Source organism: Macrosteles quadrilineatus, unplaced genomic scaffold (assembly GCF_028750875.1).
Source record: "Macrosteles quadrilineatus isolate MER2022 unplaced genomic scaffold, UCM_ALF_1.0 Scaffold_1__1_contigs__length_201487025, whole genome shotgun sequence".
Taxonomy (NCBI): Eukaryota; Metazoa; Arthropoda; class Insecta; order Hemiptera; family Cicadellidae; genus Macrosteles; species Macrosteles quadrilineatus.
The window spans coordinates 60,391,100-60,520,457 of NW_026542594.1; the positions used below are offsets into that span (position 1 = coordinate 60,391,100).

At 35.8% G+C, this 129,358-nt stretch overlaps 1 protein-coding gene across 2 annotated transcripts; it reads left to right on the top strand.

Annotated features, from left to right (window-relative positions):
* The first annotated feature begins 868 nt into the window (after positions 1-868).
* Positions 869-100,103, top strand: LOC128983244 (aldehyde dehydrogenase, mitochondrial). Of its 2 annotated transcripts, XM_054402478.1 has the most exons (10): positions 870-1,185; positions 14,127-14,231; positions 20,705-20,845; positions 21,214-21,460; positions 24,895-25,079; positions 61,676-61,825; positions 79,073-79,210; positions 79,642-79,806; positions 85,822-85,979; positions 99,418-100,103. In XM_054402478.1, the coding sequence occupies exons 1-10, from the start codon at positions 1,087-1,089 to the stop codon at positions 99,563-99,565; spliced, it is 1,536 nt and encodes a 511-aa protein (XP_054258453.1). In that variant the 5' UTR covers positions 870-1,086; the 3' UTR covers positions 99,566-100,103. The 2 variants fall into 2 exon arrangements, with proteins under 2 accessions (XP_054258454.1, XP_054258453.1); XM_054402479.1 differs by lacking the exon at positions 20,705-20,845 and having other exon boundaries at positions 869-1,185.
* The last annotated feature ends 29,255 nt before the right edge of the window (positions 100,104-129,358 follow it).

Below are 129,358 nucleotides of genomic sequence, written 5' to 3' on the forward strand. Positions count from 1 at the left end.
GTTGTTGTAAACTACTTGAACTATAGGGTTGAACGAATTTTCATCATAATAAAGCGTAGCCTATTTTAATTCTCATATAAATATTGTTATGATAGGGGACCCGTGTGGCTGAGCCTGTCACACTATCGCGGGCCCGTGTGCCGGTAAAATTTACCGAAAATCCCGGTCAAGGCTCACGGGCCACCGCGGGCCCACTATCGCCGCCACTGGGATATCTTTGTGTGCAACCTGTTCCCAAACAGCTATAACAGTTACTAGATTAGGAACGTAATGTGACGTCATTTGGAGCAGACGTGCGAATAGCCTCTGCCTTGTTTGTATATTACCATTAGAAGAATAGCTCAAAGTTAAAGCTTGTGTTGGTTAGTCTATGGTTAAAGTGATGGGCTTAAGCCGGGTTTTCCTAGGCGCGGAGTCGGCTGGCGGAGAGAGGAACGCGGAGAGCGGACTCCACTTGTCTTAGGCAATTTAATGTTACTGTTTTCCTAGAAGCGGAGCGGAATGCCATGTTAATTTCAATTCCACTCTCCGCGTTCCTCTCTCCGCTCGCCGACTACGCGCCTAGGAAATCCCGGCTTTAGGAAAAAGATAAGCACTTTTCTATGTTAGGAGTTTTAATGGATCGTGATTTGTTAAGTCATAGCTACGTATAATGTACAATACGGCTTCAAATATGTCTATTAAAATATGTGAACTAATTAGTTTTAACGTGTATACACGTTTTATTAAGGTATAATTTACATTATATAAATGTAAAAACATCATTTCGCACCGTATTGTCATTGAATTGCGTTTTCGACATCCCTGCAAAACACGTTTGTGGCGTCCGCAGGCGTACCACAACACCCTAACCACATCTATTACAATATTATCATCCGATTTACGTTACGTAACGTTTGTTTTGAATAGTATCTACCTCTCATAACTTAAATAATAGCAATATCAAAACCATAATTAATAATTTTCTTTCTGTAATTTTAAGTTCGTTGTTCGTTCGTAGTTGTTAAAAGGTTAAATAACCTACTTTTGAAGAAAGATAAGTAGGCCTAACTTACGCTAACTTAATATTTCTTGATTCGATTCGAAATGTCGAAATATTTATTGTCTCACAAGTGCCAGAGTTTTATTAGAAGATTCTCGTCCTTGCCGGCACCAAACACGTCCCCTAAAGTTAACTCCACTGGGGTAAGTAAACTTTTTAGACATTAAGTCCTTGAAGCAAAATAAAAACGTGAGCTTTAAATCCTGCATTCTGTGTGAAGATGTGTCAAATCAAAGTATCAGTATGCTACTTAACTTAAGCTAGGCCGGAAATTATTGCGATGAGGGTGACCAAGAGCTCTATAGTAATTTATATATAATTAGAAACTAGATTATTACCTGAAAATAATGGTGCAAAAATTGTTCTGCTGCCACAAAAACTGAATTTACTACGACTTTTTGATGTTTATTACTGTAGCCTAATGCCTCTTGTTGGCTGGTCTCTGTCGCCATTACTGTGAATTGACTGACGGCTGCACTGTTTTTAAGGTCCTACACTCATTCGAATGAAAATATTGAACGATATACTGTATCGATTAATCGATTGTTTTCATTCGATATATCGTTTGGATAGTTAGGTAAGGTTAACCTAACCTAACTAACCAAACAATATATCGAATGAAACAATCGAACAATCGATATTTTCAATCGAATGAGTGTAGGACCTAAAGGGTCATTCCATTGTAACGGGTGTTACACTTCGGACAATTTTATTGTAAATTGCTTGGAAAAAGAAAAACTGACCTATAAACATTGATGTTATTTAAAAAGTGTTCTTTATTCTTCATCAGTTTATTTGGTAAAAAATGTTTTTTCCTTTCCAGTTTTGAAATTCTAAAGGAAATAGAGGTGTAACGGGTGTTACTGAAAATGGACCTGTCATTGAACCCTTTTGTAAATTATCTTACAACTCTGTGAATTTAGAAAGAATAAAATTATTTAAAAAATAGGAGTTACTCCCAAATAAATGCATAATGAAACTGTTATTTATACAGTTATTGGCATTAAATGTTCTTATATACTAAATAAAATCATAAGTAACGGGTGTTACATGGAAATGTAACGGGTGTTACGTAGTTGCTAAAAGTAAGACTTTTAACTTAAATTAATCAGTAATAAGGTATAAAAAATACAATAATTAAAAAGGATAATTTTTTAATCACACCAAAACAAAAAATTATATTTATTAATAAAAAATGGCACTAAAATACAATAAGTTGAGGCATATTCGCTCACAATAAGAAGGCGGACCGATATAAAAAATATAAGTTATGCATAATAAATGATAGAATAAAGTAAAATATATTATTGTTTAAAATGCCATAAAGTAGGTAAGCCATACTTAAAATTATAGACCTAAGTTATAAGAGCAAAAGTGCAAGATTCCCAGTAAAGTTCAGATGTTCTTTTCATGTAAGGTTACAGGCCCCGGAAACTGGTAGTATAGTCGGTTGCCTTGTGGTTCCAGCTCTGGTTCAGGTAGTTTACATATAGTTTGACTGAACTTAATGAATGATACAGCTTCATCACTTGGTCTAAATGTTGTATTGTCTTTAGACATGGATCTAAAGAATAAGACTTTCACCTCATCTTCTTCATCCACTTCACTTTTCATGCGCTCCTTTGCTGGAGCCATGATCTAAAAAAAAATAAAAAAAAAAATAAATTAAAATTAGAATTTGGAATAAAACTGTAATTATCAATCAATGTAGGCTACAATATACAGTCTTGAAAAATAGCCTAAAAAGGCTGTAGGCTATTAGTTTTGACATATGCGCTTTACAGACGATGTTTAAACAAACATTATGAAATAGATTGCAATGAATTCATGATTCACATCTCATTGAAAACTGTAGGCCTAGCTTACTGTAGGCCTAAAATTAAACAGGCAGGCTAAATATATTCAAGCCTACTGGTACTTCTAAGATAACCTCAAAGTTTTTTTTTTTATTTTTTCAAAGTCGTATTCTAGCCTTTCCCTTTGTAGTCACCAAATGCATTAAAAAAATTTAAATATTTCTTTTTATTGAAAATTTAGGCACTCTTGGAAACTAAGATGTAATGTGCACATGGTGTATTTTAAATAGAAAGAAGGAATGGTTACTTAGGACTGAAAGTTAACACTGTAACACCCGTTGCGTATGATGCTGTGACGGGTGTTACAAAACCTGTTACGATAAAAACACACATAAAATATGGATTAAAAAATAAAATGAGTAAACCATCCTTCAAAACTGTAATGTAACCTCACTTTCCCAGAAGGATTTATTTCAATTAAAATCTGAGTACTTGTCCCATAAACTTTCTAATTTTTTTTTTGTAACGGGTGTTACAATGTTGCGACCCCCATTTAAATAATTAATTAAATATAATAGGAATCGAACTTACCTCAAGAATAGTATATGTTCTTGTAGCAAAAGCTTCCTTCTATTTCCCTCCAAAATGCATTGAAGTGTCAGATGAAGAGCAAACAATGAAACAGGCTGCCAATAAACACCAAAATCCCAACATTTCCCTTTGGGCAAACATCAGCTACAAAATAGTCCAGTAAATAAAAATTGACCATAACAAATTTTTTTAATATCCCACAAGAAACTTTAACATTTTTTATAACAAATTCGCCAAAAACAATAATTAAAAAAAAAATATTTTTTCCCCTGTCAGGCTCAGTTGGTATGGGATGACCCTAAAGTAAAGTGCAGCCGTTAACAAGAAGAACAGAAAGGAATATTTATTTTTTGCAATATTATGAATTTCAGATTTACAATGATCAGCTGTAGTTTTTAATATTAAATGTGAAGGCTAAGTTTATAGTAGGAAAAATTATCTAAAAGAACTGAAGATACTCCCGGCCTTGAAGTGTCCTCACTTCAACAGTTAGTTTAGAATAAAACACATTAACACAGTTTGTCGTAGGCTGGCTATAGCAGCTGGTTGCTTTTTTCTACTTCTGCTTTTCAACTTAAGCCATCTTTGCTGGGGATACAACTTAAATACGTTTGCTGGAGACCGCTGAAGTCCTAATACGTTGAAATTATGATCATCAGAGTTTTGAAGACCCTTTGGAGTTTCATTATGAGACTGAAGAATATAAGTTAACAACAAGTCTTTAGAGTTCATAACACATTTCTTCAATTCAAAGAATTCTTGTTTTAATAATTCAACGAGTTGTGATTGGAAGGTGAGCACTTTTTCTGTAGTTTGGGATGAAGAGTAGCCATTGGGCAGAGCTTCATCGAAAGATGCAACCACTTGACTGGATTGCTTGACTGTCTTTACTGTAGTGGTTTCACTCTCGGTTGTGTTAGTGGCGGCACTGTCTGTTGGTTTAACAGCAACAAGATCGGTAGAATGGGTGGTATCATTATCGGTAGGATGGATAATAGTACTGTCTCTTGGGATGACAGCAATGTTGGTAGGTTGGATGGCAGCACTATCACTTGTCAAGGTAGTTGAGCTCACTGTTGTATCTGTATTCGTTGGTTGATCAATACTGTCACTTGTCAAGGTAGTTGAGCTCACTGATGTAGGCTATCTGTATTCGTTGGTTGAGGTTTTGTCACTGTCTTTGTGGTATTTATAATCATCGTGTTTGAGAACTTAGGTATTGTGATTGTCACTGGCCTCTTTATTGCGATGAGTTTTGTTCCAGGTTGTATAATGTCGTTGCCTTTGATTTGAAACTGACTTGATGAGTTCGATTTGATTATATGCACTGCAGTATTTCTATGAGGTTGAGCTGAACTGCAATTAACCTTGGCCAAATAAGGGTTAGAACCAATTTTTGAAAGCAGCACTTTAATGTAGCTGGTGATGTGGATGAATAGTTCACTGATTTGGTCTTCATCTTCAGCTAAAGTTTCAATGTTCAAATCATCTTCACTTGAAGTACTTACAATTCGATAAAAATAAGAATCAAAGTCTTCTTTCTTATTCTGGGTTTCTTGCATTGAGAGTCTTTAAGGCTTCCTGTTGCACAACTGTTAATGACTCTTGTTGTTCAACAAGTTGATGTACGATGTTTCTTATTTTGTTGAGACGAGTTTTAATAAAAGATGTGAGTCGTGTATAAGTTTCAATTTTAAAACCACTATTTGGAGATGCCATTGTACAAAGATGAGATAAATGTAAAAAAATCACTAAGTGTAAATGAGTGTGTTAAGAGTTCCAATGTGGAAATAAGAGTTCAAATGGGTAAGAGTTCAGAGGCACAGAAAAAAATAGGTAAAATGAGGAAATATTAATATAATACCCCCGCCGCAGCAAACCTGCAGACTTAGCGAATTTCCATCTGCCAGATTAGATTTAAACTAAATTGTCTCCTTAAAAATATCACATTTATTCCCTATTTAAACAGAATTAGTTTAATGAGTACTTAGGTTTGCTGCAACAGGGAGGGTAAAAAAGTTTTTTTTAATGTAAAATATTAAAAGGTACTATGGTTTGGTAAGAAATTAATGTATTTTCCAAATTTGATCAAAATATGTTCATAAACAAGCAAACTACAACAGTTGACTTATTCTCCATAAGAATAACATGGAAATTTTAAAATTACAATTTTTTTAAATTTTCTCCGTAACAATTAGGCGCATAATAACGCTTCAATATACTAAATTATTTGTTTTTTTAAGCTCTACAAAATGGTTTAAAAAGAAATTGTGAAATTTTGTGTTTTTAGGGTCAAAAATGGGAAAAACCTATTTTTACCCCATAAAACCCCCCATAAACCCCCGTTCCCATAGTCCGATCATGCTGGTTCGCGAACTCATTCAAGTTTATCCTGCCTTACACCTTCAAACCAAATTTTATTAAAATCGGACAAAAATTACTCAAGTTATCGTGCGGATGGACACATATATATATATATATATATATATATATATATATATATATATCTCTATATATAGATATATAAAAATTTGAACGAATGGTGTTTTTGGCCTCTGGGGACATCAAAATGAAAAAGTAAATCGGTCCCGGGCTTAGGTCTTACCATGAGACCTACGGTAATAGCTACTTCCCTATAGGGAAATTCGCTAAAAAGAGTTCTAGTTTGGTTGAGTGTAATTCCAAATCGCTTAACCCTCCGAGTGTCCATAGTTTAGGCCTTAATGTCCGCCTATTTTTGGCGCATTTGCAAGGTTTTATTAAAACGGATCTGAAAAGCTTAAAACAATGTTAATTGTACTGTTCTATATACCATTTTGTTTGGAAAATCATGGGCTTCAATATCATACATAAAACCTAAGGAATATTTGTTTAAAAAAAAAAATTTTTTTAGGTTAAAATAAAAATTATTTTGGAAAAATTGAAAAAAAAATAAGTTCGCGCTCAATGAAATTGTATAAATTATAGGCCTATAAATATTTGAAAATAGCCACTTTGTTCTAAATTTTATGAGGATTACAAATATATAATAATATCCTCTTTTATACTTATAGATAAGGAAGTAGATTTGCAAATAAATAAGTTATGGGCAAAAAACAGATTTCAGTACATAGCGTTTAGCTAAGAATGCATAGCCTAACCATAGCTAGGAATCTGGCTGATAATTTACATCAATATCACTAACTTCTTCTTCAGGATCATCAACCAGCCCTTCAAAATCACTTAAATCTTCTTATAATGCGCCACGTATATCACTACTTTTGATTTTTAACACTAAAACAATGATAAACATAATAAAACACATCAGTCATCGGTCCGAGGTTAACTAACCTGTTTACAAATACGCACGTCAGCTGTCTGCTACAATTACGATCGGCTCGGAGAACATAAAGCGCTTAGAGACAGACCTCTGGAGAAAGCTTAGAATATAATGAAAAGAACGATACCAAACTCAATCCAGTTCAATCCGATTTTGTCAGTCATAGAGCCTTCGCCGTAAACAGTGTTCGTGAGTCGCTGCAGCGACGCATGACACTCGGAGGGTTGAGTAATATCTTGGATCGAAGGACCATTAAATAATGTGGAGTGTAAACTAATGAAAAATTAAGAGAGAAAAAATAAAAGTCATGTTTACAAGAAGAGCAGAAAGGAATATTTATTTTTTACATTATTATGAATTTCAGATTTACAATGATCAGCTGTAGTTATTAATATTAAATGTGAAGGCTAGTAGGAAAAATTATCTAAAAGAACTGAACAAGACTAACACAAACATGAACGATTGAAATTAAAATGATTGCGTGTTAAATGTTATATTTGTGTATTTTGACGATGACATTATGTTCAAATAATTTTATGTTAAACAAGGCTTGAAAATGAAAGGTCAGTTTCGAAACTAGTCGCTTGAAAAGACTATCCTAGGATTGTCGACGTAAGGTACGTAGCCTATTTTGTATTGTGTTAAAAGGATTTGTCTAGGAAAGAAGAAGAAACCAAAGATGACAAAGAGTAAGTTTATACATCAAAGAGGTAAAAAGAGGCATTTGTAAATTCAAGTGAGCGTTAATTATGAACTACTTCAGTTCTTAAAAGACATGTGAGGTTGGTAGGTTGGGTGTTATGCGGACTCGTGACTGTAGGGATTAAGGTAAGCCTATTTACAATCCTATAATGCTAAGGGAAGGGAGGGAAACGGGTCCGTGACGTAAGATATGAAGTGTTTTGAAGTTAGGTTAGATTAGGAAGTTAAAGTTTAGGTTACAATGAATCGAGTAGTTGATTTATATTATCTCCAGACTGTTTCATTTTTGAAATTAACAAAACTTCCAAAATAGGTAGTGATGCGCGAAATCTTGCGAGATTGTATAAATATTTCGATTGTTCGAACCTATCGAGGTGTTTCGATTGTATTTGGCTTAAGATAGCGAGAGGTTCTTACTGAGAGGTTTTAACGATATGTTCGTGGCGATTAACTTATTTTGGTAAGCACATCATCAGCGTAGCATTTGTGTTGTATTTTCCATGGATGAGAACCGAGAGATTTTTAACTAGATGTTCATCATGGCAATTGTTTCACTTAACACAACAGTAACTTATTGAGAGGTTTTTAACGAAATGTTCGTCGATTAATTTATTTTAGCACCCACACCAGCTTAACATTTCTATTATATTTCTTCCAACCAGAATCTAGATGTTTTTACTGATATGTTCATCATAGCGATTGTTTCGCTCAGCACAACATTAGCAATTATCTAATTTCTATTGTAAGTTATGTTCCTCGATGAAAATAAGAATAAGAATAATCTATAATCTATGTAGAAATTATTTATAAAATAATATAATCTAAGAAAGTGAATGTTTACAACTTAAACCTACTCTGTTCAAACTGTTATTCTTGTCTAAGCCACTTATTAATATAGTATAGCCCCTATAGGCTAGTAATTTCAAATTTGAAATCTGAATCATGCTTGAACAAGAGAAGTTTTATTACACACACTGGAGAAATTTTAATGATAAATTTATTTACCTTATAGCCTATAACATGCACGTGGTAAAATTTTATGACCCAGACCCCTGCTTAAAAACACTTCCTGAAGTGTGAAATTGTGTAAAAAGTGTAAAAAAAATAAGTTTTGGAGGATCATAATTGGGAGAAAAGCAATTGCAGTCCCAAGTAATGACTGGAATTTAATAAAACCGACCTTAACCACAGTTCCTCCAAAACCTCAATATACACCAATTTTACACAATTCCACACTTCAATGTTGAATTCACTAAATCGATGTAAAAAATTTACATGGAATATGCACTTGACTTATAATTTACTGCTGTCTCACTCAAAGATAACCAAAACCGGCACGCACGGAGAGCACCATGTCTTTGGTTTGCCGATAGCAAACCAGCAACTAGCCTCTTCGTCCAACGATTACATGAAATTGATTCCCACATATTTCACCAGGAATCACCCCGTTTCCTACATAATGTCCGAACGTGACTTTCCGACAAATTAGTATGAAAATTAATCACAAATTTGAGCTACGTCCGTCTTTGTCACTACTTCACTTTGAACTAACAACATGGAGTCATTGATACAGTTCTAAACAAACAACTAACAAAGAAACCACCAGCCAATCAGATTACTGCACGAAAGAAACCATCAGCCAATCAGAAATCTGCACAATTACATCATATGTTGATCTGTTTCACCACAAACCACAAATAATAGCAATGCAGTTTCAGTGTCAGGTCACTGTACCACAATTATCGCTAGAATTCTCTCAATTTAACCTGAATTCCCTCTGTATTTCCCGTAAAACCCCGGTTTCAATAGCAAAGTACTGCAGTTAAGATTTCAACATAAATCTTATAAACACTCACTTGTTGAGGAAAAAATAATTGTTGATTATGAAATTAAACTGTTCTAAACTAACCAAACCAACCAAACTTGCTGTTCGACTTCATAAATCGGTTTTATAAAAGAACTCAGATGTAGGCTACAACCAAACAGTAAAGTACAAACCATGAAACTAAATAGGCCTAACCCTAAAAATAAGATTTTGTAGACACCAGGGCACTCAGTGTGAACACATGAACTACTGTAAACACCATAAACGAGTATGAACTTGTGTTGGTTGATTCCATATATTAATTAATTTATTAATTCCATACTCCTTGAGGAGTTTGTTTTATCCATGTTAATTCGTAACATACAGTAGAACCTCTTTAATCCGAACCCCCGTAATCCGAACGTCCACTAATCCGAACCCCTCATTGCTATACTCTATACACAGTACAGCAGTTCTTTATTGTACTGTATTTAATTTACAGTACTGTTTATTCACCATGTTTACTACTGTATTAAATAAACACTGTATTTTAATTTATAAAACATTTTTTTCACTTTTCCCAAAATAATTTAGATCAATTTTAGCCATGTTTTAGCTATTGTTATTTAAAAAAACAATATGTTCTGTAATCCGAACTATTCACTAGTCCGAACTACCCCTGGTCCCAATTAGTTCGGATTAAAGAGGTTCTACTGTATCAATATGTCCGCAGATATATTATCGTATTAAATATCGATATTGTTTTGGTTCGATATATCGTTTCTAAATATTTTTATTTCCAATGTAAACAAACATGGAATTAGGTTATGATCCGTTTATTTATTTTATTAATGTTTTGAATGTCAAAATAGAATTGAGTTAAGATTGGTGTACGTTTTTAATGAACTTGAATAAATAAAACTATCAATATTCAACTAAAAGAAGACTGAAAACATAACTTTTCGTACTTTGAAGGTTTTTAAAAACAATTTTTCTTATATCTCCAGTTCTTATCAACGCTTGCAGTTCAGTCTAGCCTTTAAATATTCTGTGATGTAAGCCCTTTCATTTGACCTATTGATCATTCAAATAGAACGATTTAGCGATGAGCTACAATCCCCAAAACTATATTAAATTTAACTTTTTAGAAATCTTTTTTTAAAATTTATATCTCGAGTTGTTAATACGTCACCAAGCTCTTTCTGATTTTGAATTAGGCCTACTTAGTAAATGTTTGGCTGTAATCTTATTAATCACTATATAGAATCTGACTTATCTAAAGGGAGTCGTGGACCTTCATTTAACATTAAATTATTTTTATTTTATACCCAATTATAAATAACAATCAATAAGTAATCTTTAGCTAAAATAAAAGCCAATACTTTGACAAATTATTTAAGACCATAAAGAGTTTTTGGAGTTATTTTTAATTGGGGATATAAGTATTCAACTAAAGATAAATAAAAAAAAAAAATATTTTAAATGAAGGCACTCTGCTTATTTTAAATTTGTCAGATTTTATTAAATGAGTAGTAAAATTAAAGCGAAACAATAAATGAGTAAATTAAGACCACAAAGAACTTGGTGACGTATTATTAACAATGCGAGATATACAACTTTAAATTAAAAAGATTTAAAAAAAAGTTAAATTTAATATTGTTTTGGGGATTGTAGCTCGTCACTAACTCGTTCGATTTGAATGATCAATAGGAGCTCAAATGAAAGCGCTTACATCACAGAATATTTAAAGGCTAGACTGAACTGCAAGCGTTGATAAGATGAGATATAAGAAAAATGGTTTTTTAAAAACCTTCTAAGTACGAAATGTCCATAAGAAATGTATGGGGGAGAGTTTTCGTTTAAATATATCTTTAAAACGTAAACAGATATTAAAAAACGGATTTTGGCAATGAAATCAGCGTGAAAATCTAGTTCATAATGATGTGTCACAACGTTATCATTACATTTAATTTTTTTTTATATATAGGCCTATCCAATATGGCGGATCCAAGATGGCGGCCAAAAATGAGTTCCCTATCGAAATGAAGTACTGCCATAGATAAAACATACTCCCTTAGTAGATTTCTCATCCTTATGGAACAGCTGAAGACAATTTTTTTGTTAGTTCTGTACGGTTTATGTAGAGGTCGTGTTTTGTTTACAATTTGTTTCCCGTTATTACAGCCATTTAAAACCTCGTTTAACCAAATAATACGATCTAATCATAAACAATAACTTGTCCCCTAGTTATATAACCAACAAACAGTAAAGCACAAATCAAGAAATTAACCCTAAAATAATAGAAACAAAGTTTCGTCGACACTAGCGCCTATGTGTCACGTACATGAACTAGACACGAAAAACGTGCTTAAAAATTTACAATGGGATGAGAAGTCTACTTGTGTTGGTTAGTCTATGGTACTACCCACCCAATAAACATCGGTGGTCGCCCCAAGTCAATATCTCAAAAAAATTTGAATAAAATATGCATGTGGTATATCTTTTTCAAATCTGTCCAATGTTGGAAAAAACTGCAATTTTTAATAGAGATTTTAGGAGGTTTCCTGCGGACTGATTTTTGGCAACTTTTAGTATGTCACTCTGCAGACCCAACACTAAAAATCATAAAACCATAAAACGTGTTCTTGAATTTTTTTAACTCTCCCTGTGTCAGTTTTTCTTTTGTTTGCTTGGACTAATAGAGATTTAACAAAATAACAAAAAAATTGATGTTTTATTGTAAAAAAAATGAAATATTTTCCTATTGATAACTCTTAGTACCAAATTGTTATACTTATATTATAGGAAATTTAATTGTCCTAAGGGAATAAATTGACTTTACATACCGTATCTTTCGCTAAAACGCACCAAAATGGAGATATAGGCGAAAATCTCTAGAAAGTACCGATTTTTTCTATTTTTCCATATGGCGGCGGGCGCGGAGGGGGGAGAATTGTGCATTTTTCGTTTTAAACACCTACTTACCGTCCTATACAACATATAAAAAATTTAGACTTACCAGACCGTTTGTAAGTTAACATACCTCTATTCACTGGACTACCTTGTGAGTTGGGATTATTGTTTATATATTTAATCTATACAAATATATAAAAATGAGATGGTGTCTGTTTGTGTGTCTGTCTGTTACTCAATAACGCAAGAACCTCTGTACTGATTGAAATAAAATTTTGTATGAAGGTAGTTTGAAACATACCTGATTAACATAGGCCTATTCCTGTTATCATATTTCCCTTGGGCTACGTCCCATGGGCTTCAAAAGTTTCAATGTTTACATTTTGAAAGAGTGTAAATAGTCAAAAATATTAATTGAAGCCAGCTGTTAATACTTTGACAGTTGAAACAGCAGAGGTTAAGAGGTACAGGTTCTGCTCCCAAGATTCTCAAGTTTTATGATTATAATAATAGTTTAGTTATGATTTTTAAGAAACATTATTTTCATGGAAACAGAAGGATCATTACAATGTATTCTTTAAATGTTTTTGAATAATTTTGATATGGTAGCTTTTTGTTTACAAATTTGAACTGATCAACAAATGTTTGGATTAGGATTTTAATAGGTTTTAAAAACTTACAGAAATATGTAGGGAATTAACAATTTTACTGACTCAATGTTTACACTTTTATTTGAGTTTTAATTTAACTTACAAACTAAATTTCAATTATACCTACTTTTATTCTGTCCAGAGGTACTGCTTTATATGAAGAACTTTATATGTCTCCCATTCAGTACCTCGATCGATAAACCATTAAGAAAAACATTTGACAAGTCAAAATTCAAAATTAGTTATAGAACAAGAAATAACTCCTTCAGATTAATACAACAAATGTCCAACAATAATCGGCTACCAATGAATAAATATGAAAAACCAGGAATATACCAAATCAATTGCAAAGATTGTTCTAAATTTCATATCGGACAAACAGGGCGATCAATTTCTTGCCGATTCAAAGAACACATTCAATCAGTAAAATCCAACAACATGACAACTCAAAAATCAATGTACCCGGAACACATTTTATCACATAACCATAGTTATGGAAAAATTTAAGATAGTGTCAAAATTTTAGAACATGAACAAAAAGGAGAAAGGATGAATGTAAAAGAAGAATTACATATATATCTAGCAACAAGAAAAAATGAAAGCAACATCCTTAACATAATGCAAACACAAAATTTAAACCCAATTTATGATAAGATCCAAGAATTAAGACAAAATTTATAAGTAAAACCATTGGTATAACGATATTCTTAATTATATAATTTTCCAACTCAAGATAGATTTAGTTAAAATTTAAACATGTGATTGTACTTATTTTCTTTGTTTACATATTAGATTTAATAACATTGTGAAAGACTGTCACCATGACCTTAGTGTTGAAATGCATCAGTCATTAAAAATAATTAAAAAAAGGGTACTATGGTGTATTATTTATTAATATTTACAGTAGCCCTACACGTGAACAGTATCAAATATAATATAAATATATATATATTATAGTTTTTTTTACAGTGGTAGAGGTTATTCCTTTTTATTGTTTTGATTGCGTAAAAATTTGACAACAATTAATTTATAACCATTTAGGCATAGGCCTAAGTGGCGGGGTAAAATTCCACGAGATGTAAAACGGGTCGTCTGCCAAAAACACAACACGATAATAATGCAAAAGGAAATCATAACGCGCTTGATTTAATTGTAAGTTTAAACCAATATATTATTAGTGCCTATATAATATTGTTTTTCAGTGGTAGGCTATGTTTGTTTTGTTTAATATAATACATTTCTGGACAATTGAATCAGCTGACTAAATCATCAAAAGATTTAACATATACATCATCATTCTTGATTTCAGATATTCATTAACAACGAGTGGTTGAAATCTAGTTCTGGTAAAACTTTTGAAACCATTGATCCAGCTTCTGGTAAAGTGATTGCGGAAGTTCAACGATCGGATAAGGTATGTTGGCTTGCTGTAAATGAAGCACAATATACCGTACATATTATTGTGAGTCATGGTGGCTTATAACAAGATGTCCATCGTGCTGTATAAGTTTTAGATACAGTAAACTGTAAACCTCTAGATTGAATACTTTTTCCTATCAAAATTGTTAGTTTACATAATATAGGTGGGCCTACTTGAACTTAGGCCTAATATTTTTTCATTATTTGACTATTATTTTTTTTTAATGGCAGCCAACTACAGAGATTTAATGTACACCTAAATTATTAAAGGTTTACTTTGTGTTTTGTACAACAGTTTTATTTAATTTAATTTATCCCTTAACTTAGCTGCTACAATTATTACTGCTTACTATTATAGCTATTTCTAATTATTATAGCTGCTACTACAGGGTGCGGCGTGGGAACTTACTCTTTTAAAATAATCACAAAGTAAAAAGTATTAAAGATAGCGTTTTAATTATTTCTTTTTTACAAAGAGCTACATTTAAAGTTTCGTCGGGTTTACTTACAAGTTTAATTCTTGAATATTACATCATGTAGGTGACCTCCATGCTGTTCAATACATTTTGTCAGACGAGATCGGAAGTTTCGCTCCACCTTCTCAAGCATGTCTGGACCAATGTCAGCAATAGCAACGCGAATGTTGTCCTTCAGTTCAGCTAGGGTCCTCAGACGATTGGTGTACACCAAGGATTTCAAGTATCCCCACAAAAAAAAAATCGCAGGGGGCTAAGTCCGGCGAGCGTGCTGGCCACTGGAGATCGCCCCTTAAGGAGATCAGGCGTTGTGGAAAGTGTTCGCGCAAGAGAGCCATTGAAGCGCGTGCTGTGTGAGCCGTGGCCCCATCTTGTTGAAACCACACATTTCTTACACCAAGTTCATCAAGTTTTGGAAGGAAAAACTCTTGAATCATCTGAATTACCGTTCAGAAGTGACTGTAACTGCCCTATTGTTCTCTTCAAAAAACTATGGGCCTATGATGCCAGTCCTGGATAAGGCACACCAAACAGTCACTCGTTCTGCATGAAGGGGCTTCTCATGAAGTTCTCGGGGGTTCACACCACTCCAATATCGCATGTTTTGCTTATTCACACACCCTGACAGATGAAAATGTGCTCTATCACTAAAAAACACAAAATGCGTTGTTAGGCAAGTTTTCAACGATGGCTTCACATGCCCTTTGTTGTGAAACAAAATCACGTGGATTTAGTTTTTGCACCACTGCCTGTTTGTAAGGGTGGAATTTTAAGTCTTGGTGCAGAATTCGCCTAACTGTGCGATCTGAAATTCTAAGCGCAGATGCATGTTTTCGTGCGGATCGCTTAGTTGATTGCAAAACCGCCTGCCTTACTCTCTCGACATTTTCTGGCGTTCTAGTGGTTTTGGAAGGACCTGGTTTTTGTTTCCACACACTGCCTGTATTCATAAAAGTATTCACCCACTGAACGATTGATGTTCGACCAGGAACACGACCAGTGGGCTGCCTCCTAAACGCACGCTGGGTTGCAACGATAGACCGGCCACTAGAAAAGTACACAGAGACTGCGAACGCGCGCTCCTCTCTCGACCACTGCATGGTTGCATTTGAACTGAGTGGACGAAAAACTTCATAGCCCACCCACCAGATTGCGCATGGCCCGCCCACTAGATTGCGCATGGCCCCGCCTTCCTAGGACTAATGGCCGCCACACGGCGCGTAATTCAAATAAGTAAGTTCCCGCGCCGCACCCTGTATTATAAAAGATTCATATCTTTATTGATTAAAACTATTGGACATTAGAAAAAAAGCATAACAGGCTTTACAACTTTTCTAGAACCATAAGTGTAAAAAGACTAAAGTCTGAACGTGACAGTTGTGAATAGCTACCAACCAATACATTAAAACAATCGGAACCATTCTAAAGGTTTTGACTATGATGGTGGTCACGTGTGAAATGTAGGCTACTACTTAACGAATTCAAATTCATTGCAGACTGCAACAGCACAATCTCGTAGACCCTACTCTCGCAATATTTCTAAAAATTGTATTTAGCACAGTGTTCTTCTTTTCAATTTGTATGTACTTATTTCAAAATAATCTATTTGTTTACATAATTTGCTTTTGTATTGGAAAAGAATACTAAGTGACCTCAACACAGGCAGCCGAGGCTGTTAATTTTTAAAGCCTAACTATACTTATTAGTAACTACCCTGCAACTCTTATCTATACCTATCAAGCTATTAAGGATCACAAACTGAGAAAATCCCAAGCAGCACACCGATCAAGATTTTGATGTGAAACCCCCTTAAATATCATTTAGGTGTTTACATTACAATAAAGGTAAATATAGTTTTGATTTTAATGCAAATACACTAGAGTTTCATTTAAATAAGCAACAAGTACAATCATAGACGAACACTTTATCTATAGTACAATCAAGATTTTCCTGTATCATTTGCTAAGTGTGATTAATTGTTTTTTACAGTAGATTTAGAGACCCACATTAATCTCCTATAAGTATTCTTGCTCTGTTGCGAAGCACAGAACAACTAGTTGATATTAAAAATATGATAAGGAATAATGAAACCATTTGATTAATACACTGAATTTCAAAATACTAACAAAAAGTACTTTACATTACCCTAAACGTATATCGAAGCTTCTTCGAATATATGCAGCCGTTCAAACATTAACCAGGGGGGAGTATTATGAGACACTCGGTATAACAATGCTTCAACACAATTGTTTGTTTTATAAGCTCTACATATTGGTTCTAATGAACTTTGGGCAGTTATATGTTTAAAGGGCAAAAACGTGAAAAGTCTAATTTTTAAACATTTAAAAACCCCATAAAATTCTCTTTCCATGACTGATCTTGCTAGTTCACAAACTGAATGAAGTTTATCCAGCTCTAGCTCTACACATTTATGCCAAATTTCATCAAAATCAGATGAAAATTACTCGAGATTTTCAAAGTCTGAGATTTTATATGTACAGTATTATAAAATATAGGTCTATATATTCATAATTGTAAACTTGTTCACTTATGAGGGATACTAAGTAATTAATAACTATAACATGAGTACACTTTTTTTTTTAGAAAAAAGGGTTTTAATGTTATTTCTTACAGGGTGGCTGGTCATCAGTGTTAGAAAATTTTTATGGTGTAAGTACAAAGTAAATGGAGTGTGATGATGCATATAAGGGGTTCCAAGTGTAAAAATTGGCTTCCCAAAGAATTATTTTATTTTTTTCCAAAATAACCATGTTAAATAAACACAATACCCTACAGCAATTCCTCAATTACCTGTAAATAGATTTGAGTAGATGATGTCATTTTCATGTTCTACGTTAAATTTTGAATATGAATCATTGAAAATGTTAGAGCATCAGTAATAAAAACTCCATTGTAAATCCTTCCTTTAAATTTAAGACCTTTGATAAAAATTTAAAAAAATCATTGGTCTATTGCCTTTTTCTACACCCTGTATACGTAGCAAAAAAAGTTGAAAACTGTGCCATTTATTAAGCTTTCCAACTACATGCTACACTACTGAAGTTTAGATCCGCTTATGTTCGCTATATCGGTTTGAAGACTCCAAAACAAAGGGTTTTTAAAATTTCAAACATACTAGGCATGCATTCAGCATAGTCCAGTCATTTTAGGTAAAAATACCCTTCTACCTGGAAACAATTCCCTGAGTCATGAAACTTTGCACATGTGTAGGACTAGTATTCAGTAACAACATATCAAAAATCAACATTCCGTGCATACTGTGCTACAGCTGCCATCTTAGAAATTGGCTGCCAATTTTAATATTTTTGTGGCCACATTTTTCTAACAATTGGAAATGCAGAGATCTTGTTCGAACAAAAGTCGATGAACACACAAAAATGCTTCTATTAGGCCTTACCATAATTGAACTATCTCTAACGGTTATTGAGGAAATTTTAAATTTATATTTAAAAACCATCAATTTTGTTTGATTTCTGTCATTTTAATTTTTTTTTTTCAAACAAATATTACATTTTAGTGGCCCTGCTACGGAAAAACATCCCTTAACAGCAAGGTTTAGATATGAAATGTATACAGTAAATTTAAAATATACATAGGCCTAGCTATTGTAAAATACCTCGCCGCAGCAAACCTGCAGCCTAAGCAAATTCCCATTTGCCTGATTTGATTTTCACTTAAATATATTATTTAAATAGAATTTGGTTTAATGAGTACCTTTAATGAGGACCAGCAAAACTTTTTTGTTCAGTTTGAACAGTATAAACGTAAAAAAAACAGTAAAAAAATCCTTGTGTTTTCTAGTATTCAATCTACTAAAACAAACAAATCTAAATCTCAATAGTGTAGAATGGTTGGAAAGCTTATAAAATGGCACAGTTTTCAAAATATTTTGCTACTCTCTTGTATACAGGGTGAAGAAAAATGCAATAAACCAATGATTTTTAATTTTTATCAAGGACCTTAATTTTAATCTTTGGAACGATTTACAATGGAGTTTTTATCATTGATCCTCTAACATTTTCAATGATTCATATTCAAAATTTAATATAGAACATGAAAATGACATCATCTACTCAAATCTATTTACAGGTAATTGAGAAATTGATGTATTGTGGTGTTTAAAAACATGGTTATTAAAAAAAAATCTTTAGGAAGCCAATTTTTACACTTGGACCCCTTATACACAAAAACATGTTTGTAACACTGATGGCCAGCCACCCTGTATATTAGTTATTAATATATTTATATATAAAAATTCGAACCAACGGTGTTTAGGCCTCTGGGAACATCAAAATGAAAGCAGGCTAAATCGGTTCTGGGTCTAAGGCTGGGGCTCCACTTGCCGTAAATCGTCGCGCTGCAAATTGTAGCGCGCTACACGCGACAGTTGGTGGCTCCACTAGCAGCAGAGTACGAACTACAATCTGCAGCGTCCTCACATGCACCGTGGCTCCACTAGCAGTTTAGTGTAGCGCGGAGGTAAATTTGACCCTGGATCATGCCGCAAATTAACATTCGTAGTCTTGTTGTTATCAGTGTACTTTTATCAAGACGACGCCGATCACAGCATCCGAAAATGTTGGATCCATCCAATTTTAAGCAATAGAAAGTCCGAAGGGATGTTCTACACATTGCATACTAAACTACAAAAGTATTCAGACAGTATCAACACGTTTGAAGAAGAAGAATACCAAACTAAGAGAAGCAATTGGAGTAGGGGAACGGCTTTCAGTGACATTAATGCAATTTTAGTGTACTGAATTTTAACTAATTAATTTTATACAGTGAACCCTCGCTTCATCAATCCTGGGTGTGTCGAATTACCTACTCTTACTGTAATGGTCATTTTATCTCTATTTCTATTCTATTTCCATTTTTTATTTTTTATTGCACTCATTTACCCTCAGAAGTAATATGTCTAACCAAAGTAGGCCTACGCTGAATATCAATGAGTTTCTTGAGTTTTTGTTGTACATATTAATAATAATCTAAAACAACCATTAGGAACTTTTCATTATAGGGCTAATCATAACAATTTGACGACTGCTGCATTTAAAAACAAATTGAATGTGTTTACGTATTTGCTTCTCCAATCACTACTGTATTAATTTATAATATGTATAAAGTAGAAACCCCCTACACAACCTCTATAAAACAAGATCCCCACACTCCCGATATAATAAGTTATAAATTTATAATATAATAATTTCACAGTCTATAGTTCAGGCTCCATTGATTACAAATCAATCCACAAAAATCAAAAACTAAGGACACTAAAAAGTCGATACTGATTGTAGCGTGTGTCTCGTGCCTGTATGCTGGTCGGTTGTACGTACACTTTGACGCGGCACTACAATCTACAGCTAGTGAAGCCACCTGTTCGCTGCAAAATGTAGCGTGAAAATGGTCCGAGTTCCATTCCCGCGCGACGCTACATTCTACGGCGCGCCGTAAAATGTAGCGCGCTGCAGACTGTCGCTAGTGGAGCCACCTTCGTTTGATCGCTGCCTTCCCATTTCTTCAACTGACCAGCTACAATTTGCAGCGCTGCAATCTACGGCAAGTGGAGCCGCGGCCTAAGTCTTTCTGTGCCACCTACAATAATAGCTTCTTCCCTTTGTGGAAATTGTCTTAAATCTCAGATCTGGACAAAACAGTCAAATCCTGCCCACAAATCTTGTTAACCGTGGAAGGATGTTTGACACAACTAAAAGAAACATTATTGTATCCTGTCTAATATGAGTGCACCTGAATTACTAAAGTGTTTGAAATAAAAGCTCTTAATAAAAAATGAAATTAGTTGGCCTTATTGAGAGAAGATTTTTTCCCCAAAATTATACAATGCCTTAAAAAGAAAGGGAGAAATGTAAAAATCCTCATCATATCTCAAGTTTATTTTTATTAAATGAGAATTCCATTGTACAGCTTTAAAGTTAAAAGCCACCTAAAATCTTGAATTAAATGATTTCAGACTGATGTGGACATAGCAGTAGAAGCAGCAAACAAAGCATTTTCTCTAAATTCCCCTTGGAGAAAGCTGAATGCCTCTCAACGAGGACTTCTACTCAACCGACTTGCTGATCTAATAGAACGGGACGCTCAGTATCTTGCAGTAAGAACTAATAGTCTAATTGTAAATTATAGTATCTAGTTAAACCTGTTTTCAATAACGTTTCAATTTCAATAAGTTAAAAAAATGAAACCCCCCAAAAAAGGGAACAAGACAAGTAAAGTAAGCCTAGCTTTTTCAAAATGTGGTTATATGATGATCGTTCACCTTTGATCATTTCAATCCTACAATATTTCAATGAAATGTTAAAGAATTTGTCAATTGATTCCAGTAAAATATTTTGTAAAATGTTTGTTAGTTAATAATTTTTATTTTAGTATACAAATTTAAAAATATATAAACACGATTTTAAATTATTTATATGTTAACCTTAACAAGTACTGTAGTAATACTTTACTTTCTTATTCTAGAGCTTGGAAACACTAGACAATGGCAAACCATATGCTATGTCATACGGAGTAGATGTTCCTTTGAGTATAAAGTGCCTGCGCTACTATGCTGGCTATGCAGACAAGAACCATGGCAAGACTGTGCCATTGGATGGAGACTTCTTTGCCTACACCCGCCATGAGCCCGTAGGTGTCTGTGCTCAAATCATACCTTGGAATTTTCCACTACTGATGGCTGCTTGGAAAATCGGCCCAGCTATTGCCACTGGTAAATTTAACTGTGGACTACCACAAACTGATTCTGTTTTTACAAGACATCTAGTAGGCCAGTAAAATCGTACATAAAAAGAGGCTAAAATCGGAAAGCCTGATGTATTTCTGTATTTTTACTTTCTCCCTATACCATGGAGAAAGTATTGTTTTCGTCAAAATTTTCGAGTTTGAGTTTTGAGTGGATATATTCGTTTTGGGTCCCCCTGGACCCAAAAAAAGTGGTTTTCGAAGTGATGTCTGTGTGTGTGTGTGTCTGTGTGTCTGGATGTGTACAGAGCTAGAGACTACACCTGTGGTCCGATTTCGATGAAATTTGGTATGTAGGTTCTAATCCATGGTATCTCCAGGTGTTTTTTCATTTTTTTGAAATTTTTATTTTTAATGGGGATTTTTCCATAAAAACCCATAAAAAACCGGAAAATCGGATTTTCTCAAAAATGGCCCGAACGATTTTGATAAAAATGTAGTATGTTGTAGCCCTTTAAATTCTGAATAAAATGGTACAAATCCCATTTCTGTAAAAATTACGGTTCAAAAGTTATGGTCAAATATGTTATTTTCCCTTAAAAACCCCATAAAATAACAAAAAATAGGATTTTAGAAAAAAATCCGGTTTTGATAAAAAACATAGTATGTTATGGTCCTTACAATTTTGAAAGTTTTTTTAATTTTTTAGAAATTTTTATTTTTAATGGGGATTTTTCCATATAAAACCCCATAAAATAACGGAAAAATAGGATTTTCCCAAAAATGGCCTGAACGATTTTGATAAAAATTTAGTATGATATAGTCCTTTATATTCTGAACAAAATGGTACACATCCCATTTCTGTAAAAATTACGGTTCAAAAGTTATTGTAAATTATGTAATTTTCCCATAAAACCCCCATAAAATAACAGAAAAATCGGATTTTCCCAAAAATGGCCCGAACGATTTTGATAAAAATTTAGTATGATATAGTCCTTTATATTCTGAACAAAATGGTACACATCCCATTTCTGTAAAAATTACGGTTCAAAAGTTATTGTAAATTATGTCATTTTCCCATAAAACCCCCATAAAATAACAGAAAAATCGGATTTTCCCAAAAATGGCCCGAACGATTTTGATAAAAATTTAGTATCTTATAGTCCTTTAAATTCTGAACAAAATTGTACAAATCCCATTTCCGTATATTTACTCTCACCGCTTACACATGATAAAGGTTGTTGACAAACTTATGGGAGAAAGTATGTGTCAGAATGCTGATACCGTTTATTAATATGTTGGTGGGACCAGTTAGGGTAATTCAAAACCAAGCTTGCAGCTTCAAAAACCCTGTGCTCCCTGCGTAATAAGTTAAAAACAACAAAATGTATGTACTTTTTTTAGTTTTTGGCTTATAACTTATTACCAGTGTATTTTTCTTTCTACTACTCAAATGTATTAATTAAAGTAGGCTACGGTACATAAAAGTTCTAATATTTTTATTTAAGCATAGTTTCAAATTTGTGTATCAAATAGTTTTTGAACTATGATTTTTCAAATATTACAAATGATTTTAAGTTATTACCAAAATTTAAATTTTTTTGGGGTTCGGCCCTCAGAAATTGTGTAGTACCCATATTATGGCAGAATTCTTAAAAACTGCTTTCGTAGTAAATTTGTTTTGCTCTTGTTTAATCACAAAGCTAATTCCTCCAACACTTTTCTGGTAACTATGCAATAAATCATTTATGAATATCTAGATTTTTTTATTTAACGAGTTGAAATAATTTTCTCTTACAACATGCACATACAACATTTACAACATGTATTAAGGGAAAAATGGTACCCTCTATTTTCCATAGAATGACATTCATTGTGTATCACTAAGCAGTCGGACAAGGAGTTAGAAAAACACATCAAATTTGAATTGGCCCTTTACCCTATATCATTGTTTAATGAAGTAGGGATGAGTAAAGGGGCCAGTTCTTCATTATATGCCGCTTTTACCCTGTCTCCCACAAAACATCCCTGCATCCCTATTGATGACACTACATTTGTGGTAGTGTATGGCGGATATCTTCTTCATTAAGGTTATCTGGCATAGAAATGAGTCTATCCAGGAAAATCCTAGTGAAGTAGGAATCCTATATCACCTACTAGCTGTAACCCGCGGGCTTTGCCCCGTTTAACTTCTTAATTTTCAAGATTATCTCGTTCGCGTGGCTCAGTCACGTCCTGGTTGAAGTTTGTTCGCTATGCTCACTCACCTTTAGGTTGGAGCTCGTTCGCTGCGCTCACTTGCCTTCAGGTTAGCTCGTTCGCTACGCTAACTCGCCTCCAGGTTGAAGTTCGTTCGCTACGCTCACTCACCTTTTGGTTGCAAATTAGCTGTTGTCATAAATGTAAAAGAAATAATAGTGCTGCACCCTGTTGGTAATCCTTGTAACTTTAATGCTATTGAACATCATAGAACAGAACCAACTTTTAGTTGAAACAACTGTTAAGATTCAATAATTCCATTTCTCATAAGGATAACATGGGAAACTCCAGAGCCACTGGGGCGGAGCCCGAAAGGATTTTTGAAATAAGAATATGCCTATATGTTAATCGGGAATGTAAGCTATCATCATGCCAAATTTCAGCCCATACCGACCAGTATTTTTCGCGTTCACTTGTCACAAACATACATCCATACATCCATACATCCATCCATACATCCATACATCCAAACTTTCTCATTTATAATATTAGTAGGATGCAATCAACCATTTTGGGAGGAGCACGGCGGTAGTGTTTGATGGATACCCTTGAAGATGGGGACCTCAGGAATACCATAACAGCAGAACGAATGCGCCGCTATGGTACACTGTCCTGCAACAATGTTGTGTTTGACACTTCCACGGTCATCAAATTGCCTCAGGAGAAATTCTTAGCAAATGACTCCAAGAAACATTGTCTCATTGACCAACTGTACTTTGCTTTCAGAAACGAAGGTTTAGAAACAAAGATATCGCAAGAGGATGCAGACTGTTACATTATTAAAACAGCTTTTGAAAAAAGCCCATCCCACATAAATGGGTTCATAATTGTCATGAAACCATAAAATCATGAAATACCCTAACTAGTCCTAACAACATATTAAAAATACAGAAATACATCATGCTTTGCGATTTTAATGTTTTGACTTGCCTATGCAAAAAAATTACATTAAAAGAATAGGCTATGTAAAAAATTACATTAAAAGATACTTTATAATCAACAGTCAAAAGATTTTGTTTTGTGAAATGTTTGCTGTTAGCCTGCATGATTTCTTGCTCAAAAAGAAAAAACGTTAATTCTTTCTATTGATTTATGTAAATAATGTAAATGTCTATTGCTCAGCTGACCTGATCTTGGTCAGTCACTGTCACTCACCTTGCATTGCTGTCTTTAAGTGATGATAATGTGATGATGGTGTGACAGGTAATGTGATAGTCATGAAGCCAGCAGAGCAGACACCTCTCACAGCCCTCCACATAGCTCAACTGTCCAGAGAGGCAGGGTTCCCGTCTGGAGTCATCAACATGGTGCCTGGCTTTGGTGATGCTGGAGCAGCTCTCTCCCAACATCCTCATGTGGACAAAGTGGCATTTACTGGATCTACTGAGGCATGTCAAACTGTTTATTATATGCGAATTATTTGGAGTAAAATAAACTCTTCACATTACCTGTCATGTATGCCGAGCCCATCTATCGAGATCAGAAGGCATTTTAAAAGTAGCATCCTCATACTAGTAAAGCACACATAACAACATCTAACAATTCTAAACAAATCTAAATAAGCTAGGATTGCTTTCATAGCAGTGAAAGCCAGTCGAGTAAAGCAATGATGTTTAATGGTTTTTAATAAAGCAATAAAAAAATGTTTATAGATATAATACAAAATACAACTATTTCATCAACTTAACTTATCAGTTTTGCTCAGAACTATCAACATCTATAACAAGTTTTATAAGGAAATATGTAGATATTACATACATATCTTTTGTATCGGTATTTTTCCTGTGTTTGCTTGCTAATGACATCCGGTGAACCCACAGCCCTGGTTGAACCCGACCTTGAACCTAAGCCAATCGACATTTTCTCAATCTTGGCCAGATTTTGCAGTTAAGGCAGAAATAATGCTGCATGGATCCATATGATTAGCAGATGTAACTTTTTTAAAGACTTGCCTGCTTTGAGAGAATTGGACAAATAGTTGTCACCATACCTTCTGAGGTTTGTTTTCTTAAATTTTGTACATTTAACATAATTATGAACAGGGGCGGACTGGCATACCACCTGGGCCGATACGCCTTCTCAACATTCCAATATTTGCGCCCTCGTTGTAGGAAAAATCATTAAAATTCAAAAACAATGAGCCGAGACGTATTTCTAGAAAGCAAGAGGAAACTTAGAGTAAAAGTTTCAGCAGTGAATAGCAAAACATAAAGTCGGGTGTGAGACCTGAATAGACACTGTCAACAAGCGAGAGCAAAGCAGTTCTTCTCTCTCGTACGTGTAGGCCTACTCCGAGTGGATGGCACTTTACTCTTTGGTCTGAGCGACTTAAATCAGCTGTCCTCTTCCCGCGTCATTTTACGCCGAACCCAAAAAACTGCACTGCATCCGGCATCGGTCGGTGTCACGGTGTCGTCTGTGGTAAACAACTACAGTAGTGAAGAGTGTGGGCTGCCAATTAATGTGTCTCCCTTTAGTGTCTAATTTGTGCCTCTGTGTCGAAAGCTTCAATTTATTTTTATATTCATTACCTACACAGGATACACGAACGATAGTAGTATTGTAGAATCACTACCTTCACGAAATTTAAATTAGATTTAGTGACAGAGTATTTGTTAACTTAACCATTACACAGTGAAGGTTAAACAGTAAACAGTATTTTAATATGTGGCTACTGCCATAGACAAAAAGAGAGAAATAGAGACTGTCAGCTGTGCTTCGGTTAGCGTATATTCCGGCGCCGACCGCTACGGGTAATGTGTAGTTACGGCGCCCACCGCTGCAGCATCAAGCGCTAGCGACCGTTTCCATAACAACTTGGTAGTTGGGAGTAGTGTTGCCAACTTTGGAGGAATTCACCAGGATTGGAGTATTTAATATTTACTTACTTACTTACTTGGAAAAAGTACTTATTTAATATTTAGCAATAACTTAATTTAAATTCCATCATTTATTGTATTTTTTTAAACATATACTTGTTATACTTTTGTAGTTTCATTACAATGATTCAAAGTTTTTCTTTATCAATCCATAATATTAGGAACCGGAAGTGGTTTATTGGAAGGATTTGTTTTATATTTGCATGGTCAAAATCTAATTAACCAGGGTGTCTAGTAGTCGGGGAAAACGTGAAAGTCAGGTATTAGTTTTGAATTTCATAATGGTTCATAATGGTAATAAGTTGGGATTTAGTCTTTATTTTGACATCAAAGTCGGGAAATTTAATGATTTTACCGCGATCGTGCTAGATAACGATCGATCACGTTTCCGTGATGGCGCAAGACGATGATGATGTCTAAACGACCGTGGGAGATGTTCTTAAACCACGACCGTGCTAGACGACGTTTTTGTGACCGCGGTAAAAAATGATCACGTCTTTTCTACGATCGCGCAAGACGATAATGTCCACACGGCCGCTGAAGATGTTCTCAATTTTGCCGCAATCGTGGACGACGGTGACGTTTCGGGACCACGGCATTCAATGATGATGTATACGCAGCCGCGTAGGATGTTCATGATTTTGACACGATTGCAGAAGACGATACTAGCGATATAGTAAGCATTTCGTTTGCAAGAGTGGTAGTGCTGGTAACAGCTGGCAAGTAGTCGGTGATGAAACCGAATAGAATACCGATAACCGATATCGAACGGCGATAACGCTCTAGCGGCAGATCGCAAAACCTTTCTTTGACAGTCTATATTTACTCTATTGTCTATGCTACTGCCTATTAATTAATGATTTCAATATGCACTATGGCACTGATTTGGTCAACTTTCCTATTTTTACGTACATATAGCCAGCCCAAAATACCTTCGTAGTTCTCTCTAGGCTATAATTTCATATCGTTTGTAAAAATTGGTTAGGTAAGCCTACTTTATTTTTGTGTAGACTTTACCTGTAGGAGTTAAACAGTATTTTATTTGTGGCTAAGGCCTATTAATTAATGATTTAAATATAGGCTTTATATGAACTATTATATATTGGATCAAACTTGTTATATTTTGGTACACTTAGCCAGCCAAAAATATCTTCACAGTTCTATCTAGGCTATAGTTTCCTTTTCGTTTGTAGAAATTGGTTTTTTCTTTTTTTTGAAATTTTGATTTTTAATGGGGATATTCCCATTAGGGGTGTGCGAATAGTGATTTTTGGGTTCGAGTCGAATCGAATACTTCATAATATTTTGGAATATCGAATATTACCCAGCGAATATTTATGTTATTATGATAGACTCAAAAGAATTTTCCAATCACAGTTTTGGATCCCTACTAAGGTTAATAATTCTGATTTTAACCGATGTAACATTTTAAAATAATCGATTTTTGCCCTTACCTATTTTATTTTTTCTTGGTACAAAATGAGTACAGTACAGGGCTTCCAGTATTTTTCTCATTTTATTTAATTGATATTACTATAAAAATGAATAATTTCCTACATTTATGGTTTTCTAACAACAATTACAGTATCACACATTATTAACACATTTGGCTCCTAACATGATTATGTCAAGAAAAAACAGTTAAGATAAAGGCTTAACCTATTTTACAACTATGATAGGTCATAGCCATAATAAAGTAGTTAAAAATTAGGTAAAGCATTTTTAGGAGTAAAGATTTGGCAGCAACATTTTGACAAAATAATGTAACACAACTGGTTACTTTTTTCCAACCAACACAATAACGGGTTGTTTATTTTAAACTTTTGAAAACATATAAATGCATTTAGTTAGGGGTCTGCGGTGCACCGAGGTACTAGCCTAATTACATAGCGTATTCGGTTCCGGTACAGATTATAACAATTAATTACTTTCAATTCACTGCCGTTGGTTAGGAGCACATAAAAAGGTTTATCAGATGATTGTTTAGGATTTTAATAATTTATTACTAGAGTTGTGGGGCAATAAAAACCATTAGCAGTCCCAAAACCCAAAACCATTAATATTTTATGCCGACATTGTTGTAGGCAAGTCAAGTACTTCCAAGAACTTGTTGAGTCAGTAGTTTTGCTAAGTTAAAAAGTTTTATCACTTTTATTCCTTTACGACTTCCATGATTTATTTAATTTAATGTTTAAAGAAAAAGTCAGAATAGAAATACTAGGAAGTCAAAACAAACAATAGAAGGATGGGAGGGGTTGGACAATGACCTCGAAAGGAGTGGGCCACTGTGAATGGAGATGGCGAGGGGGGAGGGGAGGGTGCAACCTTAAAGCTATATTTAGACTTGGGTGGCTTGGCCTGGGATTCTAATAGCATGACAATGATACAGGCCGGACCATAGTTCTAGGTGTCTGGCTGACGCATGCGTAATAACGAATTTGCATTTAATCATATGTTAGCCCAAGTTTTGACAGATGGGGAATTAACACAGCAAATTAGTGCGCATGCTCCAGCGAGGCGCCACGCACCGTGACACTATCTGTACATAGTTGTATTTTCGGGAGTCCTTTGTCCAGTTTGACTTCAGATTCTCTTTTTCCGTGTAGAAACTTTGAATCTTCAAAAAAATAATTTGAATTAACTACAAATATTTTCAAATTAATGCCATGATTTGCATTTTTACATTAAAATACAACATTGCACAATCATGATATTTAGGTCATTGGCCTTTATTACGCATCTGGTTGTGTTGTTTCAGAAGAGAAGCAGAGACAAAATTGTGTAACAAAACAAGACAAAAAAGATATTTCTCTGTTCAAAAATGGGAAAAAAATGTTGCTGATTATTTTCATAGAAATTAATTCATGAGTTCGTGTCTTGTTAAGGAGTATGTTTAATCTATGCTAAAGACTGTGAAGTGTAGTTCTATCCTCATGGCTTACTAGTTGCTACTCAGACAACACTTTCAGACAACTTATTTCGTCATTCTACTGTACTTTAAGTTCACGTTACAAAAAGTAGATCCTAATATTAACTAAGCTAAAAGAATATATTTAAAATTTATACAAATAGATATCTGTCTGGTAAACTAATACAAACTTAAAGTCCGTGAGGCCAGCGAAGGACTCTAAGGGATTACAGTCCTCACACACACCTCTGTGTGTTTCTACACTATACACCAACACACACACACACACACACACATGGGTCACTCGCCGTGGGGTAGGTAGGGCCCTGCTAGTGAATGCGCGTGCGTTGGTGGAAGGGACGTTAATCCCTCAGAGTCCTTCGCCTACCTCACGGACTATAATTGCTGCTAAATATAGGCTATTGCTATTGTTAATTAATCAAATAAGAATGGTTGACAGTCTTGTGTTTCCATGCCAGTAGGTTGCAGTAAGCCTATCGTATTGGAGCATTGTAAGCTAGCCAGCTGAGCGGAGTGATTTGAACAATCACACAACAAAATTATCGTCCTTGAAAATGGTCGTGTTCGTGTGTAGAGTTAAGGAAGATGTCATAATATGCTGACGTTGCCGACGAAGCATGAAATGTTGGGATGAAATAAAACAACACAATACCATGAATTATTTTGTTGAAATTAGAGATTATTTCTAAGTTTGTTTACTATTCAAATGTTCGAATAATGAATATACTCATTCAGATCGAGTCGGGCTCGAATACTAAAGTATTCGTTCAACTATTCGAACTTTTGAATATTCGCACACCCCTAATTCCCATAAAACCCCATAAAATAATGGAAAAATCATATTTTGTCTAAAATGGCACGAACGACTTTCTTAAAAATCTAGTATGTTATAGTCCTTTAAAGTCTGAACAAAATGGTACAAATCCCATTTCCGTAAATATTACGATTCAAAAGTAATTGTAACTGATGTTATTTTCCCTTAAAAAAAACTATAAAATAACATAAAAATTGGATTGTTACTTAAAAAAAAAATAGTACAACACCCCATTGCTGTAACAATTATGGTTCAAAAGTTATTGCAACTTTTGTGATTTTTTACTATAAAATATCATATTTACCCTCACCGCTAACCCATGATAAAGGTTGTTGACAAGCTTATGAGAGAAAGTATGTGACAGAATGCTGATACCGTTTATTTTTATAGTGCGAGTGTTGGTTTTTCGCCGGAACTGATTCGGTTTGGGTCTGGCAGCAAACCTGCAGACCCGGGGTCAATGTCCGTTCTGAAACATGTGTTCGACAGAAGGCCCGAGATTGTCAATCGTTTCTGAATGCTGTCAAAACGTTCATGTTCATAAAACTGTTTCAATGTTAATCGTTTTATGTGTTCGTTCATCTTTTAATCTTTCTTGAACCATTTCTAGGCTTGGATTGTTCAGAGTTTTGTTGGGTTTTTGGCCAGCCTTTTGTGTTGTAAAACCATAAGTTTTTATGGTTAGTTTAGTAGTTTCTTTGTTGTCCAATTTTCAAAGTTTTCCCAGAGACTCTAGGCCAGATGTTATCCAAGAAAACTGCCTTTGAAACTCACTTGTGTGCGGGCTATGGTCTGTTTGTTATTGGCCCCTGTTAGCTTATAGCCTAATAGCCTAAGGCCTACCTAGATTTTGCTCAATTTTGTGTTGTTGTTGTGGCCTACAACTTTTGTAATGTAAATATTGTCCCTCTGTCCCCTGTAAAATTGTTTTTTTTTATTTGTGATGTAGGCCTTGTCAATCAGACTAATTCTTTTAGTGAGCGGAGCGAGCGAAGCTCTTATACGTCGACTCTTATGCATTTCGTAATACGCAAACTCCTCCTAGACGGCTGAATCAATCGTTTTCAAATTTTCCATGGTGATAAAGACCATATCGGTGACTGCCAACATCTATATGGGGTTAAAAAAGTCTCTCAGGAATCCGCCCCACTGGGTCTCAAAGTTTCAATGTAATCCTTATGGAAGCAGTATTTGACACATAAACAAAGACATATGATCAGCTGTTGACTGTTGAATGCAGTAGATAAAGAAATAGCTGATAGCATTATTCCACAGATATTAGAACAGAAACGGTATGGATCATAAATATAATCAAATGACGACACTAGCTTGAGGTCCGTGACGTAGGAAAAGGTGAAGGAAGTAGTTAAGACAATAATAGGTTTTTTACATACCTCAGTCAAATAGTCCAAAAATGATATTGCTCAACAGCTTACATGTTATGTAAGCAACATTTTACATGTCATGTAAAATGTTGTCTTCGCAACGAAAAACCTATTATTGTCTTAACAATATAGTCCAGGGGCCGAACACATGAATTTTGAAGTAGTTAAGGTGAGCAGTCTGGAGTGTGGAAACTGTTTATGACAATTAGATTAAATTATCTACAATCTTAAAATGCTATGGGAAGGGAGGAAAACAGGTCCGCGATGTAGGAAGGGGTGAAGAAAGTAGTCAAGGCGAGCTGTCCGGAGTGTGGGAACTGTTTATGACGATTAGATTAAGGTATCTGCAATCCTAAAATGCTATTGGAAGCGAAGGAAACAGGCCCGTGACGTAGGAAGTGGTGATGGAAATAGTAAAGGCGAGCTGTTCGGGGTATGGGATCTGTTTTTGATCAGAATTCATCGTCCTAAAATGCTATGGGAGAGAGGTAAACAGGCCCGCGACGTAGGAAGTGGTGAAGGAAGTAGTCAAGGCGAGCTGACCGGAGTGTGGAAACGGTTTATGACGATTAGATTAAGGTATTTATTTACAATCTTAACATGCTATGGGAAGGGAGGAAAACAGGTCCGCAATGTAGGAAGTGGTGAAGGAAGTAGTCAAGGCGTGCTGTCCGGAGTGTGGGAACTGTTTATGACGATTAGATTAAGGTATCTGCTATCCTAAAATGCTATGGAAAGGGAGGGAAACAGGTCTGTGACGTAGGAAGTGGTGAAGGAAGTAGTAAAGGCGAGTTTTTCGGAGTGTGGATCTGTTTATGACTAATATCTGTTTATGATCATAAATATAATCAAATGACGACACTAGCTTGAGGTCCGTGACGTAGGAAAAGGTGAAGGAAGTAGTTAAGGTGAGCAGTCTGGAGTGTGGAAACTGTTTATGACGATTAGATTTAGGTATCTGGATTCCTAAAATTCTATGGGAAGGGATGAAAACGGGTCTCTGACGTAGGAAGTGGTGAAGGAAATAGTAAAGGCGAGCTGTTCGGAGTATGGGATCTGTTTATGACCAGAATTCATCGTCCTAAAATGCTATGGGAGAGAGGTAAACAGGTCCGCGACGTAGGAAGTGGTGAAGGAAGTTGTCAAGGCGAGCTGCCTGGAGTGTGGAAACTGTTTATGACGATTAGATTAAGGTATCTACAATCTTTAAATGCTATGGGAAGGGAGGAAAACAGGTCTGCGATGTAGTAAGTGGTGAAGGAAGTAGTCAAGGCGTGCTGTCCGGAGTGTGGGAACTGTCTATGACGATTAGATTAAGGTATCTGCAATCCTAAAATGCTATTGGAAGCGAAGGAAACAGGCCCGTGACGTAGGAAGTGGTTGGGAAGTAGTCAAGGCGAGCTGTCCGGAGTGTGGAAACGGTTTATGACGATTAGATTAAGGTATCTGCAATCCTAAAATGCTATTGGAAGCGAAGGAAACAGGCCCGTGACGTAGGAAGTGGTGATGGAAATAGTAAAGGCGAGCTGTTCGGGGTATGGGATCTGTTTTTGATCAGAATTCATCGTCCTAAAATGCTATGGGAGAGAGGTAAACAGGCCCGCGACGTAGGAAGTGGTGAAGGAAGTAGTCAAGGCGAGCTGACCGGAGTGTGGAAACGGTTTATGACGATTAGATTAAGGTATTTATTTACAATCTTAACATGCTATGGGAAGGGAGGAAAACAGGTCCGCAATGTAGGAAGTGGTGAAGGAAGTAGTCAAGGCGTGCTGTCCGGAGTGTGGGAACTGTCTATGACGATTAGATTAAGGTATCTGCAATCCTAAAATGCTATTGGAAGCGAAGGAAACAGGCCCGTGACGTAGGAAGTGGTGAAGGAAGTAGTCAAGGCGTGCTGTCTGGAGTGTGGGAACTGTCTATGACGATTAGATTAAGGTATCTGCAATCCTAAAATGCTATTGGAAGCGAAGGAAACAGGCCCGTGACGTAGGAAGTGGTGAAGGAAGTAGTCAAGGCGAGCTGTCCGGAGTGTGGGAACTGTTTATGACGATTAGATTAAGGTATCTGCTATCCTAAAGTGCTATGGAAAGGGAGGGAAACAGGTCCGTGACGTAGGAAGTGGTGAAGGAAGTAGTAAAGGCGAGTTATTCGGAGTGTGGATCTGTTTATGACCAATAAATTAAGGTATTTTCAATCCTATGATGCTTTGGGAAGGGAGGGAAACAGGTCCGTGACGTAGGAAGTGGTGAAGGAAGTAGTAAAGACAAGCAGTCCGGACTGTGGGAACTGTTTGTGACGATTAGATTAAGGTATCTGCAATCCTAAAATGCTATGGGAAGGGAGGGAAACAGGTCGGAGACGTAGGAAGTGGTGATGGAAGTAGTCAAGGCGAGCTGTCCGTAGTGTGGAAATTGTTTATGACGATTGGATTAAGGTATCTACAATCTTAAAATTCTATGGGAAGAGAGGGAAACAGGTCCGCGACGTAAGAAGAGGTGAAGGAAGTATTATCTTTAGCATTGTGGAGTGTGGGAACTGGAAACCGTTTGTGGCAGTGTTTGAAAGACTAATTATTTATATGCTTTATAGTGACTGTAGGAAAAATATAATGTGTAACACGAGTGAAAAAGGCCTTTGCTGCACTCTAGATCATTCCTCTCGTGCTCTCGTGTGCAGCAAAGTGCCACTTTCACCACTAGTTACACAAATAACTATTTCCTACAGTCACTATAAAGCATATAAGTAATTAGTCTTTCAAACACTATACAACACGTTTATAGGTTCAGCTGGCAATACAAATAGGTGCCCTAGAGAAAGTAGTCCCCGGTCCGTATCACTCCGCTATTTTTGTCCTCGGCAAGCAATGTGCTCCGCGACTTGAGAAAATAGTTCCGTATATTTTTGTAATTTGTAGTGGTTTCCGTGCCTAAAAAATTCGTTTAAGGTTTTTTTGTTTATTAAGATCGTAGGAATGATTTAAAAACATTTAAAAGAAAAGTCCAGAACGTTCGGAAATACCGAAAAGAGAACATAAACTATATGAGAGGTTAAATCGTAGTTATAATAGTCAATCAACTGTTCATAGTATTATTATCGGGGCGATGTCTACTTGTACCGGCGTCTAGTTGTACCTGCTGCATTTTGGTGACAGGCGTCTAGTTGTACCCCGTCCAAAGCTGTAGAGACAACTTGACGATGGTGCGGACGTCTAGTTGTCTCTACGTCTAGTTGTCTCTACGTCTAGTTGTACCTCTTAAAAATCTACAGGTACAACTAGTCGGGAACGTCACCGTCTACTTGTACCTCATACGTCTGCGTCTACTTGTACCTACGACTACTTGTACCTACGACTACTTGTACCTACGACTACTTGTACCTACGACTACTTGTACCTACGACTACTTGTACCTACGACTACTTGTACCTACGACTAGTTGTACCTACGCCCACTTGTACCTACGTCTAGTTGTACCTGCGGCTAGTTGTATCTCCCCTTCAACTTGTCACCGGTTTAAGAGATTTATTTTATTTCTTTAAAAATCATACAATCTTACAACAATTTATTATAAACAACTTGCTACAAAAGCCAGGAAAATTTGGCTTGTCTGCAGCTCATTGAGAAACAGTTTGTTATTAGTCTTTCTTTGCTTTTGTTGACGTTATTTTTAATAAATAATTTATATTACTCCAGAGGTTTAACTCTACTACTAAAGGCAGCAAACATGTTTGTGAATAAATATTGGTTTACTAAGGTAGCTTTGGTCTTGTGTTTGATGATAATGATAATAAAAAGGCTTCCCTGATTGAAAGATTGGAAATCGTCTTCGTCAAAAATGAAAAGGCAAATAAAGGTGTGTTGAGATAAGCTTAGTTCTTGGTCAAAACCGCTAAATTAGCATCCCTACGAAGTTATTATTTCTACGTTTATGCTCCTTTTGGAAAGGTTTAACAAAATTAGTGTAAAGTAAAAGCATCCCATTGACCAAACGTATCGCTAGATTTGTTTCTGATCAACATAAAAACTACTATTAGCCTAGTGTAAGATTATGTGGTGGTATTCCTCCTAAAGGTGCGATTGATTTTAAATATTCTATCAAAAAGGGGTCTATTCAACGGCTGATTCCTAACTATTTTGCGACTGGTTAGGTTTCCATCGGCAGCTCCGCTCCGCTGCCCGAGCCGCCCGCAGTGGTTGCGTTCAAGGAAATGAAGGGTGAGAGTGGGCAAAAGCGCAACGCGGCGTATTGCTTCTGCATTGTCGCGGAATATGTTAAGCTGTTATATACCTAATAAACAGGCTTTAAGAGACTTATTTTTTCAAATCATTCATCTTGTTGACATGCTCAATCATAATCAATGTAATGAGTAAACATAACAGTACTACTAACAATTATTCTTAAGGATTTCTTCCGTAATTAACAAGATGATATTGTTTATCAACTAGATTCTGCTTGTTTAAATCTGTGTAAACATGGGCTGCAATCACTTATATAATTTTGTATGGTAGTAGAGTGAAATAAAAAAATTGAATACAAAACCAGTGTTTATTTAACATAACTGTCTTTATAACGATTACTAAACGCTCACACAGATCACATGTTACAAAACAAAATGGTCTTTGTCAATTTTTGCCTTTATCATAAGTTTGACTTTTTTGTTCTTTCCACCATTTCCCGTTTGCAAGGCGATCTTGAAAAAAAAAAATGTAGGCCTAATTACATACATACTTGTACCGTACACACATACCGACATACTTGTAGTTATTCCATATGCAACAATTAATTTGTTGTCTTCTTTTAGGAATATCAAATCAAATCAAATCTAATTATCCTTTATTCGTTTTACACATAAATACATGAATAGTGTCAATACAATAATAGTGACAAAACATATCTTAAAAATACTGTACAAGAGTCAGTGGAAAAAATAATTTACCTTAAAACAGCATTTATTGCAATAAAACGTAAATAACTGCTTTTTAAACGATTTAAGGGAAGCTGCAGATTTAATCGAATCAGCAGGTTATTATAAAACTTAACACCAGAATAGTGGGGAGAAGATTGATTCACAAACTTGAAGATTTGTGTTTAGGGTATAAAATGCAGCTTTTGTGTCGGGTATTATAATTATGAGTGTCCGAATTAACAGAAAATTTTGAAATATTTTGTTTCATAAATATTAACAAACTATAGATGTACAGACTGGGAAAGGTAAGAATATTGTTGCTTTTAGATGTATTTTCACAAGAACCCCTAGCTTTGATAGAGTAGGCCTAAATTGTTCTAATGATTCTTTTTTGCAATTTATTTTTTTTTCCTTTTGTCGGAATTCCCTCAAAATATTATTCAGTAATTAAGATAAGGATACACATATCCATAGTATACAATCATTAGAGTGGAAATATCAGCTGTTCTAGAATGAATGAGAGTTACACAATATGCTTTAATTAGCTTTTTGATGACGTCTTTTAAGTGAGTTTTCCAGGTTAATTTATGATCCACTGTTATTTTAAAAAAAATGGTGCAGTTAGCAAGGTTGCAGGATAGAGTAGTGTTTTTGTGCGAAGAATTTTTATTAACGTATTTTTTTAAGTTAATTAAAAGAGACTTGGATTGATTTAGTAAAAGTTATCTCTATTCGTTTGGCAGATGTGTAACAATAACATAAATAAATAAAAATTCATATGCTATAAGGGAAAATTTCCAAGTATTCAATTCCAAATTAATATTTAATACTTACTTGTAAAAAGAAATTTTGCAACCTCTACCCTATCTTTACGTTTAATTGTATGGAGCACAACTCTTAACCATTGTATTTTATTAACATTTTGAAACTTAAAAACAAACTAGGCACTAGTTATCACATGTATTTAAAAAACTTAAGTCTTTCTCGTAGCAGACGTCAATACAAACAGCCAGGGTGCCAAATCACACGATTCGCGCGTCTGACGATTATCACGTGGCATTAAAAGGCGGGGAATTAAAGGAGGATAATTAAGTAAACTTGTTGTTGTTGTTTTATTGCATTTCAATAAAAGTAATCATTTACAACAAAGGAAACTTAAAAACAATGTAATTACATTATGCATCATAATTATTAATCCAATCATATTAAAAAAACTGCCAGTGTTTGTATGTAGTCGCATGGTTGCCGCTCAGTTCTTGCCCACCCAGCACCTGCGCGTCTATGGATACTCTCCCGCAGCACACTCGTGTGTGCGACCGGATTTCAAACCACAGTGCTTATGGACAGCGCGCAATCCAGTAGTTATATATCGATGGGTTTCCATTACCCAGTTAAAAAACAATTAATTACTTTTCATCAGAATCTTCGACATGCATATTTTTGGTTGGTTTTAAGAAGCGGAAACTACCTCTAGGTTTTACTGTTATATATGGATGCTTCCTTTAAAACCGTACATGCTGGGCTATATTATTTGAACCTTTTTTGGAGTACCTGGTTAAAATCTCCTCTAAAAAATTATGTGTTTCCGCCCATTGGAACTTGTCATAGTACTTACTTGATGATTAATGAACAAATATATTGCCTGTCCTGAACGAACCTATTTCATCTTTATTCCCAGGTTGATTTCCAAGAGTGGCCGTTGAGGTTTATCCCTTTATACAATAATTGATTAAACACCACAATAAATTAATCTAAAATTAAAATTGGTAAAATAAAATATAAAAAAATTGAATAAATCTTGAACATATGTTTTGAAATTAAAACAAAGCAAAAGTTTTCCATTCAATCCTGAATCATTTATTTTTTAATTATAATTATCAATACATTTTCAAAGGAGAAACAAACGTCCGATTATTTCTAGGCAGCCACAACAGATGCCACAATCGTTCTACGATTTCCCAGTCTCTCACCACAATTTTGACGCAAAGAATCGGCTTACGTAATTAATATATAGATAGAATAGATAGAGTGTAGATGTAACAGTCGCTCATACACTACTAGACAAATTTTACTTAAGCCAAATTCAAGTCTGGAAATGTATGAAGCAGCCTTTTGGTCTTTTCAGTTGTATTCCTATATGCTGTTCTTACCATGTACATTCTTAGCGGCCACTATTTACATCAACGTTATTAGTAATGTACAATATTTACAGTTTCTTAATTACAATTAATTATTTGTCGCTCAGTTCTGTTAGGTTTGAAGGTTTAACTAACCTGTTTTGCATGGCTAAATGTAGTAACCATCCAACGCGGAATACAACGTCGCAATCCCTTGTTAAATATCTTTAACTGTAAAAGTTATAGTAACATATAAATACTATTTTTAACATACACAAATCTGGGTTTCAATCAATGTTGCTTCAGATAATAACGTTGAGCTACCATTAAACATTATTAGTTTTAGGAGACACTTTATTTTGGCTACGTTATGATTTCTGGTCGCTATCTTATGCTGGACCAAAGGATCGAAAGAATACGCAAACAATACCGGTATCATTACAATAGAGACATAGCTCCGTGTTTAAAGCGATATTATACCTCCACAAACTTGGGTAGTAACTATATTTAACTATATATAAGTTTGTTAAGACCAAAAGAACTGACTAATGTAAATAGTTTTAATTTAGAAACTGTACTATTGTAGATTACTAATAACGTTAATTGTAATAGTAGCCGCTAAGTATTTACATAATCAGAACTGTAAATATGAATAAAACCGTCAAGGCCGAAAGACCGCTTATACATTTCCATACGTGACAATTCTGTCTAGTGTATGAGCGGCTGTTACATCCAACAATCACATAAGACCAAGTTACATATTACTTACTTACTTACTGCAGTGGCCATAGGTACCCCAAGTGGTACTTGGCCTCGCCTACACATTGCCTCCAGCCTTCTCTGTCCTGCGCCTGGTCTTCACTTCTACCCAGCTTCCTCAAGTCCCGTCGCACCTGGTCCTTCCATCTCAGTTTAGGCCTGCCTGGTGGCCTTCTGCCTTCTGGGTCGTTCCTTAATACACTGCTTAAGGTTGTGCCATGTTCTCTTCTGAGGACATGACCCGCCCACCTAATGCGTCTGCTTTTTACCTCAGCTGTTATATCTGGGTCTTTATATAGCTCTCTTATTTCGAAATTATGTCTAATTCTCCAGAATCCATCTTCTTTAGTTGGGCCATATATTTTCCTAAGAATTTTGTTTTCAAAAGTTACTAACCGTTTTTCTGATTTTTTGCTCATTACCCAACACTCAGATCCATACATTAGTGTCGGTCTAATTATAGTTTTATAAACTCTTACTTTAGTATTGCGGGATAACAGCTTTGAGCTCAAAATTTTGTTACATGCATGGAGGCTTCTGTTTGCAGCATTGAGTCTGTTAGTTATTTCCAGTTCTTCATTATTATCATTTGTTAATAAGACTCCCAGGTAGGTGAAATTGTTCACTTTTTGGAAAACATGGTTTTCTATCTGCAGGACTTCATTGTCCTCTTCTTGGTTATCTCGTCTACCACATTGCATATATTTAGTTTTTCTATCATTTATTTCAAGGCCAGCCTTTTTCGTTTCCTCAATCAATGACTAGATCTTCTAAGTCTTGTTTTGTATGTGCTAATATCGCAACATCATCCGCAAAGGCTAAAATATTTATTTTCTTTCCTATCTTTATCCCTACCTCTGAACTTTTAACTTTCTGTAGTGCTTCTTCTAGAGCAATGTTGAAAAGTATTGGGGATATTCCATCTCCCTGTCTCACTCCAGTGTCTACTGAGAAAGCCTCTGACACTTGTCCTTCCACTTTTACTTTACATTTTGAGTCTTGGACACTTAATGAGGCCATTTTTATAAGTTTTTTTGGAATTCCCTGTTTTTCCATTACTTTCCATATTCTTTTTCTGTCTAAACTGTCGTAAGCTTTTGTAAAGTCTATGAAAATGCAGTAGAAAGATTGTTTAAATTCATAGTATTTTGCTATTGATTCTTTTAAAATGAAAATTTGATCTATGGTAGATTTTCCTTTGGTAAAGCCAGCTTGATGTTCTCCAATGATGGTTGATGTGTATTCTTCTAATCTTCTCTGTGTAATTTTTGACAATACTTTGTAAGTTACATTTAAAAGTGATATACCTCTGTAATTGTTACACTCCTGTTTACTGCCTTTTTTGTGTATGGGGACTACTAACGCTTCTTTCCATTCATCTGGTGTGTTTTCTGATTCCCATATTTTTGTGATCAGTTTGTGAATTTGTTCTGCTACGTATTTCTTTCCTGCTTTTAACATCTCTGCTGCTATTCCATCTTCTCCCGGCGCTTTATTGTTTTTCATGTCCTTTATTGCTCTTGTTACTTCTTCTAATGTTGGGGGGGTAATCTGGGGTTGTACATTATAGTATATTTCACATGGTTCGTCTTCTTTTTCCTGAATTTCTCCATTTAAAAGCTCTTGGAAGTACTCCCTCCAAACCTTTATTCCTTCCTCTTTTTGGATTATGATTTTTCCCGTTTTATCCTTGATTCCATAGGTGTTTGGGGTGAAGCCTTTTTTAAAGAAACGAATGGAACGGTAGAAATCTCTTGCATTGTTTGCTGTTCTATCATCTTCTGCTTTTTCTAATATTCTGTTGATCCACTCTCTCTTTTTTCGCCTCAGTATTTTTACAGTTTCTTTGGCTTGTGTTTTGTAGTTTTCCTTTAGGTGATCTTGTTGATTATTTATCCACATTTCTTTTGCTTCTTTTCTTTTTCTTACTGCATCACTACATTCTTCATCGAACCAAGGTTTCTTTTTTATTTTTTTCTTTATTCCACAGACCTCTTCTGCACATTTGTGAATAGAATTTTTTAAGTTTTCCCAGCTTTTTTCTACAGTGTTTTCTTCTTGGGGAGGTTCTTCATTTAGTGACTCTAATGCTTGAAATCGGTTTTTTAACTTAATTTGATATTCTTTCTCCTTTCTTTTGTCTTTAAATGATTCGATATCAATCCTGGCAACTTGATCTGACGTTTTCCTCTTCTCAGTGTTCAATCTTTGGTGTATGTTCACTAAGACTAGATAATGATCAGTTCCAAATTCTGCTTTTCTAATACTTCTAACGTTTGTGATGGTTCTTGAGTGTCTACGATCAATCAAAACATGGTCAATCTGGTTCTTTGTGACACCATTTGGTGCTGTCCAAGTTGCTTTATGAATATCTTTTCTAGGGAAAGATGTGCTCATAACTTTCATTTCTCCTGCCACCGCAAGGCTAAGTAATCTTACTCCATTTTCATTACTATTTTCATGCAGACTTTCCGTTCCAGCAACATCTCTCCAGATATATTCTCTTCCAATTTTTGCATTAAAGTCCCCCATTAATATTTTAATGTCATAATTTGGTAACTTTCTCCACTCTTCTTCAACCAGTTCATAAAAACTGTCCTTTTCCTCATCTCATCGTCATCTGCATCTTCTGTTGGTGCATATACATTTATTACAGATATATTTTTAAATTTTCCCTTAAGTCTAATGTTGCACAATCTTTCTCCTTTTGCTTCAAAAAATATCACAGAATTTTCAAATGTTCTACTCACAGCAAATCCCACTCCTCTTTGGTATCTCTCTGTATCACATCCACTATAGTAAATAATATAATTTTTAGTATTTATTTTTCCTGCCAAGGGCCATCGTGTCTCTTGTAAGGCGACTAGATCTAATTGGTAACTATGTAGTTCATCTGATAAAATGTCTGATGCCCCTGGTATCGCTAAGGTTCTAATATTCCAAGTTCCGAATCTGCAAGGCCGTCTTGATTGCTGGGGTCCGTTCCGTTTTTCCTGTCCTGATTCCGAGGCGTTGTGTAGGTGTTTCGTAACGAGGTGTTTTTAAGAGGTGGGTTGTTGGCCCAACGCTCAACCCCCAACCTGGAGGACCAGGGGTTTCCATTCAGAGTCACCTTCTCCTAGGTTAGCTGCTTTCTCCACAACTCAAAGATCCTAACCTGACCTCGGTTTTACATCAGAGTTTCCTTCTCCTAGCCTTTAGGTGTCCAGACCCTATCGTACAAGGCAGTACGGGCAGTGCTTATTTGATGGCGGCACTTTCTCGCCATGACACAACACTATCATCGGGCTCTTGTGGATTTTGTTGAGTGTGACCCTGCCACGAATCACCCCCCCACGCCCTCTAGATGCTGCCGCCTCGGTCCGGGACTGCTTATTCAGGTTTCCCCTTATTCGCAGCTGTCCACCATATCTGGTGGAGCGTCCGCTATCCGCCACCTGCGACCCGTCCAATACCTGAGGCTCGGTTCCCAGAACGTGGGTGGACCAACGTAAAGGTGAATTAACGTAATCCTTGAAAGTAACCGTCAATTTCGACGGGTTTCACCTAGTTACTATTAAATAGTATTAGATAATATATCGATGTTCACATGACCGGACGAGTCATATACATTTATTTATCTAGATAGTAATTTAAAAGCGGTATATTTTTATTACTACTTAATATAGTTAGTAAGTTTTATTTGATCAGTGAGAACTGATTGGTTGCTTTAGTCAAATAGTCAACACCTAGCCGTGGTTCTTGGTGGTGTACGCAAACTTCGCTTGTCAAATTCCACTGACACAAAGGCCAGGCCTTGTAGTCCAGGAGCTGAGGGGGTTTGAGCATGCATAAAGGAGTACGCAATGTTATTGCTGATTATTGTAATATGGACTGTGGTGATCAAAATTACGTATGTCGCCTATTTAAGAAACTGACATCCCCCATGTCAAGAAATTCCAGCTTCAACAGTAACCTCAAAATAAATTTCTCAAAAGTAAGCTAGAGGGTGCATTCGTTGGCACAGAAGTAAGATATGAACTGACGCGACGTGACGAAGGAAAAATCAAACTTACACTGTAACGGATATACCTCCCTTTGAATATGTCTTCCCAAAAAAAGTTTTCTTTTCAAATAAAATCATATTACACTGATGAAATCACGGAAGTGTTTAACTACAAAAGATCCACCAATACGATTTTAATACTATTTAAAGGTTCTTCCAAAGGAAGAGATACCAGATAACATACTAATAATAACTCCGATGACGTATGGTAAGGGGAATATTTTATTCATTGAATGATCAACCGAATTTGGCGACTAACGCAATTAATATCAATATTGTTTTTACACTTATTATTCTTTAAACAATGCTAAATGCTCAAAATATGTAGCCTATATTTCATCCAATTTATCGCAGTTAGGTGAATTAACGTAATCCTTGAAAGTAACCGTCAATTTCGACGGGTTTCACCTAGTTACTATTAAATAGTATTAGATAATATATCGATGTTCACATGACCGGACGAGTCATCAGCTCTATCCCTAGTCCGTCGGTCATTATCCCTCGAGGCACCGGCCGATGGACCAGGGAACAGCTATGATTTACACTATCACCCTCTACTACGACATTTTTTTTAAGTAAACATTCCAACGCTCATGATGACATCGAACACTCATGCATATTTGTATATAGGCCTAGCCAGTCCAAAACCTGAATACACTGTAGGTATGAATCAGACCGCTTATATCATAAACAACTAAATATTAAGGCTAGTTTCCTAACCAGAGAACACACAAGAATGGCACTTTACAAGACTTTTTATACCAAGCCTTCATAAACTAAGAGTATTTCATAAGTTACGTTGCCTGTGTAGATTTAGACTTAAAATCAGTATAAAATCAGTAATGGATTGAAAATCTAAGTGTTATTTACGTTTTGTTTGCACTATAATGTAGTGTACCTGTTTCTCGAAATCGACTAATTTTTAAGCTATGTGTATTACCAGGAATTATTTCAAAACTAATAAATAAATAACGTCTTTGTTGGGCAGCGTACATCAGATTATAGATCTGTTTTACATTAAAACTTTTGTCATTCAAGGAGTTTAAAATACTCAACTAAAAGCTTATGTTATTAATAAAAAAATCACACTGTTCATAACAGTTTGATATAATCAACATTTTTTTGAAAATGTTTAATACTGTGAGTGAAAGAGTTTTTTTTTTAGCAACTACCACAGTACTACGTAAAATCAAAACAATATTTAGGTTGATTGGAGGTCAATCACTTTCTCGCAACTACGCGAAAGGGGGCTGACCCAACACCCCAATAACTGGAATGGATTGTTGTGAAAGGAAACTCTAAGAATTTGCAAATGAAGTCCATTCTGAGTAACGTGTGGGGATTAACGGGACATTCTGTACGCTGTTTACAAAATATTTCCTTTGCCTTTCCAAGAACTGAATCTATATGGTTTTGCTTATATTAAACAATAAGTCAAATACGTTGTAGCAGATGTCTTTAGCTGCATTTTACAACAGGTATTTCGTTCACCTTTCTCAGAAATAGCTGTTCATGGCGTGTTCCTGAATCAACAATAAGGTATATTGTGTTATTGTCCTAATAAACACGAGAGACATTCGCCTATCTTTATGGTCGTATTATATAAATAACATTGAACTGATTAATTTAACAAATGATCATTGTTAATTTATTGTAACAATTAGGCTATTTATGTACTGTACATTTATGTTTTATGTTTTACATTTATGTTTGTTTTGTACTGTATTTATGTTTTAGTATATATACTGTTTAAATATTTATTTATTCAATCAATGTCCTGACTAATCAATACACAACCTAAACGATATTAAATAGAGATTTGATCATATTGTCATAGCATCTCTTTATAAGAAATGTGTCCGGATTATGTGCAATTTTGGTTTATTAAACTTATTGGTAAATTGGTGTAAGATTGTTTTAGGTTTATTCGTAATCCGGACGCATACGAAGTTGAAGCTTTTGCTTTGGTATTAACAGTCAAGTAAAATAAATAAATAATTAAAATAAATAAATAATTAAATAATCTTATAAATTTAAGAAAATGGGTTATTCGTTTGGCTCTGCTACCCGACCATTTTTATTATTGAGGTCTCAAATTAAAGGTATGCACGCACAGATTTGCCATCAAGCATCGGCGTATATTTTTCTATTATCTCACTCGGCTTATACGTAAACGAAATTGCTCCCCATGTTTTTCTTATGGGAGTTAAATTTGGTTTTCATGATTTTCTTCGTTAGGCTAAACAAATCATGTTAACAATTTAATTTTTGAGTTGTTCTAATTCTTATAACGTAGTTTTCTAAAGTTATCTGTTGTGGCTGCCTAGAAATAATCGGACGTTTGTTTCTCCTTTGAAAATGTATTGATAATTATAGTAGTGGTAGTTAGTTATGTTACAAGACTATGACAAATTGCCAATTATTGAGTCAACTTGGTCCCCACGCACAGGCTTCACATATGTGGGCCCTGTCGATTTTCAGAAATTACGTTCATTCTGTATCTATTATTCTTTTGTTATGAATTGCTTTTGATTTTATTTATTTGATTTAATTTTACTATGGTATTTTTCCGGACAAACTCCATTAAACATATAGCACGGGTCGAGGTTAATTTAACAACTTAAAACTAATTCATTCAACAATAGTTTACCTGAAAACTATTTTACTAATATTTGTTTAAAGTTTTACAGAATACACTTACACATGATGCTATTGTATGTTTTTATTTATACATGATATATGTACTTACAACAAAACTTGTGAATTTTTGTGTTTATTTATACATTTATTGTATGGCAACAACGTAAACTTAAAGATAGGAGCGAGTGTATGCAATTCCAAGATAGAGTTTAGTATTCACCGATCCTACGATAGTTTAAGAGTATATTTCGTACCTAGGGCCGAAAATGACTTTTTTCAGCTCGGGATCATTTTTAAGTTCGATACGAAGATGAAATCGGTCAGTGGTACGATTGCTGTTTTTCACCAAACTATACAAAACTGAGAAAATATATCAATAATGTAGGCAAGCATGTTTCTTTACAACCTTTTTATCAGCTCGTGAACATCACAGAGAAAATATCCGCATATCGGTGGAAATGTATTTTCCTGTCGATCTACAGAATGCCTTTATAAATTAAAATAGGCTAAAAAGACATAAAAAAAAAATTACAAATGTTTAAAACTAACATGGGTTTAACGGGTTGCTATGCTGGTGACGAAATAACAACTAATTATGAAAATAAAATCAAAACAAATGGAACATATTCCAATCACATTTATTATTTACAGTGTATGTTAAAAGGAGAAGTATGTGTAGTACATTGCATAGTTTTTGTCGAGTTTTCAACGGCTGGACCTCAACTTCATTGTACACTTCATTGTTCATTGATCACTGGGAAATCCATTGTAAACTATAAGATATGCACACTAATCAATGCAAATACTTTAAGGTTATGTGAAAAAATATTTAAAGGAATCAGCAAAAATAGTAATACATAATTGCTGGGCAGCGGTCTATTGCAATTCATTAGGGATATACTGCTTGTATATTTAATGATATATATATAAATGTTTTAATTAAATAAGCGATTTTCGGTACTAGGGCTGGAAAATTTTAATCACAACTATAGCTGCCATTTCGACCCTGGACAGCAATGCGTAGCTTTCAGCCTCCAATTAACGTCTGTAAAACTACTAAAACATCGTATTGCGGTGAAAAATATTTGCCAATCATACTCAAACGACTGCAGTTCCTGATTTAATTAAGGGTATTATTAAAAAGTACTCGTGCAGTAATCAATTAAACAGGGTAACGAATTGAAGGATGGATACAACTAGACTATAAGGACGCAAAATACGCGTAGGTACAACTAGACGTAGGGACTACTAGACGGAGGGACCACTAGTCGTAGAGACTACTAGTCGTAGGGACAACTGGTCGCATCCGTACAAGCTAGGTGATACTACTTGTCGGTGGGATACACGTCTAGTTGTACCTACGTCTACTTGTACCTACGTCTAGTTGTACCTCCTAAAAATCTGCAGGTACAACTAGTCGGGTGAGCCACCGTCTACTTGTACCTACGTCTAGTTGTACCTACGACTAGTTGTCCCTAGGCCTCGAGGTACAAGTAGACGGAGGGACAACGAGACGGAGGGACAACGAGACGCGGTCCCTTATTATCTTAAAGTGTTGCCAGCCTATTTCCAAACGTACACGGATTACGTGTATAATAGAACCACGCTGTTTTGTTGGAATCCTGATGTGCGCCAAAGTATAAACCGTACGACAAAATATAAATATGCAGCAATTAGCAGCTTTCTGTACTATAAACAGTACAAGGAAGCCATCTTTGTCGGGTGACTGTAGGAAAAAACAATATAATGTGAACCCTTGATGACTCCGCTCAATTTTGTGGATGCCTCTGCGAACGCCACCTAGTAGTTAAGTAATGGCACCTTCTGGGGGCCAAACTTGGTCATAATTAGTTAGTATTAGTGCTCTTTACATGTCCCCTGCAATTTTCATTAAGTTTGGTTGGTAAATGACCGAGTTATAAGCATTTTAGGTTAGCACATTTCTGAAATCTGAGTGATCGTAGGTAACCCACCTACTTGGCCTCAGGCTGTTTTGTAGGTATGGGTTTGGCTTTTAAAAGTTGCGGACACTTGTGCCACAGCTTTTAAAAGCATTTTGAGCAATTTGGTTGGTAATTAACTGATTTATTACCAAGTTTACCTGAAATGTACCTCTAGCCAAAGAATTTTTGAAATTATAGGCTACTTTCTCAATTTGTTTTCTATTTGAAGTTCACCCATGGCCTAGCAGTTTTAAGTTAGGGATGTGGGGTGACCACTCGCACTGTCACTATGGGGGGCATGCTTCCTCTAGTTGTGGCATGAATATCGTGACCACGAACGACCAGTGGTGGATCGACAATGGCGCTATGTGGCACATTACATCAAATCTGAGTTGGTTCACGGAGTACAAACCTTTTCCTGCAAACTCGAACGCAACAGTAAAGGCGGCGGGAAAGGAAGTTATAAAAGCTCTTGGCAGTGGTGTCGGTGAAGTAGCGAACTATAAAAATGGAACACTGGAAACGTTCACACTCAACGATGTCTGGTATGTTCCTAACGTTTCTCGGAACTTAGTGTCCATTCTCGCAGCTCATGATTGAAACCCTAATAGCAGGTTTGAATCGACTAATACCGAGTGTCGGTTCACTATTAACGAACAAACTGTTTTCAAAGGTACTCGAAACTGTGGTGGAACTTTGTATCGTGTCTCATTTCACACAGTTCAACCGTCTGAGGTTTACGCTAATGCAGCAGAAGACAATCGTATTCTGCAGTTATATCATGAGCGCTGGGGCCACATGGATAAACGCTACGTCCGATCGAAGCTCGAATCCGAAACGGGTATCAAAGTGCCAGCCAACTACGAGATCTGCGAACCGTGTCAGTTCGGAAAGGCACACCGTCTACCATTTGGAACATGAGAACGCCCCTCAGCCCCTGGTGAGTTGTTATCCGGTGATGTTTGCGGCCCGTTTGACCCATCCTTCGGAGGTCGCCGATACTTGATCGTCATAAAAGACCACTTTTCAAGGTACCGATACTGTTTTGTCGCAAGGGAAAAATCTGCCGTGAAGGAAGCGTTGCATGAAGTGTTGTCTAAAGCACGCACAATTGGTCATCACGTCAAAGAGTTTCTCAGCGACAACGGTGGTGAGTTTGACAACGCTGAAGTTCGTCAAATTCTCAGAGAATATGATGTTAACTAACGTCTGACAGCGCCGTATACACCCGAGCAAAATGGTGCTGTAGAGAGAGAGAACAGAACAATTGTCGAAATGGCCCGGACCTTCAAGTACGCCAATCCAAATGTGACATTTCCTGCAGCGATCTGGGCTGAACTTGTCATCACTGCTGGCTACGTTTTGAATCGAGTGGGAAAGTCAGCAGTTGCCAACAAATCACCTTTTGAGCTCTGGTTTGGTCAAAAGCCAAGGATCAAACATCTGCGAGTGGTCAGCTCAAAGTGCTACGTCCATGTTCCTGTTCAGAGGAGGCGAAAAATGGACAGGAAAGCTGTGGTTGGTTACCTGGTTGGATACAATGGCGAAGAACGATATCGAATCTATGTTCCAGAGAGAAGAGATATCGTAGTTTCTCGCGACGTCGTTTTTCACAAAATCGTCGGAGACTGTGACAAGAAAGTTGAGTGGCCCATCAAGATTGAGAAAACCGATGACGTCGAAGAAGATTGGCAAGAAGTTGAAGAGACTATTGATGAGCCTAGCTCTCCAGTGAAGGGTAATGATGAGCCTATACCGACTGAGATCCCGTCAAGTAGCAGTGATAGTGAAGATGGAGAGTTATCCAACGATCCTGCAACTCGGCACTCGACTCGGAAAAGAAGGCAACCCGAGTGGCTAAACGATTACGTCTCGTCAAACTTTGCCGAAGTTACTCTTGTTGACGATGAAACGAACCCTATACCTCAACCAAGACTTCAAGTCCTGCAAGAAAATCTTGTACTCTCGGCATGACTATGCAAATAAGGGAAAGTGTTGAAAATGCCTGCCTTATCAGCTGTCTGTTTTGTTGTCCAATATTGTTCCTTGTCATGAAAACATTAATGAGAAATACATTTGATTATTTTATAGTTTAAATTCGTTTTTCGTCGTAGTTTTGCTTAGATTATCCCTAAACACCTCCACTTGGGAGAATAATTCAAGACTTACAACACGCCAAGTTTCATTCTTACGCCGATGACTTAAAAATCTACCGTCATTTTAAGGTTAGTGTGGCGAATGAAATGATTACATCAATGAATGAGGACATAAGAAGAATTTGGGGTGGGCAGCTAAGAATGGACTTAAACTAAACCCTGACAAAACCAAACCAATCATCATTGGCCACGCAAGACAACTCAACAGACTTGACCAAAACATTTTACCCAACATTACTGTGAACAGTACTGTATTGCCGTACCAAGACAAAGTTAAAAGCCTTGGTTTGACGTAGTGATGGACGCGACTAGATTTTTCACTTCAAGACGAGACGAGACAAGATTTTTTTAATTCCCGCGGGTCGGGATTTTTTTTGGGGATGGAGATTTAATGGAAAGTTCAAAAAAATGAATATCTACTTTTTATGTTCAGAAATATTTTCAAGTTTTTATTCTACTGTGTTTTTAAGGTAGATATTAACAAAGTTCATAAAGTAAACTAAGAACACTTAAAATCACATAATTTAATATCAGTAGGAAATGATACGTATAACTAAATACAAAGTTACGTAATTACTTTTGAAGGCAAAAATAACAGATGACTAATCAGTTACACCTTTTAAAACCTATTAACCTATATCGGAGCGGTCGGTTGGTATACTTTATTTGGACGGCAAATATTCATTATTGGTTATTTATGGTTGTTGTAGGTACACTTGTTAATTTTCAATTTGTTGATCGATAGTATACTCTGTTCATAAAATTTTAAATAACATATTAAATAAATACTAAACATCAATTCAATCCAATGTCGAGCGTCTAATGGGAATCGTATTGGGTAATGTAAATCTTCGTGTCGCCGTCTGTCTAGTGTCTACAGTACAGTTCCGCCATTGCTTGCTACATAATGTTATTGCGATCAATACTGGCAATTGCGGCAATAGTTGCTTGAACAATCAAACGTTCGCACTGAACAACTGGACTGGACTTGAGCTACATCCCACAACCGAAGGTAGCATTCAGTGAATGTGAGAATTGAGAGACGTAGGCCGCCATATGTACTAGGGAAATAGTACTTTGGAACTAGGGGATTGTGTGATTGCAATTTAAGCCAACAGCCAATGAGCATAGACATAGACTTTATTTGCACAAAACATTCCATACATGTTATAACATTTAGAATAGGTGCATTGTCAAAATTAAATCCATACATAAAATATTTAACATTAAAACTTTTAACTTAAAATTAAACACTTAAAAAAAAAATTTCTAAATTGTAGTTCTGTAAAAATCTTCAATTAAGTAAAAAGCCTTGTCAATAAGAAAATTATCTATTGTATCTTTAAATTTAGTTTTGCTTAGTGACTTATAGCATGGCGGAAGCACATTGTACAATCTCAGCCCAGCGTACAATGGAGATTTTTCATATAGGATCAAACGGTGTCTGGGGAGTCTAAATATATTTTCATTTCGGGTTTCATACCTGTGATTAAAATGTATTGTTTCTGGTAGCTCATTTTTAACTGAATGTATGTAATTTAATAATTCTAGAATATACAACCCCGTTAATGTATGAATTCTTAAATTTTGAAAATGTTTCTTACAAGAACTGCGTGGATGAGAGTTGGTAATAATACGAATAATACGTTTTTGTAACCTGAATAAAGTTTTAATACCAGTAGCTTGGCCCCATAAAATTATGCCATATCTTAACACTGACTCCACATAAGCATGATAAACTACCTTAAGTGTCTCAATAGAAACACAGCTGGTTGATTCTTCTAGTGGTACCAACGTAACAACATTTTACAGCGTCTCAATTTTCTAGCAGAGTTGCAGTGGCTGTGCCACCAGTGCTACCTCCATTTGGATGTTTTCAGTCTACGACTATTTCGTTTCGTAAAAAGCAAGAGTGGTTCCCTGATTCCATTTACCTATCAGACTTGGATACGATAAATAACTGAGAGCACACAATAATTTTGGGCCAGCATGAACTACGCCGGTTGTCTGATTCAGAATTCAAACGAACAACAAAACATTGACCTTGACCGTGGCAACTTCCTTAAAAATATGAGATTTTAATGGAATCGGTATCGAGAGTCGTGGGTAATATTTCATTTCAAAACTGGTATCGAATCGAGCAATTCTGTTATCGGCCTAACCCTATTTAAAATACAATTTATATTAGACTAGGACTTAATTTAATCAATGTCCATGAGTTTTGAGACCGAGTTTGGCTTCGTTGCAGCTATGCGTAGATCGACACTGCTGCTACACGTTATTATAGAGCTTGCGGCGAGTCGGTGTATTCTCTTAGGATTCGGTGGATTCGAGATTCAGATTCGACACATCCCTAGACGAGTATAGAACATATAAGCTGCCGTTTTTATTATATTTTTTCTCTGTTTCCTAGGAGGTTATTGAGCGGAGCGAAGCGAAGCTCTTTGGGATCAACTTCAATGCAATCTTTATAACACTTAATCTCAATAACTTAACTGCTGAACATATTTTAGCCAAACTTACCAAGGTTGTTTGGTTAAATGTTTGGATGGCTTAATTTTCGATAATGCCTAGGCTATATTATTTTAAAGTAACTCAAAGTTTTTAAATTTTAACATTGGCCTTATGGGTTGCCATGATGGTTACAAATTAACGACCTAAATGTAAACAAAACAAAGAATCATAGGGAAAAAAACCACGGCCTAAACACAGTACAAAGGAAAAAAATCCAGAAGATGACAACTGATCAAATAATACAAAGAAGGTCTTAGGTTTACTTTACATTTAAGTCGCAATTTGGAAACGTGATCGTACAGTCATAGAAAAAACATACTTTCTTATGTACAGTAACAGATTTGATTTACATAGCTAAATAAGGTTTTAACAAATAACATTTTTTCTTAAACAATTATTCTGTGAATCACATTCATGGATCCATCTCATAAATGGCAAACTTAAACAGGTCAACAACATGGGAAGTTGTGAAGGAAGTAGTAAAGGTGAGAAGTGCTGAGCGTGGGAACCGTTTGTGGCAGTTACATTAATGTATCTGCAATCTTAAAATGCTCTAAGAAGGGAGGGGTCCAAGAAGTAGGAAGTGGTGAAAGAAGTAGTAAAATGTGAACAGCTCGGAGTGCGGGATCCATCTGTGGCAGTTAGATTAATATATCTGCAATCCTAAAATGCGATGGGAAGGGAGGGAAACAGGACCACAACGTTGGAATTGGTGAAGGAGGTAGTAAAGGCTGGCAGTGCGGAGTGTGGAAACCGTTTGTGGCAGTTACATTAATGTATCTGCAATACTATATTGCTATGGGAAGGAACGCCCAGTTGGATTGGGCGTGGAGGGCCGACACCGTAGCCCGCTCTATCGCCTGACCTCACTCCTCTTGACTTCTTCCTTTGGGGCAACATGAAACAATTAGGGGCGGTTTGGGAGCTTGGTGTAGCGCTAGTCCGCGACTAAAACCGGATATTTCCGGTATTTTAAGCTGCCGCCTAGAAAACGGGTTTGTGAGCTCGGGATCAGTTTGGCCTAACTTGTGCAGGGATAATCTCGCGCCTAAATATTGTTGATTTGGGAGTCAAGTAGACTTAGGCTCCAGCCTAAGAGATAGTCTCGGTGGGTTTGGGAGACCAATTTCGGGACTAAAAGATATATTTTCGTCATAAAAATTTGTGAGTTTAGTCCGCAACTTTAGTCCTGCCAGGAGGCAGGTTTAAGTCGACATCATGCCGGTATTACCTCATTTTAGCGAATTTCCCATATAGGGAATAAGCTATTACCGTAGTACTCACGGTAAGACCTGGACCCGGGACCGATTTTTTTTTTCGTTTTGAGGTCCCTAGAGGTCAAAAACACCATCCGTTCAAATTCATATATATATGTGTCCGTTAGCGCGATAACTCGAGCAAAAATGATCCGATTTTGATAAAATTTGGTACAAACGTGTAAACCTACGTTTATTCGAACGAGTTCGCGAACCAGCATGATCGGACCATGGGAACGGGGGTTTATGGGGGCTTTTATGGGGTAAAAATGGGTTTTTCCCATTTTTGACCCAAAAAACATAAAATTTTGCAATTTCTTTCAAAACTATTTTGTAGAGCTTAAAAAAACAAATAATTTAGTATATTGAAGCGTTATAATGCGCCTAATGGTTACGGAGAAAATTCCAAAAAATTGTAAATTTAAAATTCCCATGTTATTCTTATGGAGAATAAGTAAACTGTTGTAGTTTGCTTGTTTATAAACATATTTTGCCCAAATTTGGAAAATGTTTTTATTTCTTACTAACTATTAACATTCTACATAAAAAACACTTTTACCCTCCCTGTTGCAGCAAACCTAAGTATGTTTTAAACTGATTCTATTTGAATAGGGAATAAATGTGATATTTTTAAGGAGACATTTTAGTGTAAATCCATTCAGGGAAATGGAAATTCGCTTAGTCTGCAGGTTTGCTGCGGCGGGGGTATTTAAGTTAATTGTTTACATACTAACTAAAATAATCCTATATTGGAATAAAGATTATTTGGTTTTTGTTTTTACTGTTAACTGCAATAAAAATATGGACCCAAAATAGAATTTCTTTTAACTGAGAGTTTCGTTATAAGCACCCGTACCTTAATTATAAATATTTTATTAGCTAGGAATAAATTAGTAACCTTATCCATACCCTTCACTCACCTCCTACGAAAGAGTGAAGAGATAGTAAACAAAACATAAAAAACTGCAAATAGCTCACATTCATAATCGTTTTTCTTTAATTACGTTGTGATTGAGCTGAGTGTAGTGTCATTGGCCAAGTGCTAGTTACATCAAAATTGAGTAACTAGATTATTTGGAGTATAAGAATATATATATCAAATCAATAACCCCGCCACAGAAGAACTGCAGACTAAGCGAATTTCCAATTACCTAATAGGACTCTCATTTAAATGTATTTAAATAGCTTTAGGCTTAACAAGTACCTAAACCTACCCACGTGTAGGTATGTTGCTACAGGGAGGGTAATAAAGTGTGTTTTTTTACCAAAATATTAACAGCTTTATATAAAAGTACCTGGGGACCAAGCTTTGTTCGGGGAACTTGATTAATATACTCTGAGAGTGTTCTTTGGTCAATGTCATCTGACCCGAAAATATTGTTTTGCAGTCTATTTAACTTCTGTTAAAATAATATCATTGACTGAAATAATGAGAAAAACGTTTTTTTTTTATTTGTTTGAAGCCCGTAAACTGCCTAAACCTATACTATAGAAAATACCCAGAAAAAGGCTATCAGTAGAAAGAAAGTCTTCATAACTTCCTTCCCTTGAAGTATTAGTCACTGCAAGAACTTGGGTTTGCTCTCGCTCCCCAGAACCTTTCCTTTAGCCTTTAATCTTAATTTCAAGGATGTTCAACTTATGTTCAACGATCCATGATTGGTTGGTTTAGATTATGCAACCGCGTTGACGGTCGTCATTTTGAACAGTTGTTGTAAGTAAAGGAGGCCTCTTATAAAGAATGACCATAAGGTATTGTCCAATTCTATTTAATAATTACAAAAAATATTTACATTATCAACGTTTTTTTTTTTTAATTTATTTAAAGAAAGATTAATGTTACTTATAATCAACAACAACTTATACTTATAAATAACAAAAACAAATGATGCAATCAGCCGTTATGTTTTAAAACACCTTATTGACGTATAACAAATGATCGTAAAGATATTTAGTCAATGTAATAGGAGTATTTAGCATTGTTTGAATGGAGAAAAGTGGTCATGCATTTGGAAAAGAAGGGTGAGGTTCATAATGTCCAAATTTCACAAACTCCAACGTTTAAATTTTTAAATAAACAGTGCATTTCATAATCTCCAAATTTCATATACTCCAAAACTATAACTCTCAAATAAGCACCGTTTCACAATGTCCAAGTTTCACAAACTCCAACGGTTATTTCACAAAGTCCAATGTTAATTCCGGTGGGCGCCCCCAGTCTGCCCATTTATAAAAGAGGGCCTGTCAATGAGAGTATTGCTGCTCTGTATCAATGAATGAAAGTATTTAAATTACATATTTTAGTGGATTTTGGGGTATGGCAAAATATACAAATTAGAATCTAGGTTGTTTATTTAGTGAAAAATTGCAACAAACCACAATATGTCTAAAACTAAAAATACAAACATAATGTTTTTGTTTGCATTTATCGTATTGTAAGTACGATGAATGTGGAAATATATGGGATTTACATATTTCCTTTGTCAATTTGATAATCTATACTATTATATAGCAATATCATGGTGTCTGTATATATGTGTGTTACTCAATACAGGGTTAGGCAAAAGTCTGGAACCCCCCCATTAACTTTAAAACGAATCACGCCAAGGAAACTAAACTGAGCACACCTTTATATGAAATGAAAATGCACTTTTTGGTCAGTATAAAAAATTTTTCCGGGACCCCAAAATGGGGGATTTTGGGGGCAACTCAAAAATTTCAAATGTTAAGCCCCATCGAGTGACACCTCATTTTGAAGGTCTTGATTTAAGAAAACAAACAACGCAAACTAGAGGTCCCTATCTTAACCCAGTCAAAAATGGCGGTCACTTGAAATTTCAAAAAAAGCAATTTGGAAATTTGAATAAAAAGTAATAACCCCCCTTCTAAGTTTTTCCTAATGTTAATTACAAAGATATCCTTTTGGTGGTTGTGCAACCTTTGCAGGTACTTTATTATTGTTATTTCAAAAATTTTGAATTTGCACCGAAAATGGGGGATTTTGGTGGCAACTCAAAAATTTCAAATGTTAAGCCCCATCGAGTTACACCTCATTTTGAAGGTCTTGATTTAAGAAAACAAACAACGCAAACTAGAGGTCTCTATCTTAACCCAGTCAAAAATAGCGGTCACTTGAAAATGCATCGCACTATTGAATAACCTCTTTTGAAGATTCTTGATCAATAAACAGTCAATAAACAGTGCGTACTAAAGTTTTATTAAAAAGCAAAACGTTATTAGACAAAATTTATGTTACAATTCTTATTAATCACTAACTTTCAATATGGCGTAGGAAAACATCTTAACATTAATAATTATTATCAAATTTTATTGCTTCTACTCACCTAATTTCCTTATAAAAGATGCTCGAATTGCTCCCCTTGTACTGTCTGGACATGTCCTAGCCTGTTGTAAAAATGTGAAACAGCATGTTGAATGGATTCTCGTGGAACATTGTGAATTTCCTCAACTATCCTGTTCCTCAGATCATTGATGCACTGTGGTTTTGTTTTATACACATTATCTTTAATGTGGCCCCAAGCAAAGTAATCAAGTGGTGACAAATCAGGTGACCTTGCAGGCCACTCGACAGCCCCTCGTCTCCCTATCGAGCGATTTGGAAACATGTTGTTCAAATACGTGCGGACATCCCGGCCATAGTGTGGAGGTGCTCCATCTTGCTGGAACCAAATCTGATCACTGTTATTAGTTGCTAACTGGACAGCGGGAATAATCTGCTGTTGGAGCATTGTCAGGTACACTGCAGAGTTAAGATTACCTTCAATGAAGAACGGTCCGATAAATCTATCTCCTACAATACCAAGCCAAACATTTAATTTTTCCGGATGTTGTGTATGTTGTTCTCTCATCCAGCGAGGGTTTTCATCAGACCAGTAGCGACAATTATGCCTGTTGACATTTCCGTTTACCATAAAAGTTGCTTCATCTGAGAAAACAATGTTATTTAATTGAATAGTATTGTTATCAATACGTGACATCATTAACTCGCAAAATTCTACTCGACGATCGAAGTCATCCTCAGATAGTTCCTGAACTAAATGAAGTTTGTATGCTTTAAAACCGCTGTCGTGTAAAACTCTACGCACTGATCTTTGGGAGATCTCTACACTTAGGCCAACAACATTTGTTGAGACATGGGGATTTTCTACAACAGATTGCAAAACATCCAATGACTTTTCTTCGTTTGTAGCAGTTTTCGGTCTTCCTGATCTGGGACGGTCCTTGACACTGCCTGTCTCTTCAAAACGTTGAACAGTTTTTATTACCACTGATTTTGAAATAGGGTTACGATTAGGAAAAGAATCATTAAATAAGTTTTTTACCTGTACATAACTTCTGATTCTGTCACCATATCCTCGCATAATTAGTATAGTGATCCGCTCTTGTTCACTCAGCTCCATTTTACAGTAAAATTATGAAACATACCATATTGGCTAGTGGTTAGTCTCACCCAAATGCCAGTCTGATAGTTACTGATAAGGTTGTGGTCCTAGAATGTCAAAGCCGGTGAAAGTTACCCTCAAGAGTTATTGTTTTCCAATGCGGGGTTTTCCAATGCGGCTGGTTTTCCTCAATGTAAAATAATTGTAAGTGAACTAATAAAATTACTCTGGAAGTAGATGACAAAGTTTGGTTTGCACAATTTGTTTTCTTAAATCAAGATCTTCAAAATGAGGTGACACTCGATGGGGCTTAAAATTGGACATTTTTGAGTTGCCCCCAAAATCCCCCATTTTCGGTGCAAATTCAAAATTTTTGAAATGATAATAATAAAGTACATGCGAAGGTTGCACAACCACCAAAAGGATATCTTTGTAATTAACATTAGGAAAAACTTAGAAGGGGGGTTATTACTTTTTATTCAAATTTCCAAATTGTTTTTTTTGAAATTTCAAGTGACCGCCATTTTTGACTGGGTTAAGATAGGGACCTCTAGTTTGCGTTGTATGTTTTCTTAAATCAAGACCTTCAAAATGAAGTGCCACTCGATGGGGCTTAACATTTGAAATTTTTGAGTTGCCCCCAAAACCCCCCATTTTCGGTGAAAATTCAAAATTTTTGAAATGACAATAATAAAGTACCTGCGAAGGTTGCACAACCACCAAAAGGATATCTTTGTAATTAACATTAGAAAAAACTTAGAAGGGGGGTTATTACTTTTTATTCAAATTTCCAAATTGCTTTTTTTGAAATTTCAAGTGACCGCCATTTTTGACTGGGTTAAGATAGGGACCTCTAGTTTGCGTTGTTTGTTTTCTTAAATCAAGACCTTCAAAATGAGGTGTCACTCGATGGGGCTTAACATTTGAAATTTTTGAGTTGCCCCCAAAATCCCCCATTTTGGGGTCCCGGAAAAAATTTTTATACTGACCAAAAAGTGCATTTTCATTTCATATAAAGGTGTGCTCAGTTTAGTTTCCTTGGCGTGATTCGTTTTAAAGTTAATGGGGGGGTTCCAGACTTTTGCCTAACCCTGTATAGTAAAAACTACTAGACAGACTGGGGTTAAATTTTTCAAAATATAACTACTATACCAAGAATGGTAATACAGTAGGACTAACTTATTGCCACTTCAATATTTGTAGAGACTCTGAGATTTGTTGAGACTTTGAGATTTGTAGAGACTAGCATCTAACAATTTGTTCAAATGAAATTAATTTTCAATTTTCAATAGAAATATTATGTTTCAGACTACCCGAGGAAACCATAAGTTAGCAACAACAAAATTTGAAGTTTTCATTTGGAAGGCATACTGACTAAATAATTTATTTACTTTGAATATTTTGTAAACGATTTCAGAATCTAAGCCTCCATATGGATTTCCACAATATTAATAGAATTTTTTATAACATCAACATTCAAAATTGAGTCGGAGACTATGATTCTTTTATTGTTAGATAGTGTAATACTGTAGGCTACATATTTTTTACCAGGCCTACTTAACGCCGGTTTATTTCTTTAAGTTCCAGTTATTTTAGTTATTTTTATCACATAACAACAGCTTTTATCAATAAGATAGACAAATAAATAAGGAAATAGTACGGCATTCTCATCTAAAAATCACTTCTCGCGTCTATATTTACACGAATCAATGTCTTATTCTTACATTTTTTTACAAATCTAAGTTCATATTCGTGAAAATGTTTCACACAAAAACGAGAATTGTTTTAAGATGTCTAATTTGACCAAAGAATAGCAGGAAGATATTGTTGCTGACGCGGCGGATCGCTTAGAATCTTAGAACACTGTATGTATTATTCATTTTTAATTGAGCTTTCGTAATTATTCTTGCATCCAGGCACATCACATCTATCTGGCATGGTGTAGTAACAATCTCAATGTCATTACTAATGATTAACACGTAGAGTGCGGCCGTTCCCGATCGGGTACGGCACTTGGCCCCCGTACGGTGCGTCCGTACCCCATCGGGAACGCTCGGTAATGCCTTTTGTATATCTTCGTTTTTGCTCTAGCGTCGGCCGAAAGCGGACCTATACGACGTTAGCGTGTAGTATGTGACTTGCATTTTGTTGTGGTGTAGGTTGGTAGTAAATTTCCCCGTAAAATCCCCGTCTGGCAATCCCAAAAGTCTTCTTTTTGTCCCGTCTTTTTCCCTCCATTTGGCAATACAATTCCAATGGGACCGGCTACGTTCCAAGCAGTGCTGCTATCTGTGGGTGTTTAGCGAACTAGATCGACTCTCGTTGTAAAGCAGGACATCCCCTCACGTTATTTGCTATTCGTCAGACCAAAATTGAAAAGGCCAATCACACGCGGCAATCGGGTTTACTCGACGCTGAGGGCTGCGCCGCACTGGGGATACGCCCGCTATTTGACGTGCCGCAGCGAACGTGTTAAGGGTAGCAGAAACGCAATTATGTACGTCGAGTACGCGACTCCTCCATTTACTGTAATGGAAAGACGACCGCGCACCAAGACACTGATGCGACGTTGCCGCTTTTCGATCGCCGCGGCCTTGTATTAGAGGTGCCTGTGTCCCAAGTCAATTTCTCAAAAAATGTGCATATAAAATGTATGTGGTATTTTTTTTTTCAAAATTTGTCCAATGTTGGGAAAAGCCGTCATTTTTAATCATGATTTGAGGGGTTTTCCATGGACCGATTTTTGGCAACATTTAGTACCTATGTCACTCTGCACACCCAACACTACAAAATAAAACCATAAAACGTTTTCTTGCAATTCTTGTAAGGTCATATCCTATATTTCTCTGACTAATATTAACATGAGCAAGAAAAACAATGCATTGAAAAAGTTAACAGAAAGAAAAATTAACATATGACAAATACGCACACATATGATAGAGAAAAAAATAACGTAAAAATAACCAAAAAATATTTAATTCTGAGCAATGTACAGGCAAAACTCTAATTTTATTTATATAGATATGGTTTATGGATATTATGGTTGGTGGATATGGTTAATTAATGTGTTTAGAAGGCATTAAAATTAAATTAATTAATGTGAGTTTAGTTTATGCCGATTTAATAGTTTTACTTAAAGTTTAAATTATAATTAAAACCTCCTGTACACGAAAATAGCACTTGCTCCGCATGAGTGCATCATGTGCAGCTGCAAGTTATATGTTTCTTGTCTTTCTCAGGTTGGAAAATTGATCAAGCAGGCTGCTGGTTCCACAAACCTGAAGAGAGTAACTCTGGAGCTGGGAGGAAAGTCCCCGAACATTATCTTCCCAGACTGTGACTTGGAGCAAGCAGTGGAGGGAGCTCATTTTGGACTTTTTTTCAACATGGTAGGCAATCCAAAACACCATCCTTGACCCTAACCTTATGCATGATTTAGGGATGGACGGGATTGACTTTTAGTTTATCATGGGACAGGATTCATACTTCCTCCCTGATTTTTGGGACAGGACAAGATTTTCCCCATGCAAATAAGGGTTTGTTTTAAAAATCCTGTGAAAACATTTTAGAAGATATCAATAGTGACAAAATACCCCCGCCGCAGCAAACCTGCAGACTAAGCGAATTTCCATTTCCCTGAATGGATTTACACTAAAATGTCTCCTTAAAAATATCACATTTATTCCCTATTCAAATAGAATCAGTTTAAAACATACTTAGGTTTGCTGCAACAGGGAGGGTAAAAGTGTTTTTTATGTAGAATGTTAATAGTTAGTAAGAAATAAAAACATTTTCCAAATTTGGGCAAAATATGTTTATAAACAAGCAAACTACAACAGTTTACTTATTCTCCATAAGAATAACATGGGAATTTTAAATTTACAATTTTTTGGAATTTTCTCCGTAACCATTAGGCGCATTATAACGCTTCAATATACTAAATTATTTGTTTTTTTAAGCTCTACAAAATAGTTTTGAAAGAAATTGCAAAATTTTATGTTTTTTGGGTCAAAAATGGGAAAAACCCATTTTTACCCCATAAAAGCCCCCATAAACCCCCGTTCCCATGGTCCGATCATGCTGGTTCGCGAACTCGTTCGAATAAACGTAGGTTTACACGTTTGTACCAAATTTTATCAAAATCGGATAATTTTTGCTCGAGTTATCGCGCTAACGGACACATATATATATATATAAATATATATATATATATATGAATTTGAACGGATGGTGTTTTTGACCTCTAGGGACCTCAAAACGAAAAAAAAAATCGGTCCCGGGTCCAGGTCTTACCGTGAGTACTACGGTAATAGCTTATTCCCTATATGGGAAATTCGCTAAAAAGTCAATTTGCAGTCTTAATGGCAGTGTTCTATATTATCATTATCGATTGAGATGGGGACACTATTATAAAAGCTAATAACAGGTATAAATACTCTAGTAACAGAATCAGTTAACTAAAAAAATCATATTTAGTGCAATGATGCGAGTCCCGGAGGGGTGGCTGCTGTTCTATCTCATCCCATCGATGGTCAGGAAAGGCCAATTATTGCCTTTACATCAAAAACGCTAAGTTCCAGTGAGCGGAATTATTCCCAGTTACATCGGGAGGCTCTGGCTTTGATTTTTGGAGTCAAAAAGTTTCATAAATATATCTATGGACGACACTGCATTTACAAACTGATCATCAGCCGTTGACAGCTAATTTTGGCTCTAAAAAGGGCGTTCGTAGCAAGGCGGCAGCTAGGCTGCAGAGATGGACCTTGATTTTATCAGCATATGATTTGGAGGTTAGGTACCGGAAGGGAGTGGATGTTAATCTGTATTAATTTGTATCAGTTAACTTGGAAATCTTTATGCTTGGGGTTATGAAATTTTGTATTTTAAAGTAGTTATATTTATTAAAGTTTTATTTAAACTTGGGGTTATGAACCTCACCCCTTGTCGACTCATCAGGTTCTTATGGAGGTTCTATCTTATTTTCTACAACCTCCATAGCTCCATTTACATGTAGCTGAATTTTTATTTAAAAGTTCCAGTCAGTCCAGTTTACCTATCCTTCTAGTTGGTCTATCGTTTGTTTCCACATGTTTTCTATGGTGAACTTTGCATTTGAAAAACCTAACCTATATACACTCAACTACATACACCAGAAACCAGAAACTATTTAAATGTCCAGGGCTCATAACCACTTGGATTTATGATAAACGTTTGTGATTGTTTAAACATTTTGTTGACATACAGTTATAATATTGATCTAAACATACGAGTGATTGCATAAGACAATGTGTACAGTTACAGACAGTGTACAAGAAACAGGAAGGTAAGAAGTATAACAAAAACAGTACTACTGGTATTAGAAAAACAGTAAAACAGTACACCAGAGAATAGTTCCAAAGAGTTGTATGTAATTTGTGATTATAGTGATGGTGAGATTGTGATGGGTACACATAAAAAACAATCAAATCTATAAAAGAAAACTAATTACGAACGACTGTATCGCAACCAAAGCTGATAAAGGCCAGTGCATTGTAATCATGAAACTAGACGATTACATCAACAAAGTTTTAGATTTTATCAACAACAGTAACATCAAAGAATTACCTAAAGACCCAACTGACCTTTTCCAATCTAAACTAAAAACTGCCATTAACAAAACTCAACACATCTTCAACGAGGACTGAAGCAACTACCTCAAAATGATCAAATCTAAAGTGCCAGTATTAAGGGGATTACCTACAGTAGAACCTCTTTAACACGTTGAGTGCTGAAATGGGTTAGCATTGCGTGCCTAAAGTGCTGAAATATGATTATTGATAACTCACCAAGTAAATGATGTGAATGCATCCAAAATGTCATTAGAAGATCCCCAGGCCTCCATTTTGGTCATTATTGGTGACGTCACTTCCGGTACATCAATTGATGTAGTCCGCCGGTGGGGCCGGTTTGCTAAGTCACCGCGAAGAAGAAGTAGTCTATTTACTGTCACATTTGTGTATAACGACCCACAAACTTGTTTCTTGACACAAAAGTCGGTAATTATTGAAATAATAACCACACAAAATTATATACAATCCTTCCAAGTGTCATTTAGAACGATCGTCAATGCAAAAAATTAGTTCACACACAATGTCAAAGAAAGAGTTATTGTTATTTATAAAAACACTGTTCTTACAGAGAAGACAATTATAGAAAAAATTTAAAACTATTCAAAAACTATTTACAACCCCACCCACCGCCATTGTCATAATACATTTTATTCGGCGATGTCCTCGTGAAACTTGTCGAAACATCGCAATTCGCAAAGTCCTGGTTCACCGGGGCACACTGCACAAACATAGACGGTCACTTTCCTTTTGCCTTCTTTGGAACATACTCTGCAAAGTTTTTGTGCATGGCTTCCATTTGATCTTCTTTTTTCGTTCTTTGACAGCCTGTGCATACTGCCTGTGGTGGGGGTCCTCATTATTGGTGCTGGTTTGGGGGGCAAGAGTGCTTCGAGTACTTTCTGTCGGAAATCATACAGGGATAGTCTGTTGCCAACGTTATGCATGTTATACAGGTAGAATGAATTGACCATGACTACCTGCAAGAAGTGAATAAAGATTTTTTTTGGCCATCTGAATGTTTTTCTCTCACATGGATAATAAGACAACATCTGATCCAAGCGATCAACCCCCTTCATATGCGCGTTATATTGCATAACGGCCTTTGGCATTACTTTCAACTGTTTCCTTTTGTTTCTGCTTGTGACCATTTCATTATCGAATTGGGTTGAAATGTACGAGACAGTCCTCTTGTCACGCCATTTACCAATCATGACACTTTCGGCGTAGTTAGAAATGGTTTCACCTTTACTCAATTGGGCCGACTTGACAGCTGCCGGTGTATTTTTACGGTCATTGCGCAAGGTTCCAGTTGTGTAAGTCAAACGACGTAGGAGTTTGGACGACAAAAGAAAACTATTGTAGAAGTTGTCCATAAAAAGTGCATGGCCCTTACCCAAAAAATCGTTCATTAGCATCAAGGTAACTTTTACTGTATGTCCTTTACCGGCACATGGGTCAGTTTTCCCTGTATAGATGTGTAAACGCAGTTGAAGGCCCTCAGGTTCGTTTAGGGAGTAAACTTTTATACCATATTTATGGCGTTTTCCCTTGATGTATTGCCGGAAAACTAACCGACCACGCCATAGAATCATTTCTTCGTCAATGGTAAGCTCGCGATCCGGATAGTAAATCTCACGCATTTTGTTGTTGAAATACTCAATGATACTCCTGATCTTATATGATCTGTCATTAGCGGGTTCCGGCCTATCCTCTGTCACTACTCTTGAAAAATTCAGGCATCTTAGTATTATTTGGAACCGGTCTCGACTCATGAACTTGCTAAAAATACATGTTTCATAAAGGTAATGGGTTTTCCAGTAATCACAAAGACGATTCAATCTAATAGAACCAGTGTGCAACAACAAGCCTATAAAGGTTCTTAGTTCCTCAAGAGTAAGGTCTTTCCATCTTCCAATTCGTGACTTGGGATTAGTATTCGGCCCACAGAAAAATTCAAATGCGTAATCGTTTGTCAATGATACGATACTTTCCAAAAATACAACATCTAATAATAAATCAAACCAATCAATAGGACTATTGTTACCGGGAATTGGCACTTTCAGTCCAGGATCACCTGTGAATGGGATGTCACGCATGCCGTTGGCGCCAAGGGTCGGACTCCATGCTGGACACACCCCGTCGTCGTCATCGGAGCTGTCAGAACTCTCCTCAGAGTCATTTTCACCATCCGAGAACACATTCTCCAACAATTCATCGTCAATATTAGGCTCCATTGCACCACAAACACATTTACACACACCACACAAAAGTACGAGATTACCACGGTCCCGTGCCGAAGTAAAAACCCGGAGCTGAAAACGATCCGCGCCAAAATAAACTCGAGAACTGGCACAACAGGCTGACGCGCGATACAACGTTCCCCGTCTATGTCTGAGCTCACACTGAACCAATAAAGTTGGAGTGGCGCGACTACAGCTTTTGATGTAGTCCGCCAGGGGCGCTCGTGACGTACTACATCAATTGATGTAGTCAGCACTCAACGTGTTAATCCGAACTAATTGGGACCAGGGGTAGTTCGGACTATTGAACAGTTCGGATTACAGAACATATTGTTGTTTTTACATAACAATAGCTAAAACATGGCTAAAATTGATCAACATTATTTTGGGGAAAGTGAAAAAATCTTTTATAAAGTAAAATACAGTGTTTATTTAATACAGTAGTAAACATGGTGAATAAACAGTACTGTAAATTAAATACAGTATACAATAAAGAACTGCAGTACTGTATATAGAGTACAGCAATGAGGGGTTCGGATTAGTGGACGTTCGGATTACGGGGGTTCGGATTAAAGAGGTTCTACTGTACCTAAAATACACAAAGACACCATGCCGATCCAACCACTTGTAAACTTCACCTCAGCTTCATCTTACAAACTCGCAAAAGCTCTAGATAGAATACTCAGAAACAACATTAAACTAAAGAATAGCCTAAAAAATAGTCGAGTTAATAGATTTTATGAAAGATATTCAAGTAGAAAACTGACATACTTTGGCATCTCTGGACATTGTAAACTTATATACAAATGTTCCAATACATGAAACGTTAGAAATAACCAAAGAAAACCTGTAAGCAAACTCCCAACTTAGCACTGATGCCATAAATGAAAGTTTTTTGGGTCAAAAACGGGAAAAACCTATTTTTACCCCATAAAACCCCCCTTAAACCCCCGTTCCCATAGTCCAATCATGCTGGTTCGCGAACTCGTTCGAAAAAATGTAGGTTTACACGTTTATACCAAATTTCATCGTTTTGAAAAAGGCCTACGTTATACCAGTCCATAAATCAGGTCCACTGGACATCGCCTCCAACTACAGACCAATCTCAATTCTGTCCGCTTTAGCCAAAGTGTTTGAAGATCTTTTCCTCGTCCGTATTAAACATAAAGTGGCTAGTATTACCTGCCCTCAGCAACATGGATTTACAACGGGTCGATCAACTGTGTCCAACTTGATACTCTTTCAGTCTGAAATCCTCAAATCCTTCGCCTTAAACAAACAGTTAGATGCGGTGTACTTAGATTTTTCTAAGGCGTTTGATAGGGTGGACCATGTACTGCTTCTTAAAAAATTAGTCACCCTTGGATTTGACAACTATGTGCTACGATGGTTGGCCAGTTATTTATCGGATCGTCACCTATGTGTAAAATTTGCTGGTGCACAGTCATCCGAATTTCAGTCTACCTCAGGGGTGCCCCAAGGCTCTCTTCTTGGACCTTATCTATTCTCCTTATTTGTTAATGATCTACCAGAAGTCCTGCATGCTGACTCCCTCATGTTTGCTGATGATGTTAAGGTTTTTTCAACTGTTTCAAGTCAAGACGATTGCTTGAGAATTCAAAGGAGCCTCGAGGACTTAGATCGTTGGTGCATCGAAAATCGAATGGATCTCAATACTTTGAAATGCCAAGTTATAACTTTTCATCGCTGTGCATCACCTCTGATCTTCAATTATCGGGTTCGAGGAGAAGTTCTTTCCTGAGTTCAGGAAATAAAGGATCTGTAATTTTCACATCAACACTAAACCCTGAGACTCACATACTCACCATCAGTAGAAGGGCAAACAGAATGCTTGGTTTCATCCTCCGCTTCTCTAAACATCTTAGGGACATGACTGCGTTGAAAACGTTGTACTGTGCATTGGTGCGACAGATCCTGGAATACTGTTCAACCGTATGGAGCCCTCATCAGAAGTACCTTTGTGATGAACTAGAGAGGATCCAACGCAGATTCGTCAGGATGGTTGGGGTCAGAAATGGAATTCCGTATCACCAGGTTCCAGTTGAAGACCTGTCCCGGGTCCTTGGCCTTCAGCCTCTGGAGGATCGTAGGACTATTGCTGATCTGACAGTTCTTCATAAAATACTAAATGGTAGTATTAACTGTCCTGAAATCCTGCGTCAGATCCAGTTCAAAACTCCTTCGTGCACCCGTTCAAGGGACCTCTTTGCAAGACTACACCACCGCACGAACTACGAGGCAAATGGGGCTGTAGCACGCATGCAACGAGCAGGAAACGGCGTGTCTGATGGTGTTGACTTCTTCCTGGATGGTGTTGTCTCATTCAAGCGAAGGATTAGAAGAAGAATGTTTACGTAGTCCATTCCTTTTGTTTTTGTCTTTTCTTAGTCTACAACACTGTTATATTGTTTCAATTTTTCAGTTTATCATTGTTATCTTTGTTGTAACTTTATTTCTTTGTTAACTCACACCGTTTTTCTTTGTTAATTTATTGTATTCTTGTTAATGAATTTAAAATTTATTTTTTGTTAATTATTATTGTTATTAGTCCAGTCAATGAATGATCCAAAAGTAGGTGTAGAGTGCGTGAGCAGGTAACTAAGCGATTCCTTCAGAAACTTGTTCAGGGGGCTTAGGGTGTTAACATACCAAAAGTCCTGACTCCTAGGTGGTGAGCCAGGGGGTGGAGGGGGGGAAAAGGGGGGAAAAAGGTACGCATTTTGGGTTTTTTGATTATATCTCGAAAACTATCAACTTTTTGTATACTATAGTAAATTATAAAATTGAAGAAGATTAAATTTTCTACAAGAAAAGTATATAATGTGTTTATTTTGGTTCAACAGATTACGAGTTATAACTTATTTAATTGATATCTTATTAAAATACTCCTTCCATAAGAAATACATGTAAATTAGTATGCGAAATGGGGCGAATCCTATCCGCCCAAAGGAAATATAACTGATATTCTGGAAATCTTGACAAAATTTCCAGTAATTTGACACTTTAATCATGAAATTTTGTCAAAAATTAAAGCGAGGTTGAGCGTTTAAAAATGGGATGATTTAAGGTTTTTTTTTATATTTCCAATAAAAAAACACCAAAACTCGACATTTTGGTACCTCGCCCTCGCCTTAATTTTGGATCAATTTTAATGATTAAAGTGTCAAATTACTGGAAATTTTGTCAAGATTTCCAGAATATCATTTATATTTCCTTTGGGCGGATAGGATTCGCCCCATTTCGCATACTAATTTACATGTATTTCTTATGGAAGGAGATTTTAATAAGATATCAATTAAATAAGTTATAACTCGTAATCTGTTGAACCAAAATAAACACATTATATACTTTTCTTGTAGAAAATTTAATCTTCTTCAATTTTATAATTTACTATAGTATACAAAAAGTTGATAGTTTTCGAGATATAATCAAAAAACCCAAAATGCGTATCTTTTTCCCCCCCTTTTCCCCCCCTCCACCCTCTGGCTCACCACCTAGGAGTCAGGACTTTTGGTATGTTAACACCCTAAGCCCCCTGAACAAGTTTCTGAAGGAATCGCTTAGTTACCTGCTCACGCACTCTACACCTCATTCCTTGACTGGACTATATCTACTCAAATCAAATTTATTATTGTTATCCATTGTAACGCTTTTACTGATTTGTTTTGTTGTAACTGTTTTGTTTATTTTCACTTGTTTTGTTGCAACCGCTGTCTTTTTGCCATCTTGTTGCCGTCTCTCTTGTTGTTGTTATCAATTCATTCTAATTTGTTTTGTTTTCACTCAACATTATTTATAACTAGCTTTAAGAAAGTCTTGTTTGTATTGCATTGATTTGTACGAAATATCAAAATGGAGCTGTCCGTTGGAATGAAAAAAAAAAAAAAAAAAAAAAAAAAATACTATTGTATGAGCCTATTACAATATTAAGTACAATGTTCAATCTACAATTGTTTTGTTTAACAGTAAGGTAGGCTACTTGTAGGCCTATTTAAGTACGTTATTTTTAATATACATTTTGAGTATTTTGACAGAATGTTTGTTTAAAATTAACATACAAGATTAAAAAATTAATTTTCTTTAATTTAAAAATTTATTTTTTCCTTTACACTGTCAAACCATTGGAAATGTTGTAGGCCTATTGTTACAAAAACCACACCAACTAAGAATAATGGTAATAAACTTACAAAACTAAAGGTGAAAAGGTAGGAAATAAAATTTCAAGCTTTAGAATAAATCTCTATATCTATTAAACTTTATATTGTAATTGCAACCTTAATAACTAATAGATGCAAGTATTATTAAGTAATTTTAGCCAAGTATTATGCAATATTACTTACCAATAGGGATTAATGTAGTTAATTTTTAGATAAATAAATATATGCTCACCTACCTATTTTTCACAGAAGTAGAAGTTCATTTATGAGCTCTATTGTTGTTGTTTTAATATTATTTTCTATGCATTATATTGATATGTTACTGCATAAATATTAATAATTAATTAATTTATAATCATACTTCAGCTTGTAACAAGGTTGTTTTAAAAGTTACATGCTCTAGGCCTAAGGAGCTACTTAAACTTACACATCATTAATCTTTTTGGTTTAAACTCGACTCAAACTCGAGAATAGAATCTTTTGCCAACTACTCAACTCGACCTGAAAAACCTGTGCTCGCACATCTCTAGTAAATTAGAATGTATAGGTATCGAAGGACCAACTCTAAGATGGTTTGCGAACTATTTTAAGTCTCGGGAACAAGTAGTTTCCATAAATGGAGTTGTGAGTGATGTAACACTGGTAGAATATGGTGTGGTTCAAGGCAGTACTCTCGGACCTCTATTATTTTCTATTTACATAAATGACATATCTAAAGTTAAATTAAATAGCAAGGTGATACTGTTTGCTGATGACACGGCGGTTGTGACCACCGGCAGTACGTGGGACGAGGTGTACGGTTCTGCATCGACAGATGTCCGCAATTTAAAATCTTGGTTTGATTATAATACACTTACAGTCAATGTTGGAAAAACTAAATGTCTTCCTATTTTTCTTAGAAATAACTTTGGACTAGGTGAGAGATCTTTGAAGCTGCACTGCTGCGGCGATGCACTCGCGATTGGCTGCGCATGTGGAGTGATTGAGCGTGTGGGGCAGTATAAGTATTTAGGGGTTGTGATCGATAGTAAATTGACTTGGGCTCCGCATGTTCAATACGTCAAAAACAAAGTACGTAAGCTCATTTACGCGTTCACGCAGCTTCGGGAGGTGCTTTCGGGGCAGCAGTTACGGACCGTGTACTTTGCCTACGTGCAGTCGGTGTTGCAGTATGGTATCCTGGCTTGGGGTGGTGCCCTTTCCACTGTTCTGGAACCACTTTCTGTCGTTCAACGATCTGTTATAAAAACTATCTTTAATAAAAACTCTAGATTTTCTTCCTTGCAACTGTTTTGAGACTTTCCAGTTTAAAACATTCGCCAATTGTTCATAAAAAATCTTATTTTCAAAAAACTTAATAAATGTGTTGTTTTTTCTCCTCTTCAACATCGTTATTTGACTAGAAGTAACATTAACTTCGGCTTTTCTTTTCCCAGACTTTCCCATTCAACCCTTAAAACTATACCTTTTTACGTTTGTCATACATTGTATCAAAACTTGCCTTCACATATACGAGAGGCGGAGAGTGACAGCGTCACTGTGTTTAAGCGTAGAGTCATGAGCTGGCTATTAAATCTCGGCAGGGAGCAATCAGAAGGATTACTCAAATCGTTGTAGGCCTACTCATAATTTTTTGCAGTTTCATTCATCACCAAAATCACTTTTTTTTCTTCATTGCTATATACCACTTACAATCACTAAATTTGAATTTTGGATGTTTCGATGCAGTTAGGTTTTTTTTCCAAAATTACATTGGGGGTCTTGCTACCCTTCCCCTCACATGTTCTTGGATAAACCTCTGGATGATTACCATAGAATAAACCACTATATAATAATTCATAATCATAATTCTACGCAGAATTGTGTGTTTTCCAAACTAACTACAGGTGCATTTTTGTATAGCATGCGCCGTTTAGGAGTTGTAAGCCGAAAAACTGGTCAAATGATAAACATTTGGCCATGTTGATGAAAATGACGCAACTTTGAAAAGCTACAGCGGCTAAACGGCTCGGCTGATTTTGACGTATTTAACATCAATCGACGCATAATTTAAGGCACTAAAAAGACCTGTGAACAACATTTTCCGTAGGATTTGTCATTTAGGAGTTACAGTATAAGCGAAAAACTGAAAAAAGTGCAAGATTTTTATAGTTTTTCGACTCCCTAAACTTAAGCAGACGTCAGAATCTGTCGCAAACTCACAGGACTCTTATTTGGGACCCCCAAAAGGTATTAAAACACTTTCCAGCTTTAGACGATTTTTTGGGGAGCATATGTCTAATTTGCCTGGGCTACATAATAATGTGAAGAAGGGAGTTGACTACAGTGATCAGATGTCGCCATATACTTCACAATGTTATGAAGAAATCTCAAGTGGTACATAAAAGTTTCCCTTGAGCTCATCACGGGAACCACATTGGTGAACTTTTGGGTTATTTATGGGAAGCTGAACAGCACCAAAATGCCTATGCTTAAGTTTAGGGAATCAATTGCTATAAGCCTAATGCGTCTGGATGAGATTCCTATAAGACATGTGACACCACCGCAAAGAAATAGGCTAGCTCCATTCCCTCAGCAAATCGGAGGGTGAGGGAAAGTAGAAAAGGCGTCATTGCAGAGGATACTATTAGAAAATTAGGAAAACGCCCTCTTCAAGAGAGGCTGACAAGACAGTGAACACCTTCTGCAAAGACTGTCCAGACCAAACATGTTTCTCCCTTGAATGTTTTAATGAGAAACATGTGTAATTTTAGTATTAAGTGTCTTTGAGAACATTAACATTTTAATTATAAAGAAAAATATGTCCAGACCAACAATTTTTCTGCCTTGAATGTTTCAATGAGAAACATAACATATGTGATTTTAGTTTTCAGTGTCTTTGAAAACATTAAAATTTTTTTTATAAAGAAAAATATGTCCAGACCAAACATTTTTCTGCCTTGAATTTTTCAATGAGAAACATGTGTAATTTTAATATTCAGTGTCTTTTAGAACATTAACATTTTATTTATACAGAAAAATATAAGAAACTTGAATGGATCATTTGACAAATATTTTATAACTACAGTATATTTGTTTTGATTTTTTCTGTTCAACACTCAAAACATTGGAATTTTTCTTTTGTTTAGAAACATAAAATAAAATATTTGTACTATATTGCAATCTGTAACATCTACTAAAACTACTACGAAAAACATGGCGACATCTGGATACGCACCTTGCTAGACTAGATGTGAAGATCATCTTCACGGAAAACTCCTTGACCGATCGGCAGCCAATCATAGTTCCACGCTGATGAAGACAGTGCAGCCACCCAGTAACTTAATACGCTTCCGGTTACTAATAGTCTAATATGGTCCTATTGCACTATGTTACACAATCCATGTTTACAATTGTAACGTAATAAATAATACTAGTTGCTGTACCCGTGCTTCGCAACGGGAAACAATCAGTTTTATAATCATTGAGATATATTTAGAATAAATAATCCATCATCAAGTTTAAGATTAAATAAACCTACCACATAGTTGTGTAAAGTATTTTATTATTTTTTTTTTGTTTTGATCAGCTGTCTGAAAATGTGAAATAGGCATTTGACAGTTCTGGTTGTTTACATTTAAATGTCAAAGCAAAGGTAAACATTGTGAATTTTCTCATGCTTCCATGGAGACCATTTATTACTATTTAATTTCTGACAACAGCTGGAGTTTCATAACAATTTTTGCTTCCCATGTTAATCTTATGGAGAAATATGAACCTTTAAAGGGCCCTAGGGCCTAACTCTCTAATTATTTCCCTAAAAAGAAAGTTTCCTGCACAACTTCAAGTTAAGCTCTTTCCAATGACACCGAAAACATGTCAATTGGTTCAGTAGCTTCGGAGGAGTAATTGTCACAAAAAACCTGCTTGCGTATTAAATAAGTACTAGAGGTCGTCCAGTGGTCGAAAACTCAACCAAAAATATGCAAATGAAATAAAATGAAAAAAATTAAAATTATATGAAATGAAAAATTATATATTTATTCAGGCAAAGTTAGGGCCACATGGCCGTTTCTTACACTAAGTAATGTACAGTGTTAACCCCACACTGTAAATAAAACATGTGATAGGAATTTGTTTTGATTTTCTGTTTATATTTTGTTGTTATTTCGTCACCAACATGGCAACCCATAACTCCCATGTTATTTTTTTTAAGTTTTCAAATTCATTTTTTGTTCTTATTTTTGAGCCTATTTTAATTTATAAAGGGATTCTGCACATCTACAGGAAAATATCTTTCCAACAGTATGCGTAGATTTTCCCTGCGATGCACTCGAGCTGAGAAAAAAGGTTTTAACCCTAGATCTGGCGGTCATTTTATTCACCAGTGGCGGGCATATTTTGGCGCTTTTGTAGTGGTATCATATATTTTGCCACAGAACATTTATTTGTAATATAAATAAACACACACATATATATATATTCTATTTCAGTGATGAATTTAGAATATAATAATATAAAAATATTCTTTTCCTAGCAATGCGTTTAGGCGTAGTAGCAAAAGGTTTGCAAATTTTTTGATTATGCAAATTAGAAATTTCAAAAGCAACCCACAAGAAAACCACAAAATAATTTGTTTACACATTTTATCTAAATGTAAAGTTTGTGTGAAATATGATTCCCTACGTAGGAATATCAATGTTTTTTGAATGCTCATAAAAATAAAATTATAAAAAAATAAATTCTTCATACATATTTTCTTTTTTGAAAAACTACCAAATTTCTTTTTGTCACGTTGGAAATAATAGAATGCATCAACAAAAAATGTAATGATACTGTACAATAGGTAATAAAAAGATCTTTCTGAAAATATATAGTTATATTTAGTTAAATTCTAAAATGTCAGAAAAATTTACGTCGGAATGTAAAATTTTGAAGATTTTTTTACAAAAACATAATATTTATGAACATTTTCATAAACAAATAAAATTTTTACAATCAACCTTATAGATTCACAGGGAATTGTAGGGAATTTATTGTAGTTTCAGAATATGTACTAATATTGTATACAATTTAATTGACAATCACCAAAAACAGCTGTTTTTGTAGTCAGGTGACCAAAACTTTCCACCGCCAAAATCTATTTTGAACTCTCTAGTTTTTCAAACTACCGTTTCTCGCTACATAATACTCACTCAATAATGTTTTATGCATGAAAATGAATCCTCAGAATCTCATCTTTTTAATGGTATACGTTTTGTAGCGTTTTAACACGTTCGCTACCACAATTATATGGAATTTACGTTCGCATAGACCAGCGACGCAATTGTGCGTCGACTCGTTTCTCACAATAGACCACCGACGCATATTTGCGTCAGCTGGTCACATTGAAATAGACTAACGACGCACATTTGCGTCGGTGCTCTAATGTTATTAATCTGCGTATTTCTTAGCAACGGTCTATTTTAAAGCCCTGATTTTATCGTATCGGTCTAGAGGGATATCTGCCGCAAATGTGCGTCGCTTGGTCTGTGGATATGACGATTGGTTACGTCACACAACAGTTGGCAACATTGTGTATTCCGCGACATCACAGAACAGATTTTACATCTCTAACCTCTGCAGTTTTGGCTAGTGTTTAGTGGAGTTTCTTTATTTGTTTGTGTAAAAGCTTGATCATGAAACGCAATAGGCCTACTAGGCCTAAAAACCCATCTTTTTTATATACTGATAGTGAAATTGATCGCATGATCAGTAACGAAAGTGATAGTGATTCTGAACTAAGTTCATTGTTTTCTTCCGATGGAGCCACTGAATATATCCCAACTTCGGATAGCGATGATTCTTCATCTTGTGAACAAGACTACCACGAACTACAAGAAGACATGGCGATAGATGCAGCTTGTGAGTCGTCTACTGTCGAACAGAATATGGACGAGGTATTTGAACATTTCAATAATGAAGTTGAAATCGGGGTCGTCAATGGAAATATGGATGTTTTTCAGGAACTAGAGATTCCTTTTACTGTTGAACAAAATAATGATGGGGAACCTGAAAATGAAATCAATGGGGTTAACCTTGAAAACAACGACCAGAACAGTGAATTACCCTATTTATGTAGATACTAATGTAGAGTTTGTTGTTAATTCTATCCACAATCATTACGAGGCTGTTGAAGGGTTATGGAAGGACACAAATAATGCGCCACAGCAGTTTGAGTTTACTGGCCAAGAGAAAGTAAACATAGAAACAACAGATCCAATTGCCATATTTAGCTCTATTTTTGACGACGCCCTCATGGATAAGATCGTGGCATGGACTAACAAAAGAGCTTACATCTCGAGGGGAACCCCTGCCAAAATATGCAGCACTGAACAGATGGACTGATGTTACCAGAGAAGAACTAAAAAAGTTCTTAGGCCTAACCATACTTATGGGTAATGTAGACATCCCCACATTAAAACACTATTGGTCGAAAGATCCACTGTATGAACACCCGATATTCGGCAGTACAATGGCTCGCAACAGATATGAGAGTATTTTACAGTGTTTATGTTTTTATGATCGGGATACAGATCCCACCAACCACAAAATGCACAAAATGCACAAAATTGATCAGGTACTAAATCATGTTTTGGAAAACTGTAACAAAGTTTACAGTCCTGGGAAAAACTTATCCCTTGACGAAGCAATGGTCTTGTTTCGCGGACGCCTATCGTTTCGCCAGTACATAAAAAACAAAGCCCACAAGTACGGAATAAAGCTTTATGAACTTTGCACTTCCGACGGCTATATTCTCAATATAATTATTTATCAAGGGAAAGGCACACTGACAAACGAAGAGAAGGGTCACACCTATCAAGTTGTAATGAAGCTCATGGAAAACTACTTACACAAAGGCCATGCTGTGTTTTTGGACCATTTTTATAATAGTGTTGATTTGGCTGAAACCCTTTTGGAGCACCAAACGAACATGTGCGGGACCCTGCAGGCTGACAGGTCTGGTAATCCGCAGGTTGTGGTGCAGGCCAAGCTGAAGAAGGGAGAGAGAGTATATTAGTCGACAAAAGGGTGACGTGACAGTAATGAAGTGGAGAGGCAAGAGAAACGTGCTAACCATTTCCACAACAAATGGTCCAGAGATGGAGAATGTCACAAACAGAAGAGGCGTGGTGATAAAGAAGCCATCAATGATTGTAGCCTATAATAAAGGTATGAGTGGCATTGACAGAAGCGACCAGTGATCTTATTACTCAACTCCACGCAAGTCCCTTCGCTGGTACGTGAAGATATTTCTCCATTTGTTGGACGTATCACTTTGGAATAGTGTTAATCTCTTTTCTAAGCTTAACGGAAAGATGACATACCTTAGCTACAGGGACATCATTATTAAACACTTCCTTCAAGTGGAGCCAGTAAAACGTCCTCTTCGCACTAGCATCTCATCAGCAGTGTCCCAACATTTGCCTATTAAATTGGAAAAAAGAGTAAGGTGCTGTGTTTGCAGGTCAAAACATAGCAAGAGGACCGATACATTTTACATCTGCAACGTTTGTAAAGACCCTAAGGAGAAGGCGTTGGGATTCTGCATCTCTCCATGTTTTAGGGAACACCACGGCAACTAAACCAAACCACTGATGGCAAGAAAAGACATTTTTATGTGAGTTTATTAGAATAGAAATCCAAGACATTTTTATGTGAGTTTATTAGCAATACAAGACATTTTTATGTGAGTTTATTAGCAATACAAGACATTTTTTATGTGAGTTTTTTTTAGAAAGACAAGACATTTTAGGTAAGTTTAGTAGCTCAAAGTTGTATATGTATGACATCTATATCAGTAATGATGTAATTTTTGTACCAAATGCAAGTTTTATACCAAAACAATTTTTATTTGTTCAAACTTTTCCTTCAAACAACCAAATTTACAACGACGCTTACGTGCGTCGCCTGGTCTATTGTAACGAAAATGTAATCTTTTTGACTGGATTTCATTAAATAGACTGACCGACGCATATATGCGTCGTTTTAAAATTTGCTCAAAACGATAAATAAAAACAATATTCATTGCTTACTAATTCACTTATGGTTAATATAAAGTCAATTAGTCCATTTATACGATATTTCTCTTTTGGTCTGTCGGCAATGTTATTCCTATATCACTTGGTCTGTAAGCAACGTCATGATCATTCCTTTTGGTCTGTAGAAGTGACCGGACCGACGCATATGTGCGTCGCTCGGTAGCGAACGTGTTAAACCTGTTTTATGGCTACAATTTGTCATTTTCGCGCACATGTTGCATTGGTCCTTTTAGGGACCATGCCAGTTCACAGTTGAAAAATTGAGGTCCAAAAATGGACCAACGCCAGATCTAGGGTTAAAGAAACACGCATGCCTATTAATAAATAGATAGATAGATGCAAACATATTTCATTTATATTTTATTTAGCATAGAATCAGCCATGAGGAAACGTATTATTGTAAAAATTTATAATTTTATATCTATAAAGTGATAAAATATCTATTTTATTACAGTCCATTATCTGGAATTTGTAAATAAATAAATAGAAAACAATAATAAATAAAAAATATGTATATCATGAATATTTTTGTTGTGTATTTGCCGACAGGGCCAGTGCTGCTGTGCCGGTTCTCGTACTTTTATCCATGAGAGTATCTACGACCAATTTGTTGAGAAGAGTGCAGCATTCGCCAAGCAGCGAAAAGTGTGCAATCCATTCCTGCCAGAGAGTGAACAGGGACCAGTAGTGAGTTAAATTAGGAAATTAGAAAAACATTATTTATTTTAAAAAGTACATAGATTTAAAGTCCAGTAGCTCATTTCATTAATTTGATTACTTTTATTCATTAGGATGAATCAATTGTCTAAAATTGATTCAAAATCCATCTGAATGTAGCATATTTGAATTTCTATAGAGGCATCGTGGTGAGGCCAAAAACCTTCCGAGGTTTCAATAAGGAGGTAAGGAAAGGTAAGACTTCCATCCAACATGCTTACTTACCCTTTTTTGTATTTCAAGTATTTTTGATGATTCATCAGATTTTTTTGCAGTATGTTTGTTACTATTAACAATTTAATGATAAAAAGCGTTTTTGAAATAATTTATATAAACCTAGAGCCCTTAACAAAAAATACCCATCCCCTCAAGACTATTGAAACTTTGAAACTGATTTTCAGATTGATGGGGAACAACATGGCAAGATTCTAGAACTGATAGAGAGTGGAAAGAAGGAAGGGGCTCGACTGGTTGCTGGGGGCAGTAAGACTGGAGACAAGGGCTTCTTTATTCAACCTACAGTGTTTGCTGATGTCACAGACAACATGCGAATTGCCAAGGAAGAGGTCAGTGTAGATATGTGTCAATACCAAAATTGTTTAATTCTTGATACCCAATACCTATGAATCAAATCAATTCTCTATTTTTGGTGCCAATACAATTTTTTTTTAATTTTACTTGTTTTTTTATTTTTTTACTATTTTTATACGGATTGGTTTAAGCTTAGCCTTTACTACACCAATAGCCTATAATGAAATGAAATGAAATGAAACCAGTGCTTGATTTTCATTAAAACAATCCATTACAAAAGAATAAGATTTTTTCCATAAATAACTCTCAATATACAAATAAAATATCTACATACGCTTGAAATGCTCCCTATTTTCCATATTCCCTGCAACACCAGGGTTGTCAGCGACCGGGAATTCTGGGAAAATCGGTAATTATGTGTGAATTTTAACCGCAGTGAACAAACCGGGAAATATGCGTGAAAATGGTATTATTCGGGGATTTTACGTGAATTTAAACTATTATCATTATGTTCGTTTATTTTTGAGGAATTTTATAGTAAATGTATATTTACGGAACATTCAAATTAGAAATTATAGAAATTAACCAGATTCGAGAATCGAATCTCGGGTCTGCCGAGAGAATACACCGACTCGCCGCCAGCTCTAGGCTATAACATGAAGCGTGTAGCAGGGTAGCAGCAGTGTCAATCTACGCATAGCTGGAACAAAGCCAAATCCGTCCTCAAAACTCAAGGTCATGGCTTGAATTACGTCCTAGTCGAATATTAATTGTATTTTAAATAGGGATGGCCGATAACAGCATTTCTCGATTCTATACCAGTTGCTGATACCGATTCCATATCCATGTGAAAACTCATATTTTTAAGGTAGGGATGGACGGGATTGAGTTTTTAGTTCGGGACGGGACTGGACGTGATTTTTATTTCCTTCCCGGTTTTCGGGACGGGATTTTTTCCTGTGCATAAAAATAAAGTCTTGAATATTGCAGTTACCAAAAACGACAAACAAAATCAATTTTTACAATTTGTGGCACCTATCTATAAAAACAAAAAATGGGTAAAAATTTACAGGTATAGAAACTTGTGACTCGCGGTCATGGTGCGATCGTCGGTTTGACTCGCGGTCACGGTGGGATCGTCAAAATGACTCGCGATCAAGGGGTGATCGTCGGTATGATTCCGCGGTCACGGCGCGATTGTCGGTATGACTCCGCGGCCACGGGGTGATCGTCGGTATGACTTCGCGGTCACGGCGCGATTGTCGGTATGACTCCGCGGTCACGGGGCAATTGTCGGTATGACTCCGCTGTCACGGCGCGATTGTCGGTATGACTTCGCTGTCACGGGGTGAACGTCGGTATGACTCTGTGGTCACGAGGTGAACGTCGGTATGACTCCGCGTGCACAATGTTAAACTCATTAATATTAATTTTTAACCTTAATATGCAGTGTTTGTGGAGTGAATATTAAGAGTTAATTTGCCTTAAGGGCTAATAAACGTATGTGGGTTTTTAATTACAGTAGACTTTCTATTTCGGCCACCTCGGGACCGACCACTGGACGGACTACAAAACAGCCGGACTAACCGGATGTAGTAGAACCTCAATTATCCGGGGTAAGGGGGGGGACCACTGATAACTTGAAACCATGTAGTTAATCAAACATTGCATAAACATATATTACAATTACATACCCATAAAACACCTTATACTGTATAAAATGGACGTTAATGTGATCTATACTTATTTAATACGCAAGCAGGATTTTTGTGACAATTACTCCTCCGAGACTACTGAACCGATTGACATGTTTTTGGTGTCATTGGAAAGAGCGTAACTTGAAGTTGTGCAGGAAACTTTCTTTTTAGGGAAATAATTAGAGAGTGAGGCCCTGGGGCCCTTTAAAGTTTCGTATTTCTCCATAAGTATAACATGGGAGATAATTTTTATTTACAGAAACATATGTTTGTTTCTTGAAAATAGTCAAAGTCTACTCTACATAATAATTGGTGAGTATTATGACTGTTAATGTATATTACATTTCAATCTAGGATTGTGTACCTTAAAGCTTACTCATAATGGATCTTACTACTTTATTTTAATGCTGGGAATGGTAAAATTCAGTTGAGAATAAGTTACCATGAATTAGAAAACTTTAATATAATAATTTATGTATTTAAAATCACAAATCTTTGACGATATTAATTCATTTGAAACTAAACAGCTGATCAACAAATCAAACAAATCATCTACTTCATGTGAATAATATTGTTACACAAACATAATTTTTGTTAACCAATAACTTGATTCTTTTTTACTTGTGGGTGTATTTTGAGTTTGCAGTTATGATAGCACTAAGCCAAGTAACTTTTATCTCATTTTCTTTATAAACTAACAGTATTAATGAATTATAATTTAGAAGAAAACCCACAGGAATGGTCAGATTTTTGCTATTTCGTTAACAAGTGGCGCGCCATCGTACCTCAAGGTGAATAACTTGGATTTTATGTTATGGACCCAACACTAACAACATATCCAAAAATATAACTACCCGACCTTTTGCACAGCAATCCCCTATTTTTTTGTCATATTTACTGGACTAATAATATGAGTAACAATTGCCTAAAAAGTATTATTTCTAGTATTTCAGTACCCTTGGCCATATTGCATAAATTTTTCATTGATCGAGGGAGTCTTTCCAGCAGTTATAAAAATCCAGGATATGCTCAGTTCATAAGAAGGGCCCAAGGAACAAACCTTAATAAAGCTACCGCTACCGCCCAATTTCAATAATTCCAGTAATTTCAAAAAATGTATGAAATTATAGTTCAAGGTCAAATCTATTCCTTTTTTGAAGATGATAAAATGTTCAATCATTGTCAATTCGGGTTTTGAAAGGACAAATCAACAGTCCAAGCTGTAGACAAACTAGTTCGTGAAATTATTTATTCTTTTGAGACCAAGTCATATCCACCCAAGGGACCCAGGCCACCTTCTGTGATCTTAGCAAAGCATTTGACTGTGTTGATCCAAATGACCTAATAAAAAAATTAAATTACTATGGAATTACAGGCTCTGCTCTAAAGTTAAATAAAATCTTACTTATCTAATCGAAGACAAAGGGTTTACACTAATGGTTTCTGATCTCAAGAAATATCAATAAATGTGGGTGTGCCCCAGGGTCAGGTTCTGGGCCCACTTTTGTTTTTAATATGCATTAATGATCTCCCAAATTCAGTTAATTCCTCAAGTATTCTTTATGTAGATGATACAACCTTTTCCCACAGTAATAAGTTAATGATTTTTAAAAGCAAAAATTTATTATAAAAAAAAATCCCTCACCACATCATCTGACTGGTTCAAAGCAAATGGGTTTCTTTTAAATGAAAATAAAACAGAATGTTGTTTTTAGCCTAAGACCCCTCCCTAATAGCGGGACTGATATCTAATTCGGTGAAATTTGTATGAATAAAAATAGACAGTACTCTTACTTGGGGGATCTCGCATTGATTATATAACACCAAAACTATCAAGAACAATCTTTCTCCTAAGACGCCTTGTTCATTGCTTGGAAACAAATTATGTAGAACTGCCTATATTTTGCCTACTTTCAATCAATAATTAGATATGGATTAATTCTCTGGGAAAACTGCAGCAGGGTGGATGCAATCTTAACTCTCCAAAAAGAGCCGTTAGGGTTATCATCACTGAATCTGAACTTGATGAACATTGTAAACCTCTTTTTGTTTCAATGAAAATTTCTACTAAGTTAATATTAATCTGTATATCTTTGATTTAACTGTATATGTAATAAATAACACCCAAATACTAAAATTCCATGAACACAAATATTACTAGAATAAAAATCCTACTTCCATTGAATACCACAGGCTCTCAAAATCGATTAACAGCCATGTTGTTATAGCTCCTAAGGTTTACAATAAACTCATTGGCCTTATCTCAAAATATGATGTCAAACAATTTAAGAGAAAGTTTTATAACTGGTTATTAATAGACCCACATTATTCACTTAATGAGCTTTTTTCTTGCCAAATTGCTTTCTAGATCGTTCTACATACATTTAAATACAAATCCCCACACTCTATAAGTATTAATTAATAGTTTCTAAATTATTCTTCATATTGAAATTATTCTTTAAAACTAATTCTCTCTTTTTAGCGAATTTCCCTATAGGGAAGTAGCTATTACCGTAGGTGGCACGGTAAGACCTAGACCCGGGACCTATTTACTTTTTCATTTTGATGTCCCCAGAGGCCAAAAACACTATTCGTTCAAATTTTTATATATGTATATATATATATATACAGGGTGACAAAAAAGTCTGGAAACGGCTTAATATCTTTTTAACTAAATCCGTTAGAAAAGTCAAACTTTTCACATCAACTTACATGTATAAAAACTACTTTTTCCAAGCATTTTCATGTTTTTACCTCCACCAGGGGACGTCCCATGAGGAGTAGGTACATAATCTTTAATGTAAGCATAGGTTGATATACACATCATTTTTAAGGTCTGGTCAAGTGGAGTTCATTGCCGGAAACCGCATCTCAAAAGGTCCATTCGTTACAAAATGGCGGCATTTCAAAGTTCTTGTGGAATATACCTTTACAGGCCTTAATATTGGTAAATACTCGTATTAAACATTATCTTGAGAGCAGAAACTGTATTTTAAAGTCAACTAGCCCATATACTACGTTTATTCAATCTTCAAAACAAATTTAACCGGGTTTCAGATTTCCCGGCTAATTTTGACTATGAGTATTTACCATTACTAAGGCCTGTGCAGGTATATTCCGCAAGAACTTTGAAATGCTGCCATTTTGTAACGAATGAACCTTTTTTGACGCGGTTTCCGGCAATGAACTCCACTACACCAGACCTTTAAAATGATGTGCATATCAACCTATGCTTACATTAAAGATTATGTACCTACTCCTCATGGGCCGTCCCCTGGTGAAGGTAAAAAAATGGTAATACTTGCAAAAAGTAGTTTTCATGCATATAAGTTGATGTGAAAGGTTTGAATTTTCTAACGAATTTAGTTAAAAAGATATCAAGCCGTTTCCAGACTTTTTTGTCACCCTGTATATAGACTTATATATATATATATAGACTTATATATATATATAGACTTATATATATATATATATATATATATACGTCCGTGAACGCGATAACTTGAGTAATTTTTGTCCGATTTTGATGAAATTTGGTTTAAAGGTGTAAAGCGGGATAAACTTGAATGAGTTCGCGAACCAGCACGATCGGACCATGGGAACGGGGCTTTACGGGGGGTTTTATGGGGTAAAAACTGGTTTTTCTCACTTTTGACCCTCAAAACACAAAATTTCCCGATTTCTCTTTAGACCTTTTTAAAGAGCTTAAAAAAACAAATAATTTAGTATATAAAAGTATTTTTGTTCAATTATTAGTAACGGAGAAAATAAAAAAAAAATTAAATTTAAAATTCCCATGTTATTCTTATGGAGAATATTGTCAAATGTTGTAGTTTGCTTGTTTATGGATATATTTTGATCAAACTTGGCAAATTTATTTATTTTGTACTAAGCTACCAATATTTTACTCAAAAACACACTTTATTAGTTTCCTTGTAGCAGCAAACCTAGGTGCTCGTTAAACCTAATGTTATTAAAATATATTTAACTGAAAATCAATTCAGACAAATGGAAATTCGCTTAGTCGGCAGGTTTGCTGCGGCGGGGGTATTTTTAAGATATGATGTCATCAGTAATTATTTTCTATTTTATCTGTTATTGATGTTCCAGGCCAGCTTAAAGGAGAAATTATTTGTTTAACTATTTTGTTCTATATGTTATACAATTTAAGTTTAATTTTATATTTACATCTACTTTTGCTTCATGACAATTTGTAAAATGCAATCTGACCTATCCTATTGTACTTTATTGTACCGAATGGAAATAAATATATTTTATTTGATTTTATCAGAACAGAGACACAACTGTATGTAAGGAAAAAATAGAACAATTAATATGAGGAATGTATTGCAGATATTTGGACCAGTCCAGCAGTTGCTGAAGTTCAAGACTATTGATGAAGTGATAGAGAGAGCCAACAACACTCAGTATGGACTAGCAGCAGCTGTGTATTCAAAGAACATAGACACTGTCAACACTATCGTACAGTCTGTTAAAGCTGGAACAGTCTGGTGAGTTGTCATGCTAAGGGGGTTTTGTGGCTCAAAAATATATATCTTATCTATTTTATCTACTAGAGGTCGTCCAGTGGTCGAAAACCCGACCAAAAATATCTAGTGTACAGATTTCTCTATTTTCACCCCACACTGTAAACAAAACATGTGATTGAAATTTCTTCCATTTGTTTTGATTTTCTGTATATATTTTGTTGTTACTGTATTTCGCTAACAGCATGGCAACTAGGGGTGTGCGATGCAGCATATTTTTTTCGATTCGATGCATCGATGCGATTCAAAGAATTTCGATTCGAATCGATTCGATTCGATTCGGTGCAGCACGGCATGATTTTCTTCAAAAATTAAATACAACATGTGTTTCTGTAATGGATCCTTTACCTTAAAAAAAGTTAAAGTAAAAAATGTACTAAATAAAATTATGAACAAGAGGATAGTTGCTGACCTAACCTCATTAATGGACACTGCTAATTTTATGGTTGGCCTAAGGAAATTCACCCTTCACTAACAATTAGAATAAGCCTATATATCAATAAAGCAATCGTTAAGTTTATTATTATTGACCTGTATTAAATAAAATGGAGTTTATTTTATGACGTACGGTAGTATTGTTACTTAGTTTTCACATTTATATTTGTTGGCTTTCAATACTTCTGGTTCATTCTTAAATCAGCACGAACCAAAAAAGTTGATTATCAATGTTTACTGTCTATTTTAGTGATGGTCGGATCTGGATATCGGACTACCGGATCCGCCGGATCTGAGCTAGAACCGACGCCCGATCGTATCCACAAAAAATCGGATCTTGGGCTGGATCCGGTTTTAATGGATCCAATTTTATTTATACTATTAACACAAAATGGACGAGTATTCGAGATTTTGAGTTTGAGTAAAGTACAATATAGAAATAAGCAAGAGGTAGTTGTCCTAACCTATTTTTATAGCTATCACGACAGAATAGGTCAACTCAAAGCAGTCGCCGGCGACTGACTGGCAATGGCAATGGTATACTGACTTGACACAGAATAGAATGACATGACCGGTAGTGATTTTGTTTTAAAGTAGGCCTACTGTTTCACAATAGAAAATTTCACTACTGAACTACGTAAGCAATAAATTTATGTTTATAAAAGTCAGAATAGAAACACTATAAAGGCAAAACAATAGACGGGAGGCAGGCGTTGTGCAATGACCTTGAAATGAGCGGAATAGTAACGCTGAGTAGGGGAAGGGAAGGGTGAGACCTTTGAGCTATATTTAGACTAGACTTTCACCACTTCCCAAATGGCTGGGTATGGGGATTACAATAGCAGGTTTTTTCCTTGCCTGGTTTGACTTTTGTCTTTTTGTGTAGGAGATTTGAATAATCAAAAATATAATTTGAATTGACCACAATTGTTTAGCATTGATGATACAATTTGCAAGGGACCAGGAGGAAATAGAACAAAACACTAAAATTAATAGAATAACAAACAAAGTAAACAACAAATTAAATACAGAACACGGTGATTTAACACTGTCACTGTCACTCAATTTTGTTGTCTAGAAGGGTCGGTGAACTAATCAATAAATAGCCAAAACCAGTTTCCTCCCCCTCTAACCACCACCCCTCCCCCCTAAGCCGGGAGGCCCAACACTTTGTCCTTGAAACACTCTAGCCTCTGAAACAATAAACCCTTACACCTGCTGCTGTTTTGACAACAGGTTTATGAATGCGTTCACTATTTTTCATTTTCCAGAATTAACTATCAATTATTATTATTTGCAAGTTACAAATAGGAAACTACATGACATTATGGTACCTATTCAATGACCCATGTATTATCAAAAATTTATAATTGATTACTTATTTTGATAATAAAAAGCATTCATTACAGCACGCAGCACTTATTGATATATATATATATATTTAAATATATATATATACTGTATATATAATCATCAAAGTATCTGTTACTTTATACAAAATAAAATAGGTACAAAATTGTGTGGCCAGTCAAAATTTATAAACAAACATTTTATTCTATAAAATACAGATGGTAAATAGGGGTTGGTTTAAAGGAAATAAAATACAAAACAGATTAATTAATTATTTTGATAAACGATAGAAAGGTTATGGAATTGATTGAACTAAAATAACCACAGGGAATCTTAAGTAGAAAAGTCGTCAACCACAATCTGTTTAATCAGTACATCGTTAGAGAGAGAGCGGGGGGAGAGAGAGATAGCAGATAGGGGCGTTTGATAGGGAATCTGAAAAAGTAAACAAACAAGGAACAACGACGCGACAATACTCGTTTATAACCTTATTGTCAAATCTAGGTCTTTGTAAGACAAAAGAAAATCACACCGTTTTAAACTTTAACCTAATTTTATACTCTTTACAAACAAACACGTCCTACATAACGGTTCTTGATATTTATCAATGTATCTTAGCAATCGTCACTTGCTCCATTGAAACACGAACGTCGATTGGCTGACATGACAGTGCAGCGTGGCCTCTCGACCAATGAGAACTCCTGTTACATACTTTGATTTATCTTAGATGGTCAACATTTACCATTCATTATAATATTACAAAATCGACATGGACTATGCGTATGGTGCTTTTCAATCAAAACTTATGTTATAGTAGCACTTAAAACTTCACTTAAACTCTTAAACTAGGTAGATAGTACAGATATAATATGGATCTACTTTTTGGTGCAATAGGCAAGTGCAAGCCTAACCCTCTGACTTCGATGTTGTAATTGAATCGAATTTTTCTAATGATGCGTAATGCAGGGATGAAACTGAACATTTAGACAAGTTTAGGTTATTTATTTTGTTCTAAAAATAAAAATAATACATTTAAAGATCTGACTTATTGATACAGACATTTTTTTGTATAATTTCGTGTTGAGGACACTCGCGCGCCGGTTGTCTGAGACTGAATTCTGACTGTCTGACATCTTGAAATGTAGATTGTATTGTGTTGTGCAATATCATCTGCCTGCAGTGCAGAGAGAACAGCTGAAAATAAACTTTAGCTGTTTTGAACTAAATAGTGTGCTAAGTTGGTTACTAAAGTTGTTAGCGTGATTACAAAACTAATAGATATCAAATAAATAAATGTTAAAATAAAATATCTATCCATCCCTGTCGGCTGTCGGTATCGGCGGAATCGGGCGAAATCGATGTTTGGCAATCGATTCTTGTTACCGATATTCCTAGTATCGGCAATGTCCGAGTATCGGTGGTAGCGATAATTGACACTTCCCTATCTAAAACTCATTTTGGAGTCCTGAATTAGTTTTAAATATGCATCGGGACGTAATCGTTGCATCGGGAGCTAACCGATGCATCGGTCTTTTTCGATGCATCGAGGCCAAATCGATGCATCGTGATTTCGATGCATGCTGAATCGAATCGCGATTCGATGCATCGAATCGAATCGAATCGAAATTTCGATGCATTTTCGATGCATCGCACACCCCTAATGGCAACCCATAAGGCCCATGTTAATTTTTGTAATTTTTAACTTCATTTTTATGTTTATTTTTGAACCTATTTTAATTTATAAAGGGATTCTGCACATCTACAGGAAACTATCTATCTGTATGGGTAGATTTTCCCTGCGATGCACACGAGCTGAGAAAAAAGGTTTTAAAGAAACATGCTCTAATATAAAAATAGATTCTTGTTATTTGTATACAATTTTTGAAATCGTCTAACTTTTATATTTTTTTTAGAAAATAAATTTCACATTAATTTTTTTAGTCAATAGTGATGTCTTCTGTTAAAAATATCGGGTTTGTATTCTGATTAAATCAATGTTAAGCTTTGTTAGACGAGTCAGAAATTCCACTTTACCGGTACTTCAAAAGTTGAATATGTACTTATTTATTCAGAAATAAATTAAATTTATTCAATAATTGTTACATATTAAATGAAATAGGGATGGACGGGATTGAATTTTTGGTTCGGGACGGGACGGGACGGGATATTTATTTCCTTCCTGATTTTCAGGACGGGACGGGATATTTATTTCCTTCCTGATTTTCGGGACGGGACGGGACGGGATTTTTTTCTATGCATAAAAAGAAAGTCTTGAGTATTGCAGTTACGAAAAAAGACATAAGAAATCAATTTTTACCGATTGTGGCACTGATCTATAAAAACCAAAAAATGGGTAACAATTTACAGGTACCTATAGAAACTTGTGACTCGTGGTCGAAATGACTCGCGGTCACGGGGTGATCGTCGGTATGACTCGTGGTCACGGCATGATCTATGACTCACGGTCACGGGGTGATCATCGGTATGACTCGTGGTCACGGCATGATCTATGACTCACGGGGTGATCATCGGTATGACTTGTGGTCACGGCATGATCTATGACTCACGGTCACGGCGCGATCGTCGGTATGACTCCGCGGTCAAGGCGTGATTATCGGAATAACTCCGCGGTCACGGCGTGATCGTCGGTATGACTCGTGGTCACGGCATGATCTATGACTCACGGTCACGGGGTGATCATCGGTATGACTCGTGGTCACGGCATGATCTATGACTCACGGGGTGATCATCGGTATGACTTGTGGTCACGGCATGATCTATGACTCACGGTCACGGCGCGATCGTCGGTATGACTCCGCGGTCAAGGCGTGATTATCGGAATAACTCCACGGTCATGGCTTGATCGTCGGTATGACTCGTGATCACGGCACGATCGTCGGCATGACTCCGCGGTCATGGCGCAATCGTCGGTATGACTCCGCGGTCACGTCGTGATCGTCGGTATGACTCCGCGGTAGGGATGGACGGGTCCCGAAATTTCGGGAATTTTTTGGGAAAAAAATATTCCCGATTATCGGGACGGGATTACATTTGACTCGGGAATTTTTCGGGACGGGATTTGGTCCGATCGTCGGCGATTTTTCCGCTTCGCGAGTGCCGATAACGCCGTTATTGCGAGCGATAGGTCCGCGAACGCAGGAGACGAAGTCATTTCGACGATTACGCCGTGACCGCGGAGTCATACCGACGATCGCGCCGTGACCGCGAGTCATGACGACGATCGCGCCGTGACCGCGAGTCATGACGACGATCGCGCCGTGACCGTGAGTCATACAGACGATCACCCCGTGACGCGCGAGTCACAAGTTTTTTATAGGTACCTGTAAATTGTTACCCATTTTTTGGTTTTTATAGATCAGTGCCACAAATGGTAAAAATTGATTTCGTATGTCTTTTTTGGTAACTGCAATACAGTACTTTCTCTTTATGCACAGAAAAAAATCCCGTCCCGTCCCGTCCCGAAAATCGGGAAGGAAATAAAAATCCCGTCCCGTCCCGTCCCGAACTAAAAATTCAATCCCGTCCATCCCTACTCCGCGGTCACGGCGTGATCGTCGGTATGACTTACGATCACGGCACGATCGTCGTCATGACTCCGCGGTCACAGCGCGATCGTCGGCATGACTCCGCGGTCACGGCGCGATCGTCGGTATGACTCGCGGTCACGGCGTGATCGTCGGTATGACTCGCGATCACGCCACGATCGTCGGCATGACTCCGCGGTCACAGCGCGATCGTCGGCAATACTCCGCGGTCACGGCGCGATCGTCGGTATGACTCGCGGTCACGGCGTTATCGTCGGTATGACTCGTTGTCAGGACGCGATCGTCGGTAGGACTCCGCGGTCACGGCGCGATCGTTGGTATGACTCGCGGTCACGGCGTGATCGTCGGTATGACTCCGTGGTAACAGCGCGATCGTCGTTATGACTCGCGGTCACGGCGCGATCGTCGTTATGACTCGCGGTCACGGTGGGATCGTCGGTCCAATAATCGCGGTCACGGCACGATAGTCGTTATGACTCCGCGGTCACGGCGCAATCGTCGAAATGACTTCGTCTCCTGCGTTCGCGGACCTATCGCTCGCAATAGCGGCGTCATCGGCACTCGCGAAGCGGCAAAATCGCCAACGATCGGACCAAATCCAGTCCCGAAAAATTCCCGAATAAAATGTTATCCCGTCCCGATAATCGGGAATATTTTTTTCCCTAAAAATTCCCGAAATTTCGGGACCCGTCCATCCCTAAAATGAAAGATGTGTAAAATAAAATAGGTGTATTCTGAAATGAATCCTAAATAACAATGATTGTAAACAAAAACAAAGTTAACTTATTAAACATAACATATGGTATTTTTTTTAACATACAGTATGTTAGAAAAGACACATCAATTTTCCCCCTTTAAAGTCTTGACCGCAGCATTTGATCTACATGTCGTCTGCATGTTACTCCGTTCTCCAGTTCAACGTTGTAATGTAGATTTCCATCTCTTGATGTAACTTTTCCGAAACTCCATTTTCTCTGACCCTTGTAGTAGTTTCTCACTTGAACACGGTCTCCGACCTTAAATATGCGTGTTATAACTTTAGTTTTTTTTTTGTCTTTTGAGTCCTCGATTCTAGAAGGTATCATAACACTGAGGTATGTTCTTACTTGTCTGTTGAACAAGAGATAGTATGCCGAGTTTCCTGTTGAGTTTGGTACTTGACGGAGTTGAATTAACACCTTGTGAATTTTACTGTCAAGTGTTCCTGGTTCATCTAATATCGACTTCAACATCTTCTTTACTGTTTGTACAACAAAGCGTTCAGCTTGTCCATTAGATGATGGGTGGAACGGAGCAGTCGTTTTGTGTTGAGTTCCACATGACTTAAGAAACTCTTGAAAAGTAAGAGAAGTGAAACTTCGTCCATTGTCTGAAATTAGGAGGCTTGTAAGACCAAAAGTACTAAAAAGTTTCTTCAACTCCTTAATAGTCCAATCGGTAGTTGCTGTTTTTGAAGGTATTACCTCTACCCATTTGGAGAAGGCATCAACAACAATGAAAAATTGTTGTCCATTTGTTGGGCCCATGAAATCTATATGTATTCTCTCCCATGGCTGAGTTGCTGGTTCCCAAGGATGATTGATCTCTTTCGTTGGAGAATTTTGTTTCTCCCGACAAGGCTTGCAAACAGCAATCATGTTTTCGATGTCTTTATCCATTCCTCTCCAAAAGCAGTAACTTCTTGCCAAATCTTTGGTTTTTACTATACCAATGTGCCCGTAGTGTAGTTCATTGAGAAGTCTTTTCTTGAGAGAATTTGGGTTGATTACTTTCCACCCTTTGAAGAGGCATCCTTCATGTAATGTAACTTCATTATCGTGAAATCCTAATAATGGCTCTAATGACTGACCCTCCTCAAGAGCCTCCACAATTTGTTTTAGATATGCGTCCTTCTTAGTTTCTTCGGCCAGTTCTTTGGGATTGATAGTTATGGTGTTCAATTGGTTTGTTTGAAAATGTCCAAACTGGTCAATACTTGTAAATTTTGAATCTTCCACAGGACATCTTGAGAGGAAATCTGCATTGCCATGGTCACCAGTTCTCTTGAATTCAATTGTGTAGTTAAATCCTAAAAAAAAATGGGAGTAGTTGAATAGTCGCGTAGCTGACATTGACGGTAGGCTCTTGTTGGGATTGAAGATTGAGACTAATGGTTTGTGGTCCGTGATGAGTGTAAAATGACGTCCGTAGCAATAAGAAAAAAATTTCTTCAACCCCCAGTATATACCTGTGGCTTCTTTATCGATTTGGCTGTAATGTTTTTCAGCATTGGTCAATGATCTTGAAGCAAAAGCTATAGGCTTTTCACTTCCATCTGGGAAACCATGTGATATCACTGCTCCAAGTCCCACTGGTGAAGCGTCAGTTGCAAGGATCAATGGCAGGTCTGGGTTAAAGTACAGAAAACATACTACTATAACCCAGAATGCCAACCGCATGGTAAAAAGCATTAAGTGTTTTGAGAGAGCTTTGCCTGTCAATCGTAGGCAGCGCCACCAGCGTTGCCATGAACTCAGCATAGCAACGCTGGTGGCGCTGCCTACGAATTGACAGGCAAAGCTCTCTCAAAACACTTAATGGTTTTTACCATGCGGTTGGCATTCTGGGTTTTAGTAGTATGTTTTCTGTGGTTAAAGTGACAAAGAACTGTGTCACTTGTTATTCTTTTCTTGATGTTTTGGAAACCTTCTTCACACTTTTACTGTCCCATATGAATGACTGCCTTTTTTTTAGAAGTCTATGTAAAGGATTAAAACAGTGGACAAATTCTTTACAAACCGGTTGTAGTAATTAACAAGCCCTAGGAAAGATCGGAGTTCTTGAATGTTTTGAGGCCTTCGTGCATTTGTAATTGCTGTGATTTTATCCTTACTTTTGTGGATTCCAGTGGCGTCAATAATATGTCCTAAGTATTCAATTTTCTTTTGAAAAAATTTGCACTTGTCACGGTTCAACTTCAAATTTTGACTCCTTAAACGCTCAAACACTTGATTTAGTCTTTCTAGTAGTTCTTTTGATGATGTTCCTTGAATTATTATATCGTCAAAGAAGCACTGAACACCTTGAAGGTCTTGAAGGATTCCGTCCATCACCTTTTGCCAAACCCCTGGAGCAACTTTTACACCAAACATCAGTCTGTTAACTGTGTATAATCCTTTATGAGTGCTCAAAGTTTGAATTTCTGCACTCTCAGCATCCATTTCCAAGTAGAGATAAGCGTTACTTAAATCCAAAGTACAGAACAACTGCCCTCCATTCATTTGAGCAAAAATGTCTTCGATCCGAGGTATTGGATGATGTTCTTCTTTGATTTGTTTATTTTCTGTAACCTTGTAATCAGCGCATATTCGTATGTTACCATTAGGCTTTACTACAGGTACAATTGGAGTACCCCAATCGGACTTGTCCGTTTTGGAAACGATTCCAGCTTCTTCCAGACGATTCAACTCGAGTTCTACTTTTTCAGTTAGGGCATATGGGACTGGACGAGCTTTCACAAAAATAGGTCTTGCCCCTTCAACAAGCTGTAAGTGTGCTTTTTTGTGAGGTATGAGTCCTACTCCTGGTTCAAATAATTCTTTGAATTTATCCAAAAGTACTTCGAGTGCAGTAGATGTAGTATTGCTACTAACTGTTTTAAGTTCTGCCCAATCCAGTTTGACCTCTCTAATCCATTCTCTTCCGAAAATTGCATAAAAATTTTGATTCACTATGTAGAGTTTACCAACAAACACCTGATCATTGTAAGTGCATTCTACAAAGACGACACCCCGGGGTTTGATTATTTCACTTGAGTATGTCCTTAGTTCTATGTTTGTGTGGAAAATCTTTTTATTTATGTTGAGTCTTTTAAATGGTAGAGTATGGTAGAATACTTATTGCTGCTCCAGTATCTAACTCCATCCGCACAGGTTCACCTTCAATAAGTATCTCGACCATAAACTTGTCATTACCGGCACTCTGGTTGTGTATCATAAAAACCTCTTGTTTATCTTCCTTATAATAGTCTATAGTATTGTCAGTTTCGGTACAATGAATTTCTGTTTGTTTTGTGCCTAAACATACGCTAGCAATATGCCCTTGTTTGTTGCATTTCTTACATATTTCTCTGATAAATTTACACTGATGTGCCCTGTGTCTAGGTGATCCACAACGATAGCATTTACCTTTGAGGCGTTCAAATGGAGACTTTAACTTTTTGTTCCAAGTAGGAGAAAAATGGGGTGGTTTTGTTTATGTACCTGCTATCTTGTTGATTTTCTCATTGGAATGAATGTTTTCTTCTACTATATGGCTTTCATTCTTTGCCAATTCCATGATGGAGGCAAGTTTCACTACATCTTGAAACGATGAAGCAGATCTTTCTTGTAATAATTTTGCTCTTATGTCTGAATTGCTAATACCTCTTATAAACTGCATGCGTAGTAATGTGTTTGCAATTGATTTCCCACAATTATTACAGTTGAAGTCACAGTCTGAAGATAACTTTTGAAGCTCAACGGAATATATTTTTACGGTTTCTTCAGATTCTTGTGTTCTTGTCATAAATTTGTGTTGTAAGGCCCAAGTACTAGGTTTAGGGTCAACATAATCAGCCAAAAGACTTACTAATTCAGCATATGTTTTATCCAAAGGACTTTCAGGAGCGCACAAATCATACAGCCTCTGATGTAAATGTGGCGTTAAGGCATGTAGCATTGACACTTGATCCTTTGGTTCCAATTCTTGGCTATGTAGATATAGAAATATCTCAAATCGACGAATGAAGTTCTTGAATGATTCATTTTCCTGATAAGGTGTGAAAATCATTGAGGAAGTAGTGGATCGACGTTGTGGAGAAGACAAATTTGATGTACTAGGCACAACATTTTGAATGTGCACTTGTAGTTCTGCAAGCTGTCCCATACGTTTTTGTAACTCATCCATTACCTTGTAATATTTGTCCTCCATTTCTACTCTGTAATCTATTTCTTTCTCAATTTCAACTTCTTCAGTTTTCTCTTCTATTAATTGTTGTACAGAATTAAATCTTTCCCAATACTCTTCAATTGTTGTTATCCTAGTTTTGATTACTTCTTTTGACATGTTTTGTAGGTTTGCTAGCCATCTTTCAGCCTTAGACAACTGACCCTTCACTACTACTCTAATCTTCTTTAACCCTCCGAGCGTCACTCGTCGAAAAATCGACTCACGACACACTTTGTGTAGTGTCACGCGTCGATTTTTCGACACACGAATATCGTTTACGGTGAAGGCTCTATGACTGACTGAATCGGATTGAACTGGATCGAGTTAGGTATCGTTCTTTTCGTTAGATTCTAAGCTTTCTCCAGAGGTCTGTCTCTAAGCGCTTTATGTTCTCCGAGCCGATCGTAATTGTAGCAGACAGCTGACGTTCGTGTTTTAGACAACTTGGTTATTTCACATCGGTGACTTGTGTGTTTTTGTACGTTTATTGTAGTTTTTAGTGGTAAAAATGGACAGTAGTGATATACGTAATGCACTAGAAGATGATATTAGTGATGTTGAAGGACTTATTGACGATCCGGATGAAGTAGGTAGTGATATTGATGTAAATTATCAGCCAGATTCCTAGCTATGGTTAGGCTATGCATTCTTAGCTAAACGCTATGTACTAAAAATCTGTTTTTTGCCCATAACTTATTTATTTGCAATCTACTTCCTTATATTATTATATATTTGTAATCCTCATAAAATTTAGAACGAAGTGGCTATTATCAAATATTTATAGGCCTATAATTTATACAATTTCATTGAGCGCGAACTTATTTTTTTTTCAATTTTTCCAAAATAATTTTTTTTTACCTAAAAAATTTTTTTGAAACAAATATTCCTTATGTTTTATGTATGATATTGAAGCCCATGATTTTCCAAACAAAATGGTATATAGAACAGTAGAATTAACATTGTTTTAAGCTTCTCAGATCCGTTTTAATAACACCTTGCAAATGCGCCAAAAATAGGTGGACATTAAGGCCTAAACTATGGACACTCGGAGGGTTAAATCAGTCAAACTTTCAGTGTTACTTAGGTCACTCATATTAAAAAAAACAATTCAAATCGTAAAAATAGAATGTAAAAAAAAATAAAAACTGGTTAATTTAATTTAATTTAATTAATTTAAACTGGTTAATCGTCGCCAAACTGTTATTAAATAAAAGATGTGTAAAATGAAATAGGTGTAGGCCTATTCTGAAATGAATCCTAAATAACAATGATGGTAAAGTAAACAAAAACAAAGTTAACTTATTAAACATAACATATGGTATTTTTTTTTACATACAGTATGTTAGAAAAGACACATCAATAATAATATCCTTTAATTCTATTATGTATGAAGTATTTTTACACAGCTTAATCCCAATTTAATATTAACATTGTGAATGCAAATTGTTTTCACAACAAAAAATACCTTTTTTTTAGAGTAAATAGGCCCTAACAGTTTTAAAACACACCTTAAAGAATACCTTTGACACATCCTGATTTTTCAATTAAAGATTTTTTTTAATTTTAAGGAATGTACAATAAAAATTGTTAAATTGGTTCACCTTATGGTTGGCAGGTTCTTGAAGATTGTAGATTCCTATGCTCGATGTACATTTCACCACAAGTGTGGTATCTCCAGGAGCAAATTTTGTTATCACATCACTTAATACACAAACACTATTTTAATATTTATTTATGTAATGTAAATAAATAGTAAAATATTGTTTTCCTACAGTCACTTGACAAAGTGGCCTTCCTTGCACTGATTATAGTACAGAAAGTTGCTAATTGCTGCATCTACTTACTTTTTCTACACACTTTTTACTTTTTCCACTTTACTATTGACGCACACCAGTATTTCAAATTAACAACACAAAACAGCGTGCTTTTATAAGGCACGTAATAAGTGTACGCTTGAAAATAAGTTAGCAACACTCAAAGATATCATGACTACGATCAGCTGGTGCAGCATTTCCCATTTTGTTCAATGTTTGGATTCAACCTAACCTAAAAACGTGTAACACAAGTGCAAACTGCCTTTGCTGCACTCGAGAAACTTTTGACACTCGCCTACGGCTAGTGAGTAAACATTACTCTAGTGTGTAGCGAAGCAAAGTACTACTTCCCCCACTAGTTACAAATAACTATAGTGTATTAAGTGATGTGATAACAAACTTTGCTCCTGAAGATGCCACACTTGTGGCTAAATGTACATCGAGCATAGGAATCTACAATCTTCAAGAACCTGCCAACATATGGTAAACCAATTTAATTAAAAATTTGTTCTTGAAACTGAGAGCACCACAAAAAATTATAAAATTTGATGTCAGCACCGTACAAAACCATGGAAACTGTTGATTTGTAACTATCGTTTTACTTGAAGGACATTAGTTGTAAGATGACTCTGTTCAATGTACTCTTGTAGATACTCTAATGAATGAAAATAATTTGATTTTATTTCCTAAATTTGGGCAAATGCCTGCATTTATTCAATCTGAAATGGCATCTGTATGGCAATTGGCAACTAAAGTTTCAACTCACATACAATTAATCTTCAGACTAGTACTAAGATCTCTTCTTGCTTCATTTAAAGGTACATAGAAGTACTGGCTTGATGATGGCTCTAAGTGACTCAAAACTAGTTGCCATAGCAATGTTTCAGATCGCATAAAATCCACATATTGACCAATTTATAGTAGGCCTATTATTTAAATGCGATCAAATGGCTAAAATTCAATAAAATAAAATTGCTTTGATTAATTTGTAATCACTGTTAAAATAATCTTATTTATTGCAAAATTACTAATAATTTGTTACAAGTTTGTTATTTACAAAACTTATTGTAAAACTTATAAGAAACAATTTATAAAATATTTTCATATTTATGATTACAAAAATGTTATTAAGCAAATTATGGACGTGCTAGTTCACAGGGTAGTTTAAGGTTGTTTGATAACAGTTAAATATATTTTCAACTTTTATTTTTTAATAACTGCTAATAATTTCAAAAATGTTCATTTTGCTGAAAATTCCATCATCTTTAGGGTGAACTGCTATAATGTGATCGAAGCTCAAGCTCCGTTTGGTGGGTTCAAGATGTCTGGGAATGGAAGAGAGTTGGGAGAGTACGGACTCCAGGCTTACACAGAAGTCAAGACTGTTATTGTTAAAGTTCCCTCAAAGAACAGCTAAACAAGGTACCAGTACTACAAAAATACACACTTTAAAAAGTCTGTTTCAGTTCCCAACAATCACAATGAATTAAAGAAGAACTAAATTTGGTAAATGTGTTTCCCTAGGAAAATTTGAATTGAATAGTAAATATAGTTTAACTGTGGCAAGCTACGCCAACCTTTTGTTGTTTTGTTACCTCAAATGTCCACATTTAGGTTATTAAATATATCTATTTTGATTTTAAACTAATTTTGTGAATCACACTGCTATTTTTAATTTTGTAAACATTATAAATAAGAAGTTGAGGAATTGTGTTACCTGTGGTACCCCAAATATTATGAGATCATCTGTATGTTGGGATGGTTTTGCGTCTTTCATTTAGATAAAAGGTTTAATAAAAATAATTCACTATTTACAATTAAGTTTAACTATATTATCTAGAGTTTTTTTATACTTTTAAACTAAGTCTACTGTAATACACTTATTTAAAGAATTTAGGTTGCGCTAATGTTGTTGCTTGTGCTTGGTTAATTAAACAGATATATTTTGATAAAAATGCCATTTTATTTTACCTCTGAAAACTATATATACAAATACGCACAGCTCAATTAAACATATTGTTCTACTCTAGGTTGTTAAATGACTCATCTGGTAACTGAGTTTAGCAGGGTGAAATATCATGTAATGAGATTCTTCATCTTAGACGCAGTTTTGGAAGTATAAACTTTTATACAAACGAATATACTTTTTTTACTAAATAATGGTGTAAATACCTGCATCTATGTGATCAATGTGTTGCTAAAATGCAACCGGTTTCGACTCACAAAGGAGTCATCGTCAGGCCAGTACAGATGTCTTCTTGCTTCATTTGAAGGTCGTCAATTTGTGATAAATAAATACATTTAACAAACACACGTACACGAACATAGAAACGAACATTTAAGGTTAAAAACGAAAGATAATACTAAAGCGGTAACGGGACACGACGTGATCGGGTGGGGGTTATGTCTAGACATAACTATTATAAAATGCTTTTATAATAGTTCTAGTTTATAATAGTAATGTCTAGACATAACCCCCGCCCGATCACGTCGTGTCCCGTTACCGCTTTAGTATTATCTTTCGTTTTTAACCTTAAATGTTCGTTTCTATGTTCGTGTACGTGTGTTTGTTAAATGTATTTATTTATCACAAATTGACGACCTTCAAATGAAGCAAGAAGACATCTGTACTGGCCTGACGATGACTCCTTTGTGAGTCGAAACCGGTTGCATTTTAGCAACACATTGATCACATAGATGCAGGTATTTACACCATTATTTAGTATTTAAATGTGATCAGGAGGCTAAAACTCAATATACTTTTTTTCTCTAGTGGTTTGTAGGGGCAATAGCCCCTATATACATTCTAGTAATTATTTTGTCCATATTATTAGTCTCGTGGGTTACCCTACCTTGAATTATTGTTTAACATTTTTGTATATTATCTATATTTATAAAAGAGGAAGTTTGTATATATATATTTGAACGTTATGGACTCCGAAACCGCTTGACAGATTGTAAAATCAGGAATTATTAAGCATTATTCAAGGATGGTTTGTGTGAAGTTTCGTGCAGATCCGTCAAAAGGGCTCCGCCCCAGTGGCTCTGGAGTTTCCCGTGTTAACCTTATGAGTACTTATAATTAAATGGAATTAAAGATTCTTAACAGCTGGTTCAACTAAACAATTTGATTCTGTGGTGTTCAATAGCATTAAAAAGTTAAAAGGTTTACCAACAGGGTGCAGCACTATTATATATTTTTAATTTATGACAACAGCTAATTTGAAACCAAAAGGTGAGTGAGCGTAGCGAACGAACTTCAACCTGGAGGCGAGTTGGCATAGCGAACGAGCTAAACTGAAGCAAGTGAGCGCAGCGAACGAGCTCCAACCTACAGGGGAGTAAGCGTAGCAAACGAACTTCAACCAGGACGTGATTGAGCAATGTGAACGTGCTCATCTTGAAAATGAACGAGCATTTGTCATAAAACGGGCCAGCTAGTAATATGTATAATAGTTATTACATACCTTCATAATGCATTTTGATGTATTCTCTGTTTCAAATAAAAATTCCAAAGGACATGTGGTGTGTTTATAATATAAACGTTTTAATCATAATACAACTAAGGACCATTTTCCAATAATCTTCATGACTAATAATAAAATCTACAGAGATTTCTTTGAATATAGACAAATTCACTTAGAAAAACACATAGAGATAATGTCATCATCCAAATTGTAAAATTGTAATTCTATAGGTAACAAAATCTCTCCGAAAACAATATTTTTTGTATAGTATCCATTTTGGTCGATTCCTCGGTCATTATTTGGTTCTAGTATTATTTTAACATCATCTGGCCGCTTTAGCTTGCTGAACGCAACAAGTTGACCATGGGTATTGGGTAAATACCTACTGGGTTTTTCAAATAAATGCCAACTTTTGTGAAGGTTTGGCCTTGTGCCATCAATATGCAATAATGTATTTTAAAATAATCACTTGGAATGAAGTGCTGCTTAAGTTTGAATGTTATGGGTACTATGGCTATCCTCTTCACTCATTATGCTACATTTTATAAGAATGATATAAGTTACTCGTCCCTGACAGACTAAAAATATCAAACAAAAACGTAGTAGGCATAGGTCTATTATCTTTAAATAAAATCTCACATTAAACTCCTACCGTACCTAATTTAAAATTAAAACACATTTCACTGTAGTTGGGTGTAGCCTATTGGCCTTTACTAAACTCACTCGCCATTTTCAAGGTTATGTTACAAAATCAACTTCAAACTATGGTTGTCATGTTTCTGCAACAAGATTGAAAATTGCTCAATCAAAATATGTTCATTTTACTTTCTATTAAACTTCCACTAAAGAAAATCAATTTTATTATATGTTACAAATTCACTTCAAAGTAAAAACCGTCGAAACTGACGTTGACATATCACTCCATTCCGTTATGATTTGTTGTTAAGAGTCCTTAGAGCCTAGACGTTCTAACTCGGTAAACAATTAAAAAATCTACAAAGACAATTTATAATGTCACAGTATACTAGATGTTTAAATTACAATCACTATGGTGTTGAAAAAATATTTTGAGATGGTACATAACTCTTCAGCGGCTGTTTGAAATTAACGAAATTAACATTGGTTTTATTGTGAGAAAATCCAAGTTGGCCGCTAGCTTCGTTTTGGAGAACAATTCAAAACTACAAAGAACATTTCTAATCTCACAGTATATAGATATTTAAATTATGATCACTTTGGCCTACCGCACACGAGAGACTTTTTGTCGGCCGACTGTTGGCCATCTGTCTGGCTGGAGTCGGGTGGACAATCGAAAAGTCGTCAAGACTGTTTGGTCGTTGACTATGAGAGCCACGACTGTTTAGTCGTCTTTCGCGAGTCAAAAGGATGTATATGACAGAAACCGCTGTCATATGTGCGTTACTGATAAGATTTTGTGCAAGAAAACGTATGAGAAAATACTGGGTGCATCCAATTTATAGTCCGAGAACCTTGAAAGGCCAGATTTACCTCTATACTCTGATTTGAGGAAATATCCGGACAAATTTTTCATGTACTCATGAATGAGTGTTGATAGTTTTGACCAATAATAGTTAATACCCCGGCTTCAAATAACGGTTGGGGATTAAGCTGTAACCGTAGGTCTCATGGTAAGACCTGGTCCCGGGACCGATTTACCTTTTCATTTTGATGTCCCCAGAGGCCAAAAACACCATCCGTTCAAATTCACACACACATACATACATTTGTCCGTTAGCACGATAACTCGAGCAAAAATGATCCGATTTTGATGAAATTTGGTACAAACGTATAAACCTACATGTATTTTATTCGAACAAGTTCGCAAACCAGCATGATCGGACTATGGTAAAAATTAGGTTTTCCCATTTTTTTAACGATAAAAACAAAAGATTCCGCAATTTCTTTAGAAAACATTTTGCAGAGCTTAAAAAACAAATAATTTAGCATGCTAATTGTTATCATAATGGTTACAGGGAAATTCCAAAATATTTAAAGTTAAAATTTCCATGTTATTCTTATGTAGAACAAGTAAACTGTTGTAGTTTGTTTTTTTATGGATGTATTTTTATAAAACTTGGCAAATCTATTTATTTTATACTCAGCTATTAATGTTTTACTAAAACACACCTTGAGCACCCTCCCTGTAGCAGCAAACCTAGGTACTCGTAAATCCTAATGTTATTGCAATAGATTAAATAAAAAAATCAAATCAGGCAAATGGGAATTCACTTAGTCTGCAGGTTTGCTGCAGCGGGGGTATTTTTTATTATGTCCACCTTCAAAGACTTTATAAAGAAGGGACCGTGCCTCCACGTCATCGATAAGTTTATCAACTTTCTCGTTCCTCAAAACATTTGCACTGGTGGTTGTCGAAGCCATAATAATAACAATAACACACAAATAATAATACTATTCATAATAACAATAATAATACACATGACAACAACGCACTTGACTGTCAGACAGACAGACTTTTTAGTCGTCAGTGTACGCGTTCAAACTTATCTCCATGCCTTTATGAATACGACACGACAGTTGAGTCGGGGATCAGTCGGCGGGAAAATCGGTCAGCACCAAAATGCCCCGATTGTCTGCAGACAGTCTGCCGACTGTCTTGCTGGGGTCGGCCCGTGTGCGCGTTTAGATTTATCACTATGGGGCCCACTTTGACTCCCGACTACGACTAAATAGTCGGCCGATAAAAAGTCCCTCGTGTGCGGTAGGCCTTTGATGTGTGAAAAAATATGTTTGGGTAACAAATAACTGTTCAGCAGCTGTTTGAAATTATCCGAGATGGCCACTCGCCTCCAAGGACTCTTAAGCCATCTGTCTCTCTCTCTCTCTCTCTCCCCCCCCTCTCTCACTCTCTCTCTCTCCCCCTATCCCCCTCTCTCCCTCTCTCTCTCACTCTCTCCCTCGCCCCCTCTCCCTCTAGTCGGTCAGCCAGTCTGCTCTGCTCGTCTGCTCATTCTGTTTCTGCTTTGTTTTCCCATCAAACAGCTGTTTTGCCAGGCTGACGTTGCCATGATCTTTCAATTGTTATACTGTGAGAGTAGTACCATAGATAGTACCAAGAATTTTTTTATTCTATTTGTAGACAGCATGGCGTCTGAGTTTCAACTGCTTTCCCCCCTCCCACACAAGGCGCAGTGCTCAGTGCGCACTGTAGGTTGTCACGGCAACCGTGTGTCGTCCATCGATATATAACTACTACTGGATTGCGCGCTGTCCATAAGAGCTGTGTAGAGAAATTCGGTCGCGTACAGGTGTGTGTGGCGGGACGTATCGCGGTGATGCAGGCGCCCGGTAGGGGCAAAACAGCAACTCGTGCCGCCACCCGCTGCTATTCCCTTCAACGAACTATCCTGCCAAAAAAATTATTCCGCCACTAGCAACCCCGCCAAATCTATAATAGTTTTTTTAACAATTCGAGGTCATGTACGAAGAAGCAAAAGTAAACCACCTGTGAATGAATCATCCTGCCAGTTATTAGTGGACAGATAGCATTTTCACGTGGTAGTTTGGTTAGCAATGTATGAATTAATGAAATATGAAATAATGATTTATTCCACCATAATTACATTACGTACAAATGAAATAAAAACTTGGAATTACGTTGCCACAGCATCCAGTTAATGTGACAACGTTCAATAAAAATTAACAATATAAAGTACATTCTATAAACTTTCAGTCCAGTCCACACATGAAAAACACCTTGCCGCTCTCTGTGGCGTCTTGATGACAGTTGTTTTAAACAAAATAACAATATTATTACAATAATAGATATTTAAAATAGAAATATATTTAAAAAATTAATCCTATATTTAAGCAGCATAAAATCATGTAAATCAACAATTTAAAAAAAGATATGCAGATTTGATCATTACAATACAAAACGTTAAATTTGCAAAGATTTAGAAAAAAAATTCTTTATGTTACGACACTATTAAAAAAAATCTATGTTTGGCGTCTCAATTAACCACTTTTTTATTTGAATAGAAAATTACTTTAAATTTGCACTGCTTTTGATATCGTGAGGTAATTGGTTGAAATATTTTGGCCCACTGTACTGATAAGACTGTCTAAATATTGATTTGTTTACTTTGGGCAATCTAAATAATCTTTGACTGTTGCTTCTTGTGTTGTATGAAAGATTGTTTGTTCCATTATTCCCACTTTGAATATAAAAAGTCTTAATACTTTATAAAAGAACAGGTGTTGAATTGGAAGTATTTTTAAATGGACAAATAATGGATGGAGCTATCTCTCTTCTGAGACGGAAGGTCAAAATTCTTCAACCGCGGCTAAACAGAAGAGATGCTAGGATAAAATCCATGCGTGAAATGATTGTAGTGTTTAAGAAAAAACTTAAAGCACCTGATAGGTTAATAGAAGTTTTAGAGGAAAAGTTGTCAGGATTTCCGTTAGATTTAATTGCCCATTCTATGAAAAATAGTAACACCAGTAAATTCAGGACCGTGTATTCAGAAAAAATGAAAGAATTTGCACTCACAGTCTATTTTTACAGTTCTAAGGCATACAAATACGGAGACAAAGGCAATTGTTAATTGCGATATTGATGACTGTGAAGAAAACGATGTAATTGACTTTCAAAGAGTGGTATCTGCGGAAACTGGATCATACTTCAAGAATAATGTATTATATTATATGTCTGGTTGTATTGTTAGAAAAATATTAGGTACAGTAACATGTGAAGAATGTGTTAGTCTTTTGACAGCTGACGAATGCAATTTAAGTTTAGCTACACCCATAAGTCTAACGTTGACTTTGGAGAGGACACGCACGAAATTAAGTTGATAAAGTTATTTGGAAATTAGTTTTTTTTAATAATTTCCTACAGTCATGCTAAAGAGCAAACCATTGCCATGTCAAAAGTTGGTATTCGTCAAAAGCTAACAAAATTAGTACTTTTTAATCATGCGTGAAATGTAGGCTACTCTGTGTGGTACTGTATTCAAATAAATGGTTTTTATACAACTGTACTGTATTTTTATTGTTTAATTTATCAACCTGTTTATAAAACCCATAACCCAAACCATCCAAGCAATTTTTTAAAATACAAATACTATGTTATCGCCCAACTTTATAACAATGTAAATACACGTTGTACTGTATAGCAATTAATTGATTACTAACTTATATACTTTCGGTTTTTTAATATAACTAGATAAGTGTGTCAAAATATCCCCCGATGAACATTTTTCGTGAATAAATAGTTAAAATAGGGTAAACAAATGCTATCACAGCGTCAGTGCGATGTAAAACCCAAGCACCGTGCGGGTTTCTTGCCCCTTTCTTGCCCCTACCCGTCGCCTTCAAGTGCAGAACGCAACCACTGATTTCGGCTCGGGCTAGCGAGCTCCAGCCAGCAATCCAGTAGTAGTTATATATCGATTGTGTCGTCATAGCGACGAGCCAATCACTCACTCGCACTGCGTTGTAGACTACGAATAGCTGTGTTAGAAAGACAATGCAATAGGGTGTAGTTTAGGCTTTCGTATCTCCTTAAAATTATGATCGATTATCATTGCATCTTGACTGAGCCGAGGTTCGTGCTTATCAAACCTCGAATGCATGAACAACGTAGAATTGTGATAACTTTATTTTCAATTACGACACAAATTAAGTGTTATTTTAGTTTTGACATAGTATTAAAAGCTCGGCTCGAACTTCGAGCTTTATCAAAATGCCTCTAGCCGAGCCGAATAATGAAGAGCTCGACCAAAAATCTCGAAGATTCGAGTACTCTCACACCCCTAATTACAATGCCTGTTACCGGTACCTTATTAATAACATCAATTAATTAACATTATTAACAATAATATTAGGGATGGACGAGATTGGATTTTTAGTTCGAGACGAGATTTTTTATTTCTCATAAAATTTCGAGACGAGATTGAGACGGGATTTCCCTTCTCATACACAACGGGAAATGCACGTTCACAGTTTTTACCTGATTTTGTAACATTGTTAGATGACTGTTTAAATACAAAAATAATGATAATAGGCAAGAATATTTACAATCTTTTATTAAAAAACATCAGCATAACATTTTTTTATTAATCACGCCTAACTTATTAAAAATGCCTACAATAAGGAAACATAGTGATATCAGTTAGGATAGAGTTCAACTTATCCTAAAATAAAATAAATCATAAAATAAAAGCAATATTCATTTTTATAAAATAGTTACTTGTTTTGACTTTTAATAGTAATAAAACATTCCTCACACTGCTTACACTTAACAAAACTTCTCAAATGTTATTAAAGTAATATTATTAAAATAATTTAAGTAATATTTACATTTAAAGAATTAACTAAATAAGAACGCCTTCGCAAAGGAAACGCAACTACAACACGCTCCTGTATTGCGGGTATTGCATTTACTTTCTGCAGGCGTTTTTAATTTTTTTTAATTTTTTTATTTTTTATTCTCGTCTCGATAAAAATCTCGGCCAAAAAGAAATCTCGTCTCGTGTAACGAGATGTAAAATTTCCCAAATATTTCCCGAAATTTCGAGACTTGACCATCCCTAAATAATATCTATCTAGGCAAGGCCACACTATACTACAGGCCGGAGTGCCCCCCTCCACTCGCGCTGCTACGTCACAGAATCAGCCGAACGCCCAGCCTTGTCGACGCCCACCGCCATTAGGCTAGTAGCTTACACCTGTCGCATTGCCACCCTTCCTGAGCTTTCTTTTGGTGCCAACTGTGGTGACAAATCCTAATTTTTTAGTTTATTGCCCTACATTTTTAATTGAATATAATTGAAGATGACAATTAATAGTAATAATGGTGTGTTTTGACAACTTCGTAGTGGAAGATGCCGACCTCATGTTGTGTACCGGGGTGTCGAAGCAACTATCGTGGTGATGAAAAAGTTAACGTTTTTCGCTTTCCTGCTGACCTAGAATATCGCCAAAAATGGTTGAGGTCAATTCATCGATCAGATTATGTGCCCAGCAGACATTCTGTTGTTTGTATTAAACAGTTCGATGAACGCTTCATTGTGCGGGAGGACACAGTCGTTAGACCAGATGGTTCGCTATTGACTGTAAAACGCGATCACCTAAAGTTAACACCGGATGCGGTTCCAACTATTTTTGATAATCTGCCGAAATACCTTACTACCAAACTTCCACCTCCTCGTAAAGATCCTTCCACCAGGAAATAAGAAATCCAGGAACGTGAGGACGACCACAATCGGCAAGTACAACAGTTGGATTGTATACAATCGCTAAACGAAATAAAAAACAAATATGCTAAATGTGCAGAGCTCACACCTCGGACATTTCATGTCCAGTCTGAGGAAACTCGTATCATACTTTTCTCTACGAAAGGAACAGGCCTAGGAATTTTAAAAGTAAACGTTTCCCTTGTAATCAATGACGATTTGTCATTCAAAGTTTTTTTTAATGAGATTTGTGTAAATGAAAATCCAGAAATATTAAAAATAATGAATGGGTCAAAACATATGCATCTTTGGTCTCAGTTTGATTCTCTATTGAAATATGTATTTAACAATAACAGTTTACTAGACATTGAATCTAGTACTAATGAGCATATTGAAAATATAAATAATTCAATTAACTATTTAATAGAGGAAAACACGGAAGACCCTGACAAAAACAAAAGGTTAAATTTTCTTAAAGAACAGTTTAATTTAGTTTTTAAAAGTAGAATAAACTACTGTGTCACTACATTGCTGTGGTTTGCCACACTTATGTTTTCCTTTCCAGCTGCTTATAAAAATATTAGGGCCTCTAGATTGTTGACAATGCCTCACCCAAAGTATCTGAGTGCATTACACTTAAAGTTAGGAAGTAACAACTCTGGTCTTGAATGTGGACAAGAGAAATATTTAAAGAAAAAAGTAAACCTACTTAATGAAAATGAGAAACTGTGTTGTTTGCTATTAGACGAAGTGTATGTAAAACCTGAAATGAGTTTTAAAGGTGGTAAAATAGAAGGGTTGGTTCACGAAGGTGCAAAAAAAGAGCTAGCCAGTACTGTACAGGTTTTTATGATCTCTTCTATAATGTCAAAGCACAAAGATGTAGTTGGCTTATTTCCTGTTAAACACTTGACCACCGAGTTGTTGTATAAACTGACCAAGAGTGTTCTCCAAATGCTCACAAAACTAGGCTATAAAGTGCTATGCCTTATATCTGATAATAATAGAGTCAATAGGAATATGTTTGTTCAGTTTTGTGGTGGTGTATTGAAACCTAAATTTGAAAACCCTTTTTGTGTATCTCAACACATTTATGTTCTTTTTGACACTGTTCACTTATTTAAATGTATAAGGAACAATTGGCTAAATCAAGTTGACAGTAAGCAATCGTTCATATTTCCAAATTTTGAAAACCACAGTATAATGGAGACAGCTTGTGTCTCAGACCTAAAAGTTCTATATTATAATAGTGAGGAACATAAATGTGTAAAACTAGCCCCAGCACTTTCAAAAAAGGTTTTATACCCTACCTCCATAGAGCGTCAGAATGTATTGCTATGCTGTAAACTGTTCGATGAAAAAAACATTGCTGCTTTAAGGCATACAAGGGAGGCAACAGCTTCAAAAGATTGTGGCACTTCCATATTTTTAGAAATAGTTTTAAAATGGTGGAAAATTGTAAATGTTAAACATAGCTTTAAATGGGTGAAATTCAAGGACAACCTTTATAAGCCTGTTAATAATATTACTGATGACAGTTGTTTATTTTTGAAACAGTTTAGTGACTGGTTAAAATCTTGGAACCAACTCGTGATTCAGGGCGAGAAATCAAATTCAAGGAGAGGTAAACTTTCAAATGAAACTCATGTAGCTCTGCTGCATACAGTAACCACTTTATTAGAAGTAATTGAGTATTTAACGAGTGACATGAAGTTTTCCTATGTTTTATTAGGTAAATTCCAGACAGATAGCCTAGAAGCGAGATTCGGTCAGTATAGGCAAATGAGTGGAGCATGTTATCAAATTTCTGTCCAACAAGTACTGCAATCGGAAAATAAGATTAGGGCTTTAAGTCTCATTAAACTCTATTCTTCTAAACATGTAGAAGTCCGAATATCTGACATACTCTGCTCAGACAATGACGCTGGCGAATATCATGACTCCGATGAAAACGTAGTCAGCATTATAGATGATCTAGATGTAGATTTAATGGAGGTAGACATATCTGATAATGATAAGTTAGGCCTAGTTTACATTGCCGGGTACGTAGCTCATGCTGCTTTGAAGCATAATAGCTGCAACTCCTGTAATGCGTTTTTGACCCTTAAAGACTCCGAATCAACTATTGTGACTAAAACAGAAAACTATTATTTCAATATTATTAATAGAGGTGGTCTAAAGTACCCATCTGATGAGCTGTTAGAAATTATCTTGATTGGTTTTAAAGTTTTCAAAACTGTTATCTCCGAAAGATACGAAAGTGATTTTTTGTCTCTTCCAAATCAAAGAAAAGTTTTGATTAACACAATTGGTGTATTTGTTAACGAAGCCCCGATCGGGGATATGACTTGTAATGAGTGTGGACTTAGTTTTAAGAAACTTATTGATAAGTGTTTGTTTTCATTTTGTAACATTTTACTTAATAACTATTCAAAGAGCATTTCAGACTGTATGTCAAGAAAAAGAAAGGAGAAAGCTGAAGTTAACAAAGATACAATGAAAAGAAAGGCTAAAAAATTAAGCTCTTGAACTGATTAAACTTGATTGTTTACACATTGTTTGTAATAAAAAACTCTAGTATAAAAAAATCGTAGTTTCATTTGCATCCCGACTCTGATCCATGCCATGAGAAGTTTAAATTACTCTATAATATCTAAAATCAACCTGATGATTTGACTTAAAAAGAAAAGACATGATTTTTTCATTTGGTGTAAAATAATATATATTTATTTTGTTTTAATTATTTATGTACAACTGTGTTGAATTATACAGCATTGTCCTATTATGTTACCATTTGAGAGCAAATGTTTAGTTTAATTTTTAAAAACTAGTATACAAATTCTTCAAATAAATATTTTCTTACATAATGTTGTTCGTCGATTAACGCAGATTAATAAAATATATAGTTTGTACGAATAAATCGGAACCAGTGACTCAGGGTGCAATAGTTTTGAGGGCGCGACACTGAATCGCCGTAAGAGCCTGTTGTTGAGGGATGCAGCGGCCCGGCCTCTTCCATGACGTCACAGTTCAAGCACTCCGGCCTGTAGTATAGTGTGGCCTTGATCTAGGGGTGTGCGAAGCAGCAAAAAGTTTTTGATTCTAAGCAACGATTCGATTCAAAAGATTATCTATTCAAATCGATGCAACTCACAATGGAGTGAAATAACAATAGGCTAATTAAAATTTACCACATTTATGTAATGAAAATTTTTGTTGATGTTATATTAGGCCTATTCATACATATTATGACATACAGTAGAACTCCGATTATCCGAATCAATTGGGACCAGACCCCATTCGGATAATCGGAGTTTTACAGGAATTCCGGGAATTTCCAAGAAAAATCCTCATTTCCGGTACTAAATGAATTTTTAATTAATAATAAATTAAATCAGAACATTTTTACAGTATACAATGCTCTTAGAACAAGTGTTCTAAACTTGTTCTTAATAACAATTCTCTGATATTTTCCAAACCTTATTATTACTGTAGCTTTACATTATTAGTAAAGTTAGCATTATCCTCTGCTGGCTTACAAGTGGTGTGGACTGTTTGATTAGTGAGTTCAAGTTTTATGGTTTTAAATGAGTTTATTCCTGTTATCAAAGCTACCAATATAAATCAATTATCAAAGTGTGAGTTTAAGAACCTATTCTACTAATTCATTTGATTTTTTATTCAGTATAAACAGTAAATACTCACGAATATGCAATAACTAGGTTATGCATGCTGGATTTTTTGTCTGCACTTAATTGGTCAATCATCAAGTTTTAATGTTGCATGGAACACTTTTATTAATACACTGTTAGAAATTTCTCAGCTTTTATCTCAATTATTATTTAAATTACCAACTAATAGCTCCAAAATGAAAAGGTTTTTGGGTCCAAGAATAGTGTTATGTTAGATCCTGTTTCTGACATAAAGTCGTCTGCAAGCACTGACAGTTTGAAATTGGTCTGCAAACAAACAGAGTGCCTGTCATTTTTAGTTGCTATGAAGCTGTTCTGTTCTCTAAAATAACCATTGATTTAATTTATACTCTCATTAATACTCGTAACTGCATTGAGATTGCCTTTCGTATTTTGAAGGAGCTGTTACTATTAGCTAAAATTGGCAACCCATGTTTGAATATTTTACTTTGAATAAGTAAAGATTTACATGAAATAAATATGGAATTTAAAATTGAGCAAACTAAAAATGGAAAACCCAATATTATCTACAATAATTATAAGTATAGAGAGAATTATGTAGCTAAGAGTGGAGAAGTAACATGGCGCTGTCTTGGTAGAAATTGTAAAGCAGTAATAAAGACAGATTCGACCAAATCTATCATAACAACAACTAATGAAAAACATACTGGACCTCACCCTGTTACTATGAGGTCAATGCTATCTCCAAAGGTAACAAATAAACAGTCTTCCTCCCAGTCATCAGAGGACTCAGAGGATACACATAGTATTTCTGAGGTTTCCACACCACAAACCCCTGACCACCCTTCCCCCTCCTCTTTGGAATCGTCTTCAAATTTATCTTTTAACTCAGAAGAAATGATACTTCCCTCATACTTATATCTTGAAGAAGAAAATAAACGGCTAAAGGAACATAATTTGACTCTTGAAAACCGTCTCCAACGTGTACTCGACCACTCTATCGAGTCTGACACCCGGCTGATGGAGTTTACAAAAGAGATATTCCCCATTCCAAACTATGCTCTTCAAAGGATAGATTGCTCGGTACAATGTGAACTCATGACAGCCTCACCTGCAGATGATCATCCTAATCAAGCCACAGAAAAACTCTTAGAAAAGGATTATTGTGCCCAAAAAAATGAAATCAAAGGAAAGGACAATCCTACTGATGCAAAGTTAGAACCATGTATGTCGCTTCTTGGAAATGGTTGGATTCTAGATGACAGTATAAAACTTTACTTTGATATATTGATGGAAAGTAAATTTATCAAAAATGTCAGTTTTATTACACCAGCAGTATGTCAAACAATCAAATACTCAAAGGATCTGAAGTACACAGAGTCTTTGGTGAAATCATTGGATCTCATTAACAAATCTTTCATTATAATTCCTGTTAATAATGCAGATGAAACCAATAACAATGGATCCCACTGGAGTTTACTCATCTACAGCAACACTGAGGCAACCTTTTTCTGTTTGGACCCAATAGAGAACTACAATCTCTGCCATGCTAAACTGATCTACTCGAAATTGAAAGATATTCTAAGCCCAACTAAAGAAGCTATTTTCAGAACAATATCCTGTCCACAACAGAGAAATAATTTTGACTGCGGTACTTATGTAATTCTATATGCTGAGAGGTTAATAAATAATATTTTGAATGATAAAAACAAGGTATTTGATGAAAAATCCTTTCTAAATATGGGAAAAATAACAGAATATGACTGTATCATGAAACGAGCTACACTAGCTTACCTGACATATAATGACCAATACAAGGCTATTGGAGTGGAGACCATCAAGAAGTTGTTTTTGGCATACAAAGATGAAGGTGAAAAAGAAGCTAAAAAGTTGAGGAACAAAGAAATATGTATGAATAATTCAGCTGCAGATAGTATGAGACCACAACACAAAACCAAGAACCAGCAAAGAAGATACAAGAGACAAGATCAAAACTCTTGGTCAAGTGTCCAAGACGGTAGGAAAACAAAGTTAATGAAAGAAAATCAGCTACCAAAGTCTCCAGATGGGTTCCAGTTTCCGACACAAAACCGCTTTGAAGTTTTAGATCAAGAGAAGAACAACAGCGGCGAGAGAAATGGAGGTTATCAATCGTCTAGCACTTGCAGGAGTACTAAGTTGTCGGAGAGCACTATAGGTCAGCGGAAAGTAGTACGCTTATCGAAGTCGTTTAAGTCGAGATACTTGGGGTACACTGGCAAAGAAATAAAGCTAGCACTGTTTTCTGATAGCCAAGGAAGGGAAGTTGTCCACAATATTACTGCTGCTAGTAACAACAAAGTGAACTGTGAAGGTCGTGTTATGGCAAACGCTCCTCTCAGCTATGTAACGACAGCATCTAAGAGCAGCAGTGCAGATGTTGTCTTAATTATGGCTGGTACAAACGATTTATTAAATGATGATCTGAAGTACATCTATCAGTCTTGGGAGGAAGAAATTAAGGCTCTGAGTAAAGAAAAACCTCTGCTAGTGACAACAATTCCTGAATGGTTTGACCCCCGTACTATGAATGAGACAAGATATCTAAAGCTGTTAAGAGTGAATAACTACATCAGAGAGTTGGCTGCCCGGATCAATAATGTTTACGTGGTCGATCTCTCACATCTTCAAAAATTCCATTTTAGTGGGCTACATATTAATCGGAGAGGAAAGTCTGAACTGGCATACACTACCATCAATATCCTCAATACCATTTTTGGATCACAGAGTAATGAATCATTTCATGGTGTTGGCAACCAAATTCAAGTCAGTGATGTACATATGAGGAGTGTAATTTCAAGACAAGGCAAACTACAAACGAAAATTTTAAAAAACAAGATTAATGTCATTGAAGCTAGCATGTGGGATGTAATTAATGCAAACAAAAAGAGCCCTACTACAGCATTTGCTCACACCATTTCGAGTGACCTCCAACACCACAAACATATGTCTGCTGGGGTAGCAGTCGTATTTCGAAAGATATTTGGTCGGCCAAAACAGACAGACTACATCAACACAAGATTAATATGCCAGACTGAACCAAGTGGTGCTACAGTGTACGGTCTAGTTACAAAAGAAGAATACAAAGGAAAGCCAACTGAATCAACTTATGATGAGGCTTTTGAACAGCTAATTGAAAATTTCAAAACAAAAAAACTGAATACTCTAATATGTTCTGCCATGGGTTGTGTTCGAGACTTAATACCTATTAATCACTTTGTAAAAAACATCACAAAACTGCACAAAATTACAAATGCTACAATATGTGTGGTGTCGTATGACCAACCAGCTGCTCAGCGGAAATTATGGCGTGGACTCTCACAATCTGAGTTTTTAGAGGAGCTGAAAAAAACTATTGATAGAAGCAGCCATGAAGTGGCTTCTCCAGCAGTTCAACCTGACACCTGTGAACAGCCTGTAATACCTGAGATGACAAGTAATCCACAGCAGCCCTCGAATGCTACACCGAACACTGATGTCTCATCCAGCACCACTACCTCTACCCTGCCACTGACGCCTGCTGCTGACTCCCCAACACCTGTGCTGGTTCCTGGTCATCTGCAGTTTAGTGAGGTGGTGAAGTGTTCAGTGGAAAAACAGAGCAGTGTGAATGTGCCCCAGTTTCTAGCAGCCTCCAACCCAACATCCATTTTAAATATCCCAAATCCCGCATCACAGAGAGAGCCCAAATCAACCCGACCTTTAAACTCACAGATTCCTTTGTCACCTCCACCAAGATAATTGCACCTCTTTCTATTCTGCACCATAATGTACAACACTTACCATCTCGCCTTGATCTTCTGGAAATTGTTCTTAACGAAATAAATCCAGATATTATTGCACTCAGTGAGCATAAGATGACAAAAGAGGAAATAGAATTACTTAACATATGTAATTACACAACAGCATCCTACTTCTCTAGAAGATTAGGGCGAGGTGGTGGTGTAATAATCCTAACCCACAAAAATATAAATCACAAATGTATTGATTTACCTTCTACTCAACCACTTTTAATGGAAAAAGAGTTTGAATATTGTTTGTCTGAGATCAGTACTCACAACTTTACTTTTTTGTTTGGATGTATTTATAGGTCTCCTAACTACTTGAACTTGGACCAATTTTTTGATAATCTGGAAACTCTCTTAAACATACTGTGTAAAAAATTTAAAAAAATTATAATTGCTGGTGACTTTAACATAGATGTTTTAAAGAAAGATGATAAATACAATAAATTTATTAATATTTTAACAATATATGGAATGAGACATACAGTTGACTTTCCGACCCGAGTAACAGAACATTCAAAAACTGCAATTGACAATTTTATTACAAATATAGATCTTCACAATTTACAAGTAACCGGGTTAATTACGCACATCTCAGACCATGATGGTCAATTGATGAAACTGAGAATCACTGACCACAAAAAGCCAAAGCCAATAAGAAAACAAGTGAGAAAATTTAATGAAAAAAATACAGAACTTTTTCTTAGAGGTATAAGTTCTGAGTCCTGGTCTCAGATTTTCCAGTCTATTGTTGAGATGAAGTATAATGTATTTTGTAACATATTTAAGTATCATTTTGAGGTAAATTATCCTAAACTTTATGTAACAGAAAATTTTTGTAAACCAAAGAAGTGGATTAATGATGTAATAAAATTAAAACAATCTGAAATAGTTGATTTGGAATCTCAATTCAGAATGCTTAAAGACAATAACATTAAGATACAGATTAAGGAAAAGAAAAAAGAACTACAGAGAGAGATTATTAACAATAAAAAAACATACTTTGAGGAAAAAATTATGAACTCTAGAAATAAGGTGAAAACTACCTGGAACTTAATTAACACTGAAGTAGGTAAATTATCAAAGTCAAATGTAAACATAAAACTGTTTTATGAAGGTAAATTTTTGACAGATCCTGTAAATATTTGTGAAACTTTTAATGAATTTTTTGTCAATGCTGTAGAAAGTCTTATAGTTCCTAGAATTACCACAGTGTCTCCTGCAAACAATCATTTTATGACTCAGTTTAATACAACATTTAAATTTGTTACAGTTTCGGAGAGAGATATAAAAAAGACTGTATTATCATTTGAAAATAAACCTTCATCAGGTAATGATGAAATTCCGATATCAATCATCAAGGCAGCATTGCCATTCATCTGTACACCTTTAACACACATAGTCAATCAATCTCTATCAACAGGTGTATTCCCTGAACAATTCAAAACTGCCAGGGTGATCCCAATCTTCAAAAAAGGCGATCCAGAAGATGTCAAATGCTATAGGCCTGTATCACTCCTTCCAGTTTTTTCTAAAATTCTTGAGAAAGTTGTCTTTGATCAACTGTCAAATTATCTTGAATCAAACATGTTATTGGATAACCAACAACATGGTTTCAGGCCAAACAAATCAACAATAACAGCCGGTATTGAATTTGTTGAATCCATCATCGAATCTATTGATAGGGGTGAAAAAGTTGTAGGTATTTTCTTGGACCTGTCCCGGGCGTTTGACAGTGTTGAACACTGCAAATTGATTGAAGTCCTTAGCTATCTTGGTGTAAAATCTACCGAACTGGCATGGTTTCGCTCATACCTCTTACAGAGAAAACAATTTGTAGAAATAGAATATTTTAAAGATCATTCAAGATATTTGTATAAGGAAAAATTTGCCTCTCGTCCATTACCAGTGCGGTACGGTGTCCCCCAGGGATCTATTTTGGGCCCTTTACTGTTTCTATGTTACCTGAAGGGTTTACCTGAATTGACATGGGACAGAAATAGTAAAGTGTGTCTTTATGCGGACGACACTAATGTAATTGTTTCTGCTAACACCGTAGAAAATGTTGAAATGTCATCTTTGATTGGCTTATCTTTCATAAAAGACTTTTTAAATAGTAAAAATCTTCTTTTAAATTCGACTAAATCAAATTTTGTGTCATTTTCAACTAAGAGAGCGAGAAATGGGACAAGTCCAACAATTTTCATTGAAAATGAAATCTTGAACCATGTAAATGAAACTAAATTCTTGGGTCTAATTATAGACGAACATTTATCATGGGACAACCATATTGAACATGTTATAAATAAAACATCTAGTGGCATACACGCTTTAAGGAAAATGGTCCACTGGTGTAATCTAAAAACCATGAAATCTATTTACTTCGCCCTAATTCATTCTCATATTGCCTACGGTATTAGTATATATGGATCGACAACAATAAAGAACATGGACAAAATTCTCATTCAACAAAAACGTGCAATGAGAATAATGTTTCATCTGAAACGAAAAGTTTCAGTGAAACATATTTTCAAGGATTTAAAAATATTTACAGTTATCGGCTTATACATTTATGAAACAATAAAATTTACACTACTCAACAATAAAATTTCAATTGGCAACACAACCCATTCGTATAACACAAGAGCTCATCGTTTAGTTGAACAACACAAATTGGAATTTTTTAAAAAGAAAACCACTTACATGGGCAATTTATGTTTTCATAACCTCCCTCAAAATATTAAATCAGAGAAAAACCATAAAAGGTTGTTAAAATTACTTAAAGAATATCTAATTAAATCTGCTTTTTACTCTCTCCAAGACTTTATCTCATAGCAACTTTATTTTTCTTGTAAATATATGATTTTTTAACTCTCTCTCTCTCTGTCTCTATCCTCTTGTAGTTTTTGTAACTAATGTTTATTTTGTATCTTAAACATAATTTTTATTTAAAGGTTTCTTCTATGTATATATTGTAAATACTGTATGATGTGGGAAACTCAGTTACATGTGACGTAGTATGAAACTATTTTATATTATTTTACCTTATGTTGTATGACCTTATGTTATATTTACCTTATGTGTGACTCTATTCTTTGTAAATGTTACAAGAAACAGAATAAAGATGATATTGAATTGAATTGAATTGAATTAAAATTGTTGAAATAAGCGATTTGGATAATCGGCGATTCGGTTAATTGGAGTTCGGATAATTGGAGTTCTACTGTACATGAATTTTTGGTGCTAAATATTTATTTTCATTCATATAGAAGAACCTGTATTGCTGCTTGCTGGAAATGTCGGTGAGCTGCTTTACTTGCCTATTTCATAATTTTACTGCCAGAATCATATTGTTAAGCATGTTAGCTGTTTTAAAATATTGATTTTACAAATAAAGATAATAATGTTTTGGTGTAAGCTAAACATATAAAAACATTTGCAAGATTTTTACTGAAACTTTAAATTTTTTTACATTGATAAAATGAGAGGATAGAAGACCTATAAACTACAAGTTATACATAGCAGACCTACAAAAATACCAAATTTATTTGTCTTTAACATCAATCTTACAAGTTAAAGATAAAGTTACAATTTTACAGACTTGTATTTATTTTTAGAATGATTTTGGAGTGAATTGTGGATATTCATAGGGATGCACTGTGGATGCGATGCTCCCTGGTGTGGATTAACGTCCGTACTAGTGAGTACTACTGCTATCCGCAGTACTATCCTGATAATTAGACCAATTCGTAAATTACAAGGAAAAAAATGTGGTTCGGATTCCACTATAAACTGTAGGTCCCTTAGTTGCCTTTAGCTGTATAGGCTATTAATTAACAGCTGTGTCTAAGGAACATGTCGGCCTTAGTCACTAACAAGACTACAAGATTGCGTAACTCATCCTACACTCATCCTTCACTCATATTTGGGTTAAAATACGCACATAGTGGCGTACCCATCTTAAATAATTGATAATTGATTTGTTTTGGCTATGTTTACAGTAGTAAAAAATGTCTCACACTGCTTACACTTAACAAAACTTCTCATCATTTGCAATGTCAAAAGCAAAAATTTACTAAACAATTAAAGCAATATTTACAAGCAAAGAATTAATAAAATAAGAACACCTTCGCAAATGAAACAGAACAACACGCTCCTGTATTGCGGGTATTGCATTGACTTTCTGCAGGCGTTTTTCGTATATAGATACTGACTCCCTCATGAATCAAATCGTTTTTTTTTTATCACAACTGAATCGAATTGAATCAAAATTTCGATGCATCACACACCCCTAATAATATCAAATATTTTTGACCTTGACCTATAAATTATAGTTATCTATTATATTATTTATTAAAGTGATACAATCAAATTTTATGTAAACGGTTAAGGCTATTTACCAAATAAAAATATAGGCATATGGCATATCAAAATCAAGTATTGATAAAGTATTGATATATGGACGAACTCCCTAAGGGATCTGCCCCACAGGCTGATTTCCAAAGGGCTACCCCTTGCATGTTTTGGAAGTTAACGTTATTTGATTAATTTAGTGAACAACAGCTGGTCAATGCAATTGACAATATAGTTTGTTTGTTTACATTTTTGTTTACTTATTTTATTATTTACTTTTATGTTCTTAAAAGAGGTGCGGTGAATGGACAGTGAAGCTATTTCTAGCTGTTTGTTACAAGTGAGTGATTATAGGTGTTCGAAACACGGTGAATTTGAGATTAACAAACCATGTATGTTGTTGGTTCTAAGAGGTTGTCACGGATCTTTAATAGGTCGCCAGTTCATTGAAAAGTATTAAAGTAAAGTTTTAAAGTATTAAAGACGTCGTGAAAGAGAGCGGTGAGTTCAGGTACAACCGTACCCACCTCGGCCACCTAAGGACGTAAGGTATGAAGGTTCCACTGCTTTTAACATCCTTTCAGATGACAATTTCTCGAACTTGGGCCCTTTAAATGAAATATAAAGTCAAAGTTGATTAAATTAATTTAAAGGTGGCTTCTGTACCCGTGAATTCGTGGGTAGAACCTCTTGTATAATACCTAATCTGATGTTAACTTAATGAGCTAATTTTGTTATACAACGACACAGGGTGCATACCAACTGGGGAAACCCCTTGAATTGGAAGGGATCCAGAAAAAATCAGGGACAATTTGGGATTTTCCATTCCAGGATTTTTATATCAGTCATTAATAACCTTAGCAGAGGTGTGCGAGCAGCTCGATTTTCGAGCCTAGCCAAGCCTAGCCTACAAGCTCGAGAGATCGAGCACAAAGTCCGAAAATCTTGCTCGATCGCAATCGTAAAACGGGGTCTGAGAAGTTTGCGCAATCGAAAAATACATGCATTTGCTGTGAATGCGGAAGACTATTATGACGTTTCTCTGTGACCACGTGATAAGACGATAATGGTTACAAAACGTGTAAGATGCTCAGGATATTTCTGCAATTGCAAATGACGATACTGACGATAGTAATGTTTCCGTAAGCAAAGGAGATGTTCAGGGATTTGATGCGATCGCAGAAGACTATGGTTACTTTTCCATGACCCTGGGAGAGGTTCAGGATTTTACCGTGATGATTAAGACTTTGTTGATGTTTCCATGACTCATACCACTACAAAACATAGACAATCTTCTTAGTATTAAAATAATTTGGGAAAGTTTTTTACATATGTGTTTAATATGTGAATTGAAATTTAAATTTTGGTCTATAATAAGTCATAGGAATTTGATTGTTTCTACTTCTTCTAATGTATATGTTTATCACCAATTAAAATTGTTACGAATAGACTGACAAAAAATGTGAGTACTCAGTGAAAGTAGTGACAATAATTTATTTGAACCATTTTACTAACATCTTCTTTGTAAGCCTACATAAACTCAACTCTTTTGTTTACAATCTCTCCTTAAATTAATAACATGTGTTTTAATTATTAGTAAGCATACAATATTAACATTGACAACAGCTGGCAATTACCAGTAAGTTCAACGGTATTTACTCAGGGGAGGTATAGAAGAGGCTACGATGACAGCTGAGATCTTCTTATTAGCTGAGGGAACGCCATTACCGTAACAAAACGTTCAACAGCCATCGGCCTCGGTGGTCTATTGGTTAGCGTGCCGGGCTGATATACTGTAGGTCCCGGGTTCGAATCCCGCTGGTAGCGTTAACTTTTTGTCCAAGATTTTTTATTATCAGCAAGTTTGGTTGGTTTGGTTTGGTTATTACAGTTTAATTTTATTATTAAGTCATTATAACATTTTAATTGAGCAATTTCTAGTTTTATTTAATAAACAGAATTATTTTTCCGATTACTAAACTTTTGTTATATTATTTCTTTATCAGCAAGTTTGGTTAGTTCGGTTAGGTTATGATAGTTTAATTTTATAATTAAAAAATAGTAAAATTGAATTTGAGGCATTTATAATTTTATTTTATGAACAGAACTATTTTTGCGATTAGTAAACCTTCATTGCCAAAGTGCTCTCTACTACAGCGCTGTTCGCGGAGGAATTTTGAACTAAATGCCTCATTTGTACCTCCCCTAAGTCAGACCCAAGTTCAACCATTGACTATAGGTTAAACCAACACAGCATATATAACATCCTCCCACCCAAGTTAATTAACTTATGGTTGATTAACTTGTACTTTGGATCGTGTACTTCTTCTTGTAACTACTTTTCTCTCTTCGTTAGAGTTTATTTCCAATGGGTATAAACGTTGTACTGGGCGAATCAATTCATTGGTTGGTGTCTTCAATCTTACTGTGCGTACAATTCCATCTCTTCCTTTCATTACTTCAATGATTCTGGCAATCACCCAGTTTATCCGCTTGTCAAAGTCATTACCTATGAGTACTATTTCCCCCACTTCAGGTTCTCGGTAACTTTTGACATTATTATGGTGTGATAATTGACCAAGATACTCGATTCTGAATCTTGACTTCAGTCCTTCTCTTATTTTCTTTCTGTATACAGCTTTCTTCGGTAAATTGATCTCCTCTATAGCGTCTAAGTCGGGTTGTCTTACATCGCTTATATCTTTCAAAAACATTGATGGAGTAATGGGACTCAACTCATTCAGATCATCTGACATGTAAGTAAGCGGTCGGGAATTGATAACACTTTCACATTCACACAATGTAGTTGACATTTCTTCATAGTTAAAACTAGTTTTCTTCAAAAGATAGATCCTTTAGTGATCGTATAAGTCTTTTATAGAACCCACCCCACCATGGTGAATTTGGTGGAATGAATTTCCACTCAATTCTAGAAACTTCCTGTATGTTTTCCCAATCCAGCTTCTTAAACAGACTTTCAGTTCCAGTGAAATTCGTACCGTTGTCTGAAAATATTGTATGTGGTCTGCCCCTTCTGCTTATGAAACGTCTCAATGCCTGTAAGAATGCATCTGTAGACAGTGCCAGGGTAAGTTCAAAATGAACTGCTCCCACGATAGCACAAGTAAAAATACAAATATATGCTTTGAGGTTTCCTTTAAGATAAACTGGACCTGTCATATCTATCCCGCAAACTTCAAAAGCTACAGGATCACGAAGTCGTTCGAGTGGTAAAGTTGCAGTTGGAGCTTCAAATCTTTTTGATGAAAACCTTCGACAAATCACACAATGTTTTATTACAGTCCTCAACGTCCTCCTTCCTCCTAAAATCCAAAACCTTTCTCTTAAAATGCTCAGCAACCCTTGTACTCCAACATGACAAGACTCTTCATGGACGTGGCGAATGAGACGCAAAACAACAGGATGCTTGGATGGTAGTAATATAGGTTGCCGAAAATCAACTGAATCTTCTCGCTGCATTACCTTTGTCTTCAATCGTATAAGTCCTTGTTCGTCATAAAAATATTCAAAGTTCCGCAAAACTTTCAAAGATTCACCAACGAAGCTATCTTGTTGAACTAGTTTTAACAAGTACATCTCAGCAGTGCAGAATTCACTAATAGTCAAAGGGCTGTTATCAGTTTCCACAACACTAGATAAGCGACCCATTAATGTCCAGCCTAGAAAGGTTTCCATTGCGACAAGTCCACTATTCAGCTGAACTTTGTTACCTGTGAACAACCTACCAGCAACATCTGCACCAATTAATACTTCAATTTTTGCATCTGATTCAGCCACATCCGAAAGAACAATGTTAGCAGCTTCTATTTCCTTAAGTTCTGGACCTCTCCTAATACTAGGGATATTTTCACTTATAAGAGGTTGATCTAAAACCTTGAACCTACACTTATAGTCATTATTCCTATTGGCTAGAATGATTTTAAACGTGTTATGTGAAACAACATCCGTCTTAACACCTCCAAAAAGTGAATGAGTTAAACTCTCTTGTCCCTCGGGATACATACCAATTTCAGATGCTGTGGACTCAAGAATATAAGATCTCATCGAACCTGTATCAATTAAGGCTCTAACAGGACGAATCAAACCTTCATGGATCAGATTGACCCTCAATGTCTGCAGATAAATCTGTGATTTTGTTTGTTGTCCTAAGTTAGATAGATCTTTGACCTCATTACCGGTGCACTTTTTTGATTGTTCTTGCAATCCTTGATCCTTATTACACATCAAAGTAGGGTGTTTGTGGTAACAAATACTACATTTTAAAGGCCTTCTACAGAATTTAGATGTATGTCCCTGAAATAGACATGTAAAACAAGCTTTTTTATCCAAAACAATTTGTCTCTTTTTACTAAAATCCATTTTCTTGGCCTGAAGGCAATCTGCACTTCTGAACAGAATATACAATTGAACTCTTTTGACTTGTTAGTCAAGCAAGATGCTGAAGACATATTGTTTGATGTTTTATCAATATTACTTCTAGGGCTTACCCTCTTACTCGTACCGTAACCAGTCTTAGCCAAAACAATTCTTTCTTCACCTTCAACTTCTGATTTGATGAACTGCCGCAATCTCTTCAATGTCTGCTCTTCTGTTTCTGATGATTCTTTATTCTCTCCATCTAAAGACAAACTGCATCTCTGCCAAGCTCTAAGAAGATCATCTGGTAAGCAGGATTCTACTAAAGGCAACAAAACACAAGCACATTTATCTGTTGTTACCTCTAAGCTTTCCAAGGCTCGTAGTTGACATTCTAATTTGTCGTAAAACTGCATCAGAGACAAACTATGTTCTGTGTTTTTCAGTACCAAAGCTAGCAGCTCCCTAATATATACTTGCACTAGAAGTCCGTCCCGCCCAAATCTACCTTTAAGTTCCTCTAGAGCCTTAGGATAATTATCTGCTGTTGGTGGAAAACTCTTTACTACTTCATATGCTCTAGACCTAGGAATCGTACTTTGTAACAAGTATTGGAACTTTTCTGCAGCATTTAGGGTCGGTTCCCTATCTATTGTTTGAAAAAGACTCCAGAAATGTAGCCAGTCCTTCGGATCTCCACCAAATTTGATTAATTCAACTTTTGGAAGTCTTACTGTGTTCTGCTTAGGTACTAAAGTGCTGTTGTTACTTACAGAATCGCTGAGAGAATGAGCTTCATCTTCTAGTCTGTTACTTACTCGCAACTTGTATTTAATTAATCCAAAAGTCTTCTTGTACTCATCCTGTTTTGCTAGTTCAGCTTCAATTTCTTCATCAGGTCGTTCTACAAGCATTAGATTCAATACTTCTTTATCTATTTCTTCCAACTCATTGTATCTTTGTTCTAATACGTCATAAAGAGCATTAGCTTCATCTAATTCTTCTTGACAAACTTCATTGAACTTCGATACTGATCTACTAAATGTTGTTCTCAATGCCTTCCTTCTTTTTAACATAGCTTCCATGGTTCAAATAAAATCTATACTTTTCCAACAAATAAATTACTTCCACCAATGCCAACACGTTGGGCGCCACAATGTTACGAATAGACTGACAAAAAATGTGAGTACTCAGTGAAAGTAGTGACAATAATTTATTTGAACCATTTTACTAACATCTTCTTTGTAGGCCTACATAAACTCAACTCTTTTGTTTACAATCTCTCCTTTAAATTAATAACATGTGTTTTAATTATTAGTAAGCATACAATATTAACATTGACAACAGCTGGCAATTACCAGTAAGTTCAACCATTGACTATAGGTTAAACCAACACAGCATATATAACAAAAATATTTAAGTTAAAATCTTTTTTGGTTTTATCTCTGATTGAAAATTTTATAAATTTTGTTTTATTTACATTAATTTCTAAATGGTTTTCTTTTTCTATGAAGTCCATTTGCTTCTTCATAAAATTTCATTTCTAATTCTTCTCTATATTAGCTTGATGTCAATAAGGTCGTGTCATCAGCAAATAATGTTACTTCAGATAACACTTGAATATCCCACAGAACCTTGTTGATTTTGATCCAAGTTTTTCTTAACTATATTTTACATAACTAGGTGAAACCCGTCGATATTGACGGTTACTTTCAAGGCTTACGCTAATTCATCTAACTGCGATAAATTGACTGAAATTACACATATTTTTAACATTTAGCACTGTTTAAAAGAGTAATATGTGTAAAAAAATAATGGATATTAATTGCATTAGTTAGGTACCATAAATGGTTGATCATCCAATGAATAAAATATTGCCCATACCGTAAGTCATCGGAGTTATTATTAGTATGTTACCTGGTATCTCTACCTTTGGAAGAACCTTTAAATAGTATTAAAATCATATTGGTGGATCTTTTGTAGTTAAACACTTCTGTGATTTCATCAGTGTAATGCTGATTAATCTATGATTTTATTTGGAAAAAAAATCTGTTTGAGTTTGTTGGGAAGACACGTTCTAACTTCAAAGGGTATATCCATTACAGTGTAAGTTTGGTTTTTCCTTTGGTTACTTCTGTGCCAATGAATAACCCTCTAGCACAGTTTTGAGAAATTGGTTATGGGGTTACTGTTAAAGCTGGAATTCCTTGACATGGGGGATGTCAGTTAGTTGTCTCAGCCTTATCAATTACATATATAGTCAATATAATCTCTCTACGGAATGTTAGGTGTAGTGGAATATACTTGAAGTGAAGTTGGCATTTATTCTTGAACTGTGTTATGGGCCTCCTCGTGTATATGGTCGTGCGGCTTGATTGGACAACAAATTATGCAAATGACATAGCAATGTGGCATTTCCAAAAAGCAAAAAATACTGTAAATTGGCTGTTACGTAAATATTGACGTGTACATGCATTGTTAATCAACGTATCTTATAAAGGATGATGTGATCTAGTTTAAAAGGAATATGACTTTTCTGTAATGACAGTAGCTGCTTAAATAGTAGTTACTCATTGGGCAATTTTTTACAGCCAAAATGTTGTGTTATTTTCAATAATGTTACCAACACAGTGGGCCACGGACCGTAATATAGGCCACTGCAAATAATTTGTTAAGATAGGTACCATTTTAGCTAGGCAAGGTTTCTGTGTTTGGATGTTATTAGAGCAATGTTATTAGAGAGATTCAGTAAGAGTACAATAACATTCTTCTGCAGATGAATTTTCTGTTGGAGAAATATAAGCCGAATTACAAATGCTACAATGTGAGTTTGAGCATTTTGCATATGGATAGGATAAGTTAAATAGATTTTTTTTAGACTGCTGCTCAGTGCACTTTAAGAATATACAGACTGTCCCAAAAGTCCCGGACCGGTTTAATATTTTCCAAACGACAACAGATAAATCAATAAGATTTGGTATATCAATACCACACCTAAAAATCTACTTTTTTAAGGAACTATTAATTTTCTGTAATATCATGGGGACGTCCCGCAAGGAGTCATAAGGAAATCTTTAATAGAAGCATAGGTTGACATGTACATCAAATTAAAGGTCTTTACTAGCAGAATATAATGCCGCAAATTTGAACTCAAACGGACAACCGAGCCAAGAATGACAGTGGTTCAAAGATTCATTTAATTTGCATTGCTAATTACTCCTCAGGGGGCACAGCCCTAGGAATTGGAAGAAAATTGTTAACGTAAGCATAGGTTGATATGCACATCAAATTAAAGGTCTTCACTAGTAGATTACAATGCCGTAAATTCAAGCTCAAAAGAACGCCTGAGTAAAAAATGGCAGTCGTTCAAAGATTCAAAATGGCTGATTCAAGAAATCTTTGAACGCCCTTTCATTTTTTACTCAGTTATCCGTTTGAGTTCAAATTTGCAGCATTAAATTTTGCTAGTAAAGACCTTTAATTTGATGTACATGTCAACCTATGCTTCTATTTAAGATTTCCTTCTGACTACTTGCGGGACGTCCCCATGATATGACAGAAAATTGATAGTTCCTTAAAAAAGTAGATTTTTAGGTGTGGTATTGATATTCTTGAGTGTGGCAGATTGCGTGAAAATATAATAATAATATCTAAGTTCTTACCGTCAACGCAATCAGGAGTAATATTCCACTACGGCCGTTTCGGAGATAACTCCATCGTCAGGTGCATAGTGGTACACTAAACTATAGTCTTGTCACATTTAACACGAGTTTTCTTCATTTGCATTGCGTCATGGGGTGAATAAATAATACACATATATGTACAGGACGGACACACGAAAACACGAATACACGAAAACATTTAGAGCACGTGCACGGCTTGAAAACTGACGACCGAGTGTCGGTCGTCAGTTTTCAAGCCGTGCACGTGCTCTAAATGTTTTCGTGTATTCGTGTTTTCGTGTGTCCGTCCTGTACATATATGTGTATTATTTATTCACCCCATGACGCAATGCAAATGAAGAAAACTCGTGTTAAATGTGACAAGACTATAGTTTAGTGTACCACTAAGCACCTGACGATGGAGTCATCTCCGAAACGGCCGTAGTGGAATATTACTCCTGATTGCGTTGACGGTAAGAACTTAGATATTATTATTATGTGGTATTGATGTACCAAATCTTATTAATTTATCTGTTGTCGTTTAGAAAATATTAAACCGGTCCGGGACTTTTGGGACAGTCTGTATATTTTAGAGATAAATTAAATGGATTTTGTTGCTGAGTAGCGCTAGTAAACATGCACAACCCTTTTTGT

Bases quoted from the DNA above. Each gene is read 5' to 3' on its own strand.
- LOC128983244 (XM_054402478.1), top strand. From the start codon at position 1,087: ATGTCGAAATATTTATTGTCTCACAAGTGCCAGAGTTTTATTAGAAGA. The intron at 1,186-14,126 runs GTAAGTAAACTT...TCTTGATTTCAG, and splicing joins CTAAAGTTAACTCCACTGGG to ATATTCATTAACAACGAGTG. The intron at 79,807-85,821 runs GTCAGTGTAGAT...AATGTATTGCAG, and splicing joins TGCGAATTGCCAAGGAAGAG to ATATTTGGACCAGTCCAGCA.